Below are 144,179 nucleotides of genomic sequence, written 5' to 3' on the forward strand. Positions count from 1 at the left end.
AACGTTCTGCCAATCAACTATTGTGGACAATCTTCCTGTTTCTGTAGTAATATTAGGATTTAGTCCATAGAATCATCAATTACAAACCTCAGCATCTGCTCTCAGAGCACAGCCTCAGTCCAAAACCCCAAGGCCTAAATGTTTCAAACCACTTAAAGGAAGCATGGAAGAAGCAGGGTAAAATCTAATGAAAAGTTTTAGATATCTTCTTATTTTTTCCTTTGCGATATAGGCTACACGTTCATTTTAACATCCAAAATTCATCTGTAAGTGATCAAAATCTTAGTTGAAACACAAGAACAAAGGATTTACCTAGTGAGTCATCAAAGTGCTTTATTTTATAAAGCCTTGCTCATGTCTGGAGTGTAATCTAAGCACTAACACATACAATAATGAGTCTTCCTTGCCCTGTCCAAATGAACAGTTTATCAACAAGAATGAGTGACAAAACTGCTACAGAGACAAAAAGAATGCTTTGCTGTAAATGTCTAAAATTGTCTAAAAATGTACACTCGTTGGCCGCAATTAAATAGGTACTCCAAGTATGTGTACCTCACTTTTACTTCGGGGTCTCCCTGTGGCCTCATACTTTAAGAAGCCACAGCATGCTTCAGAAAATGAAACTTGGGTGAGAATGTAGACAACTGGGGTGTATAGGGAGAGGACAAAAAACCCAAAAAATCAAGCCACAGTACCAACTTATTTAAATACATACAATACAAAAGTATACACATACATTACAGTGCTGCGGACATCACTAAGTCAAACATAACAAAAAAGTCCTGTAGGAAAGGTCGAGGAAAGGAGAAAAAAATTAGTACACAGCAACAGGGATAGTATTGCCTTTGGCCACTGAAGAGAGTGTACGGGGTTGCTATCGTATAGGCTCCTCTGAAGTAAACCACTACATACGTTATGCACAGTTGCAGGCTTAACAGCACTGACATTAGTTATGGAGAAGGCATGCTGGCACTCCTGATTCGACTTATAAACGATGATGGGGAGGGTTTGACTTCTTTTACGTTGCCTACAAAATCTAACAATTTCAATAAAGAAATTTTAAAGGCACAGCTTTAGCACAGTGTATAAGTAGATAAACTTTTAAGCATATGTAAATTTGTCTCTTTCAAGCATGGAGTCTTTCAGGGAAAAATACAAGAAGAGAAGAAATACAATGTTGTTTAAAAATTTTAAACAAGTTAAACATGTTCAGCACAGTTTTAGGCAATGTACTATACAATCAAACTTGAGTAAATGGTAGCACAGGTCATGTTGATGCTAAAAGACGAGCTTGGGAAAAATCCCTCTGAAATACCCTTTCTCATTTTATTGTAAAAGAGTCTACCATGGAGGTGAGCGAGACATTCACTTTAGTACACTACTGCACATTACACCTTGGAAGATGACAAACATTACTTCATTTGTACTGCAAAATAACTTTACATGTAAACTCAAAAGTCATATATGGTACACGGCTCTGAAATTCAGAAATATCCCTGCTTTCCTAATAATGTAAACAGTAAAATTCAGGGTTCATTTTTAGAGGGATAATCTATAATAAAATACCGCTGTTTCAACAGAACAACATAAGCATTTAAACTTCAAATTCCCAGTAAATTACAAGGGAATGGAATTTCTATCAGTGTGCACATCTTTCACGATGGGTGAAAGATGGAGCCACTATTGCCCAAAACTATGCGCTGCTTCAGATAAGCTTTTTTTCCCACTTGTAGCATTATTAGTTCCTATACTGCAAGAATATAAAACAAATGAAAACTTCAGGTAACAAAGTGAAATAAGCAAAGATTTCCCTTAACATAAGTTCACTGTAGCAAAAATGTACACATAGCATGAATTACGTTAGCTCTTTGTAAAGTAAGATGCTGGCTCTCAGATGTCTGAGGAGCTGAACTTCCTGATGCAATGTGCTGAAAAGAAGACAAAAACAGGAGAGAGAGGGAAAAAAAAACCGTAAAAAAAAAACCAACCCAACTGCTAGGAACCAAATGGGAAAAGCCTCTGGCACCAAGGGCTCTTGCAGCTGCTTTCTTAAGGAGTGCCAGTGTGCAGGGTATAAGTGTAACATTCGCAGTAAGGTTTTTATTATTATCGTCATCATCATCATCATGAAGAATACTGTCATGTATCTTTTCAGTTCAAAAAATAAACTGATCCACAGTTTACAATTTGATATCAATATTGTAGATTTAACATGCATTTACTCTTCCCCACCCCCACCCCACACCTCTTTGCTCATTTATTCTGTTTCAGCTGGTAGCATCAGAGTATTACTGTCACAGTGCACTCTGAGTAAGCTGTTCTATTTATTTAATTTATTTTAATTTTTTTTTTTTTTTTGCACACACAAAAGAGTCAGAAATAGCTAGAACTATGCTGGGAATATCAGGCAGCTGTTAAAGCGAGTACTCCACCCCACTTCAGTCATCTTTGCCAGCAGATGTAAACAAAGGGGTTGCTTTCTGCAAGATGAGCGCTTCACTGAGTTCCTTTTTTTCCCTACACTTGTAGCCACTGCTGCTGTCCCCAGGTCTCGTGTCTGTCCTATGTAACATGATAGGTTACGTCAAGATGTTGGCAATAAAGTCCAAGAAGCGCTTTGAATACTGTTCAGGATTAACAGTTGAAATTTCTGCACCAGCCTATACAGACAATTGGGAGGAGAGAGGGAAGAAGGAAGGAGTGTTATATTTGATGCTTTGTCACCAAGACGGTTACTTACTCAATGAATTTCACGTGCAGTCTCAGAACCAGATATGAGAAACACAAATTGTAATGGCCCTCAACCAGAATCTTACCGACTCCTTTTTAGGCTTCACACGAGTACAGGGATACCCCGTACTCACCACCGTAACTGCAGGACACCCATCTCACATTTCTCAAACGTAGCCTCTTCACTCTGATCGTACTTTGGTCTCCTATATAATTTCTACTGCATACTTAACCATGCTACCCACTGATTCATCAAGAGATTCTGGTCTGTTGAGCAGGAGTGCCTTCATATAAAGAAGACTGAATTATCATACTCAGATCTGGCGTGTCAACACTTGAGTCATGTATATTGCTATCTGAATGCTAAATAACCTGGTTTGAAATATATGGTAACAATTAGTAACATTTTTTCAGCATACGTGCATTTAAATCTGGACTCACTGAATAAGCTGTACAATTGCTATTTCGATGAAGTCACGATTTCATTCATATTTTTATTTGAGGTTTGCAGAGCATTAGCCACCTTTTTATTTCTATTTTTCCTGTTTTACAAAAAGGGAAAATTGCATGCGTGCAATTAATGAACGAATTTCAGTGTCAGGTAGTTCAGGATGGAGACAGCAAAATAAGCAAAATGGTTGTACAAAAGTAATGTTCTGTAATAACTTCTAATCACAGTAGCTTTAATAATCATATTGTTATTCACAACATAGTTTTATCCATTATTTAAGCCAGAAGTGTGAGTTTTTAAAGTCTGCTACGTTCAAAGTTCATTAATAATTGCACATGGTCTCCATCAACTTTCTGCTGCTCTGAGAACAGAGAGAGTAATGAGACCATTGTTTCAGAGACAAAAAATACCTTCTACAAGCCTGTGCAGGGCTTATTGCTGAGTGTTCCACGTCACTCTCCTGTAAACTAAAAAGCCCTGAGCCCTTTGCTTAAACTCCCCACAATGTCCTGATCTTTTAGATACTAAAAGTAGGGATTCGACCCTCATGCGTGATTATGCTCTTTTAAAAAAGTTTATGAAATTTGAACCTTAAATCACCATAGGAGTGATAAGGGTAGATATAAATGATAATTCTGGAAGACTGGGCTGCTTCACCATGGTTCTTTGGTGTCTGCTGCTAAGCAGCAATTTCAGTCAAAATAAAGAAATTCATGACAGTCAAACAGAAGCCTTCACCAAGTATTTAATATGTACACTTCATGCTTAATTTTGCAAATCGTACTTTTAATTTTTTTTTAAGAAGTCTCACAAAGTGAGCCGCATTATATGCCAAAGAGTTAATTTTCAACAGGCTGTACCAAATAATGAAACCATTGCGAGGGCCCTGCATCTGAACTGAGAGTCCTAACAGCTTTCACAGAGCTGTATTCTCATACAGGTATCTGGTGAACACCTTTGTTTGCAAGAATAAGGGGCATCTCACTAGTTCTTTATGGGCAAGAAAGCTATGTGTACAGCTGAAAAGGGAGTTCTGCTCTCAGTATGTAATGGGTAGCAGTTACTCTGTACTTTTGTATTACATATTAAACTAGAAACCCCCCCCCCGCCCAAATTCTGATCTATTTCCCCTTTCCCTAGATTTCCTGAACTGTGCTATATCAGTGCACTAAACAACAAAAATGCAGAAGTATAAATGGAATCAGAGGAAAAAAAAACAACCCAGATACTTACCCCGTGCTTTACCGTTTTTGCAGCATGGGCAGCTTTCTTTTTTGCATCGTAATGAGTAAGAATGTCAATAATGGCCATAAAGTAAATTTCCTTCCTAGGAGCATCTGCAAATGGCAAAGACATGGCAGTAAGAATGACTTTTGAGACATTTTAATCATGCATCTTTCTTCTAACAAAGATGACTTTATAAGGCTCAATCAGCAGCTAAGACAGGTTAACGTCAGTCCGAATCACAGAGCTGCAAAGACCACAGGCTCAAGCCGTTCTTAACTGAGAGTTTAACTGCGCTCATATGTAACACAACCCCCCTGAAAAGAGTGTAAAATAAAACATCACCATAGAGAAACAGGAATTATTGCCCACTTAAAGTAACGTGGATTTCAAGTTCCTTTGTGGAAAAACAACTATAGTTTTATATGAAACTGTTCTGTGTCAACAAACAAGATCATATTTTCTTTATGAATAAAAATATGCATTTATCTATGTAAATATATATAAAAAAAGAACTTTTCTGTCTTGAACAGCCACAGGTAACTAGTTATACTTAGTTTGACAAACTAACATCAAACCCAGTTTCAGGCTTCTTATACACTCCTTATAAGAACTTACTTAGCTGGAACACAGAAATTGGGTATGAGTGCACTACTTTTCAAAAAGTAACCAAAAAAAGTGAAATATAACTTGGAATGCTGCTTTTCTCATTCTTTCTAGACTGTTTTTAACAGTGTTATCTTATCTGCCAGGAAAAGAACAATTATAGACACTAAATTTCCTGAAAGGGATGAAAACCCCCATGAATTAACTGAGAACTGCTCTATCTGAATAGCTACGCCAGTATACAAGTTGATTGAGTACTAGGTGAATTATTTGACTGCATCCTCACACATCACAATAAATATCTAAGAAATATTCAGTATCAACACTGAGCATTGTATGTGTCTTCTGCTTTCTGCTGCACCAAAGAGCAACTAATTTCCTTTTCTACAGACTGAATTTGTATTTTGCAATTTAACTTTGCCTTTACGTGGTTACGCAGACTTCAGGATTCTGGTGCAAGAATCAAAACATCTTAACATAAAAATATTTATTACTGCTTACTTTCATGAGATTTTATTCCATAAACATCAATAGCTGGATCAAATTCCCCTGGAGCCAAGGGCAGCGAGCTATTCAGCGTGTTTCCTGGACTGTCTGGAGGGGTTCCAATGGGGTGGGTCCCATCACTTTCACCTTCCTCTTCTCCATCATTCTCTTCACATTCTACTTCTTCCTGTTCAGCTCTTTCAACATCATGGATTCCAACCAGCAAGCTGTAGTCCATGAGTTTTAACTGAGCAAGGAACTAGAAAGTGATAATAAGCAATTTATCAATATCACTGAAAAACGTAAGCTCCACTAACAAACAGGAGAAGTTACACAAAGATGTCATCAGTCGAGAAAAACAGGCACTTCTAAGAGGGAGCAAATGGGAGGATTAAGCAATAAAGCTCGCAGAGAGATACTCGAATTTATTAAGATGTAATAACAGCACGTGGGTCACCTGCAACTTATGTTATAAAAAAGCTGTAGCACGCTCTCCCAAAATCCTCAGGGAAAAATAATGTTTCCTGTAGTGAAGACAAGTGCCTGTGTGAGCCATGACTGTCACTCCTGCCTCGTGTTTCAATTAGGGCTATTCTGTCACCGCTCAATGTCCAGAGCAGCCTCTGTGCTATCAGGCGTGCGGCGGGCAACGATCTGGTGCTAAATCCACCCCCTCGCTCCCTTTTGAGCCTCATGAAAGAATGATGAAAAAAGTGTTTAAACATTCTTGCAGTGGAAAGTAGTGAAGTTTTACATCATGAAGACATGAAATGATGCTATCTATATTCTCTTCACAGTGGCAGGCTCACAATTTAAATCATGTAAGCAAAAGGTGAATGCGAATAAAATTTGAATGAAGACCGAGGATGGGAATTTGAGGAAGACTGAAAAATGAATGAACTTGATATATAAGACAAAGCATTATTTCAGCTGAGGGGAACAGGACGAGGCAGAAAGCTAAGAGAGGAGGATGGAAATAAGGCAGGTATAAAAGCAGGAAGATGGGATTAACAGTTCAAGGGTGAGGGGCAGGCAGGGCAGAGCTGTGCTGCAGCCTAAAAGCAATACTGCGATCTTGAACTTGTGGGGCCCTTGCTTATGGTATGCATAGCAGAAACAGGCTGAAAATACAATTGTTGCCGTTTTTAGAAACTCTAAATGGTTATAAAAAGGAAGCTAGAGCAGACCAGAGAAGAAGGGATTTAAGCCAGACTTTGGAATAGTGATAGTGATGAGAGATGAACATAAAATACTCCGAAATGAGAAGCTACAGCTTGTCAAAATCCTGATTCTGAGAAAAGAGAGGAATCAGCAATAACAATGTCACTGTAAATTCAAGTGCTAAAAGAAATATTGTGAGATTGAGAAGAGGTTTTAAGAAGAAAGAAGAAATTGGTTTCGAACCATTTCAATATAACAAAGCAAAAGACTCTTCACAGGACTACCAGAGATCTAAGTTTGAAGAGATGATGTACAGCGATATACAAGAACAGATGCGATTGGCCAAAGGCGATGGAGTGGAAGGACTCCAGGCATATCATTAGGTACTTGATAAATACCGAAAGAGACAGGAGAAAAATCTACCAATAATCGTACAAAAAAGCACAAGAGGGAACAGACTCTTGGGGAAAAAAGCGAACTGCAAATAGAAGAGAAGAGCTCCTGGGAAAAAAGTGTGCTGTTGCTGACAGCAAAAACACTTAGGAAGATCAGCACAAGGAAAAGATCATCTGATTTTAAATGGAAAAAATATCCTTATGTGCTTTTTTTCAGGACATTTTCAATGGAATAAGGAGGCAGAAAAATAGACAAGGGGACATCAAAACAGCAGTAATAACTATTTGTCTGTTTGAACACAGGAAGGGGACCTAAGACTTTATTGTGAGAGAAATATAGTAACACAAATTACTTAATGACAAACATGAACGGACATAAAGTCACACAGTTTAGAATACTACTCCGTAATAAGTTTAATTATAAATGTTGTATGATAAGATAATCGTATATCAAGTGCTGTGCATTTCTTTTCATTGTAGTGAAATCTGAGTGTTTACACATTGGGTACAAACTGCATACTATCAGTTATCTAACAAAGGCAGAAGACCCAATAAAAGAAAAACAAGGTTAAAGAACAGCTTGCCATTGTTAAAATCAGGTGCCAGATCACTTCCCACTAGTGGTTTACGTGGATATTTAACAATGCTCTGTATAAATTTCAAAACCATAAAAAACAGCCTCTCAAGGGATGATCTGGAATCTGCCATTATATTTACAATCCAGTAAATGATGTAGATCGCACGCAATCCACTTTCTGGGGTAATAAAGTATCTTCCACGTTCACTGCACGTACTTAAGATCTTGTCTGCAACCTACTTGCTGTAAAAGCATTAGTCAGTAACAGCAATACATGTTAAAAGAGCACAAAACTTAAACCCAAATAAACTTATCTCTAGAGCTGTGACATCAGTAGAGCAGTTTTCCAGCACAGTATTTTAAATATAACATAAACATTGGTATTTCACAAAATATTTATGTTTTCATAATTATCATCACCATAAATTTATCATCATTATGATGATGGGAAATTAGATTTCCTCAAAAGCAAATCACTGGGAAATTCTAAAGTTACAGTATTTTGTTTTGTGCAGCTACTGAGATATAGATCTGAAGAGCCAGACAAGCCAATTCCCAGAGCTATTTTGATATAAATAGCTGAAAGACTTATTAAGTCACAGACACATTTTGCTATCAGGTCTCTTCCAACAGGGTAAACAGATTTTAGGCTCTGAGTATAGGGATTGCAAAATATTGTGTTTAGTGACAATATTTTCAATTATGGAAACTAAAGTCAAGCTGTGTGAACTAGTTAGCCCAATGTTTATTTTCTTTTATTTGCTGAGCTAAATCAGTTATAATAAAATATTGCATAAATTCACATGTTAACACTTTTCTATGAAGTATTGACTATATTCATCCCATTGCAAATTTATATGAGAAGACTACATTAAGATAATGTCTAACTGCTGTATACAAATTACTGAAGCACTCTACTGTTGCAATACTAAGGATGACTTAAAACTGGATTACTAACATGAAACAAATAGAACGTGCATGGCTGTGTGCAGGGGATGCTACATGCTACATGGACTCCAGTCTGCGTATGGCCTCAGCTCTGGCGTACCCCCACCTGTAAAACACAACTAGCAATACTCACCTCTCTCTCGTGGGCATTTGGAAGTACTAGGCTTGTAAAGCACTTAAGTACTAAGTAGTACTATCATTTTAACATCACATCATCAAGGCAGGGACAAGGTATGGCAACCAGCTATGGCAGCAAGCCATTTATCACATCAGCAAAAGCAGCGATCAACTCCTGAAAGTTTGTGTTTCATTTAAAACAGTCAGTGCTTGCAGTCTTACGAACAAGAGTTTCCATCAATGAATTACAGGTATGATTTCCTGGGATATCTGTAATTTGCCACACATTTTAATTACATATAACTGAACAGGCACATTCTTACCTCAACGTCCTTTTTGAGTTTCTCAAGGAACATCTTTTTGTTATTTTCATCAATATGAATCTTTTGGCCATCGTTAATAAAATCATTGTCTTTGAACGTCGGCAGCTCTTTGGCCTAAAATAAACCAAAACTCCTGTAAGAGCGGGATCGCAAAGAGGAGTGCGGTGAAGCTGCTGGCCTGGCGCGGTCCCTCCGGAACTCCCCTGCACCCAAGAGGGCACTGCCGAGCCACCTCTCTGGGGGAAACCGAGGCACCTCCATCGCATGCAGCTCTCCGTAACTGCACCCACAGAGCCGTTTCCTTAGTTTATCCCTCCTGTAAATGACCTAGAAGGTATATACGTTCACTGGGTGTGCAGCAAATGTAGCTAAGACAAAATCTCCGACTCCAGACTTGATTTGCATCGAACCTTGATTTGCATCGAGCTTCTTCCAAATGTCGTTTGTCAAAGTGACTGGCAATAAGTGAAGCTGAAACACAATCTATACCTCATAACAAAGTGCTTGCATCAGATGTTATAGATGAAGTCAGATTGGATTGTATTTTACATAGCTACTGTGAATGTTTCTAAGTGCCTAATACCAAATAGTCGAAAGCATCACAAGAACATGAATTATGAAATGCTGCTTAGAAGTGGCAAATGCCAGAGAAGACCGCTGCCTTTTAAATACGCAATTAAATATTCTTGATGTTGGAGCATTAGTTGATTACCTTCATCTTTAACTTTCCCATGAAGTGATCTGCAACAGCATTAAGGAAAGCCAGAGAGAGTAGCCACTGGATTCAGTGCTAAGACGCCTCAAATGGGCTCTGTTTTCACAGGACAGTGACTGGAAACCCAGCAAACCAACAAACAAAAGAGCGGTTCCTTCAGGGTATTTGGTCAAGCAAATTAGAAGTAATAGTAGCTTCTGCAATTACAGCCTTTAAAAAATTGGCCCATTAAGAGCAATGAACAGCCTTTCTCCCTGCACCCCACCTTTAAACACTTTTAACACCTTTTCGCTGTTGTGCTGTGCACAGAAGTGGCCAAAACACACACTTCCCCAACTGGTCAAATTTATTTTTTGGGCCTGGAATTTGCGAATTGTTCAAGATCCCACAATGCAACTTTTGTTTAGAAAAGTGACCTTTCTCTTCCAGTAACTGCTCAAAACCACTTAAGCAATTAGCAACATTTTAATAGCTATGAATCCATGTTAAATCTATTGCATCCCGACACCTATGATGTCTGGAAAAAAATAAGGTTCTAGTCCAGCAGCTCTGAATTGTTACTGTGTTGCATCTAGAACCTTCAGATATATCAAAATACCCTCTAATAGAGACGCTCTGTTTTAATTTAAAATAAAAGGAGAAAAACCCAAGCAGCTGAGATGGGACTAGAACCATTCATCCATCCCAAACTCACTCCGTGGAGGAGTCATCCTGCAGTGCTCTGCTGCTTTACAGCACGGCAGGCATCGATTTTCTTTCTGGCCTGCTCAGTAAGTGGTTTAGGATGAAAATGAGTAGGGGAAACATCAGATAAGCATTCCAGACTAACAGCTGTAGAGATTATCATACACAATCAAGCAAACTGTCCCATGGACGAGGGCTAATTCTGCAGAGGCGGGACTGCGGATTCAGGGATGTTGCCAACACCAGAGGATGGAATCCAGTCCGTGGGATGCTTAAGAATGGAGAGGAGATTTGGATGAATTAATTTAAGATGAAACAGTAATGAAAAGAATGCAGGAAACCACGCTCCCTTCATTTCTAGCCCAAAGTCACTAAAAAAAAATAATCCTCGGATTATCTTTCCACCAAGTATATCCCAGTTATTTATTAAATGAGGCAAAGGTTAAAGTGAAACAAACATATTAACACTGAAAATCCCCCCATTAATGTTTTTTAAAGCTAGGGGGCGAGTAAAGAGGAAGGATGTGCTTGCGGTTAAGATGCTGAGATGCAGGTTCATCTCCAGGTTCTGCCACAGACTTCCTGCTCAGCACGGCATCAGCCGGTCGGACCCGGCGGGCGGTGGGAGGGGGAAGCACGCTTCTCCACTGAAGACAGTGCTGTCTTCAGTAAAAATAAACTTAAATTACAAGCAATGTCTTTGTTGGAAGATGCTAGAGCTGGTAAGCCAGTCACGTGGGTGCGATACTGCACTTTTACCTTGTCTCTAATCTATTTTTAATAAAAGTGAGCTAGCAAAGCTGACACAGTCGCATTTCTCGCCTGCCATCGCAAGACCCCAGGGGTCCTCCCAAGGACATTCAGGGCAGTGACTCAGCTCTCCCCAAAAGCCAGACTCTTCCCTGCCTCGTGTGCAGGCTTCTCCCAGTCCTCAATAATCCTTCCAAGGATTTTTTTTTTTATCTGAGGTCATTTTGCTTCACCCAAATGCCCGTAGCTGCAAAGACTCGGCAAGTGCAGAACTGCATAAATTAAAAGCCAGTACCGAGGCATGTGAAGAAAAAGGAAGAAGTAAAAACAGTGGGTCCCATATAAGAAACTGAAGCTAAAAAACTATGTGCCAGTGGTTGCCCTCACCACATGATTTGTATGATGCCTCCCAGCCTATTCTTTTCCCTCTTTCTAGGTGTTATTAGACAAAGTTTTTTTTGGTGTGCTAGGCAATATCATTCTCCCTGTTTCTTTAAAGCTGAATAGCCCTAGGATATTGTTACAGTCCCAAACATTACTAATGACAGCCAGCACTAGTAGAACTTTAATTGAAATTCATGTTGTAAAATTGATTTGTGAATTTAGGAATTAAAACCTATGAAATATGTGACTAGGAGGGGAATCTCGTAGTTATTTAAAATTAGTAATACATGTGTTCATGTTGAAAAATCCTAATATGTAGATTTTCTTCTTACGCACTGAAATAAATACAAAGAAAACCACATTGTGGCAGTGCAAAACACAATCTGAATGAAAAAATTGAGACTTTGCTTTAATGAAATAATTGATAGTTAAGTTTTAATGAAGTCTCAAATATTTCCAATGAAGCAAAATCCTTGTTGGAAAAAGATTCTCCTAGAATGTAATTCGTTACAACGAACATATTACTATCATTAAAGAACTAAATATTTTAAGAGCTGCACAGGAGATGAACATCTAACTACTTCCATAAATTAATAATAGATTTTCTTTCTGAACCATCTCCATTGTTTTTAATCCTCTACTTAAAGATGCAAGAAAGACACAATAGATTTTACAAATACAAAGTATTTATTAAAAAAGCATGTTATTTGCACGCTTCAGGTTTGCATTCCAAAGTTTGCCATGGTCACAGAGAATTTTAATGGTAGGAAGATTTTGCTGCCTTTGAAAATGCTGAAAAGCAATAAAGATTTCTTTGACTAAGATGACAGAATGTGTAAAGCCTGATTGAAAACCTAAAATTACGGTGAAACAGCCCACTGGCATTGTTTCTGAAAAAAACCCCAAATAATTCTTGAAAGGTAAGAACCAGGCGAAGTTTTATTTCTGTATGAACATGGAAATAGTTTTTGCAGATTTCTTAACAGATCTCAAGTCACAGCATCCTATCCTAATGTGTTGAAATGAATATTAGCATTCCTTTCTTCCAAAGGGATTTTTGTGCATCATGACCAAACCCAATGATCATGGCTAACATTAATGCTGACATTTTGGAAGAAGCTCACTAAATCAGCTGTAGGACAGTTACGTTTCACAGTAAGTCTTGGATTGAAAAAGGAAAAAGACTAATTGTCTTCACAACCTGACAGCAATTTCTCACCTAACACAGGCAAAGATGAGGTTGTAGACGAGATGTTGCATAGCGGTCTTACTGTTTGCTTGGAACTAGCCACAAGTCACAGTGTTCACACAGCTAATTGTGGCAAAATTGGGCTTACAGTTTGTAACTTTTGAAAATGGTATAAAACATCTGCCAAGAGTGAAGTTTTACACTCTGGTCATCTTTTCACAGCAAATAGCTCACATGCACCTTTTTCATTAAAAAAATTAAGTTAGAGTAACTTTAGACTGTGCTCTGCAGCATATATGGAAGGCAGTATTTTTTAAAAAAGGATATGATGCTTTAAATATAGTCTGCAATAATTTGGCGCAGGCTGTTTTGAACCGAATCAAAAGTCTGGAGTCACTAGATCTACAAGATGGAGGAATAACTAGAGCTTTCTTTGGAAGTCTGAAGGTTGCAGCTTCTTCTGGACTCCAGTAGTTATAGGAGCTGGGTCCACACTTCTGTGGAACAATTTGCCTCGTCCTAGGCAGGGGTTTCCACCCAAAGGAGGATCCGCAGCTCTGCTTGCCATCGCAGGCGTGTAAATGGCAACGGAAATAGAGCTGGAACCCCAAAATGGGGTTTGAGAGGGAACACTGGAATGGTTTTAGCCAGTACAACAGGCATTTATATTTGTAGGACAAAAAAAGTTGTGCAGGACGTTGTAGATGGATTAGGAATTCAAGCATGTACCAAAATAGTAACTATACGTCTTTTCAATGCTCAGGGAAACGCATCCAGAATTATCCCTGGGGTTAATATCTTCCTGCTGCAAAATGAACATGCAACATATAAAATGCAAGACAGAGTTCCCCTTTTATTTTTTATAAATTAACATACGGAAAACAGACTTTTAAACAAAAAAACCCCAAACGAAGACAAACTAGTGATTTGTTTTGAAAAACAGTAACGGGGTTGGTGTCATGTGAAGGCTAAATACTGAAATAGGAATCTGAACTCCGAATGTCTATTCCTATCTTTGCAATGTATTGCAGTGTGATGTTTTCAAAGTTATAATCTCTGTATATGCAACCTTGAGATTCATATTTCACAGAGAAATCTAAGACATGCTTCATATATCTGTTGTGTGAGACTGGCATATGAAGCAGACTGAAATCATTAAAAGAAATAAGTAAAAAAATGCTGTTCTGAAATGAGCAATTTTAAAATAGCAGGAAAAAACAGCTCAGATTCTGGGATGATCTACCTTGAAGTTTTACCTATTGACATCAAAAGAAAAAAAAACTAATTCAAGACTGAGTAATCCTGTTGCTATGCTCCTATACTAAAATCCTTCTTCCTTCAGTTGTAACTGTCCTCTCAGAAATCAGTTGATTATTATATGTTGTAGTATATAACATAAAAAGTAAAGCTAAGAAGTGATTTGTTACCTCTAGCAACATCTTTCAATCTTATTATGAGCGCTATGTATTTTGCACACAATTTAACTAAGATGTAACATCACAGCTGTCAACTATGGCAATTTTTCCCCCAGAAGGAACTGGCATAGAAAATCCTTTGTTGAAATGTTTTTACTGTAATTTTTATGCATTTATGCTTATTTATGAAACTACACATACCACAGAGGTGGCAATGCAAGCAGGTTTAGATTAATTAAAAACCATAATAATCTATGAAATTGCTCAAGAAGATGAAATATGGTGGCCTTCAAGTTCAGTTAGGTTTTATTTTTCTTCTTCAAATTTCCTTCCGAGTCGCTCACTCACAAGCAATACGCTCAAGTTCTACATAAGTACAAGCACACTCAGCTGTAACAGCTAAATTTGATGTTGGACTACAAGTACGGCATAGTTGCGAGCAGGCAGAGCACCAGGGGAGTTCTGCATTATCCTGGTTTCACTTAAGAGGGCAAAATTGTCAAAGGAATGAATAGAAAATGCCCACTACTAAAATAATAAAAATAAAAAAAGACAACTAAAGCCTAAAAAAAAAAAAGGAGCAGCTGTCAGAATTTGACAACTGTTGAAACATACTGTTCTTTTTAAATTCAGGACATCTGTAAGTGCATGTTATGATACTTGTTGCCAAGAAAGTGATGCCTTTATTATTAAAAATATCACTTATAATGCAAATGAGAGGAATTGTGTGTAAAGGTGAAATCTAAGGGATGGAGCTTGTCTCCGCACTGATCATCACAAAATATTGAAATGACAGTTTCAGAGCTTATCATCAATATGTTAGGATATTAAACAGTTGAAGACAGTCAAACAGAAGATAAACTGAAAACAGGACAGAAAAGTAACAAAGTCATTGTAGCCAGCTTTTCTTCCTAAAAAATTGATAAAAAAATATTTGAATACTAATACGTATTTCACACTACAAAAGCAAAGTAGAAAAAGGCTTTTTTCCTCTGATTTCTTATTTTACAGTTCATTAAATCTTTCTGCATAATTGACCACCTCTTATTTATTAACTGAGTAAATAACAAAAGAGTAGCTTGATAGGAAAGAGATTCAAGATCATCATCATTTTACCCAAGTTTGCCATTTCAAAGTAATTTACCTAAAATTTGCATTCTTCATTAGAATGTGACTGAAAGACTTGCTCTTCTGTTTTCCGGCTTCTGTGGCTTTAAAAGAAGCTAACATATTGTGCTCAGTATTCTAGAAACCATTTGATTACTTGAATATTGACTTCTGAAATTAAATATGTATTACAAGCCTATTTAAAAACAACAGCATTGCCAGACATTTTAGCCCTGTATTTTAGCACCAAAAGCTTCCTCTCTTTTATTACTTTTCTGTTTTTTCAGATGTGAATAGTAGCAGATGCCTTTAGAATAAGTAATTAAATAACGTGCCATTAATTGGAATTCTATTATTATTAATGTCATTTCAGGGTGATATTAATAAACTGATGATTTAACTTCCCTCTGGCTAAAAATTAGCTAATAAGTTACTACACCAGCTAAGTATTTGAGATTGTCTGGTTTTATTTAATTATTCAGAGCAATTTCTTCTAACATAGATGATGTCAAAATTTCTTCAGAGCATTTGCTAAAAATGCCTTTTTTTTGCCTTTTCAAGCTAAAATTTTCCAGGCGTTTTAGCATCCTTAAGATTGGTTGGAGATTCCCACAGAGGACAAGAAAAAGTTTGAAATAGTGACATCTACTTAAGAGAAAATGGAAGTGAAGAAACACGCTACAGGGCTCTCGCTTGCCAGTTACAAATAACGGACCATTTACGTACTCATCGTGCAACGATACATCTCACAATAGCAGGTCATTATAGCACTGCTCAGAATTTCAAAACAAACTTTCCCTGTCTATTTGTATAAATACACAACCCCCTTTTTATTTAAGCTTAAAACCTGTGCGTTAGAAACACCTGAGTAGTGAGATGAGTAAACCACTGCAGTTCTAGTGCCTATTGCAGGAGATTCAGATCGTGGTGACCAGGAATGTTCTGAACATCTACACTACAGACACGTGGTAGTGCATTCTTGTGACACTTTCAAATCAAATAGCAGACTCCAAAACTTTGCCAAAAAATGTGTAATAAGCCAAACACTATTTTTCTCTTACTTGAATCTCTAAGAGTCTGTCTTAAGGTGTTCGTAAAATTTTGTTCCTTCTATGAACTTAGAAGTCTACCCAATTCATTCCCTTTGTTAGAAATGTTTTCTGAGTGCTAGCTTGCGGCTTCCCTGCTGCGCTGCACTGGCGTTTGAGGGGAACGAAGAGTAACAGGAGGCTAACAGCCTCAGCCTGTTTGCTTCCAACATCAGTAGGCTTAGTGTAGTTCTGTCTCCAAGAAATCGAATTCCTTTGGAAAGAGAAATCATGTGTGAGATTTGAAATAGCAGAAGAAGAATTTTGGGGACCATGGTTTTTTTATATTGCTTTCACAGAAGTACTCAAAATAAAAGGGGAGGTTCTAGATGTGTTGAAGTTGATAGGAATTTTTGCTATTTGCCTTACTGAAGTTACGATTTCACATTAATTTAGAGAATAATTGTTGTATACAGTTATACATAACTGCACAACTTTGTTTCAACTTAGCTATAATCAAGTTCAATAGTAGTTTTGCCATGAACTTACATGGGAACAAAAGACACTGTTTCTTTGAGGTTCTCACTCAATATATTAACTGCAGTACATGTGTACTATTATTTACTTATTATTATGAGATATATTCCTCAAAATGCTCAAAACTACTGCACTAAATATCTGTATAGTACCAGCTCTTGTGTAGCTGAATATATGTAATATTGTTAAATTTTACATTACTATTCCAAGCATTAATGTTGCAACATGAAGTAGTCCCATCCAAATAATTTGCCCTCCTCATTTCTATCAGATTATTTTAGAACTACCAGCAGAGGTTTTCAATGACATTAGGTATCGTTTGCAAGACACTGAAGCATTAATCCCTCTGCTTTAAAAACACTAGAGTTATGCTACTAAATAGTAAGAACAAAAACAGACTTCAAGAAAAGAACGGAGACCATTCAAGACATGATCTTGAGGGCCCAGTACAGCAAAAGAGAGCTAATGCTGACTATTGTAACTGCAGTTGGCATTTGGGACATGGTAGCTGCCTAATGCTGGAAGAAGAATTGTAAGTGTTCAGTCATACCTTAGGACGAAGTGGAAAAAACTTTGCAGAGTTTTTCATGCAGCAAGAACTGTAGGACTGACAGCTACTGCATGTCCCTTACTCCTTAGCGCAGTTGTGTTATCTGTAGAAGACTCAAGAAAGGCAGGTATGGTACGTCTAATGCTTAGGAGAAAAACAAATGATCTGAATGGAATTTAGGGACAACATAAAATGAAGTCTTAAGTGAATTGCTGAATGATCTCATGCTAATTCAGAAGGAATGTGCTTGGAAAAATTAAGGAAACAAGGGTCATGGATTCCTAGACTTCACCCAAATTTGGAAATCTAAGAAGTCTCAGACGATGGAGACTATGTTCCACCTTCAATTATCAGGAGAATCTCTAGACAAACCTCTCCCTAGAGTGCCATCAGGCTATTTCACTGAAACCTCAGAGAAATGTTGATTTTTGAGAACATTAAATTTTCCAAATGAACTGAAGTTGGAGATGGAGAAAAACAAAGTGATCAATTTCCTTTTAGAGCAGTTTCAGCCCAGAATTTGAGGGAGACTGTCTCTCATTATACCTACGTGTACATCAAAATCTGTCAGTTGTTTGCTCATTCGTATGAGCTTTACATACCCAAAGGTTCTCACAATTCAAGGTTTGGTTCATCTTTGCATTCACTTTAGAAGTGGTGCCACGTCACATCATTCCATTAACTGACATGGAGTATCCATAAATCTCAATATTAAAGAGCAAGAGAAAGAAGATGAAGAAGCAGAAGGGAAGAGAAGAAAGTCTCGATGTTTTCCTACCACAGGGCAGGCCCTGAAGAAACTAAGAAGAGAAGAGAAAAAAAGGAAAAGGAGGTGGTAGAGGATTGGCTCACTTACCTCTGAAATCTCAACACCACTGCAAACCAATATGCAAAGGTCTGCAGAAAATAGAGGAAAGAAAGGAAGGAATAAGGTAGAACGCAAGAGGGGAGAATATGACAGAAAACAAAGAAAAGGGGCAGAACAGCACTGGTTATGTTTGTCCTGAGACTAGCTAGCAGGTTAGATAACTGAAAAAGAAACAGAAATGCACCATACCTTTTCTTTGTCACTGGCTTCTCGAGCCACAGTAGAGCCCTGAAACAGAAAAAATGGATCTAAAAATGTGCATATGTCAAACTAATTTGAAAATGTTACGATAACAGGTCAAAAAGCGGATGAACTGCATCCTTCTGAACGCGAGAGCTGTTTTAAAGAAAGGTGATACAGTAGGTAGAATGCCCAGGGCCGCTGAACAGCTGCAATCACTTGAAGAAGATGTATCATGAGAGAAGAAAGATGGATTAAATCCTCAAACGCTCTACATCTATTGTCCTCCTGACTGCTGGAACTTCTTCCTCACGTCTCATCCTTATTTTGACACTACCACCCTGGAAGTTCAGTTTCCTTGGCAGACTTCTCATCTTTTTGTGCCAATTTAGCCGTATGTTAATGGAATAGCCTATTCTATATAACTATTTGGACATATGCAATACACAATTGAAAAGGATGTCACACAATATAAACACATAAAAATATTTAAAAGATCACAAAGTACAAATAAGAACAAAGCACCTCACAGCAACATGGAAGTCAAAAAGAAGAGATGAGACCAACTCTGGATTCACAAGACTTACAGTGCTTGCCAAAGACATTTTGGATAGTATTTTTGTTGTTTTAAATTTATTTTTTAGCTTAAAACTATTAGACAATATGGTGCTTTCTGAATAAGCTGGAGGTGACAAAAAAATGGCTGTATATATTTCCTTGCAAATTTCTTGGAGCAGGACCACCCTTTAAGTAACCAGCCTTTGTTTATCACATAGTAGCACTGCAAGAAATAACAACTACACACGTGATAACTGGACATTGAAAGATAGGTAAATTAGCTCTATTGTGTGTTGGAAGGTGTGCACTGTGTAAAGAATTGCTGGAATAGAGTCACACTATTTTAAAGAACATGAGAATTCCCAACCACATCTTTTTATGCCATGTTATATTCTGTTTGCAGAAAGAAACCTAGAAAACTTAGAAAGGACGGAGAGAAAAGATAAATGGGACAGTACTTCTTAGTTATTATGTATGGTCCAGCAAGCAGGGATTTCACTGCATTTTATCATTAACGGATAATAAAGCCTGGTAAAAGCCTGACACTTCAGTTTATTGATGATACACCTTTTATGTTGCATTCTGTGCTCCAACAGACTATTGGGCCTTAAAAAAAAGATCACCTGAAAACCAAACTGGACGAAAAAAGTGGATTTATAATAGTAAAAATTAGGGAGATTGCCAAAATTGACATTGAAGTCATTTTAATAAAATGCCTCAGTGGCCAGGAAAATACCTTTGAAATCCTATGCTGATCCGCAGTCTCTTTTTCTTAGTATCTACACAGGTAAAGACTTGTGCTACAAGTGAGCTCTGAGCTGGTGTCAAAAATATTAATGTGTGAAAAAGGATTCTGAACCTACAATCGCAGATGCTGTAGCAATGAAAATCAAGAAAAAGCGATTTATGATATATGCAGTGTAACTACAAATCTGCTCAGCGAAGGAGTTTGTTTGGAAGAATAAAATAATATTGATATTAAATTTAAATTGCAAGAGAAGTTTATCTTTAAAGTAATTCTGTCCAGCTGGACAAAACTGAATACAGAAGCATTCACAAGGGTAAATAATAGCAAAAGCTGTTGACATCATTGCTAAGTACTGTATATCATTTATGTTTCTTTCTGTCCCTTTTTTAATGCATCTGGACATTATAATGCTCTAAAACACACAGAGTTCTCAAATTTGAAAAAAAAAAAAAATCTCTCATGTAAGCTCTGCTGCCAATAATACTAAATACCAAAAAGTCAATTGTTGACAATCTGGAAATCAGGTCTTATAAAACACGTTCAGTCAAGTATCTAACCAATTGGTAGGTAGATACTTGACAGTAGGAAAGGACGGTGCAGTACGTAGCATTACACGTCTTTTAATAGAGAATGCTAAATAAACATCTTAAAACAAGTTTGCAGGTGCACTTAGTGGTTCAACACATAGAAATTAAATGTATCAGAAAGGAGTAGGTTTCTAAGGGGAGACTTTATGGAGGAAATTAAAATACAGTCCCTTACGACTAAGACTGTATTTTGGGCATTTGTTGTTAGCCCTGTATATCAACTATTGGCAAAATTACAATGAGCAGATAAACCTTCTGAAACAAAACTAAAACACATGATAAAAGCAACAGAAATTTTGGTTTTTTTAAGAACCTTCTCTTTTGTACTTGAATTATTTTTAAAATATAGAATGGAATACGAAGCTTTTGTAGTAGTGATGTACTTTGTTAGTAGCATTTTATTGGTTGTAATGATGATGATACTTATTTTATAAAAACCCTCTTCAGAATCAGCTGTGGCTTCCTGTAATGTTGATAAAAACCTATAGTAAGCAGAATTATTACTGTACTTGTGTGAAGGGTTTTACCTTTAACCATTAGTTACATTTAACAAACACACCCAGTTAAATTGCTTTGTTTAAACGCACAATACAAATAAATTTGTACAATTTCTATAAAACCATCCCTCAGTTTTGCTAAACCTAGATGCAGAAGTAAACTAGTCAATGCTCTTACATAACAATTTTAAATTAATTAAAATTCTGAGCAATATTCAAGCATCAGCATAATCTAACATTTATAGTAAAGATTTTCAGCTACTTTGTCAGTTATTTCATCAGCAGTTATTTCTCACCTTTAAATCATATTTTCTGTAAACAGATAAACGATGGCTGAACACATTTCTTGTAACAATCATATATACTTCAACTCCATCAACAGTAAGCCGGTACATGCCCAAAAACTGGGGAAGAAGTGTATTCCCATGACACTCCACAATAAACTGCAGGAGCAAAAGAAAAAAAGAGAAATGAGGATGGATACATATTATATAAATAGGTATTTATACATTTTTAAAGATAAAATATCCAGAAACAACACATTTATTTGTTGAATATATATTTGTGTGGAGACAAACCTTTAAAATAAATCATGCCAAAACCAACTCCTTCATCAGGAGGTTATCCTGCTGTTAGGCTAGTATTTAAAAATTAAAATCTTGAACTGCTTAACTTACAACTTTCGACTTCTATAGACAAACTCATAGAAAGAGCAGGCTTCAGTTGACAGACCTTTCCACTTTTATGGTTTATAAAGCACACCTAATGCAGAAAACATATTGGGTACTGATGTAAAAAAAATAGAAATATTTTTTCAAACTGGATTTTGTCCTCTGTTGTCCCAGATTATATTTAATGCGTACGTTTCTCCATTCTCAATATTTGTTTATTATGATGAACATTTATGGTGCTGTCACCAGCACGGGGTATTATTTATTATCACCAACTTTCTGCTAGTTCCCACATGATGGTCGCATTTCAGGGTCAATACAGTTGAGCAGTGAAGTGCAAGATCCCTGTATTTTTTTGTTTATGAATCATTATATTTCCTTAAGGTCACCATATTCCATTACAAATGGGCTATTAACCTTGAAAAGATTTGCCACCTGCACCTGAAACCTGTTTTTTTTTTAATTTTTTTTTAATTTTTTTTAATCACTTGCCTTACAACTAATCATTCGAATTTCTATTGGAAAGACTACTGGAGGAAGCAGAAAAAGTACAGACTACATTGATGATGAGAACTATAGAAGATTGAATATTTATTCCCAGAATAAAAATGCCCATACTGTAGTAATGCTAAAACCAACTCAAAGACATCCACTCATATTTTGTGGAACCAAGGAAAAGTGAAGCCACAATGATGCAAACCAGCAAAGGACTCACCAGCTTTCCTCTTTCTGTTACTACCGAGTCTCAAACAGAGAAACTTGGAGAAAATGTAAAAATTCAAGCCCCAAATAGGAAACATAAAAACTAACCAGCAGCCAGCTTTTAAAGTGGATCAGCTTTTAAATAGTTGTTGAATATTTAAGCTGCTGTTTCTTGTGTGCCAGAGCAACCTAGTTATTAGAAACATATTATTCTAAAATACAGGACACTTCAGAACAAGTTAACCGAATATGCCATTTCAATTGTTTAACAAAGGTAGTTAGTATTTGGTAACAAATTATATAACAAAGCTCTTGGAACCCTGGAGATTTGGCAATTTTGGGCTCCTCTGCTAATTTTAAGGAATTTCTCTCACTAAATTTATACTGGAATCTGCATGTATCACATATAGACTTTCCTTTTTTAAATGGCAAAATAAAAATGGAATTAAAAGTCCTGAAAACAACCCTGTCTGGCAAGAAACAAAGGGAATGAACAACAAAGATGGAAATCGTTGACTGTGAATTGAACGTAATTTTGACTAAACTCTGACGCACGAGCTCTGTTGAATCTTGCTGGCACGGTTTGGGCTGTAACGCTCCTGCCTGCCTGCCCTCTTGCTGTACTGGAGGTCACAAGCCCCAAAGCAGAGAACACACAGCCACCACGCAGTTGTGTCACTTCACAGCGCTGCATTTTTGAGCTCAAACTGCCTATGAACGGGTAAAACATCTTACGCCGCGGCAGAGGCTCAGCGAATGCAAATCGGAACTTTAGGAAATATGATTGTATGCCCCAAAATACAAAGAAGTTGGTCACTAGAAGGCCACAAAAGCAATATCAGTCCTGAGCAGTGCACAAAGATTGGTCGGTTTGCACCTGAGAAGACTTCTGTACAGAAGTTTTAAGTTGGAGTTCTTGAATTGGAGGACTTTCAATCATAGGGCTGTTACCAACCTCACAAAGTAGTTGTAACGTGTTACAGGATACATAGCTCATTTTGACCATCAGTAGTTTCTCTTAGAGATCTGATCATAAAGTGAAACTACAACTATTAATGCAGAGGTTACAGAAAACTTGTTCAAAACACTAATCCTTATTAGTCAAACTACACTGATTGTTTTGTTATAAACACCAAGTACTTGCAATATACCCTAAAGGTAAAAAATACTTCTCTAATGCTTTATAGAAGGTGGGAAGGGTTGTTCTTGTAAAAACATTTACTGAGCGACTCCTTCTCTAAGATGATCAGGTTCTGCAAGGACAATACAAATGAATCTAGCTTCCAAGAATTTAGTGCCACAGAATTTCAGGCCACTCAACTCTTTAATGGATCCAGCCATTCCTAATCTTATGGCTCTTAACTACAGAATTTGAATTAAAATAAGCACTATCATTCCAGTTTTCCATGTGGGGATCTGAGACACAGAAACTTCATCCAAAATCATACAGAGAGTTTGTGCCACGTGAAGGAACGGCAGCTAGGCATCTCGAGTACCAGGCTAATAACCCCCTGCCCTTCCTCTCAGCTGCGAGGGTCACAGTCTTGACACTTAAACCATCTCTTCAACCCAGGCTAGTGCTAACTCTCCAATTTTAACCCTTCTGGTCCTGAGTGTCCCCAACTGTAAAACAGCAATGTCATTAACAGAGAACATCTGCAACATACCCGCTGTAATAACATAAAAGAAATCCTTTGCTTAGCAGGATACGCACTGTTCTGTATTACGTAACAAAGGAAAAAAGGCAATTAATGAGATTCCTATTTCTAAGTTAGGGTTAGCCATTTGCTAACGCTGTTTCATTTGAGTATTTTGCAAACAAGCCTTCTGAAAGGGCAGTGTTACTAGCATGCAAGACGGGACATGAAAAGCTCTGCTAGTACCGCTCTTCACTTGGGCCGTGTTCTTCCAGATTTCTAAGAGACCTTCCCACAGCAGACCATGTACCTCAACAGTTGTTTCCTACTCGCTGCTGACTGTGGACGCTCGTGCCATTGCAATTTAAAGAAAAGTCCCTAAAATGATTTCAGCGTTTCCTATGACAGCATTTCTTACCCTGATAGGGAGACAAAGGGAAGAGGGAGAAATGCCACTTTCAGTCATCTACAAGGTTGGTCTAGAACTTCCTACCTTTGAAACTATCAATCCCCCATATCTGCATCACAGAGGAGGCAAAACGTGTCATCTGTTTGGGTGGGAGTCCAGCAGGACTTGCACTGGTGACTGTGGTTGGCAGATTTTCAATTTGTCCATCTTGATATAAATGAAGTAGCAATTTAGTCACCTCAAGGTGCTTTTTTAGGAATGAGTTCCTGAAGTTTCCCACTCACAGCTGGAATAAAAGTGAGCCTAGAAAATAAGCCAGTACATTCTTAACAGGACTGCTAAATTTCAGTGAAAGACCTTCACTCCTTTACGCTAACTCTTTCTAGAAAGAACATTAAAACAATTCTATCAAGCAGCCTTGCTAAATAAAACTGTAATACTTAGCTAAAACATTTACAAGTCTTTATATGCAGTAACAAAATCCATCTTTTTTTAAAAAGAGTGTTGTAATAAACACCCCATTAATTTTTGTTAATTCAGACAATTTTCATTTTTCTGCACAGCATGAGGACAATATTACCGTTAACAAGATAAAGTATCACCAGCGCGTTGACATATTTTATCAGCTGTGCAGCATTTCAAATATGTAATTTTCTGAGCTCTCTTGAACCTCATCCTTAATAAAGCTGAAAATTAGTAAAAAATTCTTTATGACCCTATATTCTCATTATTTTTTGTGTAAATACAGCTTCAAGATTCCTTAATAAGAAGAGAACTTTTCCTATCTCATTTTACATGAAAAATAAGATTCTTAGCTTCTTGCTTCCCCATGGTAATGCTAGTAAGATATCAGGATAACTAAGAGATAACATAGCGCATATAATTCATTGGCAAAGAAGTTATGCCATGTTTGGCTCTTTTTGGAAAAACACAGGGTAAAATTCCCATTTCTGCTATTTCTCCTCATCCCCTTAGAGATAATCTGTGGAATGAATTGACATCAGTGAAGATTAAATCCTGAATTATAGCTATCTCAGTTCTATGTAGAAACTCAACATTCCTATTTCTTACAGGTAACCCTATTTTGCAAACATTAATTCAGAAAGACACGTGTTGATTCTCTTTTGCCCCTTTATAGATTATTTTCATGATTTTCTACATCATGATTAAGGCAATCACGCTCGAATTATCAAATGCTTATGTGACAGGTCTATCCTATTCATTAGGATACCTTCATTAAAGAAATTGAATGGCAAATGATATAATTATTTAAAAACATTTTGGACATTGTGAAGGACGAGACATTGATACTCCTTTTTTGGGCTCAACTTTCTCTTTCAACTCCTCTTGCCCACGATCAGGAATGTTCTCCACCAATTTGTTGTGTGCAAGTGTGTTGACGTGTGGAATCACTCCCCAAAAAGGAGGTTGAGAAGTTGTCTGGAGTTGTATCATGTTTCAGAACATTCAAATTATTGCCATTTTCCTGAACCCTAATAATTTCATGGAAAATTATCCATTGGGTACTTATGTGACACATCAAAAGGACTAATTAGCTGAACTACAGCATACAACTGAAAGTTATAGATTTTCAAGGCATATAAAGCTGTTTTCTTCTAGTAAGTCACATAAGAAAAGTAATTTCATTTAAAGCAGCGTTCAATAAATATTTAGGTTTTCAGATACAAGCCCTGTGATTCGCAGCACTACATTTCATGTTGTTTCAGACTTGGGCCAATGTCAACGTTACTTCAAAGAGCAATGTAATCTAAACATCACCACCACGTGTGATTATCTAGGTTGCAGATCTGTTACCAGGAACACAATTCTTGGTTCTACTACAATCGAGTCACTGGGCATGCTGATTTCTTCCAAAAGTGCTATGCACAGCATCAATAGCTTATATATATAAAATACAATAAATGTATAGAAAACATCTGCTGGTGAAACCCAGGCCTCAACAGAGCCAGCGTAGCCAAGTCCATTCTGCCATTTTGTGTAGTTAGATATTTACCTATGAAATTTCCCATCTTTCAGTGAAGATTTTCGATGTGTTTTTTGGTAAAATTTTCAGCCCGTGGTTGTATGGCCCTTTTGCAACATCATCCAACACCCATGCTAACGAGTTTCCCATTTTCAGGGTCACCTCTCCTATAGGAAGCAGTGGGCCCACAGATGCAGGTGAAACGTACACTGTGCAGATGAGAACACATATATTGTCATCTCTACTTTTTCTGCTTCTCCTGCTTTTCCATATCAAAGCTGTTTTATAGGTCGGTTGTCTTAGCACAGGGCAGAGGCCACTTTCTGTGTGGCCTCTTGATTCGCACAAGGAACTAGCTGAAGGACTTTTTCTCATCTGCATTTCTTCACAAACCTCCCATAAATCTTCACCTCTTACTACACTAGGACATAGAGAGTTAGGGTCATCATTCCATGGTATGCATCCTTCTTCATGCACATTTGTGTCTAAATAATAGTATATTATATTGCCTTCCTTTGCCTTTTTACCTACTCTTTCCCTTCTTTTTGTAATACATGCCGATGCAACTTGAAGAAATAGGGGGAGCTGGAAGGATGCAAGCCATTGATAACCTGTGCAAGTAATGACATAGAGGGAGGATGACACAAACTTAAATGTAGGTCTAGCTTTAGCAACCTACCAGCTTGATCTCAGCCCATCTCAATGCAAATTCCTAGACACCCAGTCCCCACATTTTCTTTTCTGGGGTATTCTCCAGCCTATGTCATCAAAAATTCTGTGACAAAATTGCTTTTAGCCTACAGTAACATTTTTCTATCTATTTATGATTTTAATGTTTTCTCTTACCTTCTGCTCAATAACCTTGTGCTATTCCTTGATTCCTGTGCAGCCCTGAACGCCTCTCTCGGTGCAATTTCCCCCCTTTTCACCTTATTGCCTATATTTTTTCCCCTATTATTTGCCTCCCTGTTTCTTTCATACTTTTTTGTCTCCAGAACCTAAGGCTATTTTTTTCCCCCTGCTTTTGTTTTCTCCTTTATACTGTCGTCTCCACTTTCTAGCTCATTTTATTCTTTCCTCTCTTCCCATTCACTTCCCCATCACTCCGCTGTTTGCTGCCGGTAAATGGGCAGTCCCTCTCCTTCACTGCTATTCACGATTTCTGCTGGTTGCCAGGGAGACAAACAGGCAGTGCAGTAGGTGTCAGTTCTGCATACAATTACCTGTGTAGGGAGGAGAAAGTGCAGTCAACAGGGACAGACACCTATAGAAAACCTAGAGGGTACCTACACTCATGAGTAATTTTATACTGGAAGGCTTGTACATTAACAATTTCCTCTTGGTCACCTACTTTGAGATAGCTTCTCAATTTCTTTTCTTTACTGAAGTCACCTGGGTGTCAGCACTGAGGAATAATAAATCCCTTTTGAAGTGCATTTTAATGAAAAAGGAAAAAGAAAAGGCATTCAAAAGGTGCTGGATTTTTTTTTGAGACACTCAAGTCGCTTTCATTTATTAAAATTTCTACCCTGCCCATCATCTGTTCTCAAAGAGCACAGGACTCCGCAGTTACACCAATTTAAGGTTTAAAGCAAGTTTATCTCACTGGGAAGGGCAAGGTTGGTTGTGACATTTTGGAAACTAGAACATCTGCCTACAGAATTTTACTCAACTGTCACAGATTTCTGGCCTTGAAAGTCACATTTGTAGTTTAGAAAATATCTACATGTATACTAATATCTATGATAGTATATTCCATATTTTATGTAGAGTGATAGAAGGGTTTGGGTTGGAAGAGACCTCAAAGATCATCTAGTTCCAACCCCCCTGCCATGGGCAGGGACACCCTCCACTAGACCAGGTTGCCCAAAGCCCCATCCAACCTGGCCTTGAACACTTCCAGGGATGGGGCATCCACAACTTCTCTGGGCAACCTGTTGCAGTGCCTCACCACCCTCACAGTGAAGAATTTCTTCCTGATACCTAATTCTAAATCTACCCTCTTTCAGTTTAAAGCCCTTACCCCTTGTCCTATCACTACATGCCCTTGGGAACAGCCCCTCTCTGGCTTTCCTGTAGGTCCCTTCAGGTACTGCAAGGTGCTATAAGGTCTCCCCGGAGCCTTCTCTTCTCCAGGCTGAACAATCCCAACTCTCAGCCTGTCCTCATAGGAGAGGTGCTCCATCCCTCTGATCAGCTTCGCGGCCCTCCTCCGGACTCTGTCCAACAGCTCCATGTCTCTCCTGTACTGGGGCCCCCAGAGCTGGATGCAGTATTCCAGGTGGGGTTTCACAAGAGCGGAGTAGAGGGGCAGGATCCCCTCCCTCAACCTGCTGGTCACACTTCTCTTGAAGCGGCCCAGGATACAGTTGGCTTTTGGGGTTGCAAGTGCACATTGTTGAGCTTCTCATAAAACAGTAAACTTTTTGCACAGGACAATACATCCAAAGGAAACATATAAACAAAGCTTGAATATATGCTCAAATTAAAAAGTTTTCCTTTAAGAGGAGGCAGGATATTTATTACTTGGTTCCTTAAACATAAGGTGAAATCCTGGCTACACACTTATCACAGATGACTTTGCTGAGCTCTCCTTTAACAATGCCAAAGGCACAGGTAGGTTTAACTCCATTTTTCTGGTCCATGCTCTTGGGTTCAGTAGCATAGGTTTAAAACACAACTGCACTAGATTTGGAGATTTTTCAAATGAATATTTTATTTTGCTCTCAAATACTGTTTAAGTATTTTACATGAACACGCTTGTTTAACTTACACAGTTTTAAATGGTCGTACTACATCTGTGAGTCCATACAGCAACTGCTTTTCTAATATTTGAAAGCCTGACCCATTTGAGCATAACAATGGTTCTAGTGCATTTGATAAGTAAATGATGTTCAGCTGAAGTAACACCCGAAGAGTAGCAAGAAGCATTCTACTAATAACTGATAGTATACCAATAATCTAATCAGCCCAAACCAATTGCAAATTATCATTAAAATGTGACCAAGAGCAGTATTTCACACTACGTATCAGAAAATATTACAGTAAATGCCTAGCATAGAAATTCACAGCATGATAACCTAACGTCATATATATTCATATTTACCATACCACTGAGAAACCTAGCTGGTTCACACTCTAGGCCATTTTGTCTTTAAATGTAGATAGAAGGCTGGTCCATGCACGATGGACTTTAGTCATAAATAACAAGGATGCTTTGCAACTTTAAGCGTGGAGAAAGACATTATTCCTCCTATTTGCTTAGAAGCAGTGGGCTCAGTGTTTTGTTGTTTTTTTTTTTTTTTTTAACTTTGCAAAAGAAAATAATGATCTCTAGTGTTCCTACTCAGTACTAAAAGCGTCAGACTCATCTGATGAGTTGACAGAAAGTGTCAGTGTTTAGACTGAAGTGTTCACCATCTGTCTGAGGTTGTGGGCCTGACTGCCGCTAAAAAAAAAAAAGGCATCACATCAGACAGGGTAAACGAATGAATGCAACTTGTAATTTTGGATAGCAACTATAATTTACAATTGTCAGGACTATTATTTACAATTCAACAGTTTTAATCTAGAATTGCTATATATACTTAAATGCTGTTTCTATAGTAACTTCTCCTGACATTCCTTCAAGCCTGGTTCACTTTTCATTATTTACACATTTCTAGTACGCAGTCTTAGGCTTGGAATTTGATCTTTTTTGTTTTACTCTTGAATTTTTTTATTTTAAATAGTGGTAACAATACAGTAAATCATGATGCACCTAACTTGGTTACTTTTGCATAACGCCACATGATATTCCAATAGAACTCTACCCAGAAAGGAGATAGCTAATAACTCAGCCAAACTAACTTACTTTATTTTCACTCCTAACAAGTTACTAGCCATTCCGTTTCCTGAAAATAACCTGATTTCTCTAAGGTGTACAGTCATGTCCATTATATGACTTTGGTTAATTAAAAACTAAGCAATCTAGACTTGGTATTTTTAGACTTACAAATGTTTACAGGCTACGCACAATTCCTCCTCCTTTTGTAAATATTTAAGTATACCGACTGTGTAACTATAACCTCAGTTCCTCACAGCTCCAAAGAACAGACAGCATATTGCACCTTCACACCAATGGAGAGAGGGAGGATGGAAAGAATCGCATGGGTTTGAACTATACATCTCCACGATCTCCAGTTACTGATAAACTAACTGTTATTTCTACTTTCCGGGGCAGTCTACATGCCTCTAACCTTTTGGTGACTTCACAAAAAACCACTGGTACTTGCAGTTAGATTTTGGAGGTGCTCGTGGGAAAACTGCCCTGCCAGGTTTCTCTGCTGACCACACTAACTCCCACATGGCTCATCAGTAGCTTTGTAGTTCAAAAAGGTGCAACGAGAATGACAGCTATTTTGCAAGGGCCAGGGATGAAGACTATTTTGTTGAATGAAGAACGTATCCAGTCTCTCACATGTCTGACCTGACATGGTCCCCTCCCCAGTATTCTCTGTTTAAAGATAGCTGTCCTCTGGTATTTATTGTTAAGTAGTCCAAGTAGTCTTGGAAAATGTTTGATAAGGCTTGTTTTGGTCCCTGAGCAAGGACAGAGGTTCTTCCAAGGTCTAGAATAATTCTATCAGCTTGGAGTTGTTAGCCTTAATAAGGAAACAGGTGAGTAAATATTATGGTTCAAATGAAACTCATTCAGAGTTTCAGCTTGGGAAAGAAACCTGGAATGAATTTGTAGAGGGGGAAAAAAAAAAGCGTGAGAAAGAAAGAGGGAAGAGATGATCTGTCATAAATGGCATTAATTTCACTCAATCATGTCAGAAGTAACTGGAAGATAATTACTGCCTTCTTGGGCAGGTGAAAGAGGGTGCAAGATACCAAGGGTTTAGAAGTTATGTTCATAATGGATAGACGATCTAACTTCAGGTCCTTTGGAGGTATTTGATCTCTAACAAGGGAGAAACAGTCTTGTAAAATTCACATGAATCACCTCCCCAACCTTCCTGAGAAAGGTTATTCCTCCAGGACGATCCCTGCACCACGTAACTGGTCTGAACATGTCTGCACGCTCCCTTCCTTGGAAGGCTGAGCCTTTCAAATACAGGTGTGCTCTAGGAGCAGCCTGGCACAGGGCATGACGTAAGGGCATGCCACTAAAGTCCCAAACACAATCATACCCGGGCTGTGAAGCACAGCTAGTTGGGCCAGAAATTTTCACGTGGTGAGTGCTGCTGGTGATCAGTGAACTGAAACTGGAGAAAAGTCAGTGTCTGACAAGTCCACTGAGAAGCGTCTGAGAAGTACTACTGCAACGATACGATCCAACAGAACCGTAAAGTTACACCCATACCAATGGATTAGATGGGTCTTGGACTGTCCTCTGGCGTCAGTTCTAGTTGGAATGGAATAACTCACATCCAAATTATTAAGTTCGCCTCTAAAACAGGATGCTCATTTTCAAACCCCAAGTAGGAATAGTAAGTGGCCTGAGTTAGTACCTTGCACCTTGCCCAGAATTATTTGGGAGACAGCTAGCTGGCCCAAAGCAAAACCACAGTAGGGACCACCAATGAGCTTGAGTGCCAGCAGATGTTATCTGGCATTGCTTTGTTTGCTAGTAGAAAGGTAGTCTAAGGACAATTTGTGTGGGATGACTCAGTCAAGAGAATTATTAAAACCTTTCCACCAGGACAACAGGTTCTCTAGACTTTGTCAAGCAGGCTAAGATAAGCTTTACTTGTCTGAAAAACACCTAGAGAAATAGGAGGACAAGCTGCTGTGTCTAAGGATTCCAAGCATTCCACTTCCAGCAGCAACACACAGGACATGGTATCAGCCATCGCCAGAGTTAGTGGGATTTAATTTAGATTTTCTTTAATTAATTCTAACAATTTTGTTCAGTACATCACTGAAGATACTGAAATTAAATTATTTCATTAAAAAGTCCAGTTATTAAACTGCCTTTGTATTTGAGTTCTTTTGCATTTGCAACACTGTGTAAAGTGCTCAAGTTCTGAGAAAAAAATAAATACAAGTTGTATCTTTATGAATCTTTTGGAGGCACCAATGAGAACTTTCTTATGTGGATGTTTTTCCAGTAAAAAGTGAAATTAGATGCCTGGTACAGATAACTTTCAGATCATTATTCCTTGTAACTTAGCCTATTATGAACCCTGATGTTTGAAAGCATTAATGAAAAAAGATTCAAAGTTATTAAGTTCATTCATGTTAGCACTGTCTTCATTGACACACTTGAAGGGAGATGACTGTTTTGAAAAGCAATATAACTTTTCAGCTGGATTAAGTCTCAAAATCTGGATCGTTAATAATAACTTCTAAAGCCAAACATGAAACGGATTAAAACTTTAATTCTGCTAAACTGCTTCACAGATCAAACCCTTTCAGATCAAAGCTAAAATTCTAAGTTTGAAAATGCTAATAAAAAATAAACCCTGAATTACGATTAGATAATAGTTTAAAATTTCTCTTCGGTAAAATCTTTAATTAAATGATGGTCTTATGAATGTTTCTGATAGTGACGATATTTACCTACGCTAAAACACACACACAGTGGTCCCACATGTTATTTAAACAGAAGAACAACACACAGAGAGAGTGCATATCTAAGTCACCGAAGGCTTCCCAACCTACTGTAGACTTGGAGGGCATTCAGAGATCTCCCTTCAACACATGAAAAGCAGAGAGGGAGACAGCCAAGCAAAAAATAAACCACCTAAAACAACAACAAAGCAGACCCAACCCAAATGTCCTGAAGTCTTTACCTGCAATCCCAACCCACGGAAGTGAGGAAGAAGATGGAAAGAAGGATAAACCCCCCTCCTACTGGGTATCATATTTTAGATGACTTTCAAAGGCTCTTCTGATTTCTGAAGCTTTAGAGCTTATTCAAACAGATTTGGGGCTAAGAATATTAACACTGATTTTATTAAGGTTTCTCATATTTCTCAAGTTCTGCTTCCCCCTGTGCCATCCACACAAATTATACACTGGCACAGTATGACAGCTATCAAGGCTGATTTGAGGGATCTCCACTGTTCACTTTTGACTTCACTGTTTACAGAAATTCACATTGGCAAAACCTGGTTTTTTATTAGCAGGAATTTTACATTAATTATATCCAATTTTTTAATTTCTCATACAATACAACTGTAAGCATTTGAAATATGTTGTTAGTGAAACACAGAACATTCAGTGATCAGACCAGGAAGAAAGAGGGTCATCTGCACTGTTCATATACAACGCCAAGCCAGTCCAGAATAAAGTAGCTTCAAGCCTGGGAGTCCACTAGCTGAAAAAGCATCCTCCTGGTAAGGTGAAGGAGCGTATGGCTTTCAAGTTAGTATCTCTGTATCATGTAGACCTACCATTTTACTTAAAACTAGCTTAGGTATTTAGAAAAGTGCAGCCTTGTGAGTTGCAGGTATACAGTAAGTTGCTCGTGCAAAAGGGAAAAGCCTGAAGTGACTCTTTTTCAATAATTATTAATTTAAAACTTAACAGTCTTAAACAGATTAGCATTATAATATTTAGGAAGAGATCCCACACCCTGATAATAATTAGTACATTACCTGATGGTATTTCTTCAATATGTTGTGCATTTCTGCTACATCTTCACTTGTTATAGTTTTGATGATATATCTTTTGTCGTAAGATGTATGAAAGCGGGCACCACTGCGTGCTTGGGAATCATTGGCAAGAGGTGCGCTTCTTGTCAATGAATTCTGTCAATTGATTTAAAACAAAAAAAAGCATCAAGTCAGACAAAAATATGTAACTTTTAATTAGAATATAAACAATTTACTTTTATTTTTAATTCTTTTCCAGTATATCTGCACCAAGCTGAATTCTGCAAAGCATGTAATCACAGATGGCATTATCTTGACAAATCACTTCAAAAATATTCTGAGAACAAAAGAATGTTTGGGGGGAAGCATTGACCATCAGTGGTTCTCAAGTAATTCTCAATTGAATGAGAATTTATTGCACTTAGTTACGTACACATCATCAGCTTTTGGGAAGAAAACATACGGTCATTAAAAATACAGAAGGAACACTGTCTTACACCATAGTAGCTATAACTAGAGGATTCATCTGTAGTAATAGTATCACTTTAAGACTGAACAGGATTTGCTCTTGAGCCAGCGTGATCTGGTACATAAACAAGATCATAGCAAGATTTCCGAGTTCTAGTACCAGAGCTATTCCAATGTTTTTGTATCTACTGTTAAGCAAATAATATTACTGCACAGTACCTCCTTTCGAAATATAGACCTACCATCCTGCAGACTCAAGAGGGGAAGATTAGTTAATGATTGTACAGTAGTTAAAAGAAAAACTGCTAGAGATTAGTGACCTTTACCGGACTGAAGCTTGAGACTACTTGCGCTTCCACAGTAGCAAAAGAAGCCGCCTGCTTTCTTCAGAAAAGTATACACATTAGATTTGTTCATATTTAAAAACAGCAAAAATAAATTAGACAAAGTATAACAACTTGCTTTTGGCTGGAAACATCTTTATCAGTAAGAGTTTATGCCAACTGTTACATACTTGAATTACACTATTTTTTTAAAAAAAAAGTAGTAACAGCAGTAGTACAGCCATGAGAAAACACACCATGTGTACTTCCATAAAAATGGACCATACTCTGAAAAGATTAAACAAGTTAATTACAGACTGCTGGAACACATCTGTGTGTATGAAATCAGCTTGCAGCACCCATTTGGTACATCCCTACTGGTTGCAGAAACCCCCAGCTCCTGCTTTCATTCCTCATTGTACCATACTGCACAAACAGCTGTTACCAAATTGAAATACACTTTCCCCCTTCAACGCTCACATAGCACAATGTTCTCCCTGCTCAAAGAAAAGCTATTTTCACAGAAAGTTTTAATAATTTTTTTTATATAATTTGTAAACATTGCAGATTCCTAAATAGCAAAAGTTCAGCTCCAGTGTCTACAGAATACAACGCGTTTCTGCGGTTTGATAAGCACTGTGAACTAAGTCACAAAACAGATTTACTCTGGAAGAACAATGATGCTTTCAGAAAGTAATTACAAGTAGGCTCAGTCTACCACAAGCAGGTACCAATGCCACAAAATTTTATTTTTATAGGAGCTGTGTCTTATTTGGAAGTTTTACCATTGATGAATCTATTCACAAGCTCTATGGACTTCAGCAGGAGCTGAGCATGCAGATTGAACTCCAGTGACAGTAATTATTATAAAGTAATAACCTCAACCAAGAGATGAGGGCAACTATAGCCCCAATTTAAGAGGGCACTTGAACACATACAATTACATCTCCATCTTTTAGAGACCCATTGATTTCAACAGGTTTTTGACACAGTTAAATCTTACCCCACATGTGGGGTGCTTTCTGAAATCAGTTTAACATGAAAAACATTTTCCCCACAAGGTTACTCTGTTGAACTGAAATACTCAGGAGTAGTAGGAATAACAGTAAATCACCTAAAAGCACACAGCTCTCCAAGGTCTTATCAGAATGAAAGCCTTAATTATGACACGTAGGAGAAATAAATCCTTGCGCACTTCTCCCTGTATATTTCTAGGCTTACGCAATGAACTAGAATCATTACTAATGGCTATGATAACAAGTGATGCATTTCTCCATTATCCTCTCTATTCACTAAAGAAAGAAATGATGAGGGGACTGGAGCATCTCTTGAATGTGGAAAGGCTGAGAGAGCTGGGTCTGGAGAAGAGAAGACTGAGAGGGGATTTCATCAATACTTATAAATATCTAAAGGGTGGCTGTCAAGAGAAAGGGGCCAGACTCTTCTCAATGGTGCCCAGCGACAGGGCAAGGGGCAACAGGCACAAATTGGAACACAGGAAGTTCCATCTGAACATGAGGAAAAGCTTCTTCACTGTGAGGGTGACCGAGCACTGGGACAGGCTGCCCAGAGAGGTTGTGGAGTCTCCTTCTCTGGAGATATTCAACACCCGCCTGGATGCCATCCTGTGCAACCTGCTCTAGGTGATCTTGCTCTAGCAGGGGGGTTGGACTAGATGATCTCCGGAGCTCCCTTCCAACCCCTACTATTCTGTGATTCTATGTGGGTGCTCCCCTAGTGTTAATAAATAATTTTTCTAGACTGATGAGAACAGAGCTTCAGGGACAACCATTGCAGACTCAGTTTCTTCTCTGCACTGGCTTTTAGACAGCCAATTTTAACAGATGCGAGTCCTGATACCCCATCACTTCACGTGGTATTGAAGATACTAGAGAACAGAATGCAAGTATTACTGCAGTTTTCTTTACCTGTTTTCAGATGTTTCCCACTGAAATTCATTTCCCACCATTTCACCACTGGAACGTTTTTATGTACTCATGAAGTCTATTCAAGAGAACAGGTATCATAAATGGATCAAATTTTCTTAATGCTACACTTCATATCAGTAGTCCATTAATTTTCAAATTGAATCAGAGTTACACTTAGAAACCCTCTCTGTTGTAGAGTCAGGACTTGGCTTTATTTCCAGGGCACATATTTAATAGCTTAAGATGAAGAACTGATATTAGAAGTTTAAAAAAAAAAAAATATGTGCAAATTCAGTTACCTTCATCACAAACTAAAATATATGATGTAACATAATAATTATTTTTAATTTTGAAAAAAGCTAAAGCATGGGTAATCATCAGTGTATGTAGCGAATTAAACTACTGCTAAGTTATTAGGCTGTAATTCAGTTAGCAATAATAAAGGCTACTGGGTAATTATTTGTTATTGTTCCTAGCAGAAAAAGTTGCGTTATTCTGAGGTTAACTATTGCAATAAAGCAGTAACTACAGTTTTCTGAATGTATTTTTCCCAGAGAACTCTAGTCTTCAAACTGTAAGCCATGTGGTATAAACCTTGAAAGCAATTAACCTGGGAAGTGAGGCGGGGTGGAAACAAGTTATTTTGCTATAAAAATTTGCAAAAAAGCATACTTGCTAGTCTGCCACTGAACCTCTGAAGGAGGATGGAAAGAGGAAGATGGAAAAGAGGACCTCAGCATTATTCTCCAAAATTTCAAATGCTCTTAAGGTATATTTTAACATTCTTCATCAAAAGACTTGTCAGATTTGAGTGAAATTCAGACCTGGGAATACTCGGTATGAATGAATTGTCTTGCTAGCAATGTTTTGACTGAGGTAAAACAAATGGGAGATGTTTCTTCTCTAGACTTTTCAGTTGCTGAAACTCAGTTACTAATTCTGTGGCCAGAAAGGGATAAAAATAACCATTTTTTATTTCAAGACCTCTGAATGCTATTCCTATAACCATTAACTCTCTTAAAATTTGTCTCCTTTTGTCTTAAGCTCTATTTGCACAGGAGAGCTCTTCTAATTGTTAGGCCTTAAAATAAGGTTCTTTCTGCTTTCCAGGAACCTCTTTTTACCCCATCACTAACCAGGGATATGTAGCATATAGGTACATTTATATAGCAAGCCATCAAAACAAACACAAATTTAATCAGATTGTTCCCCCCCCCCCCCCCCCCCGGAACATGATACTTGATGCATTTAAAATATGGACAGCATAGCAATAAAACTTAAAAAGAAATAGCAGCTGTTACACTAAGAGAATGAATCAACTAATACTCCTTTCATCATGTGTCTTACTACAATTCAGGCTAGACAAAAAAATAGAAACTAGTCAGATTCAAATAGAAATTAATACATTTAGTCATATTTTAAATCAACTGGAGGTAACCTTGTCTGATTTTTTTAGATTCTTGTTTTTTCTACCAATAGCTGCTTTTTCTAATGGAAATGAAATCTGCCTGATTGCTAACTATAATGACAAGTTAATTTGCAAATACAACTATCATAACAAAAATGTTGCTAACGAGAATATAACACATCTGTAGATAATTATTTAGCACACAATTCACTGTGTCTTAATGCTTTAATGGGTTAGAAATGGTGATGCATTTATTTTTGAGTAGATGGCTATTTTATTATTAGTTATCTATATCAAACTTAATTAAGAGTGCATACAGCTATCATTTTACCACATGCATATTAATTTGTTAGAATAAACTAAACTACCTCTAAGCCTAAACAACAGCTAAGCAGCACTGTTACATACATGCAGAGATAACACAAATGCCCTCTCTAATACTCTGACTCTAGTAATAAATTGGACTTTAAGATCAGATGTTTAAACATTAAACATGTTTAAGATAAAAACAAACTCTGATGAAAATCTTTGATGCTTTATTTTTACTACCTCTCCATCCCTGTGATAACTCTCTCAATATAATGCTCTGTTCAGATACAAAATGTAGTTCCTTTGAGCTTTGAAAAAAGGTGGAACACAGAGGATATCATTAATACTATTTGCTGTGCTTTATTGTGTTACTTCCATAAGTTTATTTAATAAAGTATGGTATAAAAAGCTGAAAAAATAAATCTAATTTCATCATATTGTGCTGATTACTAGTAATTGCATTACCATTTTCTGGTGCTGATAAATGCATGGCTGAGTTTTGTTTGTGGACAGCTTTATTTATAATGGTTAACTCTCACTTCTGTGAGCAGAGAAAAGTTCAAATTCCTTCTCAAGTAAAGCTTCTAGTTATGATGCAAAGTATCTTTCCTCTCAACTATACTAGTTATATTTGTTTATAGTTAGAATCAGTCTTCAGTAAAATACATATACTGTTGCCTGATCATGACAACAATGAATATTTAAATAAAAAGATTACAAGAATCGGCCTGCATTGGCAAGTCATCATTAGCAAGTGAGATCAAGGAACAGGTTCACTGAAAGGATCAAACTAGAAGAGTTTACGGCCTTCAAAGGGAAAACCATATAGCTATTTAAAAATATTTTTAAAACACTATGTCCCTTTTGATGTAGGTAAAGCTAACTTATTTGACTCAACACTGTTAAGTATAAATCGAAGTATTTTGTGCCCCATTCAACCCTGCCAAATACTAACAAACTGATAGTACACGTATTAGAAGCGAAGAGATTCTTTGTTGGAAAATGTTTGTGTAAGTTAACACGCAAAATGGTCAAGGAAGTCCTGCACTTAAGCCTCTTTAAAGCACAGCCACTAGTAAACCTATAAACTGGTAAGAAATCTCAGACAAATACAAGTAACACCACATGTGATGTCCAATATGCACTTTACACCAAAAAGATTGTGGTAAGTTTGTGGGGTTTTCCCTTTTAAAATCAGATTTTACACATATCTAGATAAATAAAAAAAGTTTAACTTATTCTGGGGTTATCTAACCCAAGTTTTTAAGCCAGTCACCTTTATCTTAATACAGACAATAATAAGAAACATGTAGTAGTGCTAATCAGACAGACTGAAAATATGCATTTATTTGAATCGTACTGCTCTGCAGTTCAGACCGCCATCGGACTTGGCTCTTAGTGCCAAATGCAATTTTGTAAGACAGGACATGGTAAAACACTCCCGTGATCCAGATGACTTTTGCCAGAACACACAGATACTTTTCAGTGATGATTTATACAAAACCCTGTGTAAAATGAGTTGTACTATAGACATCCGTGCACAAATGCCTTGGAAGAAAAGCTGATTGAACCTGCCTACAGAGAGCAGCGTTGGGGTTCTTCCTCGGCTTCCTTGTTCAGCACCAAACTCAGCTAAGGGAGACCCATCGCCGTTCCCAGCGACAGCATCTCCTTCTCTATCTATCGTCGCCTGGGAAGGATATCGTCTATCGTGGACTGGGAAGGAAATAAAAGAATGAAACTCGAGCATCTCCCTTTTCCGAAAAGGGAATATAAGGAGGTTGAGGGAGGGGGGAAGAGGAGAGACAGAGAGGGATAGATCACGGCAAATACCAGATTGAATTCCCTCTGGCTCTGCTTCTTAATTAGGGGAAGACTAAGTGGGATATGAACAGATGGGAAACGAGCCACTCCTCACTTAGCACAGATCTATGAGCCACAAAGCCAGAACAGGGAGGACAGCCTTCAGATACAGACAAAAAAACGCCCAACTCTTATCCTCCAAAAGATACAGGTTTGAAGATCTAACAACCCTTTTACCATCACTTATGCTACCTCACAGCACTTCCGTATTGTGTCAGGAAGCAGTGGGGCACATGTCTAGCTGTACAATATTGGAGCATTAGTCATAAGTTTAAAAAAAAATCACCTGCTTATATTATAGCGTTAGTGAACGCAAAACTCAACGAAAAGAGGGTCACAGTGCCCTGTCCCCTTCAGATTTTCCCAGCCTTCCCCAACTCCACCATGGTGTGCCTCAGTCCTCTGGCACAATTAAAACATCTGTCAGCCACACATACCCTGTTCCACTTAACAGCTTCACTTAGCAACTCACTGCAAGTCTCCCGCTCCGAGTGTGCGTGTTCTGCCAATTCCCCATTCGCTTCTCATTTGTGAAGTTTTAATCTTGTGCCTGCTGGTTTTTTTGGTCTCAGGAGAAAGAAAAGGTTTTGTACTTTTAAAGTGTGAATACTTTTATGAGGTCATTTAAAGACTACGTTAAATTACTTGTGTAATTACTTACACAACTGAAGACACATTTAACATGCCAAGCTCAGGGATACTTCAACTAGATAAATTTCTCTTTCACACACCTCCCCCACTCTCCCAAATAGTTTCCCTCTGAGAAATCACTGGCTGGAAGTCTCACTACCCTTACATAAATCAATATAAAAAATATCACCTATATTGCACTGAATAGCAGGCAACCAGAAATACTCATCTGGTCTTTGGTGCTGAGAAGCTACAAATCACAAAGAATTTGTCCCATCCCACAGAATTAATTTCTGATAAAAAAAATAAAAATACAGCTTTAAACAGAAACTGCCAAAAGCCACACCACTTGCTAGTATTTCATTTCCCAAACAGTTCTGATACAAAAAGTTAATCTGCACACCTAAATTACATGTCATCATTTCACCCAAGAACAGCATATTCTTTAGTAAATGAACTGAAAGGTTATTTAGTTTTACTATAGACCCACTCTCTTCCCTCAGCATCTCTTTCCCAAACTCTCAATCTGTGCAGTTTTATTTCCTACAGTAAAAATATATTAGGTAAGGGAAAAGGTTTTTTCCACAGGTGCTATTAGGATCTGATCCACAATTCTCTGAAGTTCACAGGAGCTCTTCTGGAGCCTTCAACAGAATTTCATAAACTAGAATCCAACACAACCACTACCCATTAGAGGCCATTTAATTTCACCCAGCCATTCCTAAACTGAACTCCAGTCTCTGCCTTTGGTCAAGGTACAACTTCCAGAAATGCAGTCTTGATTTTTGCAACTTCAAAAGACCAAGATTCACCATTGTAGTTTTTACTAGTATTTAATCATTTGTGTTGCTGAAAAGGCAAGTCTAATTTTGAATTTGAACTATTTCCTTTTCCAGTCATTCCTATTTATTCTTTCCTAAAGTATCTAGCATTGTTTTTCTGCAAGGATACTCACATACTACTTACTTCTCAATTCCAATTTTTGCAAGTGCAGCTTGTCACTCTGCCTCTCCCACCACAAGGGATTCTCTACATCCTTAAACTCCTTTGATGCCATTTTCCTGTAGTTTTTTCTATGTCCAAGTTTTCAACATCCTTTTTTAAGATGACTAGCATCAAAACTACATATAGTATTAGCTTCAGGTATAAAATAAACAGATGTTAAATAAAGTAAGAGCTCTTCCTGGTCTCATTTTATACCTTCCAATTTATCCACCCCAGGGTCAGTTACTTCGTCAAGACCTCGCGCCAGTGCTAAATTCTTGTCCTCTTTGCCCTCTTATACCTCCCTGGACGCAGCCTTCCCCTCTACTTCTGCACTCCTTTTGATCCACGTAACTATTCATTTGACCATATTAAAAGGCATCTCATTTGGACAGGCTCAGAATGCCAGGCAAAGTGGTTTTTGTACAAAATCCTTGTCTTTATCCCACTTTGCCATTTGGATGGATTTTGTATCTTCTGCAAGTTTTCACTATGTGAAATGTCAATTGCCCATTGACAATTAGATTTTGACTGTTGTCATTTAATCATTTATTATTTACATAATTTTGATTTTTTTTTTTTTAAATAAAACCCCACATTAATTGGCATTTTAAAAGTTAAAGTCACATAATATCAAGCCAAATACTTTGTAAGAGGCATCCTCAAGAGTCCTCAGAAGCCAGCTAAAACACCACCTAATGCTTTATCCTTTAGAAGTCTATTTTTACCTTGCACATTGGTCAATAAAAATAGCAGCAATTTGTAATTAAGTAACACTACTGATATTATTGATAATGCTAGTTATACCAACACCAGGTATCAAAAACAGTAAACTGATTTCCAGAGAGTCTTTGGTTGTTTCTAAGAGCAACAAGTTAAGCTGTTTGGACCTATTTTTTTCCAACTGAAACAATTTTTGTGAGAAAACACATGGAGCAGAGTCACTAAAGTACAGGAAAAGCTTGTGGTCATCCCCCCTCTCCATAATTGCAAGCTATATTTATAACTGGCAAAGTATTGCCCTCCTCTTCAAAGAGGAACTGCTGGTGAGGCTCTTCCTCCTCTGCCCTCTTTGCTTAAAATGTTCACAGCACGGATATTTATCTCCACAGTGGGAGGCCAAGGATTAGCCACAGCCTCCAAGAGGGTGGAGAGATTTAAAGGTCAATTTAATTAGCTCATTCTAATCTCTTACACATCTAATGTAAATGTCATTGTCTTCTAACTGCTACTTTAGCAGACAAGATTATATTTTAGAAACTTTGAACATGGGAAGTATGTGTTGGATGTCATACAAATGTTTGGTGTAACTAACCTAAAAAGGGAGCCTAACAGAAATTGTCATTGGGTCAGAGCTTTTCCTAAAAAAGAGAAAAAGGGCAATAGGAAAATTCTGGTGATAAAGCACGGGGAGCTTTAGAAGAACAGTAATCTTTCAAACTGACTGGCTTAACAGCTTCACATTGATTTAAATCTTTCCCATTTCACGATGTCTGGACAAAGGCAAACAACAGTTTCTGGTACTGTGATCTCATCTGAAAGTCATGGAACGCTAAAGCGAGCTTCACAAGCCCAACGTACCCTAAAGACAAATCAGATCACATCCCAGGCTATTTAAGAGTGCCTCTGGGCAAGCTCTGCATGAACGAATAGGCAAAAACAAGTGCACAGATGATGCTCTGTGATGACTGAAATCATAGGTCAGTGGAAAAGCCTGGCAGTGGTTCATTGCTGTTAGAGAATTACATACACACGGTCTGGCTGTTCTTCTGTGGCAGCAGTTACAGTGGTGCTGCCTGGCCCATACACAGCTTCTCATGAAGACAAGCTTGCAGCTCCCCCCAACCTCTTTTTTTTTTTTCTTCCCCCTTTTTACAAGACCTCAGGAATCATGGATATGGATGAATTAGACCTGAATTACCGATTCAGAAGCGTATCAGAGACACACGGTGTCCCACAACTGGAAACAGCTGCTCCAAGGTTTTTTTGCTGTAATTTGAAACAAGCAGCTCACTTCTGGGATGGTGTTCAGGACAGTGTTTTGCCAGTGATTTCTAAGAGAAGAAAGGCAAAGCGCTAGTGTTTTAACCCAGAGGTGTCTGGTTTTGTCATATGGGGAAGGGTAGGGAAGACTTTTGGGTTTACTTTGTATACAGCTGGCTCAACACCTTACTACCACTACTGCCTATGCCCACGTCAAACAAGATGTCAGCAGTTCTGAACATGTTGGTGCCCATTTCCATTTGGGATTCCCAAACTGTACACTCTGCTACAAGTACCTCATCTGACAGATGAGCTAAAGAACTTTTCATGTGCTTGACAGACTTACCATGCTAGAATGACCAGCGCAGGAATTTTCTTTTCAAGACAGTTCTTGCTTCCATGATTTTTTTAATGCTTTTTATTAAATATTCAATGAAAAGATCATGTCTTTGGAAAAAGATCCAACTGCTAACATAGTTGCTGCTGAGATATTTATTGCTGACCTTGTTGTCTGCAGTTTGATGCTAGAGGTGGCTCCTTCCTTCCCAAACCAAGGGCCAATAAATGGAAGCATGAATTTCAGTACAGAAGCAGAGTGCTCTGATAAATATTTCTCTGAAGAAACATCTCTTAGATTTTGAGCTCTTAATACGATGTCTTAGGATTGGGTAAGTCACACAAAATGAGCAAAAATATTCACAGGTTGACGAGAATTTTGGTGATCTGAAGTTTAGATACTTAAAGAAAATTATATTAAAGGCTAACTTTGAAAAATTAAACTAGAATTTGCATTATTTACCTGATGCCAAATTAACCTGGACTATAAATCCAGATCTACTTTACTACATCTGTTTTCTAATCTCCATTTTTTCTTTTCTGCTAGGAACTCTCAAGTATTTTCCTGACAATGTTAGGAGGATCTTAAAGAGTTATGGATTCTTTTTCAATGAAATAGAAGACACCAAAAAAAATTCCAAGATCACGATAATTTATCCTATCAAGGCAAAATCTGTCATTATTTAATGCTCTGGCTTGTGGAGTTACTTTGACACTTTAAAAAATTATCTTCAACGTGAGATCCATATGTAGTTACTTGTAACATCCAACAGCACAAAACATAACAATCTCTTTCTCTTCAATAATTTATATTCTATGTAAGTGGTTTTTCCATTATTCAAATGCAATTTTGATTCATACTGACTAATCGTCATCTGTGTTTCCCTTTCTGAGAAAAGCAGCCAGACCATTTTTTTTAATTTGATGCAATAAATACCTTAGTAATATGGGATCACCAAGAAGATCAGCATCTAATAAAAGATTTTTTTTTTTTTGACATAAGAACAAAGTTTCTTAACAAGACTGAAGACTTAATTTGTCATAACATGTTTCCACAGGCAACCTTTGAATAAAACTCAAGGTTTAACTAACTTGCTGTCCATAATAAAGAATAAATCAACAAAAAACCCCACTCAGTATTAGCAACCATACATGTATCTCCATGAAACTTCAACCCTAGTTCAGTACTAATCAAAACATCTCAGAGATGGCCAGCCAGCTATGAAAGACAGATACATGTAGGACAGATTTCCAAAGATATCTCAAAAAAAAAAGAGCTGGTTTTCATCATGTGAAGGGAGGGAGTCCATTATAGGAACTGTAATTGCCATTACTAGAAATGACTTTCTACAATTCAGGGAATTCCCCTGACACTGAAGAGTCAGACTGCTTGTAGGAAAACCCCCATACTTCAAGATGTAAATCTCTCTTCAGGGATAAGAGGACATCTCTCTAAAAGAAGATCCTTATATTAATCATTCCATATGTGAACTAAGTCTATGTGTTAAGTAGTCCACAAAATTACTATACCAAGTGAATAACACAACATCAAAAATTGAGTATAGCCCAGTAACTGGAGTGTACACTACCAAATTCTTTTCGTGAGGTAGGTTTTTTTTTTAGTCTTTCCTTATGAGTAAGCACTATCTGTCCTCTGGAACCACTTGTCAAGGATATATGCAGAACATTCTGAAAACAAAAACATTTAAAATGAATGTTCTTCCTGATTTAAACTGATGTTTCTAACTAATGAACAAGGTAATTGGGTTTATCTATCTAAACCAATCCTATCTTGCTCAATAACAGGAATGACATTGTTCACAATTGATTAAGACTCCCCTCCTGAAAATCATTACATAAGAAAAACTATCTAGAGAAAGTTATTGGCTATCTCTTCCATAAGCTTTCCCCCAGTTCAATACTGCACAGGCTTTTTCCAATTCATGTTTGGCTCCGAGTATAAGACAGTCATTTTAACCAATATTCACTGGAATAACTTCCTTGAAGACAAAGATTATCTGAAGAAAAAGTATATACAGTGAGTCTCCCTTTGTCAAATGAGACTCCCTTTTTAAATCACAGAGAACATAATATTAAAATGAAAGCAACTTCTGCTTTTAATAGGAATAATCCCTATCTTACCCATGAGGTAACTTGAATTTTCATTTATGTGTATTGTTGTAAAAATAATTTTAAAAGTGTTCAAAACACATTATTACTTTGAGCATTTTTTAAAAAAAATATCAGATCAGTCCAGTAGGATAAGAATTCAGTGTGATAAACTGCTTGGATTGAAGAAAAAAAAAAAAAAAAAGAATAGTGAATGCAGACATTACCTTTCCTTGGGCAAGAATTAACATTAACTATCTTCTGTTTTGAGTTACATATACTTGAAATACTAAATAGCATTTAAGAATTTTTTTTCTAACTACTACTACATTTTGTTGAATCGAAAACCAAGATGTGGTTGCATTTTCTTCTTTTGGATTGTTGTTTGGTTACATTGTCAAAAAAAGCAAACCACATCACTTCAAACAAGTATTTTTGGTTTCAATCTGAAAACACAGACATCTTATTTAGTGACAATCCTTTAACATTGTTTTATCACTGTTACCATTAATAAACCCAAACAGCAGTATGACATAGTTACAACAGGAATTTCTGTTGTAGAACAGTAGGGGAAGTGGAAACATTTCCCAGTGCTGCGGAACACAACATTTTTGGTTATGCTAAGTTTGCCAGTTTTGCCAGCTAACGACACCATCTTGTCTTCTCATACGTTTGCCAAAATGTAACTTTGATCGCCTAGTAACGTCATCACCCCATCTTCTAAAAGACATTAAGCATGAGCTGACACCATAATTTTAAGTTTAGGTGCAACGACATGTCCTTTCTCTTTGACACACTGATCCTTTTCCTTTGTCAAGAAAAAGGAAATCTTCATATAAAAGGATCAAATAACTCCCCAACTGATAGGATCTTCTTTGGTCCATCAGGAAAACTGAACCAGGAATGCAATTTGATATAACTGTTTTAACTGTAGGCCCAAGTCTTGGTGTATATTTCCTCTTAGAGAGTTGTTCAGTGAAGAGGGCTGCAGTACTCAGCCTGCTCAATGTAGCAAGAATGGGAGTGTTATGACAAATGCATTTTGCACAATTTGTTTAGCTACTTAAAACTGTACATTAAATATCTGCTCTTAATATATCTCAGTAACAGGCTGTAAACTCATTGCAGCCCACATCAAAATATTTTAGAAGAGCACAGCAGGAAGCAGATGCTGGGTTATACAGCAAGGGTTCCTTAGGACAGGACATCTCGCAGTGTGATGGCAGAAGGAATTGTCCCCGTGACTGAAATAGCGTGCATTAGGAGCAGTTAATGGAAAAGGGAATGTCAGGGGGTATTGGCAAATCAGACAGAAGCAGAGTTCAAGAACTTTCTTTTGCAAAGACAGCAAGAAGCTTTGATCGCAAGCAACAACCCTGCCAAATCTAGAGCAATTTCTTGATTTGCTGTATCTGCTCTTTGTTTCCAGATCCTCTCAACAATGGGAAACGGAGACAAAATGAAGCAGTATGAAGTTGGTTGGCCACAGGTCACTCCTTCCTAAACAAAAAGAGCACGAAGGAAAAAAATTAAAAAATAAAGGCTCTGATTGTTTCAGAAATGGCATCTCACATAGTCACATTGTGACTAGTCACATGAAGCAAGTTGTTATCCAAGTGACCTAGCTCAATACAGCATCTCTTGCCAGTAGTGTCCAGACATTATTTTTTCTTCCTATTGCGAGACGTATCACCCTGCAGTTTTAATAACATGGCTTACGACTGGGAAGTACTCTGATGGGAAGCACGGAGGACTAAAGATAGGAGAAGGGTAGGAATCAGAAGACGGTTACGGCAGGTGAAGATGTAAAACAGGAATTTTCTGCTTGTAGGTGGAAGAAGGAGTAGAAAGAGCGTCTTCTTTTTCTCTTAGTTTTCCTCCAACTTACACAAAAATAAAAGAACTTTATTTCAGCACATTGGCCTGTTTGTTCACAACTGCAGCATTACTAACCTTCGCAATCTGTATGTATCACCAGTTTAGGCATTTTGAAAGTGAACTTACCTGAAAGTCTTGATCATCAATTCCAAACCTCTCTCTTAGATTACGGAAAACCATTGGACAATATTCCTTAAATTTGAAATGACTTGGCATGTTTTCTCTGAAAGAACAGAAAACCAAATCAACTTCATTCACCTGCATATGCAATAAGTAACTCTAGAGTGTTCTGTCTCAATTCTGTTTGTACAAAGCAGAGGATAAGGAGATTTACAATCTCTCTTCTACTGCTTTCTTTTTTTCAATACGACTTGGCCTCACCATGTTCTTTTCTTTTTCTTTACAATGTTTAATAGATTTATACATATCTGTTTCTAACAAGCTACAATACCCTTGCATGAAATAAACACAAACTATATTTTGATAACTTTGGAACTTGGACTGAAAAGCAGAAAAGAATGTTTTCCCATCGCCCTAAAATTACTTCAAAGGTGACATCTTAGATTGGATTATACAAAAATTACTACACCATCTGTGACACCAGAAAGTACTGACAGTGCCAAAGCTTCAAGAAAATTGGACTCATTCAGCACAGGGCTACTTTTAATATCCTAGTGTTAATGTCAAACTTACACATGAGAAAAGTTATTTTGACCTTTGCCACAGATCAGAAGACCCGAAGTAGCAGAATTCTTCCTTTTACCAAATACATTCTTGAATAAAATTCAGGTTATACACAAACCAGCATTAACAGTTTTGTATGTCTGTACATACTGTTCATAGAGCATTTTATTTTTAAGAGATTTAGATATTACATGAAATAATATTAATACTTTTGGAGCTTCTATATGATTCATAAGATCTTGTATTATGGATTATAAAAGTTGAACATTATTCAGCTTTGATATATGCTTTAAATTCTCATTTTCAATGAGAAATTTCAAATATTTCATTTAATAAAAAGTACATGCAGACAAATTTATATTTTTAGAAATACCCAAATAAGTGCTTATACCAGCCATAAATAATTACACCAAGAAAGTATCACCTTCAATATGTAAGTTACTCATAAGGCAATAATAAACCATATGGAGGAAAAATACTACCCAACAGCCCCTGCTGTTGCTTTTCAGAACAGCACAGATGGTTGTTTATTGCAGGATTAACTTAATCATCAAAACTTCAGTCCCATCAACTGAAAAATAACAGAGTTCATGGTACTTCATAAAAATATCACTATCCGCTATCTACAAAGAACTGTTACTTGTACTTACTTATTGAAAAGGTGATTGTCCACCTTTATCTTTGAGTACGCTTTGAAATCATCTGGCATCAACATAACAGGGATTTGGACATGGCTCAGTTCATTGATCTAGAGAAAACAGAAAATATTTAGTTACTGATGTCTTTGCAAAGATGCTGCCTTCTGTCTTACTTACAAAAATGTTATTTGGTCTACTATTTCTTGCATATATTTCCCGGGAGTGAAAGTAAAAAGAATACAAAAGCAGACTTATTCTTTCCAGATTAAATGCAATCACGACATAGACGCTTTTGAAAAGAAGAAACAGCATTCCATTTTACTAGTTTCAGTAAAAAAAACTTTCAAAGCACACCTGGAGAGTACTTTTTATGGAAGGTCAATGAGGATGCCAGCAAAATGGTCTTTAATCCCAACACACTCCTTGTTTCATCAACTAAGCTACACTTTCCAAGGGTAACTCAAATTCTATATTTCAAACAACTGTTTACCTTTGCAGCTTATGAGCTAGTCTAACCTGTCTGTGTCTTCAACTATTTAGCAAAAATAAAACGAAACTTTGCTTACACATGAATGCACACACCTTGGGCTCAATAAGCAGAGGCTTGTTTCTTACAATAGTGCAGACCTCAGCCGACTTTTTGCGAGTCACAGCATTCAGACATTTTTTTGATTGTTCAAGTCAGACAAACTATTTAAATAGCTAATTTTTTGCTTAGAAATAGATGCAGAAATAAGCTCTAAGGTTGTCCTTATTTTGTTATATGTGTGGGGACCATCTATTCTTTCTAGCTTTGAAATAGATATTGTCAGCCTTCTCAAGATCCGTATTTTTCATATATATTTAAAATCCACTTCTAGTCACATCTTTTCGATAAAATGTAGACAACTTTATGTTACCTAGTTTGTAGGCATGTTTTTATTACTGCACGTATTAATCTATCCTGACTTTAGTAAATTTTAACTAAAACATGATAAGCATAACAGAGAGAATTGTGAGCCTGCAACGGTGCTTTCAACTCATGAATGAGATACCCATTACAACAACAGTCACCAAATACCCATGACATACATTGTACCTAAGTTCTTAGGGTGGTCACGCATCTCGATTTACCCAGTCAAATATTTTTGCTCATGCGGAGCACATTTTGCTTCAGCAGTTTTCTTCAGGGTTTAGGGGGAAAACCCACTCTCTATGAATACAAATGCACACTAGGGGTGGATATAGCAATACAGGGGCGATCCTCTGCTCTTAGCACTGCTTATCCAACACTGTTTTCCAACTAGGAAACTGTTAGTTGCCTGTAAATGCTATCCTGCTTAAGAGAGGCTTTTGGAGAAACCTTCACTGAAGCAGCTATAGGTTATAAATATGGGAGGGAAAAAAAAAATGGCCTCGCTGCAAGTATGATCTCTTGCAGAACTGAAGTTAAACGAAGTAAGAAAAGTGAGGAGCCTTTCAGCTCTTAAACAGAGGAGAGCACCAATGCAAGCAGGCAGGTCAGGTGGCCTCATCCCTTCTCAGTACTTTCGAGTCCCAGTAATGTCCCCTGCCATATCTCATTTTTATAATTCGGATCCCTGCAGCCCACATGAAAACTGACAAAATCTGTTGAATTTACTTTACAGAACGCTTCTTTGGAAAGCCCTGAAAAGTTCTAGATAGAGGCGTGACAGTTATATAGCAGAGCGGAGAAAGGAAACTGGAAGATGTTTTGGGATAGGCTGAACGTGCTCTGCTGCTTGGCGTTGTAAGGAGAACGCTCTTTCCTCCTTCCAAAGGGAGACAAAGAAGAAATTCCAGTAAATTTTTGAACACACAGCTGTACAAACCTAATAAATCATACTGACACCTCATTAAATACAACATAAAATAAAAAAAAAAGTTGATCGAAAATCACTACATCTAACATACATGCTCTTTACTGCAGTTGATATCACTGTACATCAATCTCACCCTGAAACCACAGGGCAGGTTCAGGAGTCTGCAGAACTAGTACAAATAGAGACAAGTAGATATATTACAGAGAGATATAAAACTTCAGATTTACTTATACAGAACTACCTACTCTCTTAGACTGCTGGATTGTACAACAAATTCCACCCTTGAGAGGGGTAACAGAGACCTACGTTTCCATCCTAGCCTACAGTGATCCCAAGAATATCTTCCATTGAATACTGTCAATAATGCTGAATTTACACATCTTCAAATGACCCATCTACAATTTGCAAGTTTGCATGCAAATTTGGATTTTAGATTTGATCAATGCAATTCTGATATTCACGTGCATTCACTTTCTTTCTTTTCTGTTTACTGATGTAAAGTTTCCCTGAATACACCTATAGAATTGCTTTCACGCTGTGAATATTTAAATTTGTGCTGTAATGGCACAGTTCTAATTGTGTCCGTAGGCCTTACAAATGTCATCTGCATAGCGGAATAGCATAGCCAAATGTGCTTGTATTTGCATACTTTAGAGATTCTTTTATTCTAAACAAAAATTCCAAAATAATTCTCCCAGGAAGGTGTGAATGTGAATGCACACACGCACACACACATCTTCCCCATCAAATTAGGCAAAAAATGCAGCCTAACAGAAGGTGGGGGGTTTTTATTGGGTTGTTGTTTGTTTGGTTTTTTGGGGGGGGGAGGTGGGGAGGGGAAGGTTGGGTTTTTTTGGGGGGAGGATTAGACAATATAATGGTTTGAGATTAATTCAAATCTGAGGTATATAAAAGGAATTTCTCTAGTATTTTAGGGGGTTCTGCTCTAGCAGGAGAGGGGGAAAAACAGCAGGTGATGAACACACAGTAGAAATGACCTTTGGTATAGCACACCAGCTGAGTAATGGCGTGTCCCAGCAGCACAGGCCATTAATTAATTTAAACCTTTTAAATATAAGGTCTGGTTCTTTGTGCAGTAGTACATTTTTAGGATAGATTTGATGAGGCCAGATTGGAAAGTGCGCACAAGACAGAAAGGAATACCCATGTCATTAGATCGTGGTGGAAACTGGAACCACACTGCGGGGGGAAGGGAGAAGAAACAATATCCAAAACTCCCCCACAAACAGCTCTTGAAAAGCTGAAAGAAAAGGGAAAGGTCAAAGGGATCAATTCTCCACTTTGCCATCACCATGTAAAGAAACAGCCACATCTGAAAGGCACTAAATACGAAACACAAAGAAGACATTTTGAGCCTTCCAACTAATCTCAGATGAAAATTTTGCTTCTTTTCCTCTGTGTTTGAAAGTCAAGCGTGACACAAAATTTTAAGATGCATGTGATACCTCTGCCAAGTATTATACGCCTCTCTTCATGTTACCAGTTAAATACAGCTCCCTAAGCAATAGCAAATGAAATGTTACTGTGAGAATCAAAGTTCAGTATTCCCAATTACAACAGAAACTGTTACAATAGCTGTAATAATTACATAAGAAATATCGATTTTCCTCTAAGGACTGCTTCTGAATGTAACAAAGTCATAAGCAAGAAATAATTTCCCACAAGAGATAATCACGACGCACAAATGAAGCAGAAGGAGCTCACTGGACAGAGGACTGACTTGTTGCTGAGGATTCAGGATCAAACATTCATTTCATTACAATTACTTCTAAGAGAACTAACACTTATAGCATCCCTACAATAAATGTATGTGCATCATACTGAGAAAGTTCTTTTAAGTCCTGCAACGTACATCCTTTAACTGACCTGATTTGTTGTTGCCAATATATTTTGCTGCAGTTCATCTTGTTATTTGAAACAGACAATGCTTACTGTATATTTGAGGAATTTAAATCCCATATAATAGCCTCAGAGATTATTTTAAATATGAATGACTAATATTTTAGTTGCACAGTAACCAGGCATATTATGTATAAATACCTCATTATTAATAACATTTGTAACTCATGCACACAAGATATAAGTGACCCAGAAACCTCCCTTTAAGTAATTTATTCAAATATCTTCTGTAACATTGGTCTAAAACCAGGTGTTTATGTGAGATGGAGACATCCCCCACAACTTACGAGCTTTAAGGAAGAACAATTTTAAAAGCCTCAGACTGGCATCATCCCTTTAGACACATGGTAGAAACCTATGTGGCTGTAGGGATCTGCTCAGAGCTGTAGCTCCATCATGGCAGGTGGGAGGGGGCTGAGGCAAAAGGAGGCTTTTAGGCAAAAACCGACTGATTGCAACTCATTTTGCTCCTGCAGGTTTAGGATTGAATTCATACTGTCAGGAAAACAGAGGTTGTAATTAAACTGCAAATAAGGGAATAATAAAAGCCTACTGGACATTGAATAAATAGTAAGACTCAGCTGGTAATGATTCTGAAATTAGCACACAGAGAGGTGTTCCCACAAAGCCATCTTATATTGGTGACATTTCAAATAGGCTTCTCTAATTTATATGATTTGAAATCAAGCAATGAATATATCATAAATTGTTAGGCATTATTAATGGCCCTTATTTAATTCAGATACATTCACCCTAAACACCACATTACTAGGGCAATGCATAATTAAACATTAGTTTTCATTCTGTCAGAACATAAGCAGCAATAAATTGCTTGTATGCAAAGCAATGAGATATATAAGCAGCATATAATAAAGGCAATTTACAGCATATATTGCATGTTTAGCTAGAGGAGCCAGAACAATGATCCTGTTCTCCAACAGATACAAGCTGATACCTATCACTACCATGCTGCAGTGAAAAAACTGTGTAACACATTACAGCTGGTATTATTCACTAAAAAACCCCCAACAACAAAGTACAAAATCAAAGAAGCTGTGTACATCAACATCCAAATTTCATCCCAAGCACATCACAAATCACATGGAGACTACTCAGCAATGCCTAGTGGTTCCTTTTGAAACTCTTCCCATTTAAAGCCTTCATTCTGTACATGGTTTCTTCTATTTAATATCTCAGCTTTAATACACAGCATAGATACCATTTCCTTTTAATTTAACATAGCCAGCCAGACCTGCTGGCTGAACCTATGGAGGGATTAGGTGTTTTCACACTGAACAGCTTGATAAAACATCTCAATCACAGTTATGGCTCTTGGCAGTTGCACACACAGGAAAATCCCTGCTCCTGCTGATGCAGGCTGAGGCTGAAGTCGTGAAAGTGCTACTTTCTTTTCAGCCCTGTTTAATCTCCCAATTCTCTTTCTGACCTGAAAGCCAGCGCACAGCAGTCTGTTCTGCAGAGGCAAACAGGCTACAACTGGTTGGTTACTCTGAGAGAAAGTCAAGTGCATTTTTCACAAATTTGTGTATTTTTAAACACAGATTTTGGAAGAAGTGGGAGTGGAAGAGACTTTGGAAGAAAGAAATTATTGAGGTCTAAAAATAGAATTGAACTTTTAACACCACCAGCAGTTCTGAGATTTTTATGTTCATCGTTTACTTTCTGCATCTCAGTTTCTTCTTTGGCAAGGAAACTTGCACAGAGCACTGAAGAGAGAGAAAAAAATCTGACAGTACTTTTCGTTCAGACACAGAGCCACCATTTTTACAGGGCCACAGGCTTCTTCAAAGGCACCATTAATTCACTTACTGGTAGGTTAGTGCTTACAAAAACAAGCCTATTGGCTTCTAATGGATTGCTCTTACAAAACAGGGCTGGAGAATAAGAATGGAACAGAGGAAAACTGTTGGGGCTATAAAATTTCACATTTAGAAGACTATTAGCCTTCATTCTTTTGGTACCTTCTTGATAACTGAACATCCTGCAGGTCTTACCAAACAGAGCATTTTCCTGATTACTAGAACACAATCACCTAGAAGATGAAGTTTCTTAATCTTATTAATTCTATTATCCTGTAAAAAGCTATTTCCAAAGCTGTTCCTATTTTGCCAGGAGTAGGGGTTTAGGTTAAAGCACAAGGGGCTGGGTGGTGACAGGCAGAGCTATAGGCAGGCATTTATATCCTCTCCTTCCCAGATGTGGAACCTGCCGCAGCACCGCTACCGGGACAGTAAACGCCTTGTGTTGAAGTATAAACTGAAAGTGAAGTGATTATTTTACAACTCTTTGAAATCTACCTTGAAGGGTCTGAAAAGGGTGGATGAGGTCAGCAGCTAATCAATTTTGTGGAAGACATTTGCCTGTTACAGGGCAAAACCATCATTTGATAAATGTCATTTGACAGTTTAAATTACACTCAAAGCCATTCTTGCAAGAGAAATAAAAGGTTAAGCTAAGTTCTGCTGTAGAGAAATAAATCAGTTCAACAAAATACTTCTTAATTTGTTTTAAATGAGGTTTTCATCATTTCAATCACACAAAAATTAATCTTCCCCGCCCACCCCCCCCGTAAAAGCACAAGGTAAAAAATACCTACCCAGGCTTTTTTTTTTATTAACTACACAATGTGCTAGGAATTTAACGGCACAGGAGACTTCTCCTATATAAGTAATTTCTGGTTACCTATTCAGAAACAAGTCCTGAAATTAAATCAATTAAATTACTAAGAAAAACATGGGGTAAAGTATTTAATTTTCTCTGAGTCTTTAGGCTCATTTTAATTTAAGGTATACGGAGAGAAAAACCCCAAACCAACATAAAAGCCCACCTAGCTGCCAGAGTAATAGACGTTGAAGTTTTATGTGTCTCAAAACATCTACCAGTAATTACTAGAGCAGCTTCATGTTTTTACAGTTCAGGGGACATCTGTCATTAGAATGCTGGCTTTCAATGAAATTCAATAATCTACTGCTAGCAAAGTAGGCCCAATTGAATCAAATGTTTTTCAAGTTGCCTTAATACAGAAAGCCATACTTTTCCCAAAGTACTAAATTCACTTTGCAAAAATATTAAATATACTTCATGGATTTCAAAATTCTGAGAAATCAAAACATCAATTACAGCTTTTTCACTTTTTATCAAAAAAGTAAGAAGACTTTTCTGAAGTCTCATGGTCTGACTTTGAATTAAAAAAACAACAACAAACTTCACAGCAAACCCCAGATGTTGTCATGAGACTTTTTAGTTGCTGTTTTCAAGAGTACAAGGATATCTTTGGGGAGGAAAGGTCTGTAGTACATCCATCCACGTAGAGAACAGGATATTGTGACATACCCAAGAAAGCTCTGAACAGGCGATTGTGACATACTAAATACAGTCTCAAAACAGAAGAAAAAAATAGTTTTGAAGAGCATTCATTTCTTGGTGTTTATCTTTAAATTTGAATATCAATGCCCAAAATCCAAACGAAGGATTTTATAGCTTAGTTATCACTCCTGTTCAGAGAGTTTGGACTCACAGCGTTTAAAGGACCTACAACAAAAGCACCAAAATCACGTTCCCTTTATCAATGTTTTGATAGAAGTTTTTAAGTCTTTCAACTCTCTAGGACATTTGCACAGCCTAGAAAATCCAGAACATCTGCTGTATACTGTCAGACAAGCGTAAAGCCACATTTCTACAGATTTGGTTAAACTTCCTGTGAATCTGCTTACACCTTTCAATGAGTGCAAAAATTAACACTTCATAATGTGCCAAATAATCAAAGACCAAATATAAATTAAGCAGCTCAGATATAATGCCTGTCATGATAATCCCCTGTTCTCCTAAAAAGCTAGGACAAATGCAATGGTGCATACAGAGATACTAGTGCACATTAATGAAATGGAAAATAGAGTAATAGAAACCTGACTTATTGGTAGTGGAGATTTCTGACATGCAAAACAGTTTGAGTAGCAAACAGCATAAAAAAAAATAAAGCGCTGTCTCAGTCGAAAAGGAAACTGCAAAGCAATGAAAGTCCTTCGGATCTGGATGAGTTGTGATGAGCACAATACAGATGAGCTCATCCTTCTTCGCTAATGTAATGGTTAAGAAGAAAACAAGACAAGGCATACAGCTCAGATAACAATTTGTAAGCTATTAGCTAGTGGGCTTGCCACAAATTTCATAAAAGAACATTTTATTTTTTCAGCAGAAATATCTCAAGTAATCTCTTTTTAAACTTCAATTTGTGTGCCGGAAAGTTGATGCACTTTAGTACAATTCTTCATAGCAATAGGTATCTTCAGTTATTGTTTGAAATACTGATTTAAAATACATACACTTATCACAGGGTCTGATTGCAATCTGGTCTGTATTTTTCCAATTAAACAATAAAACACTTATCTGGCAGCAGATAAACTTTAGTTCACTTAGCTCTGTCCTGAGAGCTTCACAAGAGAATACCTAAAAAGAGGAGGATGTTAGGAGGCACCAAGTATTTACTTATGACATAGGGAAAGGTTTAATAAAAGTAAGTTCAATTCTGTATACAAAGTAACACACAACTTACAGATAAATGTTCTGCTGATTTTCTAAATGATCTAATGTGGATTTCTGGAAGAAGAGTTCAACAAGCAGAAACAAAATGAAATAAAATTACACTTAAATTCCATGAATCATGTTACTCAGATTTGGACAGCAACCAACCTGAGCAAGCAACCAACCAGAAATCAGACTTAAAGGAGGCTATTAAATAATGCTCATCTCTCATAACAGCTTTTAAGATCATATTTTTAAAGTACAGCTTTTCTGAACAAGTAAAATGAGTCCTTGCAGTTGAACATAAAACTCCAGTAAGCAGTTGAACAAACATGGAGACTACCTGAATGCTATAAGTGCAAAATGAAATTCAATAGAAAAAAATTCTCTTCAACAAAGCAAGGAAAAGAAACCTAAGGAACCATTTCACATATAACACACACAACTCAGCTGCATAATTAAGAGGAAGGCTTTAAGAGCATCCTGCCTAAGAAGGACAAACTGGGATGGCTGCAGAATAAATGCCATAAAGCAACAATTTAAGGCATCAGATAAGCTTCATTTTTGTCAGATGCAATAAAAAAAATGTAGAGAAGCCAAATGTTTTGGTTAGTTTTACACTGGCATAATGAAGGTAATGTTGTTGTTGTTGTTATTAAAGAGAAGGAAGATCAATTTGTGACTAGGCTTTTTGGTAACACACTTGAATGTGCTGTCGCACATTCCAGCCTCACAGATATGTTATTATTTAGGAAATTGTTGACTTGTGTAAAGATGACATTAAAACATGATTCCTTCTGGTCATTTCTGACTGTGGATTAGGTGAAGGCTGAAGCTGTGAGGCAAATTTTCTGAAAAGAGAAGCAATGCCATTTGCATTATATAGATCTAATTTATGAAGTTATTTAACCGAACACAAGTGACACCAGAAGCAAGTACAGGAAGGTCATACTACAAGTATTTAACTGTTCTGCAAAGCAGTGCAGCAGTTCTTGGTAACATGGACCAGAGTAATCGGATCGCACAACGCACAGAACTTGCCAGTACACGTTAACCTTCAGCTACAACCGTTGGTTAGCTCTCAACCTATATCCTCCAGCAGAAGTAATAACGTTCTGTGCAGCACCACGCAAACTACCATACTAGAAGTCCAAATGGTACATATTGCATTTCCTCAATTTAGAGAAATCTCTTCATTCTCTCCCTAATGCATCCTGGTTGCACTATATTCCTCTTGCATTTACCATGTAATTTTTTTTACCTCAAAGCAGTATAATGCCTGAGGTCAGGCTAACAGGTCTGAGGTCACCTGGGAGGGTTACCAGCCTTCCAGATTTTATCAGCATGCCATCCAGACTTTTTTTTTTTTTTTTTGCGCTACGTGAAGCCACTCTGTGGGCTCTGTTTATCAAAATGCTGTCAGAGCAAAAGCAGAAGTTGTTGCTAGTCAGGACAACACAACAGCTCCTGGAACGAGATGTGAAAGGCCTTAAAGCCCAAGGAAACAGCAACAAAAAAAAATAGCCCGTGCTGGGTACAACCTCTCAACAGCCATTTGGGATTGCTAAAGTATTGTTCTAGCACTTTCCTGTCCACCTCTTCTGTGGTGGTTGAGGCAGGAATCTTTGCTCTCTCAAATATAGTTTCTAAACATGTATTACCCTCCCCTTCTGACAGACATATTAAAAATATACATTCATTCATATACATATATGTTTATGTGCCAGTTGTTTGCTGTTTGGGAAAGAAGAGTATCCTGGTGTGTTTACAATGAGCCGGGTTTTGCTTCTGCTCTGGATATCCTTTTTCCCACACAGAATCCCAATTTATTTTGGCAGTAATGCTATACACAAAATTTCACAGATTTATTATCATTACTTATCGGACATTAACTGCCCAAATATAACAACTGCAGCCTTCATTTTGCTGCAGACAGACTATTTAAATTACTGCCTGGTATTTCATAGCCCCAGAAAACCTTCCTGGCCTCGCAGAAGAAGAGGGGTGGGAGGGGAGGGCGCAGTGGAGCCGCCAGCAGCTCATTGACTCTCAAGTCCCATCACCCTCCCAGTTCGATTAAATTGGAAGTTGAAATGATTAAACAACTCAAGGTAAACATCTTTTTATCCCTTAACGTGAAATAAAATATAATTTGTTAAAAGCAACAGAATATAACCGCACGACCTTTTTCCTCAGTTTACAGGTCAGACTTTTGTTACTGGAGGATTTCACGAGCTTAGGGGGACAATAGGACACGTTCAATAGGCAAGAGGACATAAATCCGCTTTCTATTTATATTTGTCATAGCCCATAAATAAAAAAAGCAACTCGGGTAGTTTTAGTGCCGTTAATCTGAACATGCACCGGTGTCACGGTCTCTGAAGGGATCAAACAGAAATTACCAAACTTCGTCATTCAGTAAACATGGCAACCATGAAACATCACTTTTACTGCAAAGATAAAGATTAAACCAAACTGAAAAGATAAGAAATTTTCAGTAGTAGTTTCTACTACACTACCCATGGTAACATTGCTTCAAACCCAGTCGAAAAGCATTTTCCCATGATTAGGTGGCTGATGCCAGTATTTGATCAGCTGCCGCTCATTTCCTCTCCTGCACTCCAGAATCACATTTCCAAGACTCAGAGAGCAGAACCAGCCCACAGAAACTCTCTCTCATCACTGAGATTTGACTCAAGTTATGTATTGCTGATGAATAGTATGAGAAAGGAAAGCTAGCTTTTTTGATTACTTCCATAGTTGAAAATCCAAATTAAAAACATTTAACAGATTTAATTTACCCCTTAAGCAAGAATTTCATATACAGATATACATATTTTACACACACATATACATATAAATTAAAAACAATTAAAAAAAGCCCTGAGCTACCAACACGAATTTTCAACCATTAATGCTAATCTTTATATAGGAAATTCTCCAATGCAAATTAAAAAAATTTTTTTTAAAAAATACTGAGTGCTGAATAATGCACTCATTGCATTTTTGAAGATCTGAAGCCACGTAGGATCTAACAAGTAATATTTTTGGGACCAGAGGCATGAGCAGGCTGCCTGCGCAGCAGAAGGGCCAGCTAACTCGCCTCGCAGCTGCTTTGCATCACCGCACCAGCACAGGCGATCTGGAATGTGCACCCTTCTGCCCTCCGCATTCCTCTGCACACACATACTCATTTTTCCATTTTCAGTCTAAGAAATATTTTTTGAAAAACAGCATTAAAAAGGAAACGCTGCCCTTAGTTTTAATTGAATATAAACCTAAAGAATTGAAAAAAGTTTTTTTTTTTAAAGAAACTCACAGTAAAAGCTAATGCCATTTTTCTCAAGGAGACTGAGACCAAAAGCTGCCATAACCTTGTAAAATGCATCATAAAATGAGAAATAACAGTAATCTGCACTAATGACTGGACTTCCTGCACACAAGACAGCCATTAATTTCTCCTGTTAATTAATTTGTACAGTGGCAGAAAGGTGAAGTGGCTGAAGGGTAATGTGGTGGCCCTCCAAGCCATGAGGAGTCATAGGGAAGCACACATGCAGCAAGTTAAGGAACATATTTGTCATTTTTCCACCACCAGGAAAGATACAAAAACTAGGATGGATTAAAAGTACCTACTTCAAACTTGTAAGCTCAGGCTTTTTTTCTTGCACTTGATTCCCCCCCCCAATTATTTGTGGAAACATTTATGATCTTATACAACTTTTGACTGAAAATGTACAGTTAATACTCAGGTATCTTTCAGGAAATCTAGAAGATTTCCTGATTTGGAGGCCCCATCCCTGGAAGTGTTCAAGGCCAAGTTGGATGGGGCTTTGGGCAACCTGGGCTAGTGGAGGGTGTCCCTGCCCATGGCAGGGGGGGTTGGAACTAGATGATCTTTGAGGTCCCTTACAACCCAAATGATTCTATGATACACCTCTACCTAGTTACAAGAAAGGACTCAAGAGCAAAATAGGTTCAATGAGCCACAGGTGTTTTCAGAAAAACATATGAAGGCCCATGCTTCAAACAAGTCGGCACCACAACCATCAGCCCCAGAAGCAGCACTTCTGATCTTTCCCATTTTTCCCTGTTTTTGCACCAGTATTTTTCCTCTTCTGATCTATATGGCTGCGCAGTTAGTCATGTGACGAACCAAAGCTGAACCCCAACCCAAACCTGCCAAAAAGGATTTTATTTGGATTATTTTGCCGATCCTGCAAGGTTGCAGGAGAGCGAAGACAGCAGAGAAATGCTTCTTTCTGCAATTCCTTAGTGTAAAAGGTTTGGATTACTACAGGTTTTTGAGCTAAAACCCCTTGAGTCAGAAGTACTGTCTGCTGTCTTAGGTATGGTTATTACCAGGAGAATAAAGATTCATCTGAAAATGTATTTTTGAAATTTAAATGAAGTTTTAACTTCAGTAACTTGTGAAATGTATCATAAAATGAGAAATAACAGTAACTTGCACTAATGACTGGACTTCCTGCACACAAAACAATTCTGACATTTATTTTTGCTGCCAACATTTAAGTACTTAAAAAAAATCAGTTTGCTGAACTGCAAAACCAGCTTTGGGTAACTAACTTGTTTTTCAGGTGCAGGCAGAATATTTTCTTCATTTCTGCTCATTCAGCTGACAGTTGAGCAGATAGGTCATTCAGAGTTGAGAAACCAATTGGGAGTCAAAAAAGCAAAAAAGATTTGTTTTCCTTTTCTGGTCCCCTAATTAAAAAATGTTATGGAAGATGAGATCTAGTTTCGAAATCTTAAGGCATGCTCACGAGTTGAACTGATTATAGTCTTCAGATAATACTTCCTTTGTTTAAAAAAATATTATGATGTCAAGTATAAAAATTGCTTTGATTAACTTATTTTCCACTTTGTGGATCCAGCATATTCAAGGTTGTTCTATTTAAGTTAGGAAAAAGAATGCTGGTTTAGTGCATTGCTTCGCAATTTATCAGAGGGAGCTTGACAAAAGTGATTTAAAAAAGGATGTCTTTGTTAAAAAACAAGCACTTGCCTGCCAGCCCACTGTCAAGAATCTTCAGAGGAGACTGGCATACAGCATACCTTCCTACTTAGAAAGACAGTACAGTACTCCCTTCATTAAATACAAATGCAAAAGAATTAAAAGTGGTTATACATTAACAAAAATCAGTTGCTTATCAATTTAAGCCTCACTTTAAATTTAAAGTGAGGCTTTAAAATTCACTATAGTCTTCTGCCTCAGCTCTACAGGTTCACTTAAGGAGAGCCTTGTTTGACATGTGTTTGTCTCATGCTACTTTTTGCAATTTCAATGGATTTCTCTAATTCCCAAGTAAACAGAATTTTATCTATTCACAGCAAGAATACGTACAACTGTTAAGTAGCACTGAAGAAAATTAAATAATCCTGAATGCTTGGCTAAGAATTGCCATGACTAAGCCTCTGCAAGACTGAAAAAGTATACATCCTTGAAAAGAAAAGCAACTAGATTTCTTTTTATGTCTTAAAATATCGTCATTCCCTAATTGAAGTCTGTACTCAAGTTTTCAGTATTTACACATTTTTCCCAGGTAAATTTACTCTCTCAATATAAGACAGAGCTCATACCAAGTTTTACATTTTTTATCAAGTGCAAAACAGCAGTATCTTACCTTGGACATCCAGATACAAAGGAAAAAATACATGTACTCCAGTGACTAAGTATAAAGAGAAAAACTTAAGACTAGGTTTGTAGAACTTCAAAGTTTGAAGAATTAATAAATTCTGAAATGCACTCTGTCTCTGCCGAGGCTTAAGTTATGGTTAAGTGTGACCTTCAGATCATCAGTAAACTCTTTATCAGCCAGCAAACTTTATATCACAAACTTCAAAATTTGAATTCAAACAGCAGTGAAATTAAAAGCTCTGATGAACCTTTGGTTAGGAACATTATCTTTCCAATGCTCATCTCTTTCTTCCTTAGACTGACGACTTCTTTGCAGGCTTCAAACACCCGAAGGCTGCCAGCAGTGTAATAATGTTTTCTTGTCTTCATGGTTTCTGTATTGTCTCCCTCCCACTTCTACTGTCTAGTAGTAGATAAGCCCAGAAGGCAAGACAGATCAACTAAAGCCAAGTTTCAGGAGAGCTGCACTTGGCACAACATGAAGAAAATGTTGTTTTTCTAAGGTCATACTCCAGTTAAAAAAAAAAAAAAAGAGAAAAATAGGTAAAAAGAAATGTTTTAGACCACAACGTGTAAACTCGACAGGATAAAGTTGACTCATACAGCCCTGGCTGGTTCTAGTGACCTCAAGCACTAACACAGATACCATCGAAGAAAAACTAAATAAATACACGTTCTAAAATAACATACCATCTATCTGCCAGCGCTAAAAATAGCCTCGTATTAATCTCTGAAAATACTGAAGGATGGATAAACAGATGCTGTTGTACTGTGATCACTCTTACCGTAGTAGTGAATGTACCTACCAGACCCGGGACTGAAAGACCTAGAAGCAAGAACTAGTATTTTGTTCCATATTTGTACATCACCTAGGAGAGGAAAGGTCCTCCATTTCCTCCAACACCAGGGCCCCTGAGCATCACCTGCAGTGCAAACAGACCATCATGGCATAAGCTCTAGAGGAACTGATATATAGGTATTCGCAAAGAATTGAGATAACTTATCCCATTCTGTAGAAGTAGAGGGTTAGTTTCTCAGTGACTCATTGATGAAATAAAACATGTCAAGGAGAAATGAATATGACTAGCTCAGATGAATCTCTCAAGGAAAGCGGCCAAGTTTCTTCAACAGTAAGGTGGAATTAAGGACTAGTACCACCCAGAAGGACATTTGAGTTACTCTTTTTGAGGTTTTAGTACACATGAAAATTATATATACTGAATGTTGTACTCTCGTGTTATTTTGTACTTTGGTTTACCATCTGGAAATTATTAGTTTTATCCAGGTCGTAATGAAGTTAGAGCTAGCTCTGCACTGAAAAGCGTCACCAGTAAACCACAAGGCAGGTCTAACTTATGCCAGCAAAAACCTGCACTTTTGCCACTGTAGCGTACTTCATCTCATGTGAGCTGGAGACATTGGTACAAGCTGTTGTGGAAGAAGTATGGTTTCACAAGCAAGCTGAAAAGACATGGCAGCTCCTGTCTGACAGCTATGCTTGTCAGAAACCGGTTCCAATTAGAAGCACAGCTGGTGGACCTGTGTCTTCAGCACCCAACCTTCCATGGATTTTCGGGTGCCCACTTTAGAGTACTTGTGGTCTGGTTTCCAGGAGTGCCCAACAGAAATAGCTCCCACTGACTTTTGTCCCATTTGGGGCAGTCTATACTCCCAAGAACTAGCTGGACGACAGTTCTGATTGAGGTTTGAATATGAAGGCAAACCGTACCAGCGGAGATTTATTTAGGTCAAAGTTTTCAAACTGAAGTAGTGTTAATCACTGTTGAGATCTCTCTCCTATGAAAACTGTCAGTTACAGTCAAAATAAAAATCCACAACAGATATTAGGCAAATACTTGTGTAAATAAGTTAGCATTAAATGATGAATTTACTGCTGAGCAGTGGTACCCTGGACGCCAATAATCTTGTCTTCCTATAAAATACACAGGTCTTACAGCCTAAGGAAAGTATTAAAAAGCCAGTGACAAAAACCAGGAACAACTTTAACTTTAGAAAGTATGAATTTTGATACTTAGAGAATCTCCTGATAGAGCTAATGCGAGAAAGAGTGTTATAATTCTATTAAACCCACTGTTGTCCTATTTCCCTTTCAGAACCTCGAACCCACAAATTGTCACCAGCGGTAAGTCTTTTTCTGTTGTTTTTGAAAAAAGGAACAATTAACATCACTGCACTAATCTCTCTCAGCAATTAACATCACTGCAATAATCTCTTTCGGCTCATGAGACTATCTCAGCACACCAGACAATTGAATTCTGGCTTAATGAGTACTCTGGAGGAAAAGTCCAGACCATGAGGAGGACTTAATTCTCCACTCAGAGAGAGAGAAAAGAAATGCATTTGCAGTAAAATTACTGAAATGCTTATGTGGTTCTTTAACGGCATCTATCCCATCTTTATACAACTGGTCATTTTAATTGTTGTTGTAGCAGATTCTTTGAAAGGAGAGTGCTTAAAAGAAAAATGTTTCTGAGTTCACAAATTACTGTATTTGTTGTTTTATAGAAGCTAGGGAAAATTACAACCGTAATGTATCCTTAAAACATCCACTTCGTTGTTAACACTTTGAAACTATATTGAAAGCATTTGGTGCAATAAAGGGGAAAATAATATCTGAAACATTAAGCAAATTGTTTCAACAAAGAAATTTATGTAAGTTGCTTTTTACCTTACTAGAATTACAGACTGCCTTATTTCCTTATTCTACTAATGTATCTGAATAGCAGACTGAATTTGGCAACAAAGTGCTTTTTAACTGTACGCTTAAGTATCCTGCTTACATCAATGTCTCCTGGCAAGCAGGAAAACCAAAAGCAAATCTGGCATTCACTAGCTGGGGGGGGGGGGGGGGCATTTCCAAAGTAGCTTGCTTGTGTGGTTTTATTAAAAAAACCCCACACCCCACCACCAAAACAACCAGGAGACACTTCACTAGCATCGGCTTACCTTTCAGACTGGTTGCTGTTTCAGTGGCTACTCACAAGCCTAAATAAAATCCAAGGTCCAACCTGCCGGAGTCTGTTACCAGCTCACAGTTACATCTCAACCCAGAAGCAGGTGCCATGTTCATACCGAGTTGTCACCAGCCTCAACTTCCTCTCTTGGTCCACTCTGACCAAAATCAGCCTTTAGTAACTCCTGATTTACAGGAAAGATGGCAGACAGGTAAGTGATTTCTCACTCACTCCACTTTCCTTCCTCCATCTTCCTTCAGCAAACTTTGGTCTTCCCCACACAGATACTACATCAATTAAAGGATTTAAATTTAGGCTGCCTTAAGACTTAAGGCAATCGTTGAAGTTGTAAATAGTTTTTGCAACTATTAATAAAGCATCAGAGCAGCAATACTCACACAGAGCAGAATTCAACTGACTATGGAAATAGCATGAGCTGAGGCATAAGGCTGAGCTGCACTCACGATGGAGATCTAGTTAACAACAAACTGAGTCCCAACTGATGATGTCATGGTCAAGCGATTAAAAGAGGCCATAAGACAACACCCTTAAAGCACTTCTTTCTCTGCGTTAATTCCAAGCAGGGCCAAGGGCCGACTAGTTCAGTTCTAGACATCTGCTGCTGTAGAGCCAGGGTGGATTTCACTTATCATTCCTTCGCTACTCTGCTAATCAAATATTTGCAAAGCATCTACTTACTGAGAACTATTATGTAGTATGAACAGTTTTTGGAGACCGAGGATAAAGATTGTTGACTCTTATGCAAAATACACTCTACCTCGCAGAGAATATAAATACATGACAGTCATGTGCACAAACAGCAAAGAGCACGTGCAAAGGTGCTAGGAGAAAAAACGTGAACCGTCGATGCTGGAAAGACACACAAAACAAGCAGAAGGCCTGTGAGCAGCTGCTCTTTTTGCAGGAACTAAACCTGTGCAAGTGCTTTGAACTAGTAGTAATGCTCACTACAGGGGAGGAGGGGGAAGAAAGAGAAGGATGATGAGAAAAAATAAAAAGCCTCAGTTTTGGTTTCTTAAACTTAATTTGATGCAACTTTTATACATAAGCATGTATCTGTCAACACACTTGGACATGAAATATGCAGTGTTATTGACAGAAGATACTTTCCTGGCTCTAAATCTACATCTGAATTATCAGTCATTTACACTAACTAGCTTGAGATTTGTTCTTTTTAAAACAGTGTATTATGTAAAATACAATTTTAAAACATCAGAAAAATGTTCAGGAAACAACCAGCCACAGATTGTTATCCAGTTTTTAATAAAAGGACAGGTAGGGAAAATGAATAAAAAAGTCATTAGCCAAACTAATGCTAGATTGGAAAGAACAACTAGTAAACATTTATATCACCAATCACCATTTATATCACTTCATGTCTTGAAGTCTTAACCATCTCAGAAGACTTTCCACCTCATGTGGATATGTCTGGTTCTTTGATTAGTATATAATTGTTACCATACATAATTTCCATAAGAAGTCTGTTATGTTTCATGCACTAATTCATGCCTACTTTCTCTGTAATTTTAGAAAGGCTTCCAAATATTTTAAATAGAAAATCCTGGGTACACTATTTAACCTATAATCACATAAAGTTTGATTTAGTGAGATTTTTCTGTTCATTAGTTAAGAAACCCAAGTTACAAAAAAAAAAAAAAAAAAAAAAAGAAGAGTGCTGCCATTTGAGGAGAAGCCATGCTTTTCTTATCTGTCACTATCTGGATGAAAATATTTATTTGCAGCAGCAGCATTACCCATGAGAAATGACTAATGAACAGAAGGAGCTTAAACATACCTTTAGGAAGGATTTGACAGGACTTAGATCAACTCTTACAAAAAGCAAGACACAGATACGGTTAAGAGCACAGAGGCAAAAACTTGCTGCCACATTTGTGAGGAAGCATTTTGCAACACGGTGATGAACAGCAACCTGAAAAGCAGGCTGTGCTAAAAATAACCACTATTTTCTTTTTCTGGAAAAATTAAACCACACTTAGCCTCCAGAAGGAGAAATCTATACAGAAAAGGAAGTATGCAACCATGATAAAGCCCTAGTTTCTACATGCAATGCAAACAATTCACAGATTACAGGCCGGATTTGCTCTTGGAGAAGACCAGAGCAATCCCAGGAGAAAGTTCTGCTCACAACGCACGGTCACTCACCTCCCAGCATTACAGGTCCAGGAAAGATTGCTGCCTCTGGGCAGAGCAGAATTTAAGTCCAAACACTTTCATTTCCTTCTCCACCTCCCTCCCAAACTGTACTCTGCAGGAAGCCTTGGACTGGGTGTGACATATAAAAAAGGTGGTTGTGGACACAATCAAGATGAGTGAGCAATTATTAAGAAAAGCATGCAAAAGTTTACAGTCAGAAGAAAGATTCCTTGCCAACACTTTCTGGCATTCAAGAATGGGGACTCGTCTCGATGTCTTTTTTTAAATGCATGTCAGGGCCTCTTCCAAAATAATCTCCTGGGTTTCTGCTGAACCACCAGTAAATCAAGGAAAGCAGAACAGAGAAATTAGTGTTACAGCAATTTTCTCATGGATAGCCTTCCCGTCTCCCTGAAATGCCACACCAAGACATTGGATTCAAGATAAAACAAGCCAGAGCCTTTGAAACAGAAAAGAACAAAACAATGGGTTTATCTAGTAGGGGGGAAAATTGTGGTTTTGCACAATAGAATTGATGCTGATTTCAATATTCTGCTTCAAGACAAACTAATACTGTATGAAACGTACAACATAGGACAGACATTTTCAAGACAAGATGTTTTAGTAAAGGTGCCTTTGATTGGAGTCTGAAGTTAGGTGCTCAGGCATGGAGCAGCGCTTAAGACATCCTTCATGTTTGAGAGTTGGACATAACTACAGCCATGAGTGTCTTAACCAAAACGTAGCAGACACTGGTGTCTCCTGGTACCAGAGAGGATGCACCGCCATCACGTTACAACCTTCTGAGGATCACTGGCTTGACTGTCCTTTCAGCCCACAGGCTGCAGATCAAAAACATCTGCAGTGAAGTCTACGGAATTGCCTCATAAACCCACTGAAATAAAAAGGTAAATGAGGCTCTCAGTCCTGCCTGTATCCAAGAGAATAAAGCCCAGGCTGCAGTATTTGAACTACAATAATGGAAATTCCCACTGACATCGACAGGTTAACAGGAAGAAAAGCCAAGAACTGTAGAAAGAAACTAAATGAAGGACAGAGAAGCTCAGCAATAGGAAGGAAGCAAGCCAAAAAAATCCAGGCAAAACCCAGGGTATCAGTGTGATGCTCAACCTAAAACATCTATTTTTGGAGTTACAAGTTGTTCTGGGCACATCATCTGCTCAACTATCTTTGTAGATGTGCATGTTTCTAATTAAATAAACCAACAGAAGCAGCTTACCTGGCCTTTCATACACAGCAATTTGGAAAGGAGACTGACCAATAATACAGGTAAAATAGTAATTCTGCGTTATAAGTAAAGCACTGCAAATTCAACAGAAAAGAGTGTTATTCTTGTTCCAATTTTTTCTGACCCAAATCTTGTTATTGCAAGGAACAGCTAAGTCAGCTGCTTTCTGAATTAAGTTTAACTGCTTTTCTGTAAGCTGAACAACAAAAATCCTAAAGCCTCAGTAAGAAGAAATGGCAAAGGGCCCTCAAAACATCCTTTTGGTTTTTTTGCCCAGAAGCAGTTTTCCGTACAAGTCATTTGCTGTACCTAATTATCAAGGCAATTTTTGGGTCTCGTGTTGACTAAGGCAGGGAGCTGCAAACAGCGCAAGCCCACCTGGTGCAACCCCCATCGTACCTCTCTCTCCCCTTCCTCCAGCCAGGCCCCAGCGGGTGCTTTGCTCTTGCCGAGCCACAGGCACAACTGTTGTGGTTTTTCCTTCTCCTTTCGGTGAGTTAATGGGCTGAAATGGCTCACCACCACATCATGCCAGCATGAGAGCGTGGGACGGGGAGCGGGGGATACACGGCATGACAGCAAGCAGTGAATTAGGCAGAACATTATGCTATGGTACAGTATTTCATCCGGAGCAGTCCATACCATAACCCTGCACTAATCCTGTACCAACGCTTTTCGTTCATTTACTTCTGGTGCCAAGTCACCAGCTGGATCTAACCAAGCAGTCCTCTTCAATTTGAGGCAAGACACTTTCTCAGCAGACCGATGGGACAGGACTGTGACAGTCTAATACGTCAGAGCACAGTTACAAATAAGCAAATGGCACAGCACACGCCACGTAATTTTCTGAAGCTCCAGAAGCTTGCTCACATCTACTTTTAGGTTTCAAACACTGAATTCATAAGACTAGTTCTTCTAATATTATCCTAATAGTTTCAGGTGGAAAAGAATGCTAGCAATAGGTTCTAGTATCCAATTATTCTGGGATATCTCTGGTTAACCAGGAAAAACAGGGATGCTTTTCTTCCACATTAAAAAACCCCAAGCTAATCCCAATCAAAAATAAATATTTGCACCAAATCACTCTATAACCTGCTTAACAGGTCATTTAATACTTTACATGGGGTATATTCAATGTTTTGGTTTACCTCTTTAGAAAAGTTATGTTCATTTGAAAAAGACATAAAATAAAAATCTTTATGAATCACCACATTTTCCAGTTGGTATTAAGCTTATTTAGTAAGTACCATTATACTACCTACAGTATAACCATAATGCATGATTAGTACTAGGAAAAAAAAAATAAATCACATTTTATTAGTTATTTCTCAGTACCCAATAAGGAGTTCAGTGTTTTAAGACAGCGTAACACCAAACAATATGGAACTGCAGACTCTTCATTAGTAAATGAAATCAGAGAGTCTCATGAAAAATCCTGTATTTAATTATAGCATTAATCTTTCTGAAAGTTTAAAAATGCATTTAAAAGTACCCCCCCAACTTGAAAATATAAAATGTGTTAAAAGCCCCCCCAATTGGGTCAGACCTTATAAATCAATCCAAAGCAGGTCTTCAACAAGAAATGAAAACAAAAGGCAAGTTTTTCAGGTTTATTCCAACCGTACTTGGGAAGCAAGTTGCAAAGCTGAGAACATACATGGAGGTAATTTCAACCTTATCAGACCTGAAATTTTACTTAGGTCTAGACAGATGCCAATAGGAGCTCTCACAGGCATATAGTTAATCAGCCCACGCACGCACAGCAGTGAAATGCTGCCCACTTAGAGCCCACAAGGAAAACGCAGCAGCTTGTGCAGCTCGTGCGAGGCTGCTGGATGAGGGTCGTTTCGAGAGACAAACTCCCCCCCACGTCATTGAGCACTGGAGCTGCTGGAATTTTTTTTTGGAAGAGCCAAGACCACTGTCACTTGCCTTTCCACCCTCTTGCAGCTAGCCCTGGTACAGCAAGAAAGTGAATCATGCAAGGACAATGACAATATTCAGAAATTACCTTGGAAAGATGTAGTGACTTTTTTTTTTTTTTAAAAAGCAAAGATGAGCATAGGATAATGGAAGCAGTCTATGTGGCTCTGATCAGCTACTGCACGACGCCAGAATGATAAGGGGCATTTTCCTCCCCGTCAGTACAATCCTGAGCTGCAGAGATCACACAACACTACAGGAATCCCTGTTCTGTTTCACACCGACCATCATCAGCTGACGGCACGGCAGAAATCAAAGGATCCATTTAATTGCTAACCACTTGTTGTCAGATCAGTTGTAGATGCTTCTCTGACAAGGATGCACATAACTTAAAAGAGATAGATAATGCAACAGGAATGACTTAGTATTTCTTAGGGAGATGACTGTGCTTGTGTAGGATTTTTTCATTTACACTACTGATTTTGCTATTTTTGTTATATCCTTCAACCCACAAAATCAGAGGTGTAGTTTGTGTACTCTGGTGCTTGATTACATTACATTTTCCAAACACCTCTATGGAAAAAATACAGAACATTACCATTTTAAGGAGCCTTGTCTGTTTTTCTTTAAAACTTTACAGCTCATCAGCGGCAGCTAACAGCAGTATTCATATGCTCCAGCTTTCCATCTTTTGTCTTTGGAGGCTCCGCTTATGCTCTGCAACCAGATGACTAAAGAAATCTCTTTACTGGTTACGTGTATCATATAAAGAATCCAACTTTTACAGACTGCAATACAAGCGTATGGAAGAGTAGCAAGAGGTGACAAGAAACAGAGAGGCTTGAAACTCCTGAGGTCTACCTGCAGTGAATTATAACTCCGTGTTATGTCAAATGTTTCACAGAATATAAAGAAGGGAAAACCTTACAGGAGATTAATCAGGCGAAGGTACAAAGATTCAACTCTCAAGCAATGGAACACCTGCTACAATGCAAACTACCACTACTGAGTGAGGTCCTTCTCAGGAAAGCAAATTCACTCCTAAAACATCTCCTGCCAGTAATGGGAATGGTATCCTTTTTCACTTACATCCTCTTTCTCAACACGCATTGTTTTCTGGCAGAACGTGGACTAAATGGATCTTTGGGAGGCAGCAGTTTTCACCTTGAAGCTCTGAACTGCCTTTACTCGTTCAACACAGTTGCTGCATTGCTGATAAAATCCAACTCATTTGGGCTCACGGAACTCTAGAGTTCCTAAGTAACTTTTCAATATTGAAAGCCAATATAAAGTAACATCTGTTACATATGCATGGAAGCAAAAGGACCAAAAGTGTTAAGTAAATGAAAGGGGGGATTAAAGCCACACAAGTGTATATATATAATGCAGGAAAGGAGAAAAAGGAAGGGAAGCATGGTCAACAAACTTCTGTCTCCCTCACCGCATCCCGTCTTTTATTATCTAGCCAGAGACATATGGTGAGTAAGGAGAAAGAGGCAGGAAGAAAGGAAAGGCATTTAGAGAAGGAACAAGACCCATAAGTTATGCTTGTTCTGGTACAAACTAGTATATTAATACAGCAGCGCACTTCAGGCGAATAGATTAACAGAATGAAATTTTTTTCTGACTTCACACAGAAAGAAAAACTTTTAAACCCTTCACTGATAAAGCTTCATAAGGAAAGAGAAAGCAGCACAGAAACATCACTACTGTGATAGATCATTTGGTTAATTAGCATTTTTAACCCAAAAGGAAACAGTAAAAGTGGGAACTGCGTGCTGTTTCAAGCACAAAGAGAGAGCGACGCTGTAAGTTTTTCTGAGGTGTTCGCTGCTAAGCAATCTCTGAGATGCTTAAAAAAGGATGAGAAAACTTTACCATACATGTAAATCAGATTAGCCACAACCAGGTATCAGAACAATTATTAACATCCTTCTTTTGATTATAATAGATATTTAGGATAGAGAGCATAAATTCAATCCATTACCAGCGTGAGCACAGACTGCAGATTGACCTATGCACTGGGGTATGTCATGTGTGCAAAGACTATTTGATTAAGGAAAGTCTGCACAGCAAGATTCTCACCTGGTAACAGCTCCTTCTTTTCTTTCTGGAGGTGTCTGAAGGGGCAGACAGGGACAGGGGGAAGTGATGTGATGCGACTGCCTGTTGCACAAATCTGATAGCTTCAACTGCATTCCCACGCAGGCTACGCTGTCACAGCGGCATCAACTCCTGCTGCAGGAACCTGCGCTAATTACTACAGGAACAGAGTCTCTTGAAGGACAGCATCCATTCTCTAAGCAAGCAGTAATCGATGTTCCATTCCACTTCCGTCAGACTTCAAGTCTCTACAAGCTATTTAACTCTGAATTTCATATTCCCTATGTTTTTAGGTTTCCATAAACTTGTGAACAAATCACTATATTCTAAAAAAACAATTAAATTTATTGAGTAAAGGTTATGGCTCACTATTGTTTCCTCTGTGGCCTCAATATTTAGGGTTTAAAAATGAGATTTCAAAGGAAATCATTGTCAGTTTGAACTCTTTCATGAAAAGCTTCCATTGCCCCCTTGCACAAGGATGTTTTTTCATTGTAGCTGGATCTGTACTAGCCACTCCCGTCTCGGGAAGAACACGGTGTCATTAACTGTCACACACAGCGCTCTGAGGCTGCATGAACAGTCAGGCTTGTTCAGTTTCTGCTCTTTTTCAATCACTACAGAAGCAACTGTAGGATCCAGACCAATTTACATGTTAAAATATTTTAAGTGCTGTTCTGTAAACTAGATTTCTTCCAATTCCCTTGTCACAGAATAATGTTTTTCTAAACATTCATCACTTGCAAAAAGCATTTAAAAAAGTAGGCACAATAAAGTTGTTACAGCTGTTATTTATGATCTGTTTAAAAATCTTGCAATATTATTTTAATCCAAATTGTCCACTGTAAGAAGAACATGAAGATCAACTTCCTTTAATGGCTCAAAAACATGCAGTATGAACAGTCAGTAAGAAAATTAGATTAAAATGCTTTAAGGGTAACGATACAGAACTGTAATCCTCCAGCCCAAGATGGCAAATTCCAGTGTAAAGTGATTATAATCTTAAATAGAACCATGGTACAGTCTGACCCTTTTCTACTTATAGGAAGAAAAAAAAAAACCCCACAATCCAAACTTTCAGTCAGATGCTGTTATAAGAACTACCCTGCATGGACAAGAATTTTGCAGTAAAACACAGCTGAGAAAATAAAACTGAGTATGATGCTGGCATTATGATGTAAAATTTCTATTCAGAAACACCTGGTCAATGAGCACTGCCAAAACAACTTCTGTTTTTTAGGTTCCAACATATGTGGATTAAAATGTACAGCTTATGGGAATTTAAGATATTAAACCCCACCACCACCCACCAGTCTGCACCAATTCCTTACCCCTAGATAAAGCGGCTAAACTCGGGCTTGTGCAGCAGCACACTGACCTGTCCAGCTTCACCTCTGGACCAAACATCTGTACTGAATAACGGTTGCACAAGCATGAATTCTTTTTCAACGGAGGTAGCGAGTCTTGAGCCTGTTGCAGGTAGTTTCATAAACCAGCTCTGTGATCTTTCAGATTTATTTAATAAGAATGCTTTATTAATTTGAGGAAATGGAAAGCACAATTTTTCTAATCAACTTCCGTAGGGTTGTACAGAACAATGTCTGATGGTTTTGTTAGAGAAATTTTTTTTTTTCTTCTCAGTCATGGTGATGACAAACAAACAAGAATTAGCTATGTTGATCAACCATGAACAATTAGCTATGTTCATAAACCATCTTTACAATATACTTATAATTCTCCTATAGTAATACGAGCATTTTTTGTTCTACAGAATTATTAAATATTGTTAAGCCTTTGCTTTTCACAAGAAAAATGTTTATTTCCTAGGAAGAGGTACAGATTTCCTTTCTCCCCGTCCTTACATTCAGCCATACAGTGTCTTGGAAATGCACATCCACAGTTAGCATTTGCTCACTGGTCCACCAAGAACCAACCCCCCCCCCGCCTCTCCCCCACAAATTAAGCTTTTTTTTTTTTTTTTGAGGTTGAAGGTTTGAGAAGTTCCTGTACTCTCTTCAATTATTTTACAGTTTAATGTGGCAGCTTCACACGCCAGCACATCTGGCGCGTCTTTATTATGCCACTTGGCGTTCATCAGTGCTTTCAGTAGGCTTGTGTAACGCTGCAACCGCAAGGGCAGAGGGACACCACTTAGAGAAGACACAAGAGCCCTCAAATGCTTTACTGCAAGTTGTTCTCTAGAGATCTTTCAGAACTAACATACTCAGGCAACAATTTAGATGCTCTTAACCTCAGACTTATCCTTAGCTCATCATCATAAGTGCTGCTAAGAAATTTTGAAAGTTCAAGAAGATTCACCAGGAGCATTTGCACAGCCCAACCCTAGATGAGGATGGCAAAGAAGATGCAACATGAAGGATGAGGGTCATGAATACTTACAGTGTGTTATCAGTAGGAGTATCTTAAGTCCCAGAGGAAATCTCAGCCTCTCCCCCAGGACACGTACTTCCCTGCAGCAAGTACTATCAGCATGACAAAAACCCCAAAATGTAAAATAATTTCCTTTTTTGTGTAATAAAGCCTACACAGCTCTTAGATAGCCTCCTGTATAACTACCTCCCTGCTTGCAGAAAGTTGGATTTTGTAAGTAAAGATACTCGATACTATTATTCCCTTCACAAGTATGAGGATCTCTCAACCCATTTTTAACAAACTTAATCTCCCTGACAACTTTGATCTGTCAACAATAATAAAATCGAAGTTATACATTCACCATCTTCCAGAAAGCTTCTGTAGGGAAGTTAGCACCATACAGCCCAGTACAAGATTTTACAGAAAGGATAAAATTTTAAAAAAAAAAAAAAAAAAAGAAGAAAAAGGTTCGTTTTATGCCTGCACACTCTCAGATTTCACTCGTTTGCTCCCACACAATCCCAAGTACCAAGATGTTGTGTCCACCACGTGGTTTTGCCACAGAGGGAAACCGACTTGTCTTGTCCCCCCTGAAATTTTTGGGATCCCCAACTGGTGATAAATCTGAATTTTAGGCTGTTGTTTGGAGGTTTTTTTTAATCTCCTTTGGGAGCCACTGATTGATACTGGGTGGTCCTTTGTCTCAAAATCAGCTTCGCTTCTGTTTCTGTAAGCGCTAGGTCAGGCTGCATGCTCATTACCTGGTTTTCCTCCCCAGCCAAGAGGAACGGGGCGAGCATGCGGGGCGTTCGGCAGCTTCACTGCCCTTCTCCTGGCGCTGGGATGCAGCATCTCCTGGCACCAGTTGTCAGGGCCTTCGCTTTAGCCTTTTGGTCTTGACATAAACACCACACTCCTCAGATTTTACAGCTAGGAACGGTGTCCTTAGTTATCAATTCAGACCTTTTTTTAACCCTTTATTCTGCAGTTTTCTGTGATCCTTACCACACACATTTCAATTCATACTGCATTTGCATCGATCTTAATGTTTCTGTTTCAAAACTCTACAATTCCACAGCTTTTTCAAATGACCACAGAGTTCATGTCCAATGAGCTTAAAGGATTAAGTCTCTACGATATCTTCAAGCTTTTCTGTGGTCTAGTTTTGCTACAAGGAAGGAGATTAAAAACACAACACACATTGCTTTTTCTTTTTTTTCCCTTTTGCCTCTGCATCTAAATCCCTGGTAGTATATATGCTCTCTTTCAATCTGGAAACTGTATTTGGGATATCAGAACTAAATGTCTGAAGTTTTTAAACTTGTTATTCAGTAATAAAACAGTAACAAATCAGAGGAAGAGACTGTTTCAGAAGACTTCTATTGGGTAAAACATTGAGGGGGGTGGGAAGGACCACAGAATGAAGGTATAACATGAAGGGATGCATCACCTATGTCAAAAATCCCCTGCTTTTATATAATACATATTAATCTTAATGCTTGAGCTTTAACTATTGTTTTCATTTACCAGTGACTAAATATACCCTCTACTAAAAAAATAAATTTTTTTTGTTTATTTTTACTGTGTAATAGGCTACGTGAAGGCACACACAAAAACCTGTGGAGCACAGAGAAATTAAAGACTTCCTTGGCTTTTTAGACTATTAGAAAATTATGGTTCACAATTATTTACAAAACCACCTTTTAATCCAGAATTCACATAACATACTGAAAAAGAAAATAGCTTGAAAATGGATACCAGCTAAAGATAACTGCTTAAATAGTCTTGACTATAATGATTTCGGAAAGCTGCTTTGTTAAAGTTATCTGTGGTTTGCTATCCAACTTGATTACTTTTAATCACTGTCTTCCAAGATTTTTGAGGTAGCATATTTCACACTCATACCTCAGTTTTATTCATGTGTGGAGCACAAAAGAAAAATTCTCCCAACCTTAAATTACCTAGCTAAATAAGCTTAAATTAAAAAAAAGTTCCTCTCAACACCTACAAAATAGGCCTTTTCCAGGCAAAGCTAATTTTAACAGTCTAAAGCTTAGATCAAGGTACTTACTATAAATGAGTTCTTATTCTGATCTTTAAAATCTGAAGAAATAAGTATACAATACTTTCAAATTTCAGCTACTGTAGCTACTAGCACTAACACTTTCAACTTTAGAAAAAGACTGTGCCTGTATTGCCTATTAAGACAACTAATCACTACAAAACCTCCAGTTTAAAACGGGTTTTTAACCATATTGTATAAGAGATGACTGCTTGAGTAACTGATTGGGGCGAAGACATTAGGCGATGCCTCCATTGGCATCTCCTTCTAGAGAGGTGTCTGTCCAAAAATTATTATTTTTTAAAACTCTAGGCAATTTTTTTTTTTTTTTTTTAAAAATTCTTCAACCATACACTTCACCTCCTGAAGTACTAGGAGAAACCCCCGTGCCTAGGTGGGGAGCTCTGGTGAGAACTAGGTCTAAAGAGGCTGGAGCAGAGAGCCCACCTTCCAAGGCAGGTGGCAGCCTAGGGGGATGTGCAGCAAGGATGTACCTTCACGTCTCTGCTTTAAATAAAGCAATTGCACGTCCAAGCCACACTTTGCTTTTGCCGTCCAAATTCTGAGTCCAGACAAAGCTGCTAATTATCCATTTGGCAGCAGAGTCAGATCTGGGATGAGAAGGTAGTGTCGGAAATCATTTTTACATTGAGATAAGAGGAAAATCAAGTCCCTTGTGTTCCTAAACCCATCAGCAAATGGGCAGAGTGAGAATCAAAACTCCATAAGGATCAGTTAGTCTTACTGCTTTAACTGGAAACTAGACAAAGCCTTGGATATCTGATTCTGTAACAATGCTTTCTGCCATGCTTTGATCAAACCATGGCTTGTTCTATATGGAAGCCGTGGTACACCTTCTCACAGAAATCACTATTTTGCTGTCATTTCAGTTCTCACTGTATTTATATCCAAGAATGGTGAACACGTGTCAAACAGGCATATAAATTTGTTACAGAAAATAAGCCATATTTATGCTCTTACCATGCTCTTCATTCTCCTATGCCAAAATGAAGTTATGTGACCATTTATGTGTTCAAGAATGATTCTTTAATATTAAAAGCTCAGACTCTACTGCTCCACTTTTAATCTGATGACAACTGTTGCTAGAAAGACACAGGCAGCACTGGCACCTTCTGCCAAAACAAATCCTAGGCAAATCCACGACAAACTGACAACCATCGCTCACTACATTTTATTTCCCTGTTGTTTTGCCATTAGCACTTACCCCCACCATCTGTTTTGTGCAATCGTCTCTTGATAGGTATGATAGGTATCTAATATGGTATAGTTGCAAGAGGTTGAGAGAGTTACTATCTTAGAAAAAATAAGAGAATGTCCCTTTTTTTTTTTCCAAGACAACAAAATTGTTTCCACTATTACAAAGATCTAAAGAAAGAACCCACGATAGCTACATGTACTACATAAAATCCTCACTTGCTCCAATGATGTACAAAAATCTATTACTATTGAATTTTAAAGCGCAGCAACACTGGTGTGAAGTTACTAACTCCTGCTAATTTATCAAAAGTCTTATCATGTAGGAAAGTTCCAGTTTCTAGGATCACTGTTGGCATCTGCTTTTATATAAGAACAAAGTTAAAATGTCTAGCCCACACACTTGCAGAAAGAAGCCCAAGTATATAGTCCAGAGAGGTCTGAAGCTAAAAATGACCTCTGAATGAGTTGAATTTTTTCCCCAGGTCTTATTTTCATGTACCTGGGAACTGACAGTGTTGCTGTTACTGATGTTTAGTCTTCACATTTTCCAGATGGAACTAGCCAGTTGATGCTGCTTGGAAGGTAGTAGGAACCTGAAGTGAATTTAAACAGGATGATGATTTTCCTCTAGGTTTTAAAGAAACATTTATTTTAAAACTGGCCCATTTTATTTTCCAAACAGTCTCTTTATCTTTTGCAACCCAGTCTCTCTGCTAGGAAGAGGCCTGGAGCTTCTGGCCACGTTTGCCTTGTGCATTCAATAATTAGTTGGATACTGCAGGGTTAATTCAGATCCTTAAACAACATGAGTAGGTACTAATACTTACTATTCTTTTCATTTTAGAGAAAAGCATGTCTGGAAGAAGAACATTCCATCCCTCCCCAAGCTTCATGTGAAAGCACTCGGATCTCATCAAATCACGCTTTAGGTACACAGACTGGAGGGAGGCAGCTGGTTTTTGTAAGGGGGAAGAGGAGAAAGCAAAAGGCAGGAGAAAGGCAGCAGTGGATGGTTTGCTGCTTGTATGTTTTTACATCAGCAGCCAAACAGTTCTGCTGCTTCTCGTGCAGCCACAAGTCAGATGGAGTAAGTGAGACCTTTTCATGTATTTTTTTTTCTCATTGCATATGTTTAAAGCCCCTATGCTATGAACCCCACTATGAACAGTTACCTAGATGTTTCACAGATATAATTCATACAACCTCCAAAACCTGAAAGAAACCATCCAAATGCTTCACCCATCTGGAAAAGGGAACCAATGCTCACCTGGGTCTTACATCTGCCTCTCAGCTGCCGAAGTAGCACTTTAAGAATTGAAGTTCCAAGGCATTACAGAGCTCTTACATTTTTTTATTTTTGTAGGTTTTGTTGTTTGTTTTTCTCTCTAAACAAGGCATAGGTATTTTTCATTTTAGGGGGCACTTACAGCTGTTACTGCTGTATTTGGGCTGCAAAACATTAAGGGGAAAATTCCTAGCTCAAAGTATTTGTCAGTGTAACATCAGACTCAAATCTCACAATTGCACATGTGTTTGTACATGTGTCAAGGGGGAAACAGAAGACAGTAACTTAACTTGCTTTAGTATCAGGAAATTAATTTAGAAGTTTTTTCTAAAGATTTGTTGGTACCATTAAATTTAGGACTAACTTGACCTTTCTCATTCACATCATCAGGTGTTTTCAAACACACCACATTTCGAAACTGAGGCATATTTCTCCACATCCACTCCTGCCCCAGCACATGCTGATCAATAAGTAATGTGCGAGGACATCTCCGATTCATTTTGCACAGGAAGTCTGGAAGAATGCAAGCACAGCTTTCTCTTTCCTTAGACTCAAGCACATTTGTACTTCTTTTAAGCTTCTCAAAAATGTTTCTGAAGTCCAAAAATACCTGTCCCTTATCGAGGTCAGTTCTGCTGGGGAATCAGTCTTGCAGCATCTCCTCCAGGGCCCTTTACCCACCACCCAGTGAGTGTATTCTATTGAATCCAGTAGTGTTAAATGAAATTAAGCTTGTGTTGCTTCTAGGGAAGCCATGAGACAAGACCATAAATGCAAGTTATCTCCTTTCACCTTTTCTTGAATATTGTAAACAAATCTGTGCTAGATTTTTTTTTCCTTCAAACTACCAGAATTAAGTTGAACACCGGAGTTCAACATAGAATTTTCAGGGCTGACAGCTACTGAATGACTGGATCAACTTTGCCTGGATAGGATTCTCTAACCAGAGAAACGGAGCCAGTATCTCTTCTACCACACTGTGTCACAACAAGGCTGTATTTCATTCTCCGTTTGCCTCTTCCAATCTCTTGCATTAATGCATGGAAAAAGAACAAGAAAGTAGAGACTTCTTTAAAGATAGGTGTCCAGTTTCAAATTTTAGCAACAGTTCAAGTTCAGGCTGCGGAAGGTGCTAAATTCTTGAAAATCCATAAGGATTTTAAGAATACGGCTCATTACATTTTATGGAGCCTATGTAACAGCTGAAGCAGTGCCAAAAGGGAAGCTCCTGCTGCCTCCTCATACCTGCTGCCAGGCACAGGCTCCTGCGCCCCTGCCTTCTGCCCGCTCAGCACACAGCGGACCTCCCCGCAAACTGCTTAAACTTGCAAATGGGGAGGAGAAACAGGATACTTTTCTGCTATTCTAAGGAGTTAACACAGCTTCTGGGAGCCTATCTCCTTTTAAGTACAACCAGGTTGGTTAGCAATCCAGCTTGACATCACTCATGCACTCCCATGCAGCAAACAGTCTAGATATATCCTGCCCAACTAGTTTGCAGATTACTTCCGTGACACACACATCAAATTTGAAATAGGAAAATATAATTGTCTTTCTGGAAAGTCCTGACAGATTCCTCCCAGGTCCATGAAATATGGATCTTAAGAGAAGCCCAAGAAAATTTATTAAAATCCCTTTATGTCTGAGTTATTTTACCATTTGTTAAAATTTAAATATGAAAGTAATTTTGAGTACAAAATTCAGGACAGAAAAACAAAGCAATATGCATTCACATTTATTGGGATCACTAGAGGAATGGACACGGACTGAACCAACACAAAGAGTTAAAGTGAAGAAAAGGTTAAGAGGTAGTGCAGACTAGACTAAAAGACTTATAAATATGGGTATGAGGGAAGGTGGAGGTATTAGGGCATAGCAGTTTCAGTCTCCCCTCCCACATGTGCTGGCACTTGCAGGGTGAAGAAAATGTAGCTTCCTTTCCTGCTGCTACTGTACAGCTACCTCCAGACAGCCATTTGTTTCACTGTGCATACTTAAAAGGAGACAGGATTAACTATCCCATCTCCTGGGAAAGATTTGCCTCCTACAGACTTAGTGATATATAGATATAATTTTTTTTTTTAAACTGACAGTTACAGTCTTAATTCAGGAATAACTGAATTAAATAGTGCAACAAAAGCTATCACAGGGTCTCTTAAAAAAATGCTACAGATCTTTAACAATCTCTTAAAATGGAAGAAGGTCACTTAGCATTCATTTCCCTGATTACGAGTCAATACAGCTGTCTTCCAACCTTCTTCCAATGACCCTGGTCGACAAATATTGCTCTTACTGATTCTCCTAAAACTTTTTTTTTTTTAAACTTTGTGTGGAAACCTATACCTAAATGATTATAAACAATTATGTTATTGGACTTAACAAGATACTTCAGCATATGAGTAGACTACAGGTGTTAGAACTGTAGCCCAGGTTCTCTTATACATTTTGAAGCCTTAAATCAATTTACAAACAGCAGAAACATGATCAGTTATCTGATAACATAACAGAGCAGCCCTCTGAGGCAAAGGTGTTGCACAGCCATAAATTAACTGCTTTAGAATAGGGAGGATGCATTAAAGAGCAAGAGAAAGGGTTGAGCCTATTATGACCCTAATACACACCTTAAATATCCTCAAATAAAGCTACAGATTAAAAGTCTGCTGCTGCAGACAATATTTTTTTCAGGACCACTACATGGAACTGTTTTTCATATTTCAGTAATATGCTGTGACGCCACCTCGTCAAGCAACAGAACCAATGATGTCCATGTTGGTGAAGCCCGATGCTGAGGAGCTCGTGGAAGCAACTGATGCCTTTGGCCACCCTGATGTGCCAGAAACAACTCCACTTACAAGTAGTCAAGGAAAATACAAAGTAAAATACAAAGTCAAATTTCCCTTTTGTACTTTTAGATTATTCAAGTTGACTAAAGAAAAAGCATCATGTCTCAATTTCAGTTTGTGGACCCATCAGTACAACTTTTGACACAGAATGCTTGCTCACAGAAACAGAGCCTAAAAAACAGAATTACAAGGCAAACCAAAGATGATAGACTGTTGTAGAATTATAGTGCCTCAGTGTGTATGCAACGTTTGAATTTCAAATAAAATAATAATAAAACACAGCAAAAGGGAGAAGTTATCACACACAGGAAAAGGAAGTACATTTTCATCCTCTCTCAGGCACATCAGCTACAGTGATAGCCTGCAGAGAATACCTGGTAGTTTATTTATCAGTGAGAGCACATATGGTAATATCAGTGAAGGTTAAGAGGTTTTATATTGAGAAGTATGTCTTTAACTTCCAGCAATATCAATTACTAGTTTTTCCTCTAAGCTTAAGCTAACTGAGCAACTTTAATGATAGTCTTACAAAGCATATGAGATGTGCAACAGAATCTGATCAGAAATTATTCAGAGACTTCAAGTCTACCACAAACATAAACACAAGGCCCGTAAGCTTCATGCTGTTGTATGAAAGCCTCTTTTGTTTATTAGAACATTCATATCAATAATAAAAATACTTTCACATAAGTAACAATAAAAGAGTGTGCTGAACAGAAAGCCTTTAACTCTACCCATCACGTTATAGAGAAGTAGGTAAGTAGTCATTAATTACTTTCCTTTAATACTTCGATGTTTTATGTCATAAAAGTCAGATTAGTAACTCTGCTCAGATCCTGTTAAAGCCTAAGTAAAAGCATCAAAGCAGTTTTATTGGTTTTGTTAGATAGTGTAAAGAGATTACATAGTGTCCGCCTCTGACCACTCATTGCAATTCCTTTCTTTCACTTCAGCCTTACATTTTCTCATTAAGACTCAAATGGAACAAGTGGCAGCTTTGGACTTAGATAAAAGGTCACTTCTCATAATTTTGTACTTTACTCATCTCCTCAGCTAAAAGCTGTAGGAAAAAATTAAATTTGCAGCTCATTCTTACACATCTCAACACACAAAGTAAATGACGATGCTATCACTCCATGCAAGACCAGATTTTAGTTACATTTTCAGAAAGGAGAATGAGATGAAGCTAACACAGCAGCAGAAATACATATATACCAAAAAAAAGCCAGTGGTCCATGTAAGCAACCACCCAGTCACTGCTGGATGATGCAGCACTTGAGGTAAATGTTTGAAACTCGTTGACTGAAAAAATCCTGTGTTTGAAAAAAGCTATTAACCTAGCTGCTGATTACATAAAAGATTGTTTCCTTGATTCGAGTAATTTTAGCTGAGGTGGTATGTCAAGGACAAGGGTAAGATTTACTTCCTACAATAAACTCTTCAGCAGAGCTTTCCTTCCATCTGTCCTTTTACAAGGGAAAGTAAGGTTCATCATTTCTATTATCCAGGTGGACAACTGAAAGCAAAGACTAAACGCTGGTCTTGATTATCAGTTGCCTCCCTTACAGTGATGAACCTTTTGTAATGTCTAACAACATTGACTGAAGTCTCACAGGTTGAGCCGATGAAGGGGACATTAAATTCAGAGTAGGCACCCTGTGTGCAAACTCATACGAGTAACTACATATTGCAACATTTCTCCATCAGTAGTATTTTTCTTTAGGCTATTTTAACAAATATGAAATACATAACCAAACTGCAAAGTAGCAGCCAGGAAAGCCTTTAAGGCAAGCAAAAGAAAAACAATTAAAACAAAGGTAAAACTGTATTTGGATTGTTTTCAAATTCACTACAGCAAATTCACTAGAATTTAATTTTCTACTGTGCTGTAAGAAATTTAATAATATAGAAAACACACATGAATTCTGAACTGGAATAGCAATAACTTGCCACTGACAAAGCAGATGTCTATCACCTCAATAGTTTAAAATTCAGTGCTCTTCTTGCAATGTAGACAGCAAGTCTGTAGTACATCAATGATTTGTGATCAAAGATTACAGATTGTTAGCCTCTAAAAACCCCAATTTGTATCTCTCCTAAAGCCACATTAAGAGTACCATATCTAATAAATTTTAGCTAAACTTGAATTACATTTAGTCCAAAGGCACAAAATTCTATAAAAGTTATTCTGTATCCACCTTTTAAAGCAAAGTGAGAACATCAAACTAACAACTTTGAGTTACTGCACTTTCAAAGATACAATCTCCCAGTTCTCCTTAGCAGTCTTGTTTGAAATACAACACAAGGTCACACCGCAACAGGAACACAATATAAGAACAGATACTGTGGTTCAACTGGAAGTCCATCCAGCCCAGACTTTGCATAGCAGTGACTGTAAATAAATACCCCAGGGAGCAATGTAAGAACTGAACATGTGTGAAACATTCGTCAGCTTTCACATAGAAACTACATTCTGTGCTATGCATTTAGTAACATCAAATGGGTCAGTCTTACTAACACTCATCCATCATAACCTTGAGTTTATCTAAGTGTTTAGTATCCATGGTATCCTTTAGTAGTGACTTTGTCTACTTGCTGCATGAAGAACCACTGGTTGTTTTGAACCTGGCTTCTAAGTCTTTCATGGAAAAAGGCAAAAATAATGTCCTACCTAGTCCTCAGTTTAACTCCTGATTTTTTAGACTTCTCACATCTCCTTCAGTCATCTTTTTTTCAGCGTGAGAAGTCTTGACTCTTAGTCAATTCTTTACATCAAAGCAGTTCCGTATCTTTGATCATCCTTGCTGCCCTCAACTGAGCTTTAAACTCTACAATAGCTCTTGGCAGGAGGAGGGGACTGCACATAGCATTCAAACAATGGATGCAAGCTGGATTTAAAAGTATCACCACAACCGTTTCTGGTTTACTCTTTATTCCTCTTCTAGGAACTCACAACAATTGCTTGTTTGGCTCCAATTGAATGCTGACATACTATTAAGACCTCACTCCTGAATGGTTATGGCCAGTTTAGCTTTGTATGCAAAACTGAGGCTGTCGCCCTCAATGCATCGCTTTCAGGTAGCTACCCTGACAAATGCCAACGTTGGAAATTCAGTCAAGTTCTGTGGCTCTTTGCAGTTGTACCTCACCCTTACTATCCCAAAAATTTAGTATTGGCAACTTATTCTTCCCAACTGCTCACTAGGGATCTTCCAGTTAGATTGTCACAGTAATCTATGCTGCCTAGAATTGACTTTCTCTACTGATACAGCTACACGCTTACTTCTGCCCTATGTTCTTTACCTTTTAGAGAATTATTTATCCACACAAAGGCCTTCCCATTTTATGGTATCAATAACTAGCTTCCTTTAAAGCCTTGGGTGAGAGATCATCTCAAAATGCTTTTTTTTTGTTGTTGTTTTGAAGGCAGTTGTCTTGTTTCCAGGTGTCTCTATCCTCTCCAGCTTTCTTCTGCCATTTTATAACTCTCTTGCTAGATGGCACACACTGGCACTCTGCTTCAGATACAACCTCCATGTCCTCTATCTCTGTCTCCTTTACTATACTCCATGTCACCTTGAGAGATTTAGGTCTCAAGAGCCATTTCATTACTTTCTTTTTAAGAAGTTTTAAGAAGCTTCCCCCCCCCATCTTTTTTTATAGCATCTCTTTGAATGAGATAGGCTTTGATACATGTATTTGATGTACCAAACATTAAATGTTTTTTTAAAGAATACAAACTAGTCTACTCTCACCTACCACTTCTTTCAGTAATGCTGTGTGATAACAAGTATGTGATAAGCATGGCTGGTCCACACCACAGTACTTGTGTTACACAGACAATTCCATTAACTTTTAAATTATATGCCTCAACCCCTTAAAAAAGGGAGGACAAAAAATCCAAAGGCAGAAGCATGGATTTGATAGTTAGATTTATGGCTTTCTTAAATCACTGCCAGATTAGTTTATTTAGCTGGGGTTTTGTTGTTGTTGTTTTTAATATATAAAGTGGTAGCTGAACTTTATTTGTTCACCAACTTTTCTCAATGCAAAATACCAGCACTGGAATAAAATCAATTTCCACATAATTTATGCATGAATGTAAAAAAAAAACACACCACAAAACCATAAAACCCAACAAACTAAAAGCCCCCCAAACCCCACAAGTTGTAATCCAGACAATCCATAAGTTCAATGAAAGTCAATAAATTCAAACCAACTGACATACCCTTACAGACAGGGACCATATGGATTATTGACACACTACATAAAACCATTCACAAACAAGAACACTATTTTGTTTACAAACCCAGACTATTACAGGAAACAAGTACATGGCAGTTCTTTGTTACTTGTGAACCACTCTGAACAGAGACAGTGTCTTTACATTGATCATACATGGCATACCTACTAAATCAAGGTTAGGCTTAAAATGCTTCAGAAGGGCTTATACAGAAACAAGATTGATCTGGGAAACATGTTTTCAAAGAAGATATGACAGGACGAAACAGTGCATTTCTGCTCCAAGATATGATTAGTCACAAGCATTAGCTCAATGCTATCACATTTATTTTAAAAAGTTTTTGCAGATAGGCTAAATACATGTCTGCTTTCAAATACTGATGAGTTTACAGTTGTGGGATGAGATACAGAAGCACTAGCATGTATTTTCATTTCAATGTATGCGATGACTCCAAAGACCATAGAATGGTTTGGGTTGGAAGTGACCTCAAAGATCATCTAGTTCCAACCCCCCTGCCATGGGCAGGGACACCCTCCACTAGACCAGGTTGCCCAAAGCCCCATCCAACCTGGCCTTGAACACTGCCAGGGATGGGGCATCCACAGCTGCTCTGGGCAACCTGTTCCAGTGCCTCACCACCGTCACAGTATTCTTTCTAACATCTAATCTAAGTCTACCCCCCTTCAGTTTAAAGCCCTTACCCCTTGTCCTATCACTACACGCCCTTGTAAACAGTCCCTCTCCAGCTTTTGAATCTGGAGCAGTACAGGAGTTCGGGGAGGAGGGGAAGATGAAATTCCTCTGTAGGGGAATGGAAAGAATTCCTCCAGAAGAGGATATAGGTACGTCAGCAGTTCATAAACACACGTGGTATGGCACTAACTGAAGATCTGACCTGCTGCTCTTTCAATCACATAGGTTAGTCCCTACACAAGTGATCAAGCTACCTATTTTCCTCTCTGTTAAAGATGCAGCTTTGGAGGAAGCCAAAGTCACAATCCTCAGTAGAAGCAGAACAAGAGCCGAGTCTAGAGAGGGACAAATGTATTGAGGAATTATCCTTGTACACAAAGTTTCATGTATGGGAAGCGTGGGGGGTGGGGGGTGCGCAGCTGAGCTCTCGCTTTCTACCTTTTGGAGAAATTCCTTCATAATCAGAAAAGGTTTAAAATACAAAGTTAAAGATTTCTGAGTATAGCAGTCAAAAACATATGAACAGAACCATTCTTTTCAACCTCCTGAAATGAAGGCATAAAAAAATCACCTCCATCATCCTTTTTGGTAACTGGTATGTCTGAGCACTAATATAAAAAAACCCAAACCCATACATGCACAAAAACCCCAAACCCCCACACCACAGAAAACAAACAAAAAAGCCCCAGAGGCTGCAACACAGCAGGAAGATACCAGAGCTAGTGCTACACTAATAGCTTGCACTAGAATCAGTCAGAGCACAACAACTCAAACTGAGGTGAACATTAATTACAGGCTGATAATCAAGTACTGCTGTCAAACCACTTGTGTCCAATACTCTGCAGCTCCTGAGACCTGGATCATCTCTCTGCCAGTATGAGAATCTCATTTTCCTTCCAACTTAAGTCTAGCTTCTAATGGCATTTCTACTCCTGACCAGGGTGCTGCTGACCCTGGAAGGGTCATTTCACAGCCATGCGCTCATTAGCCAAACCTCAAGCAGAGACCACTCAGTCTCAGCATCGTACAACAGCAGGCAACTGCTCTAAAAAAATAAAATAAATGAAAAAGTAGTCAGGGTCTTGGTTTAAACAGATTAAGAGTCCAGGAGGGAGCAGACTTAAGATCATTTTCAGCAAACATTTGCTATATTTAAGTCTGCAGATCAGATTTCCACATATTGTGAGCTGAAGTGTTTCCTAAAGGAATTAGTAACTGCTTATATTTAAGCTGAGCCTTTCACATGTGTTGTCCCATATATACAATTTTGCAGTTGAGGCCCCCATGCACCTCAGGAATTTTTACTAACATCACCTAAACCAGATTAATGGCTTCAAATTTATCTGTAAATATATTGCATAAATCAGTAATTTAGATAAACAATATGAAGCCGTTTCACGACTAAAACTGATATGCAAGTTAATGTTTTTGTTTTGGTCAGATACATGCACTGAGTAACTGGATGTGAGCAACAGGCAGTAAGCATCTTGGATATAGGTGGCACTGCTATATACTAGCTGCAACAATTCATACAATGCAAAAAGCTTTACAGCTATACTGGGGAGAAGAATATAGCTCAGTATTTCATTTTCCAGTGTAGTCCTTGTAAAAAGTTTTTTATTTATAAAAAGTCTTATTTAAGATGCCTTATAAAGCAAATATTACTTTTGACTACATGTTCCACACATGTCACAGCAAGGAGAAATCTATTTTCAGTAAGTTTTCGGGGATCATAGTACCTATTTAAACTCATCAAGCAGAAGCCTCCTATGCATAATAAAATGTTTATTTCAACACAACTATATATGCCAGTGTTCTCACAAATCAAATGACTGCAAAGATCTACAGATCCCAGCACAGAGAAAGAGCTCCAACCCTTGCAGAACATTCATGAGGCCAAGAATTACTTAGTGCATGCGGAAACCAACTGCAATAGCAAAAGAAAGTTGTGGCTCAAGTGTGGGGCTTTTGTTTGTTTTTCTGCTGGTTTGCTTTTTAAAGACTCCCTTCTTATCTTCCTGAACAGAAGGAAGCCACATGCCCCAAACTTAATTTTAAACTAGAATACTTTATTTTTGATAAAACTGTTTTGATAAGCAGTTGCTAAAAGGTGGGATGATGGAAGAGAATGGATTTTCAGAAATTACTGAGTCTGAAAAACTTACTTCTCCAAGTACAGGAAAACACACACACTTATTTGTCACATTATGCTTAAGTTTATACAATTTTGAGTAAGAACAGCCAGATCCACACAAGCACACTACAGACATTAAACCACTTGCTGTAGAGTATCATCTTCCTTTCATGTATTTTCCATGCTCAGCTTCACCTTGCATCAGTAAGGAAATAGTTGCAGTAAATGTCCTTTGTCTAATCAGAGCATTCATGTTTTAAAAGGCAACTTAAACAACCTTTTGAAATTATAAAGCATACTACATAGAGAAGTATCTCTAATGTGTGGGTATTTCCAGCTTTCTCTGTCAGTTTGCTTCCTCCAGCTACCACTGTAAAAAGTTGGTAATCCCCCCAATGATTTACATCGTAAGGAAAAGCAGAAGTCAGACGGGATGCTGGGCACAATACTGTTCTTTTTAGTGCTTTTTGAGAGAGGAAGGAGTGCAACTAGCTAAATTCCCTTCTTCATGCAAGCTAATGATCTTCCAAAAAGGTAGGAGACCAGACACATGTTGGAGAATATCCCTTCGCAGGTATATCTGGAGGCAGAACACGTAGGAACAGCAGATGCTTCACAAGCTGAAGTGATCACTACCTTGGAGAAATGTCAAACAATTTTTTAGGTTAGTGCTCTAGTGAGGGACGGGGGGAAGAATTACCAAGGTATGTTTACAAAACAGGAGTTAAATCCAGGATTTACCAGCAAAGAAAAAAAAAATCTTTATTAGATACACATTAAGAAAGTGTACTTAGTTCAGAAGCACTAAATGATCCTAAATACACACTTGCTGCTCCTTCAGAACACTAGCTCAGCACAGGACTGCTTTGTGTCACCCGCTCAGGGACCTGCTAGATTTACCTGACGCATCGTGACAGCTCTAAAAGGGTCCGTTCTGATTTGACAAGTAGGTGAAACTCACCTCAGAAAAATTAATACAACTACATACAAGAACAACTGTTCTTTCACCATTTCAGGTGTTATTTCATGTATATCGTACACACATTGTAATGATAAGTAATTATCTTTTTTTATAGAAGACCTTTACATAAGAAAAACTATAAAGTTACATTCAAGTTACAAAACAAAGACTTTAACTGTTGTTGCTGAAAAACAACAGTTAAAAGTCTACAAGAATAGAAAGACCTGAACGGTGTCATGCCATATTAATTTTGTTCATTTTCCCACCCACAGGCTGCAGACTGTGCATCATTTCTTATACAAAAGAGATATGAATATCTGTAATTTACACCACAACATTAAATTTGCATTAGCTATAGAATTAGTTTTCTCATCAGTTCCTACAATAATGGTGCTTAGAATGAGGCTAATGCATTTCAAAACAGTTTACCTTGTAGTTCCAGAGTGTGAAGGCAGGACCTTGATTTACCCACAAGGCACAAGGGAGATTCAGAAATACTAAAAATAAATTTGATTTTTATTTCTTTAGTCTTCCCCCAAAACCTCAGTGTTTAAAATAAGATTTTAGTATTTGACATATTTAACATCTAACTGACATTCACATTTAACTTCCACATATTCAGTATTTCTTCAGAATAGTAGAACATTGGCTTTAAAACACACTGAAATAAATGTATCCATAATGCTCACCACATCATAGTAACTAACAAGTCATTGAACCTGATGGTTTTTTCAGTAAGGTCAGAACACAGCTCCATAGTTTACCTCCCTTAGCTTTAGCCTTGATTTTAATTGCCTTAGTCTCAACACAATTTAATTTTTCTAGTTCCCCTGCACAATACACATTCCCATTTCTGTAAGAGTCAGGGTACCATTGCGCACACAATAGCCTCCCCTCACCATACAGTCTTGGTTCATCCCTTCAGCATAAAAAAACCACATAACAAAGACACAGGAGGAGTTTGTGTAAAGATATAAGGTGGTAAGCATTGCTGGTGCCTCATCAGAAACACCATGAAGTTTAGCAGGAACTTTAGACGCCTCGCTACACATAAATAGACTTCTGCCTGTTCACTTCCAACAATTTGCAAGCCAACTGGAAACTCATGCAAGGACCAAAAGACTGGAGAGAGAAATGCAGCAATGAATCAGACCCATTGTTTTTTGCATAATTAAAAAGTCATTATTTAAAATTCATAGACCTCTATAATAACATAGCATATGTAATAGCGCACTAAAACATTGTAAATTTTATTGTGGAATTTAACAACGCTGAAGGAATGACAAGGACAGTTCAAAGACACTAAAACCTATCCAGATGACATCACTGCAGTAATGTCACTGTATTGTAAAATGATATATTGATAACTGGGCAAAACACCTAAGCAGGAACCAAGAAAAGAATCCAAAGAGTATCTCAAATCATTCAGATGGGTAACTTCTATTTGTTAGAGATGCAGCCTTCAAATAAGGCTTCTCATCAACAATTCTTTACAAGTTGTTCACTGAGGCATAGCCATTCATTTTTGTAACACTTACACAGTTCCGGTTTTGCATCAATTGTCCAAGATGTTTTCCAGATAAAGTATCAGCTCACCTTTTGTTGTTCCTGAATTCAATTAGATTGGCTCCTTGACCTGGTAAACCGGTAATGCAGAAAAAAAAATCCTGATGTACTTCTAATGTAGAGAGATGAACTATTCCAATATATAGCCACCTACTCTGTATGATCCTACCAGCACTTGTACAAATGCTATAGTAAGCTACTTTCTCCTTCTCCCAAACTACTCGTGGTATCAAAGTAAAAAAAGCATTTGTAAGTATTTTAACACAAGAATGCACCCGCAGAACTGCACCTGTCTTTGACATTAGCCTAGCAAGTCTCATGTATTTATTCTTTGGGGTCTGAAGCTTGAGAAATTCTCTATTTCTTCCAAATAACTTTAGGAGAATAACTTCATCCTACCACCGGCACATCTTGAAGTATGAGGTATCGCCTGTGCGTTCCATTTCTTTGCAACCATTTCAGCTGTAGCAAAATGGATGAGCAGGCAACTGATCCAGCAGGCTTGTGTCCAAACTACAAGGCTGAAGTCTTGTCAAAGGCCCCCTCTACCACACCACAGTTCTGCTATATTAGATTTTTTTTTTTAACCAGTTAATTATGTCAACAATAGAACAGACTTCAAATAACTAATGCAGCAGTGTTTCTTGGGAGGATTTGAGGCTGCCAACACAGAAATATTTTAAAGCTTTTAGAACAGCTAGTTTTTTAGTAGAGCCCTAGAAAACACGATGTAGTGGACTGCAGCCTCTCACACGACGCTGGTGTTTCAGTCTTTACTGTGCTTAACATATAGGTGGGAATCCATGTCATGAGGATACTGTACAGCTGCCTTTGAGTATTAAAATAGATTTTTAATGAAATATTAATAGTTAGAAAAATACACATTTTAACACATACAGAAACACACAGACCAAGACTCTGTGGCCACAGCTAAATTTAATCTGAATCCACACTCCATTAACAGCTGGAAGAGTTCCAGAAACCGCCTGTGCCCTTGGCCATCTGCCAAGACCACTGATTGTGTTTTAAGTCCCCTGAAATTACAAGGATGCATTCAAATATGCCATTCCCCACTTTTGGTACAGTGTTTTCTCTTGTTGCACAAATAAAAAGTAGCTGCCTACCTCACCACCAATACATTTGTATTTTACAGATGTACACAGTGTTTGGTACCTTTTGCAAAGCTCCTAACCCTTATGTTTCCAGGCTTCTTGAACCATAGGAAAGCAAGGCAGTAGTATCCAAGATTTGAATTCAAGTACAAAATTTAATCTACAGAGATAAAATGAAAGTTCTCAAGCATTTACCAGTGCTATCTACAGGTATGCTAGAGCCAAGCATCAAAATTCTTGTCCCAAAGCCTCATTCAAGTCTACTGCTCACAGTCATGACATGCACTAATACTCTTCAGTAGCTTTGTGCAGAAAATGCTGAAGGAGGAAGCGTTAAAACCAATCACAGTAACTAAAAGTCTTTATGGTACAACATCAAAATGAGATAAGTTAGTTCAGCCACATACAAAGAGAGCTGGGGATTGTTATATCTCCCAAGAACACCTGCACATCCATACAGTCACAATTCTCTGGAGACCTTCAGATGATAGTATTTTATTGATCTAAGGTATCAGAGAACATCCAGGATATATTAAAAAAAAGTATCAAGGTAGATAGCTAGCCATGACTGACATAACTCTTGCAGAAACAGTGGTAGAAAGGGAAGCAGAAAAAAACCAAACCAAAACACAACACTGGTTCAGCAGCAGGTCCAGAATACTCTGGAAGTATGTGACACACATCCTATGTGGAGTCAACTCAACTCTAAAAGAGTCCTCGAGCCCACACTGAAACCTGCTGTCATTAAAAGGAAGAGCTAGAGTATTTGCATGAAACAGATGCATCATAACTCATGCATAGCCTAGAATCTGGTCTTGAAAGCACACAAGTACTGCCAGGTATCAGGTTTGATGTACGGAAGCCTAACAGCGTAAGAAAGTGAAAGTACTCCTTGTCAGAATAACTGCTTCAAACTCAAAAGGCTACTGTACAACACAATGCAGCACTACAGTGTTAATGTTGCTCACCATCTCTGACTGTAGCTCCGTGGCCGTCTAAGCCAGCTTGTCAGCCAGATCCAGCCTCCTACCCCTCTGGCATTCGACAGGCCTTTTGTTGAGCTCAGCTGGTGGAGACCGACCCAACCAGTGCCCAGCAGTTAGATCAGCTCAGGCTGCGGGTTTCCAGCCTTTTGCTTCACAGCTGAGCCAAATTACATGGTTTGTCACTTGGCAAGCAGGAACAGTCTCATCTCACCTCCTTTTCCCCTCTCTACCAACTCCTTCGATCAGAAAACAAGTCGATTCAGCCTATGAACCCAGCAAAAATGAGAACAAAACAAAAGCCCGAAACACAGACTTTTTGCCAGATTAGTCTCTGGTTGTTTAGCAAGCTGAATTGATTTACTGGATGATCAGACAAATACTAGAGCCAGCATAAACTAAGCAGTAGGAACACTGCCTCCTTTTATTAAAGCCACAGACACAGCTGAGAAGGGCTCTATCAGAGTTATTTATCCCTTTACCTTATGCCACAGGTAGCACTGCTGATCTGCTGCAATTTGTACTGATGGGACACAGACTAGCAGTAAGGCAGCATAAGAAAAGCCCAGCTACAAATAGGTCACTCAGGGGAGAAACCACTTCAATTTGAAGCATGCCTTTTATTGGATGACAGAGAGAAACTTATGTCAGTCTCTGAACAAAAAGACACAAATTAAAACTGTGTTGGACAGCAGCAGATGCAGAAGAAAAGCTTTTTTTTTTTAGTAAGCTACTTAACTAATAGATATACCATATAAAACACACAGCAGTGCACTGTGGCCACACAGAAAAAGCATACATCATTTCAAGTTTTATGTCATTGTACGCCCATGTTTGTATGTCAAAAAACTATGTAATTTTTTTGCCCATGTAAATATTATGCCTGCTTGCTCAAGATAGCTATAGAGTAGTACTGTGGTGAGAGTTTGCAAGTGTACCAAGTGTGAGTGAGGCTAAACCTGAAAAGAATGAGGCCAAAGGGATGCAAGACACTGAACAGCTTGCTCCCAACATGAGGAGGACAGACTCATCGCCCAGCTACTCCCTGCACCCTGCCAGGCAGTTCTGCCTATCCCTTTGGCACTGGCTCCAGTACATAACAGATCCCACCAGAAACTCATTACTTCAGTATCCTAAAAATATCTCCTCCTCCCTAAACAGATATTTTTCCCACTGAATCAGTGAGTTGAACAGCTTGGCCAACAGCACAATACTGAGGACAGTGAAAAAAGAAAGGAGAGAATATTAAGCGTACCCTCAGCAAGTTTGCCGATGACACCAAAACGTGTGTGTGGTCAACACATTGGAAGGAAGAGATGTCATCCAGAGGGACCTTGACAGGCCTGAGAGGTGGGCCTGTGTGAACTGCATGAAGTTCAACAAGGCCAAGTGCAAGGTCCTGCAAGTGGGTTGAGGCAATCCCAAGCACACGTATAGGTTGGGCAGAGAATGGATTCAGAGAAGCCCTGAGGAGAGGGACTTGGGGGTATCACTGGATGAGAAGCTCAACATGACCCAGCAACATGCTGGGTATCCTGTGATGCACCACAAAAAGCGTGACCAGCAGGTCAAATGAGGTGATTCTCCCCTTCTACTCAGCTCTCGTGAAACCCCACCTGGAGTACTGCATCCAGCTCTGGGGATCCCAGTACAGGAGAGACATGGACCTGTTGGAGCAAGTCCAGAGAAGGGCCATGAAGCTGATCAGAGGGATGGAGCACCTCTCCTATGAGGCCAGGCTGCGAGAGTTGTTCAGCCTGGAGAAGAGAAGGCTCCGGGGAGACCTTATAGCACCTTCTAGTACCTCAAGGGACCTACAGGAAAGCTGGAGAGGGACTGTTTATCAGGGAGTGCAGTGACAGGACAAGGGGTAATGGGTTTAAGCTGAAGGAGGGTCTATTTACATTAGATGTTAGAAAGACATTCTTCACTGTGAGGGTGCTGAGACACTGGAACAGGTTGCCCAGAGAAGCTGTGGATGCCCCTGGATCCCTGGAAGCGTTCAAGGCCACGCTGGATTGGGCTTTGGGCAACGTGGTCTAGTGGAGGGTGTCCCTGCCCATGGCAAGGGGGTTGGAACTAGATGGTCCTGCAATGAAAAGGACCAAGACCAACAACTGCTGCTGCTGAAAGGAAGTGAAAGTGAAGTAACATAAAACTGAACCACAAGTTAAAGTTATCCCTTCCAAGACTCCTGCTGGGAATACATAGACAGATTCCCTAAAGACATGTAGATGCAAACAAGCTAATATAGCATTACCTATCCTGCAAATTGTTATTCAGAGTAAGCATAAGTTGTCCCTCAGGGGAAAGATTTACTAAGACACAACCCTAGACTGGAAAGGGACATAAGCACAGAAGTATAAGTGATGCACATTCAAAAATAGAGACTCTAAGCATGGGGGATAAAAAGGATACAATTTCTTTTCTGTAAAGAAGACTTTCCATAGTTTCACACAATGCCAGGAACAAGTCTCATCAGAGGATCTAACTAAAAGAAGTAGGATAATTTTCCCATTTCTTGACAAAGATGCACAACAGTTTGCTGAAGTTTCTTTACTACTTATTGCAAAACCCACAGCATTAAAGACAGAATATGAAGATGGATTAAGTCCAATACATTCATTTTTTAGGTTCACCAATAGACTTAGACTTGGTGTTAGTGCCTCCCATTGGGACAAACAGAAGCATTTCCAAGATTCCCAAAAGTTACCATGGATATGGACTATCTGTATTACAAAGTTGTGGTGTTTGGTGGGGTTTTTGTTGTTGGTTTGTTGTTTTTTTGTTTGGGTGGGGGTTTTTTGTTTGGTTTTTTTGGTTTGTTTTTTACAAAATCCCATACAGAGACTAGACCTTCATTTCCTTTACATTTTATTTGGCTAGCATTTGCTGCAAATATGTCTGAAAAACATTTCTGCTAAGAGACTGGTATTTAAATTGGCAATATCAGTCTTCAGACTTTACTGCTTCTTTTTATGACATAGAAATTGTGATATTGATTAAGTGTTAAGAGGAGTGAAGCTAATTAGAAGAGACCTGATCAGACAGAATTTGGTGTTTGTTGCTAGACGACAACAAGCTCAAGAATAAACTGGCTTATTAGGATAAGTCTGTTGGTAAAGCCTGTAACAGCAGAAGCTTCAAGCAGCAGCTGACAGATTTCACTTTTTCTTCTATTGCTCTTCCTCCTCATCACTAGGATTAACACCTTCCAAGTTTCAAAGTCACTATCCTCTGTGCAAGGACAGAAACCAATACAGCCCCAAAGAGGATGTGGCTCACAGCTGGCTTCGACTGAGGCTTAGCCTTTCCTCTGCAGCAAGGAATCACACAGCCCAACTCCCAGTGGGCTCTCTTGCCCACGACCTGCTCCTACCACTGCTTAAAAAGGCCATGAGAAGGCATTTTGCAACAAGGGCAACTCCCATCCCACCCCAGTCCCCTCTGCTCTTCCCCCCCACCTCCAGCCCAGGTTCGATGTCAGCAGGACGTGCGGCTGACCCAGCTGACCGCACCGCCACGCTAGCGCTGCTGCCAGAGGGGCTCTCCCGTGCCCACGGGAAGGCGAGGTTTTAGGCAGGACCACCCCTTCACACCACTGTTCCATCGCATTTGCTCACCCTGACAATGAAGCCATGCCTTTATTTAACAACTTGGCCAGGAATCAGAGAAACAGAACTCTGTCCAAAGCCACATAAACCCCCAAACAAAATTCCCTTCTGTCCTAGGAAACACTCTTCCCCTTCCAGAGAGACGGAAGGTGCAACATCAGCTTTAGATTTCTTGAAATCTTTAGGAGTGAAGTCATTACACTGCAGCATTACTGGCTTCAGGTTAGTTATTTTGTGCTTCCTGACCTTAAGTACCCCTTGGAATGGGGGAGGGGGGGAAAAAGCACTAACAAATAATCACCATGGAAAGTTAACAAGATTAATTAAATGCCTTCAGTTTCATAGTGTTGGAGCTAAGTGACAAGGAAAATGTCACTCATATAAAGATGTTTATATTCACACAGGAAACATTTTGTATTTCCAATAAAGCAATGCAACTATTCTGCAGTCATAGCCTGAGTAGTTAAAGATGATTAACAATGTTGTGGAGAGTTTCCACTGGTAGTTCGCTTAACTCAGCTTTGAAGCAATCTTGCACTATTTTTTGTTTCATTCAAATTTTTGGTGGCAATTATCTTTCCAAAACTTTAGACATCCACCCGATAATCACCTCTCTCTGATCAGTCACCTCGTATGCTTTTAAGAACAGATTTCACTGCCCACAACCTGGGCCAGCGTGACCAGCCTAGGAGCAGAGCTCTAGGCTGGATTTGTTTCACTGCATTTCTAGAACTGTTTCATTTAATATGCCTTTCCAAGGCAGCTGCAGAGCTGTCAGCTCACAGAGCGAGCTGTGATACAGGTAGCTAGTGCAACGGTAATCCTGCCAACTCCACTAGAAGCCCCAGTCATTCTCCAGAGCACTTTCCTCCTTGACATTACTTAAGCAAATATATGTAAATGCACAGGATCACAAGGCTTTAGAAAACACTTCACAAAGAAATACGTGAATTAGGCAGGAAACAAGCTGTTCTGTCCCAGAAGATAAAATAAAATCCAACAATACCAGTCTTTAGTCTATTTCTAAAAAAAAAAAAAAAAATTAAAAAATTGCAAGCTCCCCTCAGTTATGCCGTGGTAGTGCTGTGACTCACTGCACACTGTTTATGTTCAAGGAGTCTCAAAGCTGAGCATTTTCATTCCTGGTTTGTCAAGCCTGTTGAAAAAAATGCTCTCTGAAGCCTCAGTTTGGAAGAGCCATTACAGAAAAATGATCCCAAACAATATCAAATGCAGAAGGTGGTACTGCATCCTTTTCCACCCTACCTCAAGCTCTTAAGGCATTAGATATATCTGAAGACTCAGCTAAAGCTAACTGGAAGTTAGTTTTGTCAGGCACATGCATATTTTTAAAGAGTGGTTAAGAAGTTTGGCACAAATTGTAGAGAGCTTACTGTATGGCACAACTGCATCAACACCACCACTATAACAAGGTTTAGCATTCCTGGACTAAATACATTTCAACAACCAAGAGATCACTTTGATAAATTAAGTACCTTATACAGTTACAACCTGCAAAATTGTATTTAAAATATTTGACACATCAAGCACATAAGAAGAGGGAAAAACAGGAGTACCCAGACAATTACTATTAGCCCATATTGCTATCCGGTATGGAAAAAATGGGGTGCAATGGAATCACGGAGCAAAGCTTCGGATACACTCCATAGTATCTGGAAAGCTGAGGATTTGCAGCCCTCGGCACAGCTGTCTGGCAGGGGAGGTGACAACAATAACTTCTGTGAAAAAAAAGCCCTGCTTATTTTAGGGTTCAATGTCTTAGTCTATCAAATAAGACGAAAATGGCACAAAACTAGCGTGAATCTGACAAACCAATTTGAGCTCAATCTTGTCAGCTAGAAAAGCAACAGTAAGTAGAGGAGAACACGTAGCTCAAGGATCGTGCTTTACTATCTCAGTCCTCTGTCGCTTCTTCCACCTACTCGCACTATTAAGTTTCAGCATCCATGATCCATGCCAGCTCACACCACTATTTGAGTCAGTTTTCAGTAGCAGGTGAAGAAAAGCAGGGAAGCCTTTGCTGTAAAAATACTTGTCTTGCTGATCAGCTATACGACTTCATCTTGAGAGCTCTACACAACCAAATCTATACTGTTCAACAACAAAGGGCCTAGGGTTTTTAATTTTTAAATATAAACAGTGCTTGCCCTGTCAGAAATTAGTCTCACAAGTTAACTCTTTTCAAAGCCTTTGTTCACAGAACATTTCAAACACACACTTTTTTGAGGAACAGAGTGTGTGTATATATATATAATATCAAGAGTCTATTGGCAAGACACAGATGACTCAGCTTCCTTTCGTTTTTGCTTATCAAGAGGCTAATACTGGTCAGAATATGAGTTTGACTGAAGAACAAGCGATGCTGAAATATTAGTTATGTGTTTATATGTGACACAAACCTCCCGGTTGGTGTCTTCAGTTCAGAAAGGGGTCCCACAGCATCACAAATAAAAGCAAGCAGGTCTTACTTCCCACCAGCCAAGTACAACGATGTCTATGCCCTTGGCCAACTCAACTACAGAAAGTAACACACATTGATTTAAACCACCACAATTTAATTCCACTTCATAAACAAAATAACACAGGCTCCCTGAAACTCTGAATGCAGTTTTAAAATTACTTTTAGCCTTGCTATTGAGGTAAACAAACACGCATATCAACACTTAAGTGACTGGACTACTGTCTGCCAGCTACCCATATTTCTATACCTCTCAACTCCCTCTGTTCTTAACTTCTGAACTTTTGTTCAGCATTGTACTGCCACAAGAACAGTATGATATCCTGTGACAAAGCAAAACAAAAGGAATGTTTTTCCTGCCCCTAATAAGCCTTAAGATGTATAGATAAACAAGCATTTTTACTTTCCAAGTAACATAAGGATGGCTTAGCCACTTCAGCAACACAAAGACACCCTCCGAACTACCGGTCATTACATACATTTTACTGTAAAATGGTTAGAAACATGGCTTTTCAGGAAAGAAGCCTCTCTGCATTATGAAGGGCATTTATAATGGTGTAAACAACACCTCGGGGACATCACTCCAGATTAGTTCACAAGAACAAGCCCATTGTAAGATAGGCACCACGGCTCACATCCCCATGGGCCTCCTTCATCTTTCAGGTGATCAACACATCACACAGGAGGAACCACTACTTTCAGCCTCTTCTAGTAAATTCTTGGGTGCTCAGCCTTTATTGTGAAGCAAGTCATGTTCAACCAGAAAACCCTAGGAAGTCATTCACAGGAAAGTGAAAAAGTTGATGGCTTAAGTAAGAAAGCCTGGGAGATTTTCCCAACAAGATATGAATATTAAAAATATCCTATCAAATGATACCTTTCCAAGGAGACACTTGCCATATACCTTCTCTGAAAGATTCAGGAAGTACAAAATAATGTCTGAAGAGTAACTAGTTTGAAAAGTTAACTAGAACAACCACTACCAACCTCAGATAATTGCTCTAGGGGTGAGGGGGGGAAAACCTGACAAGTGGTATTGGGACATGTGGTAGAAAAGGAAAAAAAAATCCAACCCCCACCAACCAAGAAAAAGGTGTAGAACACTAGCAAGATTCAAGATGCTCAAGATCTGCAGTACATCAAAGGAAAACAGTATTGAAAAGAACAAGCTGAGGAGGGACAAGGAGTGCAGGATTCTGTGAGCCCAGAGACATCTGAACCCTATTAACATCCCTGAGCCAACACAGCCCGGAGGGCATTGCTCACTCAAATGAAATAACCAGCTACAACCGCCTGCAGCTGTAGGTAGGAAAGAGAAAGCAGCATTGTTGAATCAGCTGAAGCCCAAAATAACAGCTGAAGAAACTGCTATATCAGGAACTCCCTGCATCCATAGAAATGAGCAAGAGGTTCTGAAAACAGTGGTTGCAGTGCTTTTTGCCTGCAAGCCGGTCCATGCATTTGTTAACAAGCACATTGTTTCTTTAAATTAGTTTTACCGCTTGTCTGGGGAAATATCCAGAAAGCTTTTCTTGTTTGTTTGGTCCTGTCAACTGTGCAAGCACAGGAGAAAGCTGGTTTACATATCACAGATTGCAACTGAAGCATGAGCCAGACTGAAAACTCACTAATCTGACAATTCTGCTTAATACCCAAAAGAATAATTATGCCAGAAAATTTCTCTTCAATCCTCCTCTGCTAACCTTATTATCACCGGGGGGGGGGGGGGGGGGGGATGATGGATGGACAGACACACACAACACAGGACATCAAGAGCAGCAGGGAAGCCCCAGTTTGCCACAACCCCAAGCTGCTGCACAAGAGGGTGGTGCTGAGCTGCAGCACCCTGCTGAGCATCTGACACTGCATTTCAGTTCTCATGAGTCAGTCCCCAGTCCAACTGCAAGTCTGTGGTGACTGAGGAGGAGGAGGTTGGGTACAGGCTTTCCAGTGAAGTCAGCTTGTTTGAGACTGCTATCTTTCCCAGAAAGACGACCAGCTCTTTTGAAAAGCCAACTGAGACAGAATGTGTTGATAAGGACTTCCTCTTCAAGGACTTAGTGTAAAAATAATTTTATTTGTAGTATAAGCCTTTAAATACTATCGTTACTTGGACCAAGCAGTCTCAGATATGTACTTTATGAATCAAGAACAGATTTGCATACCATCTTTAAAGCTGGAGTTTTATAGCTTTATATAGGCTGAGTAATTAGTGGTTGTTTAGTGAGTTTTCATTATTTGCAAATCATGCAATACTTCATGAAAAAGGGACACTCAGAGAGAAACAAATTTTAGAAATGCTAACCTGAATGTCAGTGTTTGTGCCACTGTTCTCAGAATTACATAGAAGCCAAGAGTAATCTTGCCTACCATTAGGCCTTTATTAAAAAAAAAAAGCAAACAGCAATATTAGGATCATAACTTCAAAATGTAAAATAAAAATAGATATCCCATTCCTTATTCAACTGCTTTCTCAATTTTTGGTAATTCGCAATCTGAGATCCCAAAACTGGCTCTAGATTCAGATCAAAATACAAGAAGTCAGGAAGACTGAAGCAGGAAGCTCGGAGATTAGCAACCTTGCTTTTGTTATGTCAATCTTCTGATTTTTGCTCAGCTCCAGGCGACCACAACACATCAGATTCACACACTGTAAAGGGCCTAACAATTAGATACTTAAAAGAGCGCTTCTCTGAGCTCCTCTAGAAAGTATTCTGTTCTGATCATCCAGAACCTAACACACAATGAGAGCCACATTACACCGTAACACCAATAAAAGCTAACTACAGACAACTTACATGGCTGAGAGAAAACAAGCACACCAAATAAACAGAAACACAGCCAGCAACACCACAACATCGGAACCAGACGTACCAAAATGGTTTTGGTACCTACACAATCTAGCAAGGGTCTACAAAACATTGGGCAACACAATCAAAGCAGATCTAAATTCTGCAGAACAGCTTTAAGTCTATTTTGCACCAGGACATGCCACAGATTAAGGACATTATATCAGAACTATTAGTTTAATAACAGAATTATTGAGGCTCGGCACCACAAGCTAATCGGATATTGCTCAGTTTCAGTTCAGTATAATAAAATTGTTACTAAGCTGCTGTCTTTTGATTGGTCTTAGGTTAACCAAGTTGGGTATTTTTCTCTCTCCCTCCTCCAAAAAAGTCACATGGCTGCTACAGCCTTGACATCCTACAAGAGAACATTCAAGGTACAACTCAAGAATTACTGTTGTTTAGAAGGTCTTACAAATGTTGGCATTTACCTCTAAAAGCAACTTCAAAAACTTCAGCCCATGAGAAGTCATTACCACTCTCCTGAAAACACTTACTCTCTACCTGAATAGGCAAATTATGAGGTTAGATGGTTCAGCATGTTCCAAACACCAAGACTGAAGAGATGACCAGAAATCAACAGGTACAATGTAGACAGTTCTGTCTCTTACAAAATACATGACTATTTCAAAAGGCTAAAATAGCTGAGAAAGGTCTCTGTGTTGAAAGTGCAGAATCCACAAAGTTCTCTACTCAAGTGTTTTTAATATGGGCAACAGTATAAATCCAGGCTACCAAATATGAAATTGAGCTGTAGATAGGAGATGGCTGGTCAAAGGGTACACACCAGAGCTATTTGAGTCAGTCCGCTGTCCCAAGCAACTATGAAAACTCACGTTAAAGTACACATACATCAGTGTCTTCCCTCCACTCTCCCTGCAGTGTTTGCAGCTCCTCTTTCAAGCTGGGACTGACAGTTGTGGATATGGTCTGTTGTGGTATAAAAACCCTACCCTATTCACTCTTCTGCGTTAGCTTTTCCTTTAGCGTATCTCCCCAAGTTAATTTACCACAGGATCAGATCAGTGCCAGAGAGAAAGCAGAAACAAATCCAGCAGCCCCAGCTTTAGCTGGCTTCAGTATTATGGAGGCTGTGGTTTGACTAACCTTATGCTAGCATGAGCTAGCGCTTCTTCACAAGGAAGATACTTTGCCTCATCTTTTCTGCTTTTGCACCAGCTCCACATTTTGTGTGCTGGCACAGTTGTTTTCATGGCTGGAAGATGACTTCAGTGAACTATGGTCCATCTAAAAACTCCTCAAAATGTATTATTTTTGCTGGATTATTACTTTGGAGCTGGGTAATTACTGATAAGGAAAACAGATATGGCTCAATTTGTTAACCAGGAAGACTGGGATGGCAGAGACTTGATTGATAAAATGCAAATACAGGAATAGCAGAGTTGGGAGAGGCGAGACAGCATATGACTGAGACACCAAGAGGGAGACTGGGAAAAGCGAAAGATTAAACCAGTTAGCTCAGGTGGCTGCAAGGTGGTTCTGTAAGCCTCAGCCTCACCAAGGAGCTCCACAGGCCTTCCAATAATGCCACATAAGAGAATGTGATTTTTTTCAGTTTTGTCTTACAATATAAAAGGATCATGCATATACTCACAGCTGTGTTAAGAATATAAAGGTTGCCTTGGGAACTTACAATGCACACAAAAGAGCTGGATTAGACTAATTACCTTGCCTCAGTACACAAGGTAGTAGTTCATCAAGTCTGATGAAAAATAAGTACTCTAAAGGGTGTACAACCATAAGTATTTCTACTGCAAACTATTCAACCCTGCTCTTTGAAGATAAAGCTAATGTTTTCTTTTCAGTTTGTGACATCCATCACTACAGCATTCAGCTACTTCAAACAATTTTCACAACACCCTTATTAAGCAATCTCTCAACACAAAACTAATTAACTTATTATAGAACAGCCCAGACTCTATAGGAAGATCATAAGACAGATGTTCACACAGCAAACCACATGCGAGAAGTTACCATCTCAACCATTCAAAGCTAACCCATTTTATCACGTACCAGGACACGGACCATGAAAACTAACAAGGTTTGTCATTACCATCCCATAGCTGAGGCAGCAATTTCTTAGGCTGCTTCAGCTATTTTGCTAAGTGCAAACATGTGCTTTACTGACAGTGAAAATGAGAAAGAGAAATCAGGACTTTTGTTAGACATCTAACTAGTAAGCATCAAGTACAAAAAGTGGAAAAACATGGAAATAGGCCTTGGGAGTAAACATAAAATAATGAATTCATACTGGAGTCCATTACACACAACAGCAGTCAATCACTTTCAAGCCTTTAAAACCTCCTAGTTCAACAACAAAGATGACTAACCTTTCAACAAGTGAAGATATCTGTAAGCCAACATGACTATAACTCTGAGCACTTAGCTCTGGCAAGATTACATTGAAGATATGTAAATAATAGGTAGTTTCACCTTACTCTAAAGTTGTCATGAAGTTGCACAATGTACAGCTAGCCTACGGAACCCTACGGCACAAGATGTTTTCAAGAAGAGCAGAAAACAGGACTGTGCAACAGGAACTGCATAACGGGGGTGAGTCAGTTATGTTAAACAAAGTTTATCACCCTGAAACTACAGGAGGAAAATAAACATCTACCAGGTTCTGGCCAATTGGTGTGATGCAAGTGTCTGCTTAATAGCAAGGAATTTAAAAATAATCCCCCAGAGACTCTTTCTTAAGGCATCTGGTGCAGGATACTCAAATAAGATGACTAAGTTGAGTCAGCAAAACAAATTGTGCCACCTGTTTACTTCGCTGAATGTTGTCCAGCCCTCCCTGCTGTGGTTAATGAAATTGTTTCAAAAACCTATAGGCAAAAAAACCCACCCAACCCTAGTCTTTGCAGCACTTTATCTCATGGGGCAGAAGAAACTACAGAAACTAGCTTTGAAACCGCTGTCGGAGCTCTCTTTGCACAGCACTTCCTGCCTCATCCCTAACAGCAGCTGTTGTCTGTGTCCCTTTCAGTAGTTCAGAGAAGGACGTGAAATATCACTCCCATTTGTATTTCATGCAGAAGTGTTTACTACCTTTAAGCCAATCATAATAAATATTTACAGTTTTTATTTTTACTAGTCCATCCACTCAGTTGCAAAAGCAGCATACAATTAATTTCTGCAGTACAGAGCTTGACACCCAAAAAAGAACCAAGTTTTCAATAAATAGCTCTTCCTGTTCTACTTCCTTCTATACACAAACATCTGGGCTGAGTGCCCAGCTGACTTTATTTTAAAATAGTTTAAATTGCTTTATTATCTGCCCTGCTGTAATCAATGTTTTAATACATTGTTTCTTCCTGCTTCTTAGAAAGAGCCTTCTCCCATGCAGCCTATCACCACCGCCATTAAACAATTAATAAGGTTTGTTGGGTTTTTTTCTCTCCAAGCTCAACTGTTATGAATCTCGAGTTAACTCCAAGACCAGTGACTTGAGTTTTACTTTTTCTCAGTCATTTTGAAAAGCCACTTAGAGCACAATTGCGGTAGTGATGTTCTGCACTAAATACAAATACTAGCAACGCAGTCGACAACACAACTGATGGACAGCCCTCCCCATCTCAAGACAGTTTCCAACAAACCTGTTGTGCTCACAGCCATTGGCGTGAGTCAAGATTATAGTTCCATATCCTCAGGGTTTCACTAATCTCATCATCATTTAAGTGTACATTAAAAATATGGACCCAGCAGTTACCAACTCCCATAACATATGAAGACATATTGCTAGTAGTAAGTGTTGTGGGTCTGGTTTTGTGGATTTCCCCCCCTCCCCTTTAAAGCAAGCTGATCATAAACATAACTCAGTAGTTTTTATTCCGGAGGGGAAAACCAAGCTTTTAATTATTTTAGGCTTCATCTTTCTAATCATCTACTCAATCAGCTTTTTTCAGTGTCATTTTCCTAAATGTACAATGTTTCAGGATAGGAAGTTCTTAGGAGAGAGGCGAAATAAGCCCGTACTGAGACACTTGATTTATGCCACAAACTGAGAGGGTACACATTTACCCACCAAGCTCTCCAGTGCCATACTAAAACATAAGGACAGGTATGAATAAGTGAGCTATTTGTGTATTTGTTTAGATAAAAGTTTGTAGCAGAAAAAAAAAAAGAATGCCAGCTAAGAAAAATCCCCAAACTGAAAACTGACAAGAACACAGACATTTCATAGCTTTCTGTAGAGATACAGAAGCTTCCCTAATGTGATCAAATATATCCTTATATGCACGAGATGGAAAGATGCATTTACTGGTCACACTTTTTCCTCCCCACTTCGAGCTCTAACAGCAAATGAATCCAGGAGTTACACTGGTGGATGGAGGAGTCCCATGGCCCTTGCTCCTTTTATCCCCTCCCCGTGTTGTTCCACTTTTGTTAAAAAGATCAAGCCAGATTACAGCCGAGAGTGCAACAGTACCATCAGGCTCACAGTCAGTGCCTCATGTGAGCAGTTGAAGGGAGTTGTGGAGTTTTTTTTATTATCTGTTGAATTTTTCACCCACAGAAAGTATTCTCTGACCTACTCTGCAATATGCTGGAGGGGGTGGGGGGCAAGTAATTTGATCCGTGTATTCTTATTGTGCCGCTTGCTTATTAGGCAACAAGTGCCATTGAGAAGTCAGGCGCTGCTAAATTTTTAGATCAGCTTGTAATCATCCAAGAAACAGATGGCGATTACAGATTACAGGGGCTGGGGTGTGTGTTTGGTTTTGGTTGCGTTCTTTTTTAAACTTGTACAGTATGCTCGAGAACTTCATTAGGCATCCATTTTCTTCCCCTAAATATATTTAATTTAATGGTTGACACAGTAGGTGAGGTCTCCAGCAGTCCATTCTTTACCACAACACTAGTTACAAAAACCTCCCACTTCTATTAATTTTCTTCCATTTTTGTGGGTGATATGGTTTAAAGGATCTAAGCCTCATTCCCTACAAATCCCCACCTTCCCTAACAACCTTCTAACAGAAGGACTCACCATTATTGTGCCTGGGACAACCATCACAGGCTGCAGAACACATTGAATGCCTGGCTTTCACTTTTTGGCACAGAAAAAAAAAAGGAGGGAAGAATTACTTCCAAAAGCATTAAGCAAAAAGTTACATGCCACCTTCCCTCCCTCTCCGCCTTCACCAGCAGTGACAATATGGAGGTAAGAATATTTACCACATCAGTTGTAAATGAAATATTACAATTATGTTAACTAGCTAAAAATATAGCTTTAAGTCATACTAACCACTGAGTTTAAGTATTTGTTTCAGTAGCACAGCCAGATTATCTTTGACACAGGGTAAAAGACCAAGATAAGATCAACTCTTAATGATGCAGATGCCTGCAAGATCCAAGCACACCAACAATTAGTCTTTGCTGCTCCAAGTCATCAGTATTATAATTTCATCTACAAAATGGGACAGTTGCTTTCCCTTTCACTTCGAAAGTTTCATTCAACAGCATATTTCAGCATAACGAGAAATGAACTTACAGCTCTGAATGTCAGCCTGTATTTTCTTGCTTCTTAAGATATTTGGGTAATATTTACATGTTTTCCCCTCACATGCCCTTCTAAGTTATTACTGAATTTGACTGCATTACCAAGCAGGACTTTTGCATCAGGTATCGCTCCACTTCTATCTAAACAACAACTGAGACCACCAAAGCAATGTTTACATCTTCTTGGATGGGGAGGTAACGTATAAGAACCCTGGGTAACAGGCACCTCCCCGCAGATTTTTTCCCCCCCGTTTAGAATGTAAGCTCAACTACTTTGTGACACCAATGCTCGAGATCTCCCTTTCTAGAATCACATTTCCTCCTAGGACAGGACAGTTAAGAAAACAGTTCCCGTAACTTTTTTTTTTTTAGATGGAGCTTCTTCAAACACACAATTTAAAACTTGAAAATCCTCCAAAACTCAACTATGAAGTATAGCAGTATTTAGGCCCCAAGATCAAAGTGTTAAACAGTTTAAACAGTCTACAAAAAAATCTGCGTTTCTCTTTTTACCTACATCAAGTGCTTCCTTCCAATATATGCCACATCCTGTCAGAAATGTGGGAACTGCAACTCAGCTTCACTGTTTCAATACCTACTTATCTCCCAAGACAGTTAGTAAGACTCAGAGACCACTTTTGTCCTGTTAATTGATATGCATCACACTGGAAGCAGTCTTAAATATGATGTTTCAGATTACTACTATGTTCTAGGTTTATTTAATTACTATCATTGTGAACTATGATCTATACTCATTTCCCAGCCAAACCTTTTCTTATGTATTTCTGTTTATTCTCTTAAACTTAAGGATCCTTAATTCCTGTTCTTAATGAATCCATACACAAAATTTTACTTCTCCCATAAGAAATTCCCATTTATAACAGTCCAACCACATAGAACGCTTATTTCCATTTGCTGGACAGTGCCACATCAAGCACTACAAACTGACAAGGTAGGCATCTAACAGAGGAGCCTCCAACACTTCAATGCTCTCCTTTGCCAAGAACACAGGTATTTAGATTTTGACACATCAGATTAACTTATTAACTTTTTTGTTTTCATGATCTCTCATTCAGAGGGATTTTGCTTCCATGGGGCCCAAAGCATTTCTATTGGGTTTGCATGGCAAGGATTTCAGTGAGGGGGAGGGCTACAGGGGTGGCTTCTATGAGAAGATGACAGATTACCCTATGTCCAACAGAGCAAATGCCAGCCGGCTCCAAGGTGGACCCGCTGCTGGCCAAGGCCAAGTCCATCAGCCACGGTGGTAGCGTCTCTGGGATAACAGAGACAAGAGGGGGAAAAAACCTACTGTGTAACAGCAGTTGCAGGCAGAGAGAGGAGTGAGAAGATGTGAGAGGAACAACTCTGCAGACACCAAGGTCAGTGCAGAAGGAGGGGGAGGAGGTGCTCCAGGCGCTGGAGCAGAGATTTCTCTGCAGCCCGTGGAGAAGACCATGGCGAGGCAGGCTGTCCCCCTGCAGCCCATGGAGGAAGGATGATGGTGGAGCAGAGGTTCCACCTGCAGCCTGTGGAGGACCCCACGCTGGAGCAGGTGGATGCCCAAAGGAGTCTGTGACCCCATGAGAAGCCCACGCTGGAACAGGTTTGCTGGCAGGACCTGTGGCCCCATGGGGGACCCACACTGGAGCAATCTGTTCCCAAAGGACTGCACCCCGTGGAAGGGACCCACGCCAGAGCAGTTCACGAAGAACTGCAGCCCGTGGGAAGGACTCACATTGGAGAAATTGGTGGAGGACTGTCTCCCATGGCAGGGACCCCATGCTGGAGCAGGGGAGGAGTGTGAGTCCTCCTCCCCCTGAGGAGGAAGGAGCGGCAGAGACAACGTGTGATGAACTGACCACAACCCCCATTCCCCATCCCCCTGTGCTGCTGGGGGGGTGGAAGGGAGAGAAATTAGGAGTGGAGTTAAACCCAGGAAGAAAGAAGGTGTGGGGGGAAGGTGTTTTCAAGATTTGGATTTCTCATTATCCTACCAGTGAAGGGTATACCTGCCCATGGCAGGAGGGTTGGAACTGGATTATCTTTGAGGTCCCTTCCAACCCAAACCATTCTGTGATACTCTGATTTGATTGGTAATAAATTAATTTTCCTCAAGTCGAGTCTGTTTTGCCCATGACAATAATTGGTAAATGACCTCTCCCTGTCTCGATCTCAACCCATGAGCCTTTCATTACATTTTCTCTCCCCTGTCCAGCTGAGTGATGGAGCAGCTTTGGTGAGCACCTGGCCTCCAACCAGGGTCAACCTGCCACAGCATTATTCATGATTACACCTTGCAGCAGGGTAAAGAAATGGAAGAATATCTGCAGAACACATAGCAGATACATCTACAACGATTGCCTTTACATGAACATGAAGCTGCATTTCTGAGCCTACTGTATTGCTGAGCTTGTTCTTCGAGCCCCCCAATGAAAGGATTTGAGTTTTACAGGTATGAACCAGTATGCTTCTTTATTACATTTTCTAACGGGAACAGCACGTATGCCACAGTAGCACATGCTCATAGGAGTTGGTACAGCATTGTGTTTGTCACACACATTGTGTTTGCTATTATTTGCCCGGTACTGGAGATGTCTTTCCTTGGAAAGTAGTGGTATTGCCAGTATGAATACACATAGCAATGAGCTGTTGCAACAGGAAGATCTCTGTTCTTGTCAGAGACCTTCTCCCTCTCTCCCCATGGAGACTGGTGATAGCTAGCACACTGCCAGTCAGTAGAAGTCTCTCACCCTGTAATTACCAGCTTGCTTTCTTTCATTAAAGAGGCCCATTTGGGAATTTTTCTATGAATAACACCAGCCACTAGCGAAGGAGCAAGAGAAACTTGTGTATTTAAGCTCAATTCTGGCAAACAGCATATCGTGCACTTCCACAATTTGAGATGATCTTGCTTTGTAGATAAATATCAGTTTCTTATAAGTTCATGATGTAGGACGTCACTGCTTACAACTGACCTACAGAAAAACTTGAAATCCTTTGTCACCATTTCCTAGTGACTCACAGGGTGATACTGTAAAGTGACTGTGTAACCTCACTAGAGGTTCTCCTCTGTCATCCATACCATACTGGTACATGCAGCAGTTAAAGCATTTCCCCCTAGACCACCACTCCAGGCAATGTGCTGTTTAACACAGCTCTAACAGTGTTTAGCCTTGATGCTCAGCCTCCAGGCTTTGGGCAAAAACTACCAAAATATACGCAAAGAAAGAGACTCACAGGGTTTGGATATGTAAGAAACAAAAGGAATACCAAGATAATACTACAGGCTGCTTCGCCTGTTTAATGAAGCTGTTACGAAATTCGTAGTCTCATCTCCAATTGCACATTGACAGTCATTCCTATAAGCCCTTAAGCAGCAAGAAGTAGTAACCCATATAAACCCAATATTTGGACACACAGACTTTGCACCAGCAAGGTAAGTTTTCGGCTTAACTGCCCCGATACCTGATTTTAGGTGATCTTTGGGCTCTATCTACACTTTCAACCTGCCACAGCAGCTATTTAAAGATGTAAAGCTGCGACTTGAGCCTCATAATGCCCAAACCATGTGACATCCTTACCAGGCTCCTAATTTTAACGCTTAACAGCAGCAGTTCACCGTTACTGCACCCCGTACGGGGATTCTTTTGAAGACAGAGCAGCCCATCATCCGCAGGGTGATATAGCACTCCGCAAATGTTGCAATTCTGCTGCTTTACCACATCAAAAACCGGCCCTCCCCCCCTCCCCCAAGCGCACAAAACCGTCAATAGACACTTGCTTAAGCAAACTGCACGGAAGACGGCACAAACTTCGCTAGTTAAACGCTAATAACCGGGCTGTTCGCCTTTTTTCTTTTTTTTTTTTTCCACCCGCAGTACATTTACGCAACGCCCGCTCGCGGGTGGCGGCAGGAGCGGAGCGGCTCCGGCTCCGCTCGCAGCACCGTCCGTCCCTTCCCGGGCACCTCCCGTACGCTGTTTAACGAGCGGAACCGCGGATCGATAGGACAGGGGTTACCGCAGGCACCCGGCGGCAGCCCCGCGCCTCCCGGGCAGCCGGGCGCGCTCCGCCCCCGCGGGACACCGCAGCCTCCCCCCGGCGCCCCCCGCCCGCACTTACCGAGCTCGGTAACGCGCTCCCAGCCACCCACCCCCCCCACCCCCCCGCCGGGGCGGAGGGCGACAACCGGCGGGGGGGCTCCCGGTGGCACGTGCCTCCCCGGTATCGTGTCGTGTCGTCCCCCCCCCCAACCCCCGGAGGGCGATGCCCCGGCTGGGGCGGGCGGTCGATTGGCGGGTTGAGCGGCGCCGCTTACCGAGTGGTTGACCCCCCACATGAGGACGCTGAGCAGCGGGTCGCTAGCCCGGAACAACTTCACTTTTTGCGCCACGAAGTGCTTTTTCTTGGTCTTGGTTTTACTCGCCATGACGGGCACGATGCTGCTGGGGGCCGCCATGGCGCTGCCGGCGGCGGAGGCGAGAGGGAAGAAGGAGGAGGAGAAGAAGAAGGAAGGAGCGAGTCAGCGCCCCAGCCCCGCGGGCAGGCGGCCGGCGGCGGGCAGGCAGCCGCGGGATGCAGCGCACATCCCGGCCTGGCCGCCGGTGCCGCGCGCTGAAATGGCCCCGCTCGCGCACCGCGGCCCCGCCCCCCCGCGGGGGAGCCACCGCCCGCCACGCACCGCGGCGCCGCGCCCCGCCCCTGCAGCCGGCGCGGGAACGCCGGCGGAGTTTCGGTTCCTGCCGCCCCACTGCGCATGTGCCTCCTCCCCCCCCCCCCAACCCCGGGCTCGCGCCTGCGCGGCCGTCGGTAGGGAAACCGGTGCCCTCACGGCGGCCCTGGAGGGGGGGAGGGACGGCTGGGGAGAGGGGGTCGCCCTTGCTCCCCTCATTGGCGGAGAGGGACCTTTGGAGACGGCCTCTATGTCCGCGGCTGCCTGCGGAAGAAGGTGGTTCTCATCCCCTGCTCATCTACCCCACTGCCTACCCTCACACTCCTCTCCAAGTCCTCTGGGAAACAAAAACCTATCCTCGTCCTAATCTTTATCTAACTACCCATACACATCGTTAACATTGTGCGGGCTTTTTTTTAGTATGTACTCAATCTCCAGTTCACCTTCCCATAAAGGGACCTCCAGGAGCAAGAAGGACACTCAGCGGCAGGCCTTTGCCCGCTGCGCTGCCCTAGGGGCAACCTGAGCAGAGCCATTCATTTCAGCCAGGTGCAGCAAGGACTGAAAAACTCAGTCACCTGCAGAAGTGTCACACTTTAAACGTATCACCCCCCTATAAGCTACAGTCCACTATTCATACCCACAGGAAAAAAAAACAAAAAACGTTTCTTGACTGCCTCTATGGCCGCAGAGGATGTGGTAAGTGATAGATGACCTCCCACCAAGGCACATCTGCCCAACTCAGAAACATGGTATGCAATGTACACTTTCCTCCACTGTATCATGAGGAACCTTAATGACAACTGCAGTCACTGTTCAGGGTCAATACACACTGATAAAGCAGAGCATACACCTCCTGTGCATTTACAGTAAGTCATCCATCAGCTGCTGAATCATGCAAACTGACCTGATCTTGCTTTGCACATCAGCTGATCATTCAGCAAGGTGACCAGATCCCTGGGGAGAAGCAAGAGTAGGGCTGCTCCACAAGGGCGGACAAACCAGCATCTGAGGGTCATCCTGGTCCAGGCAGTGCCGCCAGTCATGGGGCACAGTCCCACAGGGTCCATGCACAGCAGGCAGAGCCAGGTGCTGGCCCCAGCGCACATCAGCAGTCCCAGAGAAGCTGAGGCAATGAACCAGGTCTGTGCAGGAAGGCACGATGAAGGCACAGGGTCCATCCAGGAGACAGGGTCAGAAGCAGGACTGCAGGCAAGCTACCTACAAGATAGTCCCAAGGTGTATCCAGAAGACAGCACTGAAGACAGGTATATCCACAACATAGCTCAGGCAAAGACCTAAACTGAGCCCTCCCTGACCTTAAATAGAGGTCCTGGGCAGAGGGTGCTCCCAGGTGAGGCTGTTCAGAGCAACTAAGGTCAACAGGTGAGCTCAGGGCTCTGACAGACTTACACAACTGCCCACAAATTTAAAAGCTTGTTGCACCAAACACAGTTGTTCAAGTTGTCTCATCCTCTCCATTTCTCTTTTCCCCTTGTGATCTCAATAGCAAAGTTATCTGTCACGCTGGAGTCCAAACCAGTAGTGTTTAATCTCCCTCCTGCGTGGATGCAGTTACTGGCATTTAGGATATGGTCCCTTTTTCTGCATCTTATGGAGAGTAGGAGGGAACAGAGATGCCATATTTCATTTTCTTTGGGTTTTGTTTTTTTTTTAGAGCAAGGAGTTACTTAGGAGTTACAGAGAGACTCTAAACTGTAATTTTTGTCTTGAAAATAGATTCAACAAAAAAATAATCCCTTATATATCTACTGCAGTCAATGGAAGCAGCTGAATAGTCAGCACCTTTGAATAAAAGCAGGTCACTTAAATGCCTAAATATAGATTTGAAGTCAGATTTTCAGAAGACCTCAGTACCCGTTTTATTCCTTACATTATGCTTAGAACATGACATCGAAGCCCCATACAATGCTGCACACATCAACATGACTAACATCTGTCGCAGATGTGTCTTTCATCTTCTTTCCAGAGTAAATCCCTATAGTGAAGCATTTTGGTTTATAAATGTGTAATAACAAACATTTTGGTAGGTTTATTATAGGGAAGGCAAGGCTGAGGAAGAAAGTTGCTCTTTTTTTCCAGGAGACTTTTCTGTCATCTTGGCCTAGATTCTTAAGAGCTCTTTCCTGCAAATATGAATCCTTACCAAGGAAGGTTGTTTTATCAGAAGAACAAAAAATGTTGACTGTAACCTTTACAGCAGGGTTAAAATAAATCAAGGGCTTGGGCAATCTTCATGACAATGTCTGGGGCAAAGATTTGTCCTCTCCAGTTTTAAGCACCCAGAACAGGATGGTTTCCTGTACGTGTCTATCCTGTAGGGACCAGTGTGGGCAGAGGTTTTCCACCAAATCCATGATATACCTGCAGCTGGATGCAGGGGTAGCTCAAAGAGACAAAACCTGATTACACTTGAAGTCTACACTCCTCTTGGGAAATCTCTTTCTGGTTGTGCTTCAACTAGAGCTCCAGGCTCTTTCTTTCCCTCAACCGTAATCCTAACTCTACCCCTTAAAATAAAACTAACCAGAAGCTGAGCCTGGGACCAGGCTCCTCAACCAGTGCCCACGGCAAAAATTTCCCCAACCAAGTTCTTGCAGCCTAGACTGACTTCCCTTTCAAACCTCTCTCCAGGTCCCCTCCAGCTGGAGCTCTAGGGCTCTCTCTTTCTCCCAGCTCTAACACTAACCCTGAGAGCAAACCTAATCTCATGCTAAGCCTCAGCCCAGGGTCCCCAGCCAGTGCCACACCAAAACATTGTCACGGGTGCGTTCTCTTCACAGTCCCATCTTTTCCTTTGGCACGTTCCCTTTTAAGCTCCCCTCCAGGTGCAGCTCTAGGCTGTCTCTGTCCAAATGCCCACCTTAACACTAACACAGATCCTTAGATTAGGATCCCCAGACAGTGCCCTCAATAAAATACTCTCTCTGCCACATTTCCTCTACCCCACACCCTTTCCTTTCAAAGCTCCTTTCTAGCTCCACTCCAGCTGCAGCTCCAGGCCCTTTCTTTCTCTCAACCCTAACCTTAACCCTCACACAAAGCATGTGCTGGGCTTTGGACGTGGCCTCCAGCCAGTGCCCACACCAGGAAGTTCTTGCAGCCAAGTTCTCCTTGCAGCCTACACTTCCCTGGGACAGTCACTTTCTAGCCCCAAGCCAGCTGCAGCTCTTGGCTCTTTCTGTCTGTCAACCATAACCTCAAACCTCACCCTAAACCTGACAGTTATGCTGAGCCTTAGACCAGGCCCCTCAGCCAGTGCCTCCACCTAAAAGTTTTTGCAGCCAAGTTATCTCTGTGGCCCAGCCCTTTCACTAGCAGCTGCTTTCAAGCCTCCCTCCAACAGGAGCTCCAGGCTCTCTCTTTCTCCCAACACTAACCTCACTCTAGCTGTATGCTGAGCCTCAGAGCAGGACTGCCAAGCAGGATCCACAACAAAAAGTTCTTGCAACCAAGTTCTTCCTGCACCCCACACTTTCTAGGCCCATTCTAATTGCAGCACTAGGCTCTCTCTTGTCAAATTTAACCCCGGTTGTAAATCCAACCCTAACAGGAGGCTGAGCCTCAGACCAGGCAGCCCTGCCAAGTTCTCCTTCCAGCTTAGACTTCCCCTTCAGAGCCCCTTCCTATCTCCCCTCCAGCTGGAATGCTAGGCTCTCCCTTTCTCCCCCTTTCGGTGCCCACACCAAAAAATTCTCCCAGTAAAGTTCTCCTTGCAGCCCACCTTCTTTCTAACCCCACTCCCACTGCAGCTCTAGGCTCTGTTTCTCAACCCTAATCCTAACCCTAGCCATATCAATAAATGTAAACAAAGGTTGAGCCTTGGACTAGAACTCACTAGGCCAAACCAAAAAGGTCTGGCAATTAAATGCTCCTTGCAGCCTACACTTCCAGTTATCCATTCCTTCCCAGTCCCACTGCAGCTGGAGCTCTTGGCTCTCTCTCTCTAACCTAACCCTGACTTTAAGCTCAACCAGAGGCTGAGCCTGAGACATGGCCCTCAGCCAGTGCCCACAGCAAAAAGCTCTTGAACCCAATTTCTCTTTGCAGCCCACCCTTCACTTTGACACCCTTCTTCTTGCCCCCTCCAACTGCAGCTCTAGCCCTTCTCTTCTCAACACTAGCCCTTACTCTCATCCTAAAACCAAACCTAACAGAAGACCAAACCTTCTTGCACTGCCCACATCGAAGGGGAGCCAAGTTCCCCTTGCAGCCTTCACTTCTAATTAGCAGATCCTTCCCAGTGCCACTGCAGATGGAGTGCCTGGCTCTCTCTTTCTCTGAACCCTGAACCTCACTACCCTGAGCCACAGACCAGGACCTCCAAGGAGACTCCACAACAAAAAGTTTTCTCAGCCAAGTTATCCTTTTCCCTCCAAAGCACCTTTCTAGCCCCTCTCCAATTGCAGCTGTAGGCTTTCTCTCAACCCAAACCCTAACCAAAACTGCTTCCACTTCAAAACCCTTTTTAGCCCCTCTACAGCTGCATCTCCAGGATCCTGCTTCCAACACAAACCTTAACAATAAAACTAACTGAGGCTGAGCTCTCTCAAACCCCACTCCAGTTGCAGCTCTAGGGTCTCTCTTTCTCTCAACCCTAACTCTCATGTGAAACCGTGTGCTGAGACCAAGCCCCTAGCGAGTGCCCACACCAAGAACTCCTCCCAGCCACGTCCTCTTTGCAACCCACTCTGTCCTTTTGCAGCCTCTTTCATATCTCCCCCAACTGCAGCTCTTGGCTTTCTCTTTTTCTCAGCCCTAACCATGACCACAGGGTGAGCCTTAGACCGGGACACCCCACCAGTGCCCACACCAAAAAATTTCCCCTTCCAAGTTCTCTCTGAAGCTCCTTTGTAGCCCCATTCCAGCTGCTGCAGCAGGTTCTCCTTGCCTCAACTGTAATCCTAACTGTAGCTCTAATCCTTACTGGAGGCTGCTTGGACACGGGCCCCTTCCAGTGCTGACACCAAAAACTTCTCTTTGTAGCCATGTTGTCTTGGCAGCCTGCCCTTTCCTGTGGTGGCCTCTTTGGAACTCTCGCCACTCCAGCACAGGCCGATTGTGTTCAGAGAGAGCTCACAGCCCAGGTCTTCTCTTTGTGCCTTTATGCTTTATAGACATTTTTGTGCACATGTGAGGGAGGTTTTTATTCATACAGCCTGGCATAACATGAAGTTTATATTTCAGTCCATTAACAGTTTCTTTATAGAATGACACTGTGAGTCTATGTTGCAGTCAGCAGCCAAGGTGCGTATGTAGTATTGGGAGATGAAAGACCTTCTGGGACAGTATTGAAAAACTTCAGAGCTAAGACTAAACCTGGTATAGCACTGCCTGTAATGCCCACAGAGAGACTTCTCAGATAACCTGTAAGCAAACTAACTCAGATGGTGCGATGATGGTCCAGGCACTGACAGGATCCCGAGGGGCCAAATTATGACAGTACAACCTCTTTTGAGGTTGCAGTGCGTCCTTAGCTGGCTCTTGGAAGTCTTCTCAGGATCTGTAGGTTTCAGTGTTGGTAAGAACACTTTTGAAAATAGAAGAGGGGATTCATTCTCTGACTTACTGCACATTTCTAATCCTGACTGGCACTTCCTACTCAACTTTAAAGTCCGCCCCCCACAGATAACACAAGTGTTTGAGACTCCTTCAGTGTGTCCAGAGTTTTTTGACGACTGAATGTAAAAGTTTTGCACTCCACAAGGACCGAATAGGGGAGCACAGTCAGGGTCAATTCACAGTGCTTGGAAACTTTATTAAATAGGTGTGATATCACCAGTGGACTAAGTGATCTTTTTGCAAGCACAGAACATGCTCCGACTCCGATGAAGTAGTTTCCTATCCTTCATGGAACTGAGTGTATTTGGAAGCTCCAGTGGACACTGAAGGGAAGATCCTCAGGACTTGTAACAAGTTAGGCTTGGGGAAAACTATTTATTTTGTTTTGTCCTCTCTGCTTCAGTTTTTTTCTTCTGCCATTGGTACTAAAATTTCTGCTTTGTCCCACTTCCGGTGCAAGATGCTCACAGTTGGAAGCTGGTAGACAGAGGAGAGGGAAGAAGAAGAGAGAATGACCTAGCAGGACTGTGCTAATGAATGGCTGTCTTGGCTTGACTTCTTCAATAGCTAGAATAAATTAAAATAAGGGTGCAAGCTCCCTTGATTTTCCCAGGATTAACCATGACTAGCAAGCTCATTTTAAAAATCTATTTGCTCTTTTTGATGCTTGTGGCAAAGCTTTGTTTAGCTTTATTGTTTAAACACAACACTTTCTAATTTGTTATATTATTCCAATATGTATGTGAATGACTTGCTTTTTATTTCACTGGTCATCAAGAGCAATTCTCCTGGTGTATTAGGGTCTCTAATTTTAAGGAAAGGGATATCACGTAGTTTGTAAGAGAGGCTTTGCCTAGCTACTGGAAGGTAATATTTCCCTTTACAATTATTTTCTGCAGCTGCAAAGAACAGAAGGCCCACAGAGCTTCCCTGGGCCAACTGCCATAGAAACTAATTTCAGCTAAGGCAGACTCATAAATTGTTCCATTACTCTATAAATTGGTCTGGGCACATGTCACTTCAAGCCAAGCTGGGTTACTTTAAATCTAGCCTGTAGTTCTAAAATACTGCCACTTTTTAAAAGGACACGTCTTAAAGATTCAGTGAAAATAAATAATATCTGAAGTGAGTTAATCTTCTGCAAGAGCATGAAACCTACAAGGATGTCAAATTATTAACCACTTTATTGGATATACATCAAGACCAGGCCAAATATTTTGAAGAGAAAGCATTTCCTTAATTTGTAAAACAGAAAAGAAGAAATAGAAAAGCAGTATCTATAAACTATTTTAAATGCAGACTCCTAATTGCTCTTCATTCAAGAGAACAAATGCAATCTGTATGTGGGAATAATTACTGGCTACATATGTTTACAGGCAGAAAGCATCGCCTGCCAGTTTTCAGATGTGCCATCAAGAGCTACAGGATTCACAGAATTTCACATCATTACAGAAGATTGCAAACAGTCTATGGAACAAAATTTAAAATAGAAAACCAAAATTATTAAAATTAATTTACCAAGATCAATATAATAATTTCTTAAGCAGAAAAGATTCTGACATTTCATTTTAAGTGCTACCAATTTCCTTTTCTTCCTCAACAGGAAGCACAGTACATAACCAAAGGCCTGTAAAGAGACTAGCAGCCCCAGTTAGAGATCAGGCATCTAACCTAAGTGATGCTTTCTTTTTTTGTTTGTTTGCCTTTTTTAAAGGTGAAAAAATAGACAGCCCACTCCAGTCTAGGCTTGGGAAATTGGCACAGCCAGGCATAGCTCCTTTAGTCAGCCCCAAAAGCAGTAGAAGCCAGGATAGCTTCCTTTCACCTTGTTCAACTCTCCATAAACAAGCCACCTAGAAGTCTCCCTGCGATCAGCATCCAGCAGTAGCAGCGTCCATTTTAGTTCAAAGAAAGTCAATTCTCCCCAGGCAGAGGCAGCCAAAGCCCAACTATCCCACTCCCTCTGGGGCCCTCTGCTTCCCTTTTATGACTTCCCCCACTTAGGCAGCACAGCTGCCAGTTCCACCTCCCAGCAGTTTAACAAGCCACAACTGCCAGGTTTTGCAGCCTATATAGTCTTTAAGGGCTCAGCTCTTCCTTTTGCTTTAGTGAAGGTTTTTAACCCTTTTTAGGTTCATAGTGTGACTACAGCTCAAACCTGTGAGTTGTTTGTGTGCAGCTTCCTAGAGGAACTGGGATTTTTTCATGTCTCTCCATTGACCCAAACTCCTGCTTTATCAGGTGTAGTCAGCTAGGAAGTTGCAGAACTGTTCCTGTGTGCCATTGCTCGAGCTGGGGGGTTAGAAAGCAGTATATAAAACAATATATAAACCTTTTTTTTCCCCCAGCAAATAGATCAAAATTAATAGATTTCACTATTAAAACAGTGATATTTTATGAATGGTATCAAATACATATAAGCTTAATAAGGACATTCTGTATATATATTTCTTGTTTATTCTTCAACTTGAAAGGTATTTTGCTCAACATCAGGTAATAAATGGCACTTTGAATAATCTATTAATTGCATTTGTGCTTGTCTAAAAGCTGATCTCTTTTCAAAATATGCTCTTTTTCTTATTGAAAAGATTTTAAGCTTCCTGTATTTGGTTTTAATAACCATTAAAATATAAAAGGACACACAGTTTAATAATAGATTAAGAAACAAAATGTGGTGTTAATTTCTTTATTTGCACATCCTTTAATAAAAAATGCTTGGTGCTGAGCTTATCTTATTTGGAAAAAACCACTCTAAGTTCCATTTTCCTCTAGCTGTTATTTTTTTTATTTGTAAAATTTCAGAACAATTTTACTTCCTGCTACAGCACTTCAGCAGCCTTTTCAGTTTGCAGCCCAGAAGCGCAGCTTCCTTAGCATGTGCCATTTTAGCGTTTCTTACTTACTGTGGTTAATCACAGGAACTACAATAGCTGAAGAGCTGTTAGAGCACTACAGTTGTTCCCACATGTTCTATTTTAGACGGTTGCCCCTGTTACTGAGGGTTTTATTTTAAGAGAAGGCTATGTTTGTGCACTTTCTCAATGTTGTTATAGGACTTTCTAGCATTTTTCTTCTGGAGACATTGAAAAACTGCACTAGTGCCAATTAGGTTAGCCCTGGAAAAGGGCTTGTGAAAGTCATGGAAAAGTAAGATACAGAGTTTTCAAAGCTCAATTTACAAAAACATCCTTTTATTTTGGATGCCTCCATTTTGGACAGAAAACACCAGATACCAAGACCCTGAGCACTGACAGCAATAACTGAATCTTGAATAGCGGCACAGTCCTTGTGAAAACCAGGTCTCGTGTATCCATATGGTATCTAAACAAAGTAACATTTAAAACATCTGGCCCTACACACGTTTAAAGAATTCACGTGGTCAGCATTTCACCACACATCAGTTGCTCCAGACTTCATCCATTCCGGTTCTGAAATCTCCAAAGAAGGAAATCCTACAGCCTTCCCCTTTTTGGGGTTGTTCAGTCTGGAGAAGAGAAGGCTCCAGGGAGATCTTAGAGCACCTTCCAGTACCTGAAGTGGGTTTATAAGAAAGATGGGGACAGACTTTTTAGTAGGGCCTGTAGTAATAGGACAAGGGGTAATGGTTTTAAACTAAAAGAGGGTAGATTTAGGTTAGCTATTAGGAAGAAATTTTTTTACAGTGAGGGTGGTGAGGCACTGGAACAGGTTGCCCAGAGAAGCTGTGGATGCCCCATCCCTGGCAGTGTTCAAGGTCAGGCTGGACGGGGCTTTGAGCAACCTGGTCTAGTTGAAGATGTCCCTGCTCATAGCAGGGGGTTGGGACTAGATGGCCTGTAAAGGTCCCTTCCAACCCAAACCATTCTATCATTCCAGTATTTGGCCACCCACCCAGGGGAAACATTTTTCTGTAAATCAAATAAGAATTCCCCATGCTCCGACTTGTGCCTGCTGCTGCTTGTCCTGTCACTGGGCACCTCTGAGAAGAGCCTGGTTCTGTCTTCTCTGTGTCCCTCTCCCTTTGCGTATTTGGAGGCCGCAATAAGACATTCCCTTTGCCTTCATTTTTCACTGCTGAACAAACGCAGATCTCTCAGCCTGTTCTCATATAGCATGTCACGCAGCCCCATGACCATCCTGGTGGTCCTCCACTGGGCTTGCTCCAGTATGTCAGCACCTTTCTTGTCCCAGGTACCCCCAAACTGGACACAGCACTCCAGATACAGTGTCACAAGTGCTGAACAGAGGGGAACAAACACTTTCCCCAAACAGGTGGCTACACTTTTGCTAACACAACCCATTTATTCTGGCCCAGATGCAAGATTTGCCCTTGTTGAACTTCATGAGTTTCTGTTCTCCCAGCATAACAGCTGCTCCCTCCAATGTCATATTGCCTACAAACTTGCTGGGAGTGCATTCCATCCCACCACGCAGGTTATGAATAAATGTATTAAACAGTACTATCCCCACTATGAATCCTTCAGGGATGCCACTTGTACAACCAGTGACCAGTTCTGCTTCATACTGTTGATTACAACTCTTGGAGCACAGTGGTCCAGCTGATTTTCTACCCATGTTATCATCCACTTATAGAGTCCATACCTCACTAATTTGGCTGTAAGGAGATAATGGGAGACCGTTATCAAAGGCCTTGCTAGAATCAAAGAAAACAACATTCAGTGCTCCTCCCTTCACCCCAGAGCAAGTCCTCTCATCACAGAAGGCAATCAAGCTGTTCAGGCATAATTTGCCCTTGATAATTCTGTGCTGGCTGTTCCCAATCACCTTATCTTTCCTGGGCTTGGAAACAGCTTGTAGGAGAATTCAGTCTGTAACATTCCCAGGGAGTGCAGTTCAGCTGAGCAGCCTGTACTTCTTCAGGTTCTCCTTCTTGTCCTTCTCCAAGATGGATGTGAGTTTGCATTCTTTCTTCTTTGTGGCTTGTTTGTAATATATTATTATTATGATTTCAATCAATAAAAAAATTACAATAGGACCCTATTCTATCAAGTCTTTCCTTTTAAGGAAATTTTATATTTTAATGTAAAAAAACTTGCAATATTTAGGTTTCGATAAATTGTGATATGGTTCAACTAGAGAAATTTTTACTCTAGGTAACAATATTGTCTTAAATTCTTTTGGTTTGCATAACAAATACATGTTTTCCAAGAAATATTCTGTAAGAAAATGGAAATTAGACAAAGTAATTTCCTTAAATCCATTTTAATTACTAAAAAACTTCTCTGATGCCAATAGACATTTAAAATATTATTTTATATAAAGTAAATGCAAACAATCAGCTTCATGAACACCAGAATAAGAAAGAAGAAAAAACAAATGATATGAAAAAAACCCTTGTCTATCTAAACTACCTTGTAATTACTACCTAAAACTCAAAGGACTTGGAGAAATGAAATTCATTTCTCATGAGAGCAGAAGGAAGAATGGTGTAAGAGCTGCTTAGGCACAAGATTGAAAGAGATTCTAGTGACATCTATAAGAAACTGCATAAAATGCTGTAGACCTGAATAAAGAGAAAGGGGTTTGAGTGTATGGTAACACGTTGCAGACCTGTGCTTGGACTCATCTTTGCTATGATTAAGCAGCTGCAAGCCACAAGACCACCACTGTTTCATGTGAGGCAGTGGTAATGGTTGAGTTCAGTTTACTAAAACTCTTCCCTGTTGTACGTGTTTGAAAATGCACGTGTATGAGGCCTGACCTACACAGCTCTTTTTTGTTCATGTTTTGTAACTAAGTGAGCAGTCTAACTTTTAGTGTAAATTGTTATACAAGTGCAGAGGTGACTACAGCTGCTTATACTAAACAATTTTACTCACAAAGGTAGGTTATTTCCTGTTCTTAGCAGAAGCTGCTATGCCATAAGAGCACCTTTTTACACACATGACATCCTTTACCATAAGAGATTGTAGTGCTTTGCCTATTCTGGTTTTAAAAAGCAGGTTAAACAAAATAATTGCAGCTATTCTAGAGTCGAGGAGGTACCTCTTTGCCCAAGGTTTCTTCCTTGGTAAGCTTTAGCAGTGGAGGTGGCGCTTTGTGGTGATCATGGGGGTGATAAGATGCTGCTCAGTCTGCATGTGTGGCTTGCAGTCAGTAACCAGAGTCCTGGTATGAGATTAATTTGTAGGGCTTATTAACGTTGTTCAAACAATATGACCTGTGTGTGGACAAAGCTTTGATCATTATATAATGTCATAGAAAACTACACAGCAGTGTTCAGCAGCTCATCTCCAGGTTGGTCACCAGAGCTAACAGGCTTTAGGTTCCCTTGGTTTCACTAGGAAAGCATGATAATTTCTACAAATTCAGCTTTGGAGAAAGCCAGTGGTCCCATAGTGGAGAAAAAAAAGCCATTCTAGGCAGGAGCCTGATGAGTTTGTTCCAAACTGGAATAATTTTTGGTAGTGATGTAACATAATCATATGTAGTGGGGTACTTGGGAAGGCAGACATGGCCAGGGCTGAGGCCACCGCCATTAACATTGCAGATGTTGTTTTGACAAGTAAATGAAGGTAGACTTCCCCTATTTTTTGTTGGTGGTAAAAATATGGTCAAATAATATGAGCTATGCTTTATTATAAAAGTGACACAATATTGGTATGTGATTGATAATAGTTTGTAATTGGGGATTAGTATATTCTACATTGGTTTTAACTACTTTTCTTACCTGTTGTCTTTTTTTTTCCCCAAACGTTCAAGAATCCAGTTTGTATTTATTTTGCACGAGAGCTGACTCCAGCAGAGAGTGGATGTACAATTGACGTAACACAGATGAAGGCAGGGTGTAGAATTATCCATGGGAGCTACTCTAGGCAAAAAGGAATGCCTTTTCTAAGCACAGAACACATCTCAACCTCAGCTAGTTCCTTTTCTCACACAAAAAGGCTTTTTTTTTTTTTTTTTTTAATCAAAGAAGTTACAATGATTGATACCAGGAGAGCATCTTGTCTGTAATTAAAGTAGGCTTGGTGATTAATTCATTAGCGTTGGGGGGAAAGGACTGAAATCACAGGTGAACATCTGATCCATGCCCAAAGCTTTCTCTAAAGTAAACGGTTTTACGTGTGCGAGGTGGGTAGGATTAGAGTGGCAGAAAATGGAAGGAAAAGAAGACGTACCATAAACCACAGTTTAATTGGGCCCTCAACTTTCTTACGCTGTCACTGTTTCTACATTTGCCACTGAAGTTGCAGCCATGTTTCCTCTGCAGGGCAGGCAGAAAGGGCAGCTGAGGAGCTCGCAAACTGCAGGGTGAGTGCAGCGCTGCAGGAGTTTTCATATTGATATAAATGGCAGCTCTTTGATGTCAGGTATTGCGCAGTCCTGCAGAAATTAAGGCAGAGTTCCCATCCCATGTTGAAGAACACGAGGAAGCCAAGAGGCTTTGTTTTGCTTTGAAGTAAGGATGAATAGAGACTGTCTACATATCAAATATTCATGTGTTCCAGTGTGTTTTTTCAGCTCCTTAAACAACTATATTTTGATTTGAGCTCAAGCTTAAGAAATGTCTTACACTACTGCCCATGGTAGGGAAGGGCTTGGCAGCCTAAAGGTTGAGCTGAACACAAGCAGCTCATGTTGGTGACACTGAGCAACACCACACTTACTGTTGCAGACCCTACTTTTCAGTTTAAAACCAATATTTACTCACAGAAAATTGTCAAACACAAAATAGAAGTCAGACATGCTTAAATATTTGTGATGGGGAAGGAAACCATTTCCATGATCCTCTCTGTTCAGGTTCCTGCAGGGAAAGCGGGGGAGGAAAGAAAACCTGTGCCAGATTGTGGGGTCTCTTCTATTTCCAAAGCAAAGCAAACTCCAGTAAACATAACCATGTAACCTGATATTTGCATGGCCTTTTCCCTATTATTTTGGCTGCTGAATATTGCAAAGGAGAGGCTTTAGCTATTCTTACACACGACAAACATGTCAGCTCTTTTCAGTAATTGGCGGGCAGAATCTGTTTTTCAGGATTGTTATCAGACTACCAAAGAATAGTGTGATGACACCATTTAAAAAAAAAAAAAATCACAAGAAAATGTTATTCCTTGTCACTTATTGCTTGCACAACTATGCAGACACACATACACAAATACTCCAGCCAGAAAGAAGAAGGACTGTTGCAGGAAAGAGCTGACAAAAAGGGAAATGGGAGACAAGTAAATAATACAATGAGGAGGGAGGAAACAGTGGGTGTTTTCTTTCCTTTTTCTGCACATTTTTTGTGACAAGATAATTACTTTGGAGGTTTAGCCATTAGACTAGATATTTAAAAAGGAGTAGCAGAGAAAACATAAATGAGACTGATCTTTTGAAACAAGCATTACCTTATAAATGAAATCAAATAGCTTCTGCTGGGACAGCAGGTCTCACGAAGTACGCCATCAAAGTGACCCACTCTGTCAGATAGCAAGTCGCGTTTCCCCTTTTGCTCAGAGCAAAGAAACAATTTGTATGACTTATCACATCAGTATTTTATTAATTTGCTTTCCCATCCATTACTGGGATATTTTCTATCAGTTACCAGGTTCCTCTTGGCTCTGTCCTTTGTCATGTTCACTGGCAGAAAGGAGTATTAGCTTGAAACAAATCTCTCAAGGAGAAAGATGTATTTCTCTAGGCATTTCAATAAGTGTGAAATATCGTTGCTTCTAACAGTCTCTGAGGAAAAGTAGGAAAAAAGCCAAGTCTGAATATCTTTTGCATGAGGAACTATTTAAAAATACATGTCATCTTTTGTATATTAGTTTGGTTTCTATGAAGAAAATAGTATTTGCACGTCAGAAAGCATAGGGTATGGTAAAGAACCGGTCTGTGCTGTGGTGGGCCCTGGCAAGCTGGAGGGGGAAATGCAATCCCCTCTCTTCCACACCCTGTTCAGCTCTCCGTTGCGTTTTAGGAGTGTCGCAGACACCATCCCCAAGGCACCATCCCCTGCCAGTACCTGCTGTCTAGCTTTAGAGTATCCTAGCTGGTACACAAGGAAAGTGTATGCTAAATTCATAATGTTCTTCCAACTACCACACCACTTGTTAGTTAATAATAGTCGTAATACTTAAATAGTAATTACTAATATAATAATACTAAAAATTGAAAAGAGAAAAAAATCATTATGAAAGCAGTTAGCAGTATGTAGGAGAAAGTCAGTCATTTCTCTGTACTGCAGATTATTCCCACATTTAAGTGTTTCAAGAACTATGCTTTAACAATTTTAGGCAACACTCTAACAAAGTGGATACATACCTTTAATATAAGATGAACACAGGATATAGGTGAAAATTTACAGCCATGTAAATAACATGAACATAGGGAGACTAAGGTTGATGACCAGACCAGTTACAGTTTCTAAAAGCTCCACCACTGTCCTGGAGAGTTTCATAACAAGTTGATGATCAGTCTCAGAACTCAGCCTCCAGTTTGAGGATTTTTCTTTTCTTTTTTTTTTTTGTTTTGTTATCATCTCTTGTACTAAAAGTTCAGGAGCATAAATGATGCCCTCCTTGACTTCACCTGGTCAATTGACTGGGCTGGACCTCAGCAAAGAGTTCTGGTCACACACAAAGTCCTTTCAGAAATTAACTCTGCATTGCAGGTGGTCATGAAGCGCTGTAACTATTTTAACCACTTCAGTAAAGAGTCATCACACCAAATGTACGCAAAGGAGGGAACTGAGGAGGAGGAGGAAAGTGTCACCGATGATATACTTATCACCAGAGTAGAAGTACACTTGAAAAACATTCAGCTAAAAAGAACTACCTGAAAAAGCAATCCTACAGTAAAACTGCTTCAAGCTGGTACCTAGAGAGAAGAAAATGTGAGTAATGACATCGGAGGACTGTTTCTTTTGATTTTCACTCAGGAGAACAACTCTAATTGAGAATTTTGCCCAAAGAAGCATGAGACTGCTTGGGTGACTTGGGATCTACTTTCACTGGCCTCGATAAAAACATATCTGCCTTGGAAATGAAAATGAATGGTTTCAGGGAGAGGCCATAGCCCAAAAGGAAGGGATCACTGGAACTGGGACGGAGTGAGGTACAGCCGGAGCTTGGCATGCAGCAGATGACCACACCATAGGAAACTGCTGCAGTGGGCAGAGGGAGCAAGAAGCAGGCAGCATTAACGTCTGAAATGAAACAACACCCTGCGCCTCCCACCTCTAAGGCTAGAAATGACTATTTGGGGCATTCTTGGTTTCCTGATAGGGAGATATTGCCAATATTTTGGCCCTTTTGAAAATGGACATTTTGCCTGTTGGGTCTTGCTCTGCTTTTCTGAGAGAAACCTGAAGTTCAGGCTATTGGGGCACACATGCCCTTTCCTAGGCAGAACCTGTTATTTTAGGAAAAGTTTTATAAAGTATCCCAAAGGAAGTTACTAGTAATATTTGACATTTATGTATCATATTAGCTTTTTAAAGCACGGAACAAATTATAGTAGACTTGTTAATTAACTGATTTTCAGCAGATGGGGAAAACAGACATCGAGAGGTTAGAATAAATGGGCCGTACAAGTTAATGGCAGTCAGGAACATGAATCAGTATCTTCTGGCAAACAGGACACAGGTCTTTGCCAACTGTGCCACTGTGCCAGTATGGGCTTATCTGGTGTCATGTGCTCGCTCTCTCCGCGCTTCCTCCTGCCAAGAGACGCTGCATTACGCCTGCCAGGACGGTCCTTGTCCTGGCACGTGGTGTGGTCTGGCTGTAGCCACTGCCCTACCCTGGCCCTCTTTACTCAGCAAAGGACTCTATTCTTTACCTACAGAAAAGCCTTAACTGTTGACTTTTGTGGGCTAACCTTTGAGCTTCTTTTTTACATTATTGCAAAAGCCTTGCAGACCTGATCCACAGCAATTAGGTTTACTAATGCATTTTAATCCTCAACCCTTTTAGTCACTTCTAAAGTCATCTAGTTTATGAGATGATTTACGTGATTCAAATTATTAATTTTTTGAGATGTCTGCATTTCAGCCAAGGCATTTGAGGTATGATGGATGACTGTTCAATACAACCATCTTAATTCATAATGTATGACTTGGTCTGCCATCACTTTGTTAAAAACTATCAAGTCTTCCCCTTCCAAGCTGGAATCAGACAATCCATTTTGCACGTCTCTCTGGATGACACACAACTTTTAAAGACAGTTTTAAAAACCCTTCTCTGATGTAGCCCCCTTCTCTGTAGAGGAGGCTCGCTTCATCAACATGTGTGGATGCCAACACCAACTCTTACCCTACCTACTAGGAGGGATGTTGTTTCTCAAGGTTTGCCCCTTGGGCTCGACTCCTGCTTGACCAGCAGCAGGGCTATTTGTACCTACAGGGACAATTGCTGGTGGTAGAGAAGGGCTTGATTTAGGGTTCCTGAGCATTGATGTCTGGATTAAAATCTAGATCCTTGGAAACAGTTTTCCTGAACTGAAATTGGAGGACTCAGTTGTCAGGACTTTTCCATGTGAGGGGAAACCCAACTTCTGCATTGTTTTTGTAGGCATTCAAAGCATTTCTCTTAAGACCACTTGGCCATACTCCTTCCTTTCAGGGAAGCAACATACCATCTGTCAGCTTCACATGAGTTCATTTTACCCTAGAAAGCTTAATATAAAAATAACAATTTTATTCTTGACATAATTACAGAAGAAAAGCCTCCTTGGAAATATTCAGAACCCTTCTGGACATGTTCCTGGGCACCTGGCTCTAGGTGGCCCTGCTTGAGCAGAGGGGTTGGACCAGATGACCTCCGGAGGTCCCTTCCAACCACAACCATTCTGTGATTCTGTAATTGCAAGTATAAAATATGTCACTACCAATCTTTTGTCTTAACTTTCACTTATGCTGCAGTTTCATCACAATTTAGCAACTCTTCACCCTTCACCCCTATCTGCCTGTTCTCCTCTCCCTCCCTGCGTGTCTCAGTCCAGGGTTATTCAGTTCAAGAAAATAACAATTTTTCTGCCTGTTTAAGTCCATGAACTGGTACACTGTGGATCAGATGAGCACCAAAACCAGCAGGAGAGGAGAGGAGAGAGGAGAGTTAATTTATCTGGGAATCACAGCCTTAGGCATGCTCTGAGGTGTCTTTTGGCTACAGTAGCCAGGAGGCAACTCCTCATCAGCACCATACCTCTAAAATACCATCTTTAGGAGCGGGTTCCCTTTCAGTAAACCTATATTCATCTTGGATATTCAACTTTTCCAGTTGCCACTGGATATACAGAGAGCATCAATGAATGTTTTAAGGATCCTCTGTTTCTCTAGGAACATGTTATTTCTCTATCTCATGATCTCTCTCCTTGTACTATGATTAAATGTATGGATTAATTGCTCAGCATCTGTGAGAATGAAATGGAATAACCTGAAATTTGCTTGAGACTGCCCCTCCCGTGAAGTGCACAGTTCTGTTTCCTCCCCTCTTTTGTCTTAGGAATTGAAATTTTGACATATTTCACTGTAATTTCACTGATTTTGAGAATCACATATCATAAAAATGTTCTTACTGTGTGGAAATTTCAGCTGCCTTTGGGATTACTGGCATCTTACATATATCATGCATGCCATGATAATACCACAGTTTTAGTTTCAGACGCCAGCATGTCATGTTGCTGTTCATACTCTTTGAAACATTGCTGCTGTTTTGCACTTTCAGGGGCTTGAATGCACCCCTCCCTTGCAAAGGGCCAAACTGGGACACCTCATTCTCCAAATATTGCTATTGCATTCAAAAAGTGCCAATGTTTAAATAAGGTACAAACTCAAGACTACTAAATGAATGAGAATATATCCTCCACCTCTTGCAATGTAGGAACCTGTTACTGCGCTGGCTACAGAGGTGTCAAAAGAAAAGGTACTCAAAAAACCTGAGAACCGTACTTGTATGTAACTAATCGGAATCCCCCTTAGCCATAACAAAACAAAATAGCTTTTTCATGTCTTGTTTTAAAGAAATGGTAAAGAGAACCACAAAGAGCCCCTCCACCACCACACATAGAATAATATTATGCTTTACCCTTTCTGAAGGTTTTGCAAAAAAACCCAGGGAATGATTGAATATTACCTGCTATACCCACAATGTATATATTGCTATTGAAATGGCAGCTTACAGAGCAGGTATTCAGACACTTAATGGCACCAAGGAGATACTCATATGCTAACTGTGATTTTCACTTCATATTATCCTGTATGCTGGTCTCTAGCACTTAAATCATACTTCATCCTTTTGCTCTGTTCAAGTCTGACCCCAGTTTTTAAATGGAAAAATATATTAAGAGAGTCATAATCATAATGCTCCCTCTGGTTCCATTAGCTTCGGAAGAACTGCGTTTCATACATTATACGTGACCAAATTAAAAGCCCAAGTTTTTTGTGTGCAATTCCTGGCTTAGGGAGGCTGGCTATAATTATTTCTTCTAGAGTATTGCATTATACTATAATTTGCACAATGGTCCAAAAGCCTTCCAATGTGCCAGCAGAATCAAAAATTCCACCACTTTACAGTCAAGTGCAGTGCTGCTGCTCTGCTTGTTTCAGCGTGGGTAGACAATTAGGTAATGAGGGTGGAATTAACCCCCTCATCCCCAAATTAGGGGTTGTGCTAATATATAAAAAGAAACGCTGAGTTTGGAACATAAACATGTTGATCTCATTTCATCAAAAGTCACGAACATAATATTAAGTTACATATGAAGTAATTATTTTTAAGTGTGCAACTTGTGTTGAAGAGGTTCTACATAAGAACTTCATACGGAGATTCATAAAACTGTTTCCCCTGCAGCCTTTGAAAGCAGAAGCCATCCTTCCTGTTCTTCTGTACATGTAAAATTAGGTACCATTGAGTCACAGCTGTCTCAGTGGACAGAAAACATTTTTATTGTGATGAAAAGTACCCTCATATGAAGCATTTTAGTAATTTCGCCATTTCAGCTGTCAGCTGACATTCAGCTTGACATTTATAAGGTAACTTCAGTGACATTTCTGTAATTTGACTAACTAATGAACCTGAATAATCAACTGATGATAGCTGAGATCAAACTCAAACATCTGAAGCTCTTGCATTTATATTACACATTGCTACGAAAGTTTGAAGATCCTAACTAATTTTGTGGTCTGTGTAAATCTTGACTGGGTAATTGATATCACAAAAGCAAAAATTTTAAAGAAAAATTCATATCAAATCATTGTAGAATTTGTGCACCTGGCCTCACCATTCACTTCTTACAGAATAGGAGTATCTTGTTCTTCACACCATGGGCATTTTTTAATAGCTTATAATAAAACTCAATCGTTTCTCTCCTCCCAGATGAAATTGTGCGTTCTTGAGATTGGATGAATTCAGGGAATTGCCATTTTCAAGAGACTGGTTGAAATGGAAAAGATAATTATTATGAAATAGTACCAAAGAAAAATACTAAAAAGAAGGTTTAACTTTGTTATTTGAATTGTCAAACCAATTACTTAATTACTTAATTACTTAAGCTCTCATTTCAGGAACTTGTGATGCAATTTCAGAACTTCCCATTATATTCAGGAAATTATGCCAATTATTTTGCATTATTACCTTTTGTTGGATAAAGAAAATAAATGCTACAGGAAGCATATCATACTTCATATTTCATATGCTGAAATACATAATTTCATTTATATTTTCTATTAATGTTATGAGTTCATATAGTACCTATCTGCAAATATCATTTTAAGGATGTCCTGATCTGCCAAGTTAAAATATGTCACTGCAGTGAATTGCTGTCAGTCATTCTTTCTCTTGTTATAGCATGGCTAACATCGGCATTACAAGTCGCTACATCTATGCTCTTGAATGTTTATTCTGATATACCTATTTTCTTTTTTCCTTTGGAAGTGTTGGAAGCTAAATATATCACCTACTGTTATAATATTTTAAAGGAATGCTGTTGCTTTTGATAATTCAAAGAAACTTGATACCTCTTCAGCACTTGCCTCAACCTCCTTCCTTCCTGCCTGCCTTCCTTCCTTCCTTCCTTCCTTCCTTCCTTCCTTCGATCCTTCCTGCCTGCCTGCCTTCCTGCCTTCCTATTTGGGAGATTGTAATTCTCTAAGTGCTTCACTTGTGTGCTTAGATGCACATTATTTCTAAAATCTGTAGAATAGCAAAGAACAAGGAGATTTTAGTCTCAGAAGAGGGTTTTTTTTTTAACTCAGAAGAGTTGTCTTCTTCATCTGAACTAGTCACCTGGACTCCTTTCTAAGCATCAAAGATCCCATTATCACATCCTAAAGCAGGACATGTGGACCAGGCCCTGAAAGCATCTGTTTACTTTCCACTGAACAGAAAAGGAGGTTAGGATGACTTGGTCTGACAGAGACCTCTTGCTGTTGCCATCCAAAGCCAGGGGAGATGAAGCCCTCCCAAAGTCTTTATCTGTATAAAAGCTATAATAGAGCCACTGGAAACTGTCAGCTCGGGCTATGAAGAAAAATCAGCTTGCTTAAAAAAACACCCGGGGAAAGATTTGTTTCTGATGAGGCAACCTAGAAACAGTAACACTATCAGGCATCTGGCATTTGGTTCCTATTACAGGGAACAGTAAGGACAGGTCAATGCTACAACCAAGAGAAATTAATTTCCTTACAGGAAGTGTACTGGCTGACTTTTTAATTACTTCTGTTTCAAATGCTTTCATTTTATGACTTTGAAAATGTGCACTTCATTTTTATACTTCAGTGGGTGCTCATGCACCTGTCTAGACTGGCAACTAGTGTTATAATTTAGATTGTTTTTTTCAAGGGGGAAAAAAGCCCCAAACCTCACAGTATTTTGGTAAACTTAAAGTTTAGTTGGTATTTTGGTTCATATTGTCATTCTATATCAGGACAGAACTTTTAGGGGATCACCCCCAACCCAATTTGCATGATTATACTGGAATGCAGCTGCTTTTATATAACCACCCTCATTGTTCTTGTACCTGTTTGTCCCAAAGGGGCAGTAGCTGCTTCAACCTACCAGATACACCCAGAGAGAAAAAAGTCCTTGGGTAAAGAGGCTCAGAAGTCCTCATGACTTTGAATGTTATTTATAGGGCTGAGTGGGGATTTTCTGAATATACCGTTTTGCCAAGAAATATTTATTAGTCAAAAAAAGGAAAAATTTTTTGCAGGAATATTTGTACCACTTTGGCCAAGAATGAAACGTCTAACCAAAACCACCTGGCCTTCTCCCAAGAGGACAAAAGCCTAGGAGTCACAGCTCTCTGCTGTGATGAAGGACACTAAAGTCCAAATCTGCACTCTGCCCACTGCTGACCAACACCTGTGCTGGAGTCACACCTTTCTTGTGACTGCCCCATCAGCCGGTCTAAAGACTATTGAGGAAAGGGTCTCTCGTTCTCTCCTGTTGTAGTCGTTCCATTTTATATGAATAGTTAATTAGTCATTGAAATAGAGACTTGAGCCTTGACTCCCACATCTCAGGTGAACACTGTAGGGCTGCAGAGCCACTCTGACCCAATGAATATTTCACTTATACAAGGTGGAACAGCTCCAACAGAAGAAGAAGAGAACAAAAGAACAAGAGAGGGACTGAAAGGCTGCTCAGTAGTATCCAATACTATCCATCCTGGGACCAGAAAAACAAAGTCTTTTTATGAAAAGTATGATATGTAATAATGAAATTGAAGACTGACCACAAGTCAGTCTATACAGCGAGGAGGAAGAGGACAGGATAAATTCAATTTAATCCTAGCTTTGAAAGATTGGCAATGTAAATTACAGAAAATTTTGATTGCAAATTTTTAATGACACAAATTTAGAAAAGTAATCTGAAAAGACAGAAAACTCACCAGTTTCTTACTGAGACCCACCACAGACCAGCAGGAGGTGATTAAATTTAGATCTACTCCAAAGACACCTGCCATTTATGTTAGTGGAGTAATGTGCAGTCGTTCACCTGTGCATGGACTGACAGCAGAGTGGAATAGGATGGGGGACACACCTTTGTATGGATGTTGTTGATTTTAGTTGGCAGTGATAAGAGTTAAAAAAATCTTGTATTCTTTTCCAGTCTCTGAAAAGGAACAGCTGCTTCTTCCTATTGCTCCCAGGCCTGAAGTCTTTTCTGCTGTCCCTTCAGCCTGCTCTTACCCCAGTCCTCCACTTCTCATTGCCCATCACCGTCTCATGCTCCTGTACAAGTCACTGCTCTACAGCTTCTGAGACTCTGACCCCAGTAAATCCCCATGTCATTGTTCTAGACTGCCAGTCTCCCATTTGCCTCTTGGGGATTTTGTCCATGCTTTCCTGTTCCACTGTGCTTTTCTGGCTCATTGTCTATGAATTACATATCTATGTTCTCATGAAACTAGGTATTTGAAATGTTGTACACCTGTTTGCTCTAGACAAAACCAACATTGTACCACTGTACTAGGAACCCAGATTACTTCCTTCTCTTGACACTGTAAGCGTTAGATGGATGCAACAGCTTGACTTTCTCCTGCCACACCCTGAGATCTCTATTCTTTCTGCTCTAGTCACTCAAAGCTCAGGAATGATGCGAATCCCTTTCACTGGGAACTTACTTAAGACTCTTGCATCAAGACCATTAGGGCCTTCTAGACCATTTATGAGAAATGTAGACACAGACAGGGTATGCTGGTGTTTATGCCGATGCACGCAGCAGCATAATATGTTCATCCTGAAAAAAATATCACAGCTAATACCTGATATATTTTTGGGCCGGGGGGGAGTTTCTATAATGGTTTTCATCACAAATTTTGCAACTCTATTCTCCCAGCTTTCTAAAGAGTTTTTTCTAACTTGTCCTGATCCCTCATATCCCTGCAATAGCTCAATTAATCTTTTTGTAAAGCCTTATAATTTCAAGCAAAGTCTGTTTCCATGGGTATACCCCGTATTATTGTTTATTGCAACCTGCATATCAAAGCCATGCAGCTAACAGAATACTGTACTTGCTTTTAGCCCTCCTCCCGTACACACAATTGCATGTGGAGAAGTGGTAATTTAAGGACACAATGGATTTTTGTCTCCTTCTACAGAAGCCTGTACAGCTAGCTAGTAAACTGAAAGCTTTAAACTATGTATGACTTGTTTAAATTAATTAATCACTCTGGCAGTCTTTAGGATGTATGTTTATTACAATGAAAAATCAAAATATATTAAATTACTACCAGTATGAAAACCTGTTTGCAGTCCATGGCCTGATAATATTTTATTTGGTTTAAAAAAAATAAATAAAACCACATCAAAGACTAAGCCAAATTCACCCAATAGCTCAGTGGGTCTCAACTTCAGACTTACAATCAGTGGTGTTCCACCAGGGGACAATATGGCCCACACCTTTAATTTTGTGTGATATTAGCAGTTAGCTAGTATAATATTCCATACGAAAGGCTATCACATTAATACAAATATGTTGGGTAAAAAGAAGGACAAATGGTGATGCAAGTAAGTCAGCAGAAGTTAGGAAAAATATGAAGCAGAACATTTGTTCTTCAGATTTGGACAGTGATGGCTTACCACATTTATGAATAATTCCTTACAGTTTTTTATCATTTTCTGCCCCAGAAGCTAAATTAGTTTTACAACTATTAATTGAATTGTCTAACTTCACTACACACTGGGAGATAGAAAGGATTATTAACTCCACTTTACAGATAAGGAAACTGAGACAGGGAGAGGAAATGATTAGCTGGAGGTCACTTGGGGAGTCAGAGACAAATAAATCCCAGATCTCTCCATCCAGTGCATTAGGCGCTCAACATTGTTCCTTCTCCACGCAAACAGCCATCAGAAGAGAAACATTTCAAAGAGAAACAATTAAAGCACCATCTCGTCAAAGAGAAAAGCTTCTGAAATTCATCCTATGCTGGTGATCTCAAATGTGGTTCTCTCTTGTCTCTGTCACATTGTTTTAAATGCAAGTTATCCCTCCTTTTTTGTTTCCTGCACCATTAGGCCAGCATGTGCAGCACAGCCACTCACATCACTTGGTACAGCCACGCAGCCCTCCTGCAAATATCTGTTGTACCTACGTACTGTACACTGCTTTGTATGCACGTAATCACCACTTCCATTGCAGTAAGTACCAAAGCTGATCGTTCCTTAGCACTCACGGTACCTGAAGTATACGTCTGCCTCTCCAGAGACCAGTCTTTATGTTACACAGACATAGGATGTTTTTTTCTTGTAAGAAGTTAATAGGCAAGTTAATAAATAAATTGTACAAGGTTTAACTCTCTGAGAGGATGGGGGGGATTAACAATAAAGCAAATACGTCATACTTTTGAGATTTGTTTGGCCTGACCTCACTCACGTTCTGGGTGTCTAGGAAAGCTCTAGCATACTCGCCTTGCACAGTACATTTACAATTTCAGCTATCATCACTCTGAATAAGGTATTTGGTTAAACTTTGATTAATTACAATGGTGTATATTAGCTGACAGCCATTAATAAGTGAGCTGGTTAAACACTTGCCACAGTGTATCAATCAACAGATTAAAATTTTTGTTTTACTTTAAGCCTATGTGTCTGTGTTATAATTACCTTAGTACTTAGAGCTAATCCTGAATTTCTGTAAATCAACAGGCATGTTGCCATTAATTTCCACAGGAAAAACATCAGGATCTCTATGAAAAACATTTTATAAAGCACTGTATGTGACCAAATCAGGTGTCTATAAGATGACAGTTTTGAAGCAACTTTAGTTTCTGGCTTTTGCATTTCTCTGTGTAATTTTGTCTCCACTTAATACCTGTACACAAATTATTTGCTTTATTTCTATCAGAGTGAATGAGGTCTTATGACTTTAGTTTAACGGAGCAGATCTATACTACTAAAGAAGAAAACAGAATTACTACATAGCAAAAATTAGGGCAGAAGTGCAGATTCATATAAAACAAAACAAAATGCTTCAAGAGCATTAACTATTCAAAAAATCTTGTTTGAGCTACAACATTTTCATTGTTAAAAACATTTCTTAAGTTTTCTTGTGCAAGTTGTAAAATAAAGAGTTTCTAAATAGCAGCATGGATCAAAAATCAATGTATTTTAAAAATATTTTTAATGACTGCTAATTCAGTATAGAATTAGCCTTCAGAATTTTTCAAAGTTAAATAAACAGTATGTTTATCTGGATTGGTTTCAGTGGAATCACTGGGAAGCCAATCTGAGGAAGGATTTTATTAGCAGTAATTGAAGTCTAAGGCTTCAAAAACAATGTGGAATTCAAGAAAATGCAATTAGATAAAATTAAAAAGACTTACTAATCATTACTGACACTACAATGGTTGTCTCTGCCCAATATTTTCTGTAATCATACATGTTTTTCTACCGTATAGTCCTGATGTCTCTTACAAGGCCTAGAACATGAATGCATTCCAATTTACCTATGGCGTTTCTTAGCTGAAAGGTATAATGCGTTAAATTTTAACATTTGGTCTAGATACCGAAAAAGATTTTATTTTGCTTGTGAGGTGAATACTCCTCTTATTTACTTATAATTGTTCCTGGGCCCATTTATATTTTGTTGGAACAAACTAGAATGTGTAAATGATGGATGAATATTTGAAAAATAACCAAAGTGAGTTTACTTTATAATAAGACTTTTTAAGGGTATCTAAGAAACAGAATTTATAATGACAGTCTTTTTTCTTCTCAATATAACCTATAATAGCCTTTCTTAAACTCAAACCCCCGTGTTTAGAATACAGCTGTAGGCCACAAAATACCTGTGACCCTCTCCCATAAGCTGCTGAAGATCTTTGAAAATTTACCTAATGGAAAGCCTGTAGCAAAACCAAACCAAAACAACAACAACCACCCCACAAGCCAATCTCAAATCTCTGGAGTAAAGCACTGGTCTTCTGGGGAGCACTGTCCCTGATCTTCCAGGGACACTGACTGGAAGGGGGACCACTGACTCAGGAGCCCAGGGAAGTTCCTCCACCAGTGGTACTCTACAGAGGGAAAACCTGCTTGGTGTATGATCTCATTAAATGCCGAGGGCTGTGTAAGGGTACTGGATTGTCACATCTGCACACAGATTAATTTTCAAACCCTTCTAATACTCAGTTTCACCTCCCAAGTCCCAGTGCAGAGGCTTGGCCTGCTTCGGCTCCATTTTAGGTGCCAAAAAGAACTGAATGTTCTGCCACAAAACTGAGGCTACAACTGCATCTATATTAGTGTTGTGTTTTGAGGCAATACAAATCCCAACAGTCCTCATTTACTGCGCTTTGGTGCGGTCTGCAGAACAGTGTTTATGTGCACTGAGTTTCCTTTCGGAGGCATCTAACCTGGTGGCCCTGGTCCATAGGACCACCAATTGCACTTAAACCCTAATGGGGACATGTGAGCCTGTTTCAGTGTTTGCTGCTTCAGGGTACATCTATGTTACTGCTAGTCAGCTCAGATCGCAAGTGTGTGTGTGCATTTGAAACAGATGTCCTGGCTGTCCCACTTACTCTTTGGTTCATGCTGCAGCGGGGTCTGAGAGAACCTAAACTGGCTTCCTCGTAGGTGAAACTAAACTGGAAAATGTACTCCAAGATTTTCTCCTAATGCGCTGCAGCCACTAATGGACATTCAGTACATCAGACCAGATGAGATCTAATTTGAAGTAAAGCCTCTGAAACGCATATAATGTGATCCTCAGCACCAGCTATTTCACCCTGCAGGTCGTCTTTTCTCACAGCATGCTACTTGCTAACCTAAACACAGCCTCAGATAGCTTCAGACCACATGTGTAATGATGATGATTGTGGTCGTTCAGGGGACCAAATTAAATCTACTCCAAAGTAAAACCTCTGAACTGCACATAATATAGATGTGCAGACCTCAGTACTAGTTACTTCATTAACTGTTCCTTTAATTGTACCAAATTACTTGCTAAGGTGGACATCGCAGAATGTTCTTTGCCATTAGATAGTGGCCTCTGATGCTTAGTCATGCTACCCAGAAGACAGATATCTTAGCCCCTTGAAAAAAATATACGCAGTTTTATCACATTTTTTACACCTGAATGCTTATGTTCCTCTCTCCGTTGCTTTAACTCTTTGGCATTACTGATGGTGAGGCTGCCGTAGGTAGAGGTGGCAGATGTGCCACCATGGAGACCCTGAAATAGGCTGTGAAGGGCTGCCGGTTTTCATAGCTCTGCTCAGTTAAGACTTAAATTCCATCATACGGCTTTTACTCATGGTTTATTCAAATCCTGCAAATGCAGTTTTATTTTATTAATGTGTTCTATATCCGATTAAATTTTGCGTATTTTTTTATCTCTGTATATCACCTAGCATTAAAAATAGACTCACTGGAATATAAATAAATACATAAGTGAACTCAAATCCACCATAATTCTGCTGGTCTGATTCTGACTTCATGCTAGCATTAATCGGAACTAAAACAACTAAAAAAAAAAATCACAGCCATATACTTGCAGAGTTTGTACTAGTGCACTCGATTGATAGTATCAGAAGGTCATCCTCTAACAGCATAGCAACTTCTGCTGTTGCAGATTATAAAAGTACTACAGTAAAGAGGAAATCATGATAGAGCCTAGAATTAATCTGGTGCAAAGCACAAGATGTATCCTTCGTGGTCCTTGTCAAAAGGGAACACCAAAGATTTGACCAAGTGTTACTGGTCAGGATTTAAAAAGTGGAAATGAAGGTTTCCACTTATCTTTGACTTCCGCCTTTTGATTTCAGTCTGCAATAAAATTAACCTACAAAAGAAAATAAATTGTGGTGGGACTACAGACACAGATCAAGGCTGCTTTAGATTAAGTTCTCTGTATACATCATAGATCTGTACCATCTGTTTTGTATTGAAAAAAATAATATTTTAAGGCACGTTTATTACAATATATTAAGAATCTTAAGAGCTCACATACTCCTTTAAAATATCTATTGAAATTAAAGACAAAGTCCTACATTGGCAACTGAAGGTCCTCAGTATCTTTCAAGAGACATTCAACAACTTCATGATAACACTGTAAATGCAAAACAAGCCTAATAATAATATACATGATTCTTGCCTGCATCCTTTAATAGTAATCACCATTACTTATACTGTGCTACTTACACATTTTACATGCATATCCTGTAAGTTACAAAGAATAAACTTCAGTCATAATATTCACTGATAAATTTCTGTATACACCTATATGGAGAAATTTATAAAAACAGAGTATTTGTTTCTTTCTAGTCATGGATGGACCTACTGAATTTTCATATACTAGACGTCAGATAAACTGGATTTAAAATACATCCAGCTTTTTATTCATGCACTGTATATGAAATTCCTGCACCTTTTTCTTGTTGAGGTTGTATAACTTTTCTCTTATTATTCAGATTTCACAACGTCCTTGCATTGTATGCCTCAGTGAGTTCATTATTTTGGGGTTTTGTTAGCAAAAAAAATAATTGATGGATCACCACATACTATCCTTGAGCACTGCAGTTACACTTTCCTTTATACAGTTTAGGCTACTCACCCATGCTAGGAGAACTCGGTTGTCTAAAAGTGAGTTATCCAACATCATGATAGATATAAAAGAGCCCTAATGGGATCTGGGATTTTTTAATGGTTCTTAGAAACTAGAGTTACAAAGACCACTTCACATCAGACTCCCTGTTCTCTGGCTCTGCATATCAGTGCAGCAGCAATCCTAATGCCATACTGGGCTGCACTAGCTGCAGCATAGTCAGCTGGCTGACAGAAGTGAGTGGTCCCCTCTATTTGACACTCATGTCCAGTTTTGGCAACGCCAGTACAAGACATGGGTATACTGTACCGAGTCCAGCAGTCACCAGGATGCTTAAGGGACCAGAAACATAACATACAAGGAGAAGCTGAGGTATCTGGAGAAGAGTTGGCTAAGTGGGAATCCAGTTGCTGCTTTGAACTTCTTAACTGGGCATATAGAAAGGATGAAGCCAGACTCTTCTCAGTGCTGCACATGGAAAGGACAAGAGACGAGAGTCAGATTGCAAAAAGGAAATTCTGAGTGGACACAGAAAAAAATTCCTCTTGAGGGTACTTAAGGACAGGAACAGGTTGCCCAGAAAGGGCAGGAATCCATCCTTGAAGATACTCAGCATTCAGCTGCCTGCCCACTGCAACTTGAAAGTTGGTCCTGCTTTGAGCAAGGGGCTTGATTTGATGACGTCCAGAAGTCCTTTCCAACTAAATTCTAAGCCTACGTGCATGGGTATTGCTCCTTCCACTGCAATATTTCTGTCTAGCTTTTCCACATATATACACTAAATCTGTCATC

General features: G+C 39.4%; 1 protein-coding gene across 1 annotated transcript; it reads right to left on the reverse strand.

Moving 5' to 3' along the window:
- Positions 1 to 2,305: 2,305 nt before the first annotated feature.
- PIP4K2A (phosphatidylinositol-5-phosphate 4-kinase type 2 alpha) lies at positions 2,306 to 114,329 on the reverse strand. The gene is made up of 10 exons (XM_075746354.1): positions 113,971 to 114,329; positions 49,355 to 49,452; positions 48,147 to 48,243; positions 33,805 to 33,957; positions 21,112 to 21,258; positions 18,435 to 18,473; positions 9,019 to 9,132; positions 5,513 to 5,756; positions 4,415 to 4,518; positions 2,306 to 2,660 (listed from the first exon to the last, which is right to left on the reverse strand). The coding sequence occupies exons 1-10, from the start codon at positions 114,109 to 114,111 to the stop codon at positions 2,580 to 2,582; spliced, it is 1,218 nt and encodes a 405-aa protein (XP_075602469.1). The 5' UTR covers positions 114,112 to 114,329; the 3' UTR covers positions 2,306 to 2,579.
- Between the last annotated feature and the right edge of the window lie 29,850 nt (positions 114,330 to 144,179).

This window comes from Balearica regulorum, chromosome 2, assembly GCF_011004875.1.
Source record: "Balearica regulorum gibbericeps isolate bBalReg1 chromosome 2, bBalReg1.pri, whole genome shotgun sequence".
NCBI lineage: Eukaryota > Metazoa > Chordata > Aves > Gruiformes > Gruidae > Balearica > Balearica regulorum.

Excerpts from the sequence above, each read along its gene's own strand:
- PIP4K2A (XM_075746354.1), bottom strand. The coding sequence starts at position 114,111 with ATGGCGGCCCCCAGCAGCATCGTGCCCGTCATGGCGAGTAAAACCAAG. Across the intron at positions 49,453-113,970 it reads TGTGGGGGGTCAACCACTCG|ATCAATGAACTGAGCCATGT; the intron begins GTAAGCGGCGCC and ends TGTTTTCTCTAG. Across the intron at positions 21,259-33,804 it reads TATTGAAGAAATACCATCAG|TTTATTGTGGAGTGTCATGG; the intron begins GTAATGTACTAA and ends TTGCTCCTGCAG.